A 121896-nucleotide genomic window follows, 5' to 3' on the forward strand; every position below is an offset into this window, starting at 1 on the left:
GCACTCAGTAGTCGTCCGTCCGCCGCAGTGTGATATTCGCTTCCAAGATGTCAGCCAACGGCGCGGAGGGCACCCCGCGGCTCTGCCATGTGATCAAGGTGGACTCCTTCGACGGGTACGGCTTCAATCTGCACGCGGAGCAAGGAAAACCCGGACAGTACATAGGAAAGGTGGACGACGGGTCCCCGGCCGAAACTGCGGGACTCAAACAAGGCGACAGGATCCTGGAAGTCAACGGGCTGAGCATAGCCAACGACGTCCATAAACAAGTCGTCCAGAAAATCAAGGCCAACGCCAACGAGACGAAGCTCCTCGTGGTCACCCCGGCGCCCGGGGAGAAGGTCCCGGGACTCGACAAGACCCCCGAAAAGGACAAAACCGACGACAGCCAGACGATTCAAAACGGAAACGGTAACGAAGCCAAACACGAGATCTTCGCCCCGAAGGGACCGCAGATCAACAAGCTCAATCTGGGGATGACGGCCGCCGAGATGAGGGCCCAGCTCGCGGCGAGGAAAAAAACCGATCCGAAATTGATGCAGATGGATTTGAAACACAAGTTTGAGATTATGAAGAAGTTGTAGGGTGTGTTTGTAAAGTTTGTGAACCGTTTTTAGTGTTTAGAAAAGTGTTACCGAAGACCTTCGAGATTGTTCCTGAACAGCCGACGACAATGGATTACAAAAAAGCAACAGGATGTACGCAAATCATCATGGAAATACCCAATTTTTTTCTATTTTACTATTATATTTTGACCGTCTTATAAATTATGAAGATCGATATTTAAATAATTGATTTTTGTATCCACAAATCAACATGGAAATACATAGATTTTTTGATTTATTTCACCATTATATTTTGCGATTAAAATAACATTTTGACCATCTTTTAAATGATGAAGATCGATATTTAAATAATTGATTCTTGTATCCACAAATCAACATGGAAATACATAGATTTTTTGATTTATTTCACCATTATATTTTGCGATTAAAATAACATTTTGACCATCTTTTAAATAATGAAGATCGATATTTAAATAATTGGTTTTTGTATCCACAAATCAACATGGAAATACATAGATTTTTTTTCTATTTCACTATTATATCCTGCGATTATAATAACACTTTGACCATCTTTTAAATGATGAAGATCAATATTTAAATAATTGATTTTTGTATTCACAAATCAACATGGAAATACATAGATTTTTTTATGTTTCACTATTATATTTTGATATTGTAATAATATTATGACCGTAGAACGGTTTCTGACGATGCCTTTTTAAAACCTTGAATATCATTAAATCAATATTTAAATAATTGATTTTTATATCTACAAATCAAGATGAAAACACCTAGATTAGTTTAATTTCACTTTTATTAAATTTTTGAAATATTTTGACCATATTCCGATGATCCTTGTAAAGCCTTTAAATTTGACAATCAATATTTAAAATAACTAATTTTTGTAGCTACAAATCAACATGGAAACACCTAGATTTGTTTCAATTCCACCATTATTTTATTTTTGTAATATTTTGACCATCAAGCGACCTTGAACCACGGCGAATTTAAGGTATTTTAATTATAAATTTTAATCAATATTAAAATAATTGATTTTTATCTATAATTTTGAACTTCCCTTATTTATAACTACGTACATATCAGTCTAGATGTTTAAATAATCAAATTTGAAAATATTCAAGTTTTTTTTGTTTATTTTTTAAATTCTGGCACTATAGGGTTATTCTTAGTTATGAAACAAATATAAAATTGATATTTTTAATGCAATATTATGTTAAAATTGACTTCAAAAACATATGTAATCATCTCTTTATGTACTGTAAATAATATATCGTATTAACAAAAAAGATAAGTCTAAAAATACCTACAATTTACATCTACCAACAATGAATTTGCCATTTTTCGCCATACGCCACTCCCTGTTATTCAAATCGACTCGCTCAGCAAATAAAGCCGTATCTGCAAACGCGAAAATAAGCTACCATATTAATAAAGGGTAATACATCGTACGGTCCGCTCGGCTACCGCTCCGAAGGTCCCGGGTTCGATTCCGAGGGGGGGTCAAACAAATACAAGTGATTTTTTCACTCTAATATTTATTCAATATAACCCTGGAGTAATACCTGCAGCGGAGGGCTGATCCCCTTTCCTTCATGTGTTAACGATCAAGATAATACTGCGTTTCTAAGATGCAGTGCCCTATGCACCATTAGGTTGCGGATTAGGGTTTGAAGATAATAAAAGTACCAAATATTAAATATACTAAATAAAGATCTGACGAATAATGCAAAAACTCTAAGTAAATATGTAAAATGAATAATCAAGTATTGTAAAATGTTTTGCTTTCCTTGCAGTGGTAACCGCGTTTTGCTTAGATGCTAGATTTCCCTGGCTCGATTCCTTGGGGAGTCATAATAAATATCAATGATTTTACACTCTTCAATTTTTTTATTATTTTTTTTATTAACATAAATTGTATACATTTATTCAATCACATAAACCAGCCTATGACGGTCGTCAGCCCCGTAAATGCCCAGACTTCCATATTCTTCTTCATCTTTGATGAAATGTCAAAAAAAATGTGATATTTCTCCATTAAAGAAAAAAAATGCTCCGCGTAGAGTGGCGATTTTGCAGATCCGATATTATCCATTGGTCGCGTAAATATGTGACTACCATTGAGCAAACCACCTGAATACATTACGGCGTATCTACTGTGTGTGACTTTTTGTACGTCTGTTGGCATTACAGTCACCATGACGTAACCCATTCGTTGCTAAAAGGTCTATGGCTAAAAGTGCGCATAGATAAAACATGGAAACTTGTAAAAATACATATCGCTCACTGCTTTCAACAACGTCATATATAAAAAATTGTCAATTTTCAGTTGTGCATGTTTTCAGAATGCCAAGAAAATGTACTATATCCCAGCAAAAGCGGCATATTTTTAACTTAATATTTACCCGCTACAGGGCAGAAAGTGTTGTTTATGCATTTTGATGAAAAGGTATTGTTTAATTATTTTTTTAAATATACTAAATACATTTCAAATGGAGAAAAAACATTCAGTTTTTACCTAAAAAGATCTGTTGCACAGTAAAAAGTTCAATAAGTGGCTTGATATAAATTTTAAATATATTTTATAATATTTTTAAACTTTAAAAACGGTCTCCTGAAAAATCTTTTTTTTTTATAAATGACGTTAAAGGAGTGAGCGTTATTATATTATATCACTCGAATATCCACGTTTTTATTCGTTACGGGTTTTTCTCACCTAGCTAGCTGACTAACTGTCACGCCGCTCCCCGCAGGGGTGGGCAGAGAGAATAGTACGCCACACACCCTTTTGAGTGAAACGATCTTTGCCTCTACATTCATCATCTCCTCATACAGACATGAGTGGCCACACGTGTCTCTGAGCACATTTTTTTATTAGAATATATATTGGATTTTTTTAAACTATGTATATGAAGCATATTTTTTACACCTTTCCTTTCAATAAGGCTTTTTTTAAAACCATATATATATTTCTAAAAAACCTAATTATTTCAAAAACTGTGTTTTAAGAAAAAATTAAATTACGTATAATTGTAAAATTTTACCTAGATGTAGAGAAAATTAGTTGCGGTCTTCATCTTCAAACCCTTATCCACACCCGATGGTGCATAGGGCACTGCATCATTTAATCGCAGTGTTATCTTGATCGCTAACACATGAAGTCTTTAAGTCATTGTTTGTGTTCGTCTTAAATTGTATTCTGTTTTTTTTCTTATTTTTTGAAACATTGTTATTTTTTTTTTTTTTGTTGTGTTCTTATTGTTTTTATTTTATTAGAATTAAAAGAGGTAATGAGGGGATCCCGAGGGGTGGGGATGAAGTGTCGGCCTCTGTCCGCACATCCTCCTCCCCCCTCATTAATTGAATAGAGCAATATTTATTTCTTCAGAAATATTTTGAAGATTTTCCTCTATGTGCAGCTGACAGAGAGTCCCTCAGGACTCTATAACTGCTGCGGGTGGATGGTGGGCTCAGATTCCAAAAAAAAAAACAAAAACATGAAGGAAAGGAGATCAGCCCTTCGCTTCAGGTACCAGTCCAGGGTTATATTGAAACGAAAATCAGTTGTATTCATAGTGAATTACATGAAATTATAATGACTATACATAAAGATTAAATCCACTCACTTATAAAGTTATATGTTTTGAATATTGAAAGCATTAACTTTGTGGATCATATTGATATATTATTTCGGGAAATAAAAATACTTTGTGTTCTGATCCACTCACATTTTTATTAACCAACTAGTTTCGGCAACAACCTGTTGCCCTCTTCAGGGTTTCATTTATTACTAAGATAATAAATGAAACCCTGAAGAGGGCAACAGGTTGCTGCCGAAACCAGTTGGTTAATAAAAATGTGAGTGGATCAGAACACAAAGTATTTTTATTTCTCGAAATAATATATAAAGTTATAGCCTAAGTAGGGCCATGATAACCGGTGCTGCATAAGCCGCAGCTAGATTTCAGAGTCACTTGGACGTTAGATAATTTTTAAAAAAATGTTGGATTTATTTTACTCTTCTGGGAATCGTACCTGGAGCTTCGCATGATAGCCTAACGCTGTAACTACTACACTATGAGGCGGACTTGGCTTACAAACATTTTTTTATGTGAAAAAATTTATTTCATAATTATCAAAGCTGCTAAGGTTTAATAACGACTGCAAAACCTTATGTAATCTATACATAACAGGTCGATTGATGTAGAATATTGAGAAATATGTAGTACTAAAACGGTGATATAACTAGTACCTTTGTATTAAAGTCTATCTTACGAGATGTAATATTCACGTAACGAACAAAAAACCTCGCAATTCTCGCTGTGCTGACTTTCGAGACGTGTTTTTATCGATATCTCTCAACATAGACGAAGAATTTTGACGTAGATAAAACAAACATAGATAAAGAAGAATACGGAAGTTGGTGTATTTTGTTTATTATTTTTGTATTAGTTGGCGGGAATCGAACCCGCGACGCCAGTTTCGCAGCCGAGCGTCTACCCGACTATGCCACAGCGCCTGTCTATATATTATACAAAATATGTTTTTTCATGAAATTACATTTTTAGACCAGTTTCGAGTCAACGTAATGGATCATTCTCATGATGTGTTATTATTGGCTAATAAATTAATATGAAAAATCACAAGACTATCGGTAACACTCTTATTGAAATCTGTAGAGGAGTAAGGGAAATATGAAGGTTTAAACTTTAGATATTTTAATAAAACGAATAATGGACGTCGCTATACGTCATCAAATTTCACGTCATCGGGTGTGTTATGCGGCGTATCCCTTAATGTATCTGCTTAATAGAGCTGTTATAGTAGTAGTGTGGATTCGTTTCTGTGACGTCATTCGTTACCAACTTACGAAAACAACGTTTTTACGAATGCGAATTTTGCAAAACAAAATGATAAATGAAAATATTGATTATGTCGGCTGTTATAAACACAAAACGCGTCTTACACAATCTTTTATAGGTTGAGTATGTTAAATTAGATATTCCTCCCGAGTGATAATACCCTATTACCATGGAACAGCGCCTCGCTGTTTCTAGAAATATTTTTGTTTATTTCGCCTAAACAGGTTATTCGCGATTAATATCATAACAAAAGAGTGAAGTAACATGTTTTTCGACATTAAATAACCTTGGATTTGGTCGGTTTTCGATAACACGCGACGGCGACCTCTTCAACCTATTATTGTACGCCATGAACCAAGTCATTCGTCGTTTTGATGAAGAAGACCTTAACCACATATTCTTTGTTTGCCCAATAAACGACCAAATGCCAAGATTTTTTTAAACTCCGGCCCCGCTTATTCCCCTCCCTACAGATATCCATCTCATCCTGGCGAGCAGGAACCCTCAGGAATCATCTACAAACTTTTAGTTATTTTTTCAAAATTTAACGGCATTAATTTATAGTTTAATAATAAGTCTATCATATTTTATAATTTAGAACAATATTCAAATAACTTGACATTGGCAAATGCAATGTATTTCATGAGCAACGCCATTCTATAAAATAAAATAAAAACACTTCATTCTAGTGCTATTTGTCATTTACAACATTTTGAGTGTGTCCAAATGCTAGTTCACAAATCTGGATTATAAAATTTAGTGATAAATAATAATAATAAATTTGGATAACTTATATAGCGCCATTTTCGTAAAAAAAAATACCTCAAGGGCGCTTCAATGTGATATTTCACTCTAATATTTATTCAATATTACCCTGGACTGGTACCTGCAGCATAGGGCTGATCACCTCTCCTTCGTGTGTTAACGATCAAGATAATACTGCGTTTATATGATGCAGTGCCCTATGCACCATTGGGGTGCGGATAAGGGTTTGAAGATGAAGATCGTGTGAAATGGCAGCTAGATGTTCATTTAAAGAAATAAGCATTCTCACCACTATGGTCTAAGTCATAAAATATTTAGACCATAGTTGTGTAATGCATAACGCAACTATGGTCTAAAATTTATATATATATATATATATATATATATATATATATATATATATATATATATATATATATATATATATATATATATATATATATATATATATATTATATATATATTATATTAATATTGTGACAGTAGTTTCGCCTACTATTGGCATTTTCATACGAATGTGTTCAAACGAGTGTTAAAAATTAAATAAATCCATAATTTAAAAAGCAGTTCTACAAATTAAACGTCAAATCAATAAACATATATATAGTGTCGGGTTGTGGTCCTGTGGTTAGGTCGCGGGCTTAAATCAGAATTTCTCGGTTCGAACCCACTCTACTACAATTTGCTACCTATTTCTTATAAAGAGCCGCCTAGAATCACAGAAATAGTATGAAATTGAAATATTTGTGTAAATAAGAAAAACACAAATATTTTTATAAAAAACAATATATATATATATATATATATATATATATATATATATATATATATATATATATATATATATATATATATATATATATATATATATATATATATATATATATATATATATATATATATATATATATTTATATACAAACTTGAGATTTTCTATAACTATTTTTATAACAATCATATAAAAATGGTTCATGAAAAGTAATTGTACACAGCTTTTGACCTGTAGGCATAGAATATGACCCATATACGTTAATGCGTACATAGAATATGACCTAATACGAAATGCGTGCATGGAGTATATAACACTGGCCAACAATTTACAACTTTTATTTTGTAACTGGCGTGAAAATACCTGATCATTATGCACTTTGCATAGCTGAATTCAAAAACGAAAGAAAAAAAAGGTAGCACGTCAAATTTTTTAGTTTTGGATATTTTTATTTCTGATATTTACTAAAGTTTATCTTATTATTGAAGTATGTATAAATATAAATAAACATATCGCTCACTCCTTTCAAGAACGTCACAAATCAAAAATCGTCAATATTCAGTTGTGCATGTTTTCAGAATGCCCAGAAAATGTACTATATCCCAGCAAAAGAGGCATATTTTTAACTTAATATTTACCCGCTACAGGGCAGAAAGTATCGTTTTTGCATTTTGAAGAAAAGGTGTTGTTTAAGTATTTTTTAAAATAAACTAATTATTTTTCAAATGGAGAAAATACCTTCAGGTTTTACTTAAAAAGATCTGTTACAGAGTAAAACGTTCAGTAAGTGGCTTGATATTTATTTTTAATACATTGTATTATATTTATAAACTTTAAAAACGTTCTCCTGAAAAATCAAGTTTTTTGATTTATGACGTTCTTGAAAAGAGTGAGCGATATAATGCTATCGTATTCAATATTAACCAGTTAATATACAGGAGAAAGCGACCAAGTGCATTTTTTTTTACAAAAACGTGATATTTGACTATTTGATATCTTACTAGCTTAATATTGCCCTGAAAAAATCCCGAAGCGATTTTAAACTTGGAAGTATAATATATTGACTTGTTAAAAATGACTAACTGCATTGATGTTTATGATGTATATATATATATATATATATATATATATATATATATATATATATATATATATATATATATATATATATATATATATATATATATATATATATATATATATATATATATATATATATATGTATATATATATATGTTTATATATATATATATATATATATATATATATATATATATATATATATATATATATATATATATATATATATATATATATATATATATATATATATATATATATATATATATATATATATATATATATATATATATATATATATATATATATATATATATTATATATATATAAATTTTTAAGTCATTCTAAAAGGTTTTAACGATTTATAATTGAATAGACTATCTTATCGCTTTAAACACTTATTTGTTACATAATTCACTCGATAAGAACGCAGCATTAAAAATTTTGTATCACAATATTATTTTTTAAATACAAATTAAATTTCAAATCAATACATCTTCTCATCCTTAATCGTAGAATCCAATGGTGCATAGGGCACTGCATCGTATCAAAGCAGTGTTATCTCGATCGTAAACTTTTTTTCATATGATTCATGTCAAATCAATACATCTTCTCATCCTGAATCGTAGAATCCAATGGTGCATAGGGCACTGCATCGTATCAACGCAGTGTTATCTCGATCGTAAACTTTTTTTCATATGATTCATGTCAAATCAATACATCTTCTCATCCTTAATCGTAGAATCCAATGGTGCATAGGGCACTGCATCGTATCAAAGCAGTGTTATCTCGATCGTAAACTTTTTTTCATATGATTCATGTATATTTTTAAAATTAATTCAATAAAAATTGTAGCTAAAAAGTGCACTATCTTTAACTAAGTTTTATGTACGCATCTATAGCGTCATTTATCTTCTGTGTACTTAGTAGGTATTTGAGGAGCTGCATTCACAAGTGAATCAGTGCAAGTTCGTTGTTGAATAAAACATATCTATATATTTTTTTTATATATATCGTGGGTATACTGGCAAAAAACGTTATCTCGAAAATATGCAATTTTGACTTAATGATGCAAATTATAAAGTTTTCAACACGTTTTTTAATTGTACACCCACGATATAATTTTAGATAATATTTGTAAAAAAAAATGAGTGCCAGTCTTGTAAATTTAATAATTATAACAATCAATATATTTTAAATACTTTTAAGTATGGTATATTATATATTTTTTAAATCCCTCTTTTAAGAAATCAAAAACTGCAATCGTCAGAATATATTTTTTATATTATTTCTAGAAATAAAAACACTTTGTGTTCTGATCCACTCACATTTTTATTAACCAACTAGTTTCGGCAACAACCTGTTGCCCTCTTCAGGGTTTCATTTATTACTGAAATTATTTATTACTGAAACCCTGAGGAGGGCAACAGGTCGTTGCCGAAACTAGTTGGTTAATAAAAATGTGATTGGATCAGAACACAAAGTATTTTTATTTCTCGAAATAATATATCAATATGATCCACAAAGTTAATGCTTTCAATATTCAAAACATATATTTTTTAAACTAGTGTTATACCTGTCTCCATCAGAGTTGACTTAATTTACAACAGTACTAGCACAGACACACACTCGTATACCGAGTGTTGATCTTTTAAAATGCTCTGTTTTTACCGCCCCTTGGGCCTTTATATGGATTTACAGCACAGACACCATGATGTGTTTATGTCATTTCAACTCTGATGGAGATAGGATTACAAAATAACAAAATTTTGAACGATTTGTTTTGAATATAGGGGAAACCAAGGTCGAATGTAACAGTATACTTCTTCTTTTTCTAGATCCTAAGGATCTGTTTGTGCCTCCGCTTGTAGCTCTTGGGATATTGACTCCCAGCTGTCTTTCCACCTTTTTGGAGGTCTGCCTGGGGGTCTGCGTCCTTCAAGGTTTCCTTGAAGGGCGATACGTAGAAGTCTGTCATCTGACATTCTTTTTAAACAATAGACGTTTGTAACAAATACCCTGTAGAATTAGATATTTAAATGTGTCTCAAATCGATATGATACATGTATCGTTATTTACCTTTTTTATTAATGAAGACGGAAGTCTGAGCATCCCAGGGCTTACGACCTGGCATTTGGCTGGCTTGAGCGATCCTTTTCGAGGATGCTGCATATGAAGACGAAGAAAAGGAACAGACTCGCGAAAATGACATGAGAGTGACACTTGCCAAGGTAAAGCTGCGCATTTCTGAACTGGTATCTGAAAATATGGTATCTGCAGTGAATATTCATTATTTTATTTTATTTTTTAGAAATTTAACAGAAAATTACCATAAATACATTTACAATAATGAATAACAAATAAAACAGGTAATTGTAATATTCCAATTACAAAATGTCACAAATGTTAAATGAGTTAAAAGTAAACAGCAAGAATAAAAAATATCAAAAGTTAAAAAGATTAATAGGCAGACTTAATTTAGAGCTAAAGTAAAAAAAATAATAAAAAAACAAACAATTATAAGATGTACAAGTTGAGAAGAGCAATAAAGTAAAAAATAATAAGTATTATGTTTTTGTTTTTTATGTGAAAATCATGTTATAATGGTTTTGTTCTATACTTTTAACGGTTTTGTTCATTTTGTGCAATTTTGTATAAAAATATACCTATGTTTTGAATTAGAAAAAACATTATTTAAATATTCTAATAAAGGGTTTGGTGAACGCTCATATGAATCTGATGGGGTTCGGTATATCCTACACGGTTAACCCTTTCCAGTCCCCAAAATATTAAATTTTCTAAGTAGATAGTTACATTCCAATTGGGGAAAAAACTTTTGTCCTCTGCTCCACAGACTGTTGTAATATATACGAGTGACAAAAACGTAAGCTTGGAATTTAAATAAACAATACTAATGATGAAAAAATGTCGAATAACATCCGGCATGGGACCCAAGAGGAAAAAATCGATGTCGAATGAGATTCGACATTGGACCAGTAAGGGTTTAGAACCACTGAGTTCTACATTCTCCTGTTACAATCGTCCACTGTTACATTCATCCCAGGACTCCCCTACATATCTTGAATAAGTATTAATATAATACCACATATTAAAAAATAATTTAATGTTATTTTAATATATATAGTCTTGCATAGTCATTATGGTATAAAATAATAATAAAATAATGTAGTTTTTAATTTTTCCTATAATTTTTAAACAGTAATAATTTTGATTTTAATTATTTGTAGATAGCACATTATAAATATTTTGGCACATTTTATGTAGTATGTACATAAAGTAAAATTACATAATTGTCAGCAATGTTTTGAATGCGTCCAAATCTTTGTAAGTACATACAAATATAAAATGAAAAATAAAACAAATTTATTTGATATGTATTTTTAATGTTATATGTCTCAACATAGATGAAGAAGAATATAGAAGTATGGGTATTTACAGTGCTTATGACCTTCTATAGGCCGATTGAGTGATCACTTTACACAGGTGTAACATTCACCATTCTACCCATGATTGACAACCACACTACTCAAATTTTTGTAACTCCTAGATATATGATCAATCTCATTCCACAGTACATATTAGTACACAACAGCCATCCATGTTGAATACGGAAAGCTTTTATTTAGCAGAGACCATTTTAATATATGTATATATATATATATATATATATATATATATATATATATATATATATATATATATATATATATATATATATATATATATATATATATATATATGTATATATATATATATATATTTATATTATATATATATATATATATATATATATATATATATATATATATATATATATATATATATATATATATATATATATATATATATATATATATGTATATGAAGCTTTGTGTGAGTGTGAGAGATTCCATATGAAAGTAAACGTATGTACTATATAATTTGAAAAAAAAAAATTAAAAAAATGTTAAAATAATTCGTAACTTTAATTTTTTATAAATGTATTAAAGTAGAGAAACCGATTTTTGTAAACAAGGATTTGGACACACTCAAAATTGTTTACTATTATATTTTAATTAAAATAAGTATTTTAAAAGTATCGTTAGAATAATTATCCATACCTGTATTGTATACATATAACATTAATTAGAAATATTTATATATTTAAACCTAAGTAATAATTACATACGTGTAGATACACCAATTCCATCTCGTTACATTCCCTATTTGTTAATTGCATGAATAATAAAATAAAGCGTTATTATAGAAGTACAAATCGTCTTTTATTAACTATGCATAAATGTACCCATTACTGTTTTTCTCGGTCTTCCTCTGTTTCTTTTCCCACTAACATTCGCCTCATAAATTTGTTTTACCGTTCTTTCGTCACTCATTCGTTCCACATGTCCAAACCATCTGAACACACCTTTCTTAATTTTATCGATAATGCTTATCTCAGCTTTGCATTCCTTCCTTATTTCACTATTCGCACATCTATCATACATCGTTTTGTCGCACATTCTTCTGAGAGATCGCATTTCGACTGCATTCAGTCTACTTTCATCCTTCTTTTGCCAACTCCATGTTTCACTTCCATACATTAGAGTTGGAACCAGGACTCCGTTGTGCACTGCCAGTTTAGCTTCCGCTGATAGGTTTTTTGAGGAGATGGATGAACGTGGAAGAGGCGAAGAATGTTTGCAAGGACAGAGTGGTGTGGCGCTCTATTCTCTCTGCCTACCTACCTACTGCGGGGAAGCGGCGTGATGGTTAGTTAGTTAGTTAGTTTTTACCCATTACTTCTTTTATGTTTTTTTTTACAAAAAAGTTAGTAATATTAGTATATAACCACCCACCGAGATTTTTATGCCTACCGGTTTCGAGACGTCCCCGTCTCTTCGTCAGGACAATCACTACCACAGCATGCAAACAATACTACCCTTCAATACCATAGCACTATATACACACTTAAAACTAAACAAAAAAGTAAACCCTGAATGTTTTTTCTCCATTTGAAAAATGCTTAGTATATTTTAAAAAATAATTATACAATACCTTATCTTCAAAATGCAAAAACAACACTTTCTGTCCTGTAGCGGGTAAATATTAAGTTAAAAATATGCCGCTTTTGCTGGGATATTTTACATTTTCTGGGCATTCCGAAAACACGCACGACTGAAAATTTACGATTTTTGATATATGACGTTGTTGAAAGGAGTGAGCGATATATAAAATAGAACCCAGTCAGGGATCCAAAATGAATGAACTGAAAAAATACTTTTAGAAAGATCCAAAATGAATGAACTGAAAAAATACTTTTAGAAAGATATTTGTGTTCTTCAAACCCTTTTCCACACCCGATGGTTCATAGGGCACTGAATCATATGAGCAGTGTTATCTTGATCGTTAACACATGAAGGAAAGGTGATCAGCCCTCCGCTTCAGGGACCAGTCAAGGGTAATATTGAATCAATATTGCAGTGAAAATGACTTCTATTTATTTGTTACTTTTTGATACCTTGATCGTTAATTGCCTTGATAATACTGCGTCGTTACGATGCAGTGCCCTATGCACCATTGGGTGCGGATAAGGGTAAAATAATAAATAAAAAAATGTATGGAAGTAAAGCCATCACATACATTAGGTGGGTACCACTAATGTGCAAAGGCAAATAGCTGCAAGTTAAAAACAGTACTTTGGAGTACTTAAAATTATGCTTTTTGCCAAAACACGTATGAAATTAATACAATTTTGAGGCTATTTGGATAGTGAATATCTCGGCAAAGGAAAGAGATAGAGATACTGTAACTGGCCTCTATCATATACAATCTGTGATTGTATGTGATAGAGGCCAGTTACAGTATCGAACAGATTGATTGAAACAAAACCTTTTTTCGTATTTTCAACAGCCTCTATTTTTTTTTGGGGGTTGTTTCTCGAATTATGGACCAGAGCAGCTTTTTTCAGTGACTGAGATGATGAATAGCGAGAAGTATCACCCAATTCTACTGGAAAAGATACTACCAGAGATACTAAAACGGAGGTCAAATGGTAATGGAATATTTCAGCAGGATTTAACCCCCTGCCACAAATACAAAAAAAAAGATGAAATTTTTTTCACAAAAACAATGAACTGTGTTGGACTTGTCAAGAATGTTGCCAGACATAAACCTAATTGAAAATCTATCGGCAATCTGTAAGAATCGGCTCTCCAAAATTGATTGCACTACGGTGGAAAAGCTCATTTTGTCCATAATTCAGGTATGGTTTCGAGACGAAAAAATGGCATCAACGTGCCAAAACCTTATATAATAGATGCCAAGAAGAGTAAATTCTTTGATTGAGCCCAAATGAGATCATATTAAATATTAATTTGTGATATAACTAATAATCAAAACATTTTACTAACTTTTTACGAAAATACAACAAAAAAGTTTTCATATTATTTTTTGACATCTCATCAGAAATTAAGAAGAATATGGAAGTGGGCATTTACGGGGCTGACGACCGTCATAGGCTGGTTTAAGTGATCACTTTACACACGTGTAACATTCACTAATTCTACTTATTATTGACAACCACACCACTCAAATTCTTGGAAGTTCTATATATATGAACCAATTCAGAAACCTTGTTCTTGAATCACTAGAACTTCACTAGAGACATCTATTGGTGAGATGTAAAGAAGCTTTTTACTAAGCAAAAACTCTTATATTAGTATGTGAGGTCCGAATCCTGGATTATAATAATTGTCAATGCCCAGACTTCCATATTCTTCTTCATCTTTGATGAGATGTCAAAAAATAATATGAAAATAACTCCTGTAATTGGAGATAATCCAGATATTGTGAGCAAGTATTTGGACACACTCAAAATGTTGTAAAAAAAGTTTTATTATTTATTGAATCGGCATTAACTTTGTGGAATGACATGATTATTTTATTAAAATTAAACACTTGAATATACCACTTTATCGAGTTTAATTTTTATGTACGACTAGTTTCGAAAACGACAGTTGTTTTCATCTTCTGGTACAAATTAAAACTAGTTTAATTAAGATTAGTTTTAATTTGTACCAGAAGATGATAACAACTGTCGTTTTCGAAACTAGTCGTAAATAAAAATAAAACTTGATAAAGTGGTATATTCAAGTATTTAATTTTAATAAAAAAAGTTTTGTTTCAATCTGTTCGATACTGTATAAGAATGCTTTGAGCCGTGTTACGCCAAACAGCCGCAACTTGAGTTACGGTCTTTACACATTAGACCTAACTAACTAACCATCACGCCGCTTTTCCCGCCGGGGTACGCAGAGAGAATAGAGCGCCACACCACTCTGTCCTTGCAAACATTCTTCGCCTCTTCCACGTTCATGCATCTCCTCATACATGTGCGACAAAACGATGTATGGTAGATGTGCGAATAGTGAAATAAGGAAGGAATGCAAAGCTGAGATAAGCATTATCGATAAAATTAAGAAAGGTGTGTTGAGATGGTTTGGACATGTGGAACGAATGAGTGAGGAAAGAACGGTAAAACAAATTTATGAGGGGAATGTTAGTGAGAAAAGAAGCAGAGGAAGACCGAGAAAAACATGGCACATTAGACCAGTTCAGCTTAAGTTGTTTTATATTTAATTTTACATTATTCACAGTTGATATATTGAAGAAAATGGTTAGCTGGTTGAACAATACACCGATATGAGTATAAAACTACGTGCCTTATCTGCCTATGACTCAGCGACTACATTTCCAACAGTCTTATCAAGGAATTGATAATGCGTTTTGTGTGTCGCTCGTATGGCGATTTGCTTTCCGCTTATGAAATTACTACCATGTACATATCATAATGGTCCATGACTATCGCTTGTCGTTTAATGGACCATTCTCACGATGTGTTATTATTAGCTGATAAAGTCGGGTCGGAGTCGGATCTAGCTGACTAACTGAACTAAATACTAATCCCTTTCACAGCCTCCGCCGGGGTACTTCTGGAGAATTTGGTGACGGACTTGCAAACTTGTATTTATTTAGATTGGCAGTGACAGGTATATTGAAAGCATTTAAATGTAAATTCACAGTAAAATCGGGATACAATTTTATATCGTTTCACATTTTCCATAAATTTCGAACTTAGTTTAAAAAAAATTGCTTTGCAAGAGCAGATCTGTCGGGAAGCCTAGATGCCTCTGTATCAGATCTGGGCATGCGGTGGGACAGCTTTCAATATGTACAACTAACTATTGTTAGATATACATCTAGAAGGTCTGTCAGGAAGCCTAGATGCTTCTGTATCAGATCTGGGAATGCGGTGGGACAGATTTCAATATGTACAACTAACTATTGTTAGATATACATCTAGAAGGTCTGTCAGGAAGCCTAGATGCTTCTGTATCAGATCTGGGAATGCGGTGGGACAGCTTTCAATATGTACAACTAACTATTGTTAGATATACATCTAGAAGGTCTGTCAGGAAGCCTAGATGCTTCTGTATCAGATCTGGGAATGCGGTGGGACAGATTTCAACATGTACAACTAACTATTGTTAGATATACATCTAGAAGGTCTGTCAGGAAGCCTAGATGCTTCTGTATCAGATCTGGGAATGCGGTGGGACAGATTTCAACATGTACAACTAACTATTGTTAGATATACATCTAGAAGGTCTGTCAGGAAGCCTAGATGCTTCTGTATCAGATCTGGGCATGCGGTGGGACAGCATTCAATATCGCTGATAAACTAATATGAAAAATCAGTAGCATTCTTATTGAAATATGTATTAAAATAATATATATGAATAGTAAATATATGAATGATATATATATGAATGGGGGATATATGAAGGTTTAAACATTGGATATTTTAATAATCGGCGTGTATGTATGAGGAGATGCATGAATGTGGAATAGGCGAAGATTGCTCGCAAAGACAGATTATTTTGAGGTTTTATTCTCTCTGCCTACCCCTGCGGGGAAGCAACAGTATGGTTCCGTGAAATATATAATCACATTTCTTAGAATTTGAACAAAAGACAGAAAATTGAAACAAAAAACAGCTGTTGAAACCAATATTGAAAATAAAATAAGTCTTTTCAGAGAAAAACATTGTTATCCGTATTCACAACTGCTGTTTATATTTGACCTTGTCACGAAAAGTCTACGCAAAAAAAGAAAGGCCTCTCTTAACCCCCTGTATCTTGATGATTCTATGCATCTAACTAGTAACGGTTAATTTTTCCCTACGACATGATATTCAAACATTTTAAAAACACAAAATTATCTTATCTTTTTATCAGTAAATATAATCAGTTTTCTCTGCCCGTAGAATTGCCGCCTCAAAAAAACATTTTGTTTAGTTTATGTATGATTTTTTAAATCAAACACAGATTTATTGAGTCTACTAAGTTGTATTTTATTAAAAAACACATAAAAATTAATATTGTGATAGTAGTTTCGCCTACTTATGGCATTTTCATACGAATGTGTTCAAACGAGTGTTAAAAATTAAATAAATCCTTAATTTAAAAAGCAGTTCTACAAATTAAACGCCAAATCAATAAACATATATATATATAGTGTCGGGTTGTGGTACTTGGTTAATGTCGCGGACTCTTAAATCAGAGTTTCTTGGTTCGAACCCACTCTACTACAATTCGATACCTATTTCTAATAAAGAGCCGCTTAGACTCACAGAAATAGTATGAAATTGAAATATTTGTGTAAATAAGAAAAACACAAATATTTTTATTAAAAAATATATATATAAATATATATATATATATATATATATATATATATATATATATATATATATATATATATATATATATATATATATATATACATATAAATATGGTTTATTTGTTAGCCGAGTGGGTAGGGCGCCTGCCTACGCATTCAAACATCTTTGGAGGTCACGAGTTCAAATCCCCCATCAGCCATCATTGACGAGCTGAAATGAATATTTATATTGTGAATACAATCAAATCTTCTTCTCTGTGTATAGTTTCGTTCAGTCAACGTTTTCATCTATTCGAATGAATAATTTAACGAGATTCTCTATAATTTCGACTAATTTGAATACCAGTTATACAATCGAATGCTTCCACGGGCTAATTTATACAATGCGTTATAAAAATACCAATGTTTTGCGCTCACCAAAAGTTTTAATTTGAATTTTATTGATATCTTAACATAGATGAAGAAGAATAGTCGAATTAGTCGAAGCCTGGGCATGCAATAGGCTTACGATCTATCATAGGATGGTTGTAATATACATACTTTATAAACGTGTAACATTCACCATACAACCCATTGTTGACGACCACTCTTGACATCGCAACAAAGATGAAGAGGAATATGGAAGTCTGGGTATTAACAGGGCTTATGACCTATGGCTGGTTAGATGATCACTTTACACACGTGTAACATTCACCATAAACTTCCCATGATTGACAACTACTTTTAATTATCTCCAAGCTTTATTCATCTCACCTTAGATGTCTCTAGTGAAATTCTAAGCAATGCAAGCAATACGAATTTGAACAGTACATATATATATACATATATATATATAGAAGTCAAAATAAAGGCACAATAAAGGAATGGGTAAATGATCAAGAGTTAATTCCATGAAAATTGTAAAATAGTTTATATTCTTAATTTTTTTCACTCTTTTTTGTGTGTATATTAGGTTAAAGTGGACATAAACAATAAAAAAACGCATGTGAAAAAGCAAGGCACACAAGATGGCTTGGTGGTGTCTGCAAAAAATATTTTAAATAGGTGTTATAAAAGTAAAAATAAAAATCCCATGAATTTGAGTAGTGTGGTTGTCCATCATGGGTAGAATGATGAATTACACGCGTGTAAAGTGAACACTTAAATCAGCCTATAGCAGATCGTATGACCTGTAAATACCCAAACTACAATGTTCTCATTATTTTTTGAAATCTCATCAAAGATGAAAAAGAATATGGAAGTCCAGGCATTTACGGGGCTGACGACCGTCATAGGCTGGTTTAAGTATTTGGACACTCTCAAAATGTTGTAAATAAATAATCTGGTCAAATTATCAGTTAATTGATGAAAATGAAAATTATATTTTCTGGCGCTTCTCATGTGTGTGATTATAATCCAGGATTCGGACCTCACATACTAAGTAAAGAGTTTCTGCTCAATAAAAAGCTCCTTTTCATATCAATAATAGATGTCTCTAGTGAAGTTCTAGTGATTCAATAATAATGTTTCAAAATTGGTTCATATACATATATAGAACTTCCAAGAATTTGAGTAGTGTGGTTGTCAATAATGGGTAGAATTGGTGAATGTTACACGTGTGTAAAGTGATCACTTAAACCAGCCTATGACGGTCGTCAGCCCCGTAAATGCCCAGACTTGCATATTCTTTTTCATCTTTGATAAGATGTCATAAAATAAAATGAAAAATACTCCTGTAATTGGAAATAATCCTGATTTGTGAACAAGTATTTGGACACACTCAAAATGTTATACTATGTTCCTCTTTCATCCACGAACATATGTTATGACATCTTAATGCCAAAAATCATCAAATAGTCACAAAGACTGCAGAGTAACGATGTCTTTAGCGAGTACACGGCTGTCCAAACTCAAAACACATTAAGGGACAATTTTTTTATGGTATGTTTTTTTCGCATTTTTGGACTAAGTAGATTCTACTAAGTCCAAAAATGCAAAAAAAAACGTACTACAAAAAAATGTCCCTTACTGTGTTTTAAAATTGGACAGCCGTACTCGCTTCACGACAATAAGTCAACAAAGTGATGATTATTCGTTTAGATAACTTGTTCCAAAATAAACAGAATTACACTAATTATACCTTAGGTACAGCTATTAGCCAATACAGAACCTGACTTAACAGAAATATTTATAAAAAAAGTCCTTTTGTGCAAAATCTTAAATCCTGCCATGGGTAAAGCGTCATGTGTTGGACGTAAGAGACACTCATATTATATGTTACTCATGGCCGAAGTCATGCTTCTTGACAGATATTGACGCCTAGAATTTTCTATATTTTTCAATGCATCTTTTTCATAGGTTATTACTATTTTCATTGCTTCACGAGCATTGTGAAATGAATCATAATAGAATTGTGTGCTTTATTTTTTTTCTTTTGGTTAAATTAAGCCAGTTGGTACAGTTAGTATATTTATAAAACATAGTATATTCATTAAAAAATGAATAAACTATGTTTTATAATGATACATATTAATATATATCGCTCACTCCTTTCAAGAACGTTATAAATCAAACAACTTGATTTTTCAGGAAAACGTTTTTAAAGTTTAAAAATATAATAAAATGTATTAAAAATAAATATCAAGCCACTTTTTAAACTTTATACTGTGCTCTTTTTAGGTAAAACCTGAAGGTTTTTTCTCCATTAGAAAAATATTTAGTATATTTAAAAAAATAATCAAACAACACCTTTTCTTCAAAATGCAAAAACTTTTTGCCCTGTAGCGGGTAAATATTAAGTTAAAAATATGCCTCTTTTGCTGGGATTTAGAACATTTTCTGGGCATTCCGAAAACATACACAACTAAAAATTGACGATTTTTGATTTATGGCGTTCTTGAAAGGAGTGAGCGATATGTTATAATGAATAAATTTAAACGTTGTGTTTCACTCTCTCTCTCTGCTTGCTGATAGTGTGTGAAGGAGACGTGTATTTACCAGTGCATACTATTTGTTATTTTATTATTACTTTTTGTTTAAGACTTTTTGTTTCTCTATTAGTGTATTCATAAGTGTATTTTTATTGTATATTAGATCCTGTATATCGTAGTCATACAGGAAAATGTGACCAAGTGTTTTGTTTTACAAAAACGTGATCATTGACTATTTGATATCTTACTAGCTTAATATTGCCCTGAAACAATCCCGAAGGATTTTAAACTTGGAAGTATAATATATTGACTTGGTAAAAATGACTAACTGCATTGGTGTTTATTTTGTTGCCAAGCAAAAGTGACTTAAATGGCCCTCCTGAACATTTTACGTTTTGGTAGTTGGTCACTTTCTCCTGTACGACTACGATATATGTATTATGTTAAAAAGGCATTAGCCGTTCAATAAATAAATTTAAAAAAATAAAAAACATTAAAAAAAGTGACACGTGCACACATTTCCCTCCCCGGGGAACATCTATCTGCTATCATTACAGAAAATCAGGCTAATTGGGTCATTCCGGAAGCATTGTATGCAGAAAATCAGGAAGTCTCTTCCGTAATTGGGTACCGCCGCGATAATTGGGCAATTTTCCAAGAAAAGTGCGGATCTGTGAAGAGTCCGGATCGGGAATTCGCGTCACGGCGTCTGTTTGCTTAGTTAACGATTTTATGCCTTAGAAATGGAGTGTTTACACATCGGTTCAGGTAGCTCGGCTCGCAGAGGCCACGCGATGTAGCCAGAGATATAATTTGCATGAGATAATAGTTATTGTACGAAAACAATATAATCGTGTTGCATACTGAAGGATATAGCATCGAAATTATATAAGAAACACGGCTACTTCGTTGGAAAAGTACAATAAGTCAAAAATATTTCCATCGCTTTGTTAATTTCGTTGTTCCCAAGAAAGAATACTTTCCATTCCTCGCCATAGTACATCATTCTTCAGTAATTCGTTCTCTGTCCAAGCGGCCAGACTATGGAATGAATTACCTCTCCGCGTAAACAAATGCACCTTCTCTAATAACTTTTAAGAAACGTCTGAGACATTACTATCATTAGAATCCTAACTGTCCATCAAACCTCCTCCCTTAGTTTTTCCCTCTACCTCCTTCCCTAAACTTCCTTCTTCCTTTGCTTTCCTTATTTTCACCAATTTGTAATTTATGTGTTTTTAATGTTCATGTACTATCTACCCTCTGATTGCAAACAGCTTTATATGGTATCAACGTTTTGACCAATATCACTGGTCTGTTTTTGGTTGGTTGGAAGATATTGTTTTTTAGCAATAAGCCTTATTTCTTTTAATGTACTTATTTCTTTTCTGTACATGAAGTTTAAATAAATAATGCTTTATCAAAAAAAAAATCGAAAGCCTGATAAATATATATATGTATATATATATATATATATATATATATATATATATATATATATATATATATATATATATATATATATATATATAATCATACCCTTATCCGCACCCCAATGGTGCATAGGGCACTGCATTATATAAACACAGTGTTATCTTGATCGTTAACACACGAAGGAAAGGTGATCAGCCCTCCGCTTTAGGTACCAGTCCAGGGTAATATTGAGTAAATATTAGAGTGAAAAAATCACTTATATTTATTTGACCCCCCCTGGGAATCGAACCCGGGACCTCCAGAATGGTAGGCGACCGTACTGACCATGACACTATATATATATTTATATATATATATATATATATATATATATATATATATATATATATATATATATATATATATATATATATATATATATATATATATATATATATATATATATATATATATATATATATATAAATAATATGTAAAAAAATATTTTTTCGTAAGTCGAGGTAACGTAACTAGGAAATGCATATATTCCATTGTTTTACCGCTACTATGCGCCGAATGATTATTATGGTAATGAATTTAATTATTTATCACTCCATTATGTATTAATGCAGTCCGAACTACCTTGTGTGTACATATGTTCAAGTATGGACATTTATTTCAACACAAAGTGGAGTTGGCAATGTTTGCGGATGGCCTTCGCCACGTGAAGGTTGCCGATTCTCAATTTGAGTTCCGCAAATGAATTATAATACTGCATTCTCCAAATTTGTGAAGAAAATCCAGATTTGTGAAGTATTTGGGCACACTAAAAATCTCGTGAAACTTTGACATCTATGATTTTACCCTAGGCTAAAGTGAGACTACATTCAATCATACATTTTTAACCCTTTGTAATCCGTTGTCGCCGTCACAGCGACATAGAAAACATTCTAACTCAGATGGCGTCGCAGCGGCGACATAAACATATTCATCATTTTCGCCTCCGTGGTGAAATGGTTAGCGTGTTAAGTAAGCTACCTTGGAGATCCCGGGTTCGATTCCCAGGGGGGGTGAAAATAAATATTATTGATTTTACACGCCTCCGCAGTAGTGGTCAGCACGCTCGGCTACCGATCCGGAGGCCATGGGTTCGATTCCCAAGGGGGGTGAAAATAAATATCAGTGATTTTACACTCTAGTATTTATTTATTTTATCCTGGACTTGTCTTTGAAGCGCAGAAGTAATCACCTTGCCTTAACGTAAGTAACGTTCAATATGACACTGCGTCAATTCGATGCGTTCGAAACTTAAATTAATGCGATGTCATCGATTGTTTGAGGCATATAGCGATTAGACCATGAATTTGAATCATGAAAAAGTTCCACCGTTTCGGTTTGAAGCACAAAAATGTCAACAAAACCAAACGAAAGTTACAGCAACAAAAAAAGTTGGAGAGTCGCTGGGTTTGGTCACGTGTTTTGTCCCGCTTATTATGGCGACCGTTCTGGTCCACCGATTCTCAATTGTAATAGATTCGAGTACCTATTTGTGTCCGTACAAATAGATCATTCATTAAACAACGTGAAAAATAATGAATTGCACATGGAACAACGATGTTACAACTGCCTTCAAATGAGCCTTTTGTTGTTGGACATGCTAAAGAGATAGGGTTGCCGAAAAAAGAGGATATATACATATAAATAATAAGTTTCGAACCCTTTTCCGCACTCCAATGGTGCATAGGGCACTGCATCATATAAACGCAGTGTTATCTTGATTATTAACACACGAAAGAAAGGTATTCAGAAAAGGTAATCAGCCCTCCACTTCAGGTACTAGTCCAGGGTAATATTGAATAAATATTTAAGTGACAACACTGTGTTTATTTAATGCAGTGCCCTATGCACCATTGGGGTACGGATAAGGGTTTGAATTTGAAAATGTTGAATATTACATGTTATTGCAAAATATATAAAAAAAATATGTATTTATATACATATATATATATATATATATATATATATATATATATATATATATATATATATATATTTGTATATATATATATATATATATATATATATATATATATATATATATATATATATATATATATATTTATATATATATATATATATATATATATATATATATATATATATATATATATATATATATATATATATATATCATCATCATCATCATCATCAGCCTGTGTCCGTCCACTGTTGAACGTAGGCCTCCCGCATGAGTCTCCATCTTCTTCGATCCTCCGCCTTCCGCATCCAGGTCACTCCCGCTATTCTTCTTATATCGTCAGTCCATCTTGTAGGGGGTCGGCCGATGCTTCGTTTGCCAGTTTATATATATATATATATATATATATATATATATAAAAATATATATATCTATATATCTATATATATATATATATATATATATATATATATATATATATATATATATATATATATATATATATATATATATATATATATATTATGGTTACCCTATAGAGCAGTGAATTGTTAATTTTCAATGTTAAATTTGAAGGACATTGCTAATCAAACCTAATGATAATTAGTTTTTAGTAATTGAAGTGGAATTTCATGGTTCTGTGTTTTTAATAATTGAATAATTTTTAAAAATAATACGTATAAAAATCTGTATGAATAATAAACAAACAGAATCTTATTTAAAAATTTAATTTAGTACTTACGTATATGTAACTGTATTAATTAAATTAATTTTTAAATATTATTTTTTGTCATCTCTTTAAATGATGAAGAAGAATATGGAAGTCTGGGCATTTCCGGGGCTGACGACCGTCAAAGGCTGGTTTTAGTAATCACTTTACACAAGTGTAAATGTTACACGTGTGTAAAGTGATCACTTAAACCAGCTTATGACGGTCGTCAGCCCCGTAAATGCCCAGACTTCCATATTCTTCTTCATCTTTGATGAGATGTTAACAAAAAAATATGAAAATAACTCCTGTAATTGGAGATAATCCAGATTTTGTGAACAAGTATTTGGACACACTCAAAATGTTGTAAAAATAAATGTTTTATTAATTTAAAAAAAAAACATAAAATACTCACTGAAAATGTAGTTTTATATAGGGTCCGCCATCTAAAGTTTTTTTTTTCAACTAGTGCTTATTTCGTGAATGGTAACACTTAGCTCATGTCTGATTTGACAGATAATTAGTTTTATCCTTCCGCTAAGCGAATATGGTTGTGTATACGCTTGAACAACGCTGAGAAATATTGCGACATTCGACTTACAGAAGATGCCGATTTTGCCAAAAAAATCATCTTTTCGGATGAAGCTCATTTTGATCTTGGCGGGTATGTAAACAAGCAAAATTGTCGTATTTGGGGCACAGAAAACCCGCACGCATACATTGAAAAGCCGGTACACCCAAAACGAGTCACTGTTTGGTGCGGATTTTGGTCCAGAGGCATAATTGGGCCATTTTTCTTGAAAATGAGCAAGGAGTGGCCGTTAGTCAATGGCGATCGTTATCGGGCCATGTTGAACGGATTTTTGTTCACAAAAATTGAAGAGGAGGATATTGGCAACATTTGGTTTCAACAGGACGGCGCTACGTGCCACACAGCCGAAGCTACACTCGATGTTTTGCGCCCCATTTTCAAAAAAAAAAAGTTATTTGGCGGACCCTATATATACCCACATCTTTATGATGGGTTTTAATTTTCTTGTTTAAACGACGGGAAATAAGTTGAATTGAAATACCCACCATTGTATAAGAATGCACTTAGTTTTTATAACACTTTCACGACCGACTGTGGGATATTTAAATAGTGTTTACAAAAAAGTGCTACCGCAATTAGATCGATGGAGTACCATACTTTAAGGCATTGTTTCACAAAGTGTGTGCCGCGGCACACTGGTGCACCGTGGTGCACCGTGGTGAAAAAACGTCTAGTTTTGTGAAAATGACACAATTGCTCCAAATTTTGATTGCCTGTGCTAAGTTAAGTAGGCTCACATTTCGCATTAAACATAATATGTTATCTTACATAATATCTTGTTTTACCGTTCTTTCCTCACTCATTCGTTCTACATGTCCAAACCATCTCAACACACCTTTCTTAATTTTATCGATAATGCTTATCTCAGATATGCATTTTATCATAATATAGTAAATATGTTATTTTTTAACATCTCATCAAAGATGAAGAAGAATATGGAAGTCTGGGCATTTACGGGCCTGACGACCGTCATAGGCTGGTTTAAGTGATCACTTTACTGGCGTTTCTCATGTGTGTGATTATAATCCAGGATTCGGACCTCACATACTAATATAAGAGTTTCTGCTTAGTGAAAAGCTGAAAATATCTCACCAATAGATGTCTCTAGTGAAGTTCTAGTGATTCAAGAGCAAGGTTCTTAAATTGGTTCATATATATAGCACTTCCAAGAATTTGAGTTGTGTGATTGTCAATAATGGGTAGAATTGGTGAATGTTACACGTGTGTAAAGTGATCACTTAAACCAGCCTATGACGGTCGTCAGCCCCGTAAATGTCCAGACATCCATATTCTTCTTCATCTTTGATGATATGTTAAAAAATAATATGAAAATAACTCCTGTAATTGGAGATAATCCAGATTTTGTGAACAAGTATTTGGATACAATCAAAATGTTATACTATGTTCTTCTTCATCCACGAACATATGTTATGACATCTTATGCCAAAAATCATCAAATAGTCCCAAAGACTGCAGAGTAACGATGTTTTTAGCGAGTACTCGCTTCACGACAATAAGTCAACAAAGTGATGATTATTCGTTTAGATAACTTGCTCCAAAATAAACAGAATTACACTAATTATACCTTAGGTACAGCTATTAGTCAATACAGAACCTGACTTAGCAGAAATATTTATAAAAAAAGTTCTGGTATGGTAAATATGCACCTCTGAAATTTCTTAATTTGGTAGGTGTTGTACCTTGAATAGAAAAAGTTTGTGGAACACTGCTTTAAGAGGTACCTATTTAAATCACTAAATCATCATGTTTTGTAATCACTATATCTTCTGTAGCATATGTATTCATGGGAATTCTTTGTTTTTCCTCTAGATGTCTTTCGAGGAAGATCCATGGCGATTGCCTGGTTCACAATATGATCCGGTTCTCTGCGTCCTATGTGCCCATACCATCTCAACTGTCTTTCCTCTGCCTTACGCTTCATCGTATACATTCTCTTTTATTTTATTTTTTTCATTTAACTAAAATTAGATCCAGCATTGTGTGGTCGGGTACACCTAAGAATATATTCAAATAAATTCTCTGAAGTTTTAAAGTGAAACTTTTTTTCTGTCTGGTCTAAAGAGGTTAACGATTAAAATTCGAAGACGATCCATTCCATTTAAGATGGCGTCTTACGTAAGAGATAATAGGTCTTATTCCGTCGTCGTGGTAGCGATTATACAGGTGTTATTTATTACCTTAACACCCTATATTACCTGAAGTTGTTAAAAGGAGTAAGCGATATATGAAACTGACTAAAACATATGATCATAGAACAGCCATCTATTGAGAGGTTGCTATGTTTTCTTCTAACCCTTGTTCCCATCCAATGGTGCATAGGGCACTTATCATGTAGACGCAGCGCAAGCTTGATCTACGTTAAAAGCGTGATGGTTAGTAACCTTGTAAGTTATTTTTTTAAACCATATCCGACCCCTAGTGGAGCACATGGAGTCCACAAACTGTCTTCAAGCTTTTCTGTCGGCTGCCAGCTCCTTTGCATCCTCCCAAGTCAGATCCGCGTCCCGATGTTCTGACGAGAGCTGCCGACGAATTTTCAGCAGTAGTCGGGAACCTGATGCCTTGTAAAAGAGGCAAGCTTGATTAAGGCTCTCAGGAGGCATGCGGAGTACATGGCCAAGCCAGCTGAATCGCCTTTTCTTGACGACAGTTGTGACCAAGATTTGCTGCGTCCTACGCCTTATCTCTTCATCCCTCACAAAATCAGACCACCGCACGCCTAAAATTCTCCGCAGACACCTATTCTCAAAGCTTAATACACGGCTGCTCTGGGCCCTTGTAAGGTGCCATGTTTCACAGCCGTATAAGAGAATAGGATCAATGCAGGCATTGTTAGTTAGTTGATTTTTTGAGTGTAGTAACTTGTATTTTATTTTTAAAAAAACCACATTAAAATTAATATTGTGACAACTGTTTCGCCTAGTAATGGCATGTTCAAACGAGTGTTTGATTTTAAAATTAATACTTAAATTAAAATGGAGTTCTACAAATCAAACCCCAAATCAATATATATATATATATATATATATATATATATATATATATATATATATATATATATATATATATATATATATATATATATATATATATATATATATATATATATATATATATATACATATATAGTGTCGGGCTGTGGCCCCGTGGTTAGTGTCGCGGACTCTTGACTCAGAGTTTCTCGGTTCGAACCCACTCTACCACAATTTGATACCTATTTCTAATAATGAGCCGCTTAGGCTCACAGAAATAGTATGAAATTGAAATCTTTGTGTGAATAATAAAAACACAAATATGTGTTTTTTTTAAACTAATATAACACCGTAAGATTAACCCTTAATACATTTACCTGTAAATAATCAATACTCATACATTCGTCTTTTATTAAAAATAATAATAATAATACTGTTGCTTTGAATGCAAGAGAATGGTATGTCAGGAAGCCTAGATGCTTCTGTATCTGATCCGAGAATGCTGTTGGGACATTTTTTCATGTGCTGTCGACACGCTGGCATATCAAGACGATTCAACACGCGTTCAGAATAAGCCTGAGGCCCGATACACAAGCTCTAGCGGTATAGCTGACTGTGTAAACCTGTTATACAAGGTCGTACGACGAATAGGTACCTACCTGCTTGTAAGTAGCTACTTTTTATATTTATTATTATTAACTTGTGTTGTGTCACTGTCCGGCTGCGTGGCAGAGTGGTTAGAGCGTATGGCTGCAATCCTAGCGGTCCCGGGTTCGATATAATAATTAATCTTCTTAAACCTCATACATACCTACCTAATGATAATATTTGTAATTACTACCTATCATTAGAATCCTAACTGTCCATCAAACCTCCTCCCTTAGTTTTTCCCTCTACCTCCTTCCCTAAACTCCCTTTTACCTTTGCCTTCCTTATTATCATCTTTTGTAATTTATGTTTTTTTAATGTTCTAGTACTATCTACCCTCTGATTGCAAACAGCTTTATATGGTATCAAACGTTTTGACCAATATCACTAGTCTGTTTTTGGTTGGTTGGAAGATATTGCTTTTTAGCAATAAGCCCGCCAACGTACTTATTTATTTTCTGTGCATGAAGTTTAAAAAAATAAATACATACCTGCTTGCATGGATGTACTTTTTATATGTATTATTATTATAAACTTGTGTTGTATCATTGCCCGGCTGCGTGGCAGAGTGGTTAGAGCGAATGTCTGCAATGCTAGGGGTCCCGGGTTCGATATAATATTTGACTAGTTATTTTATTCATAAAATTAAAAACAAGCTTAATCATATCAACCATAGATGCTGCCGAGAAGTCGCACATGAAATGAAGCTTGAATTATATGATATATATATGTATATATGACATCCAAAAAAATTGAGTAGTGTGGTTGTCAATCATGGGTACAATCGTGATTACTACACGTACATATAGTGATCACTTAAACCAGCCACAAGTATGGGGCTTGTGACGAGTCACAAGCCCCATAAATACCCATATTCTGTATTCTTCTTCATCTATGTTGAGATGTATTTAAAAATAACTTTAAGGACAAAATCAAATTTATGGAAAAGGATTTGGACTTACCCAGGGTGTTGTAAGTATTAATTAATTTTCTATTTTCATATATCGCTTACTCCTTTCAAGAACGTCATAAATCAAAAATCGTCAATTTTGAGTTGTGCATGTTTTCGTAATGCCCAGAAAATGTACTATATCTCAGCAAAAGCGGCATATTTTTAACTCAATATTTACCCGCTACAAGGCAGAAAGTGTTATTTTTGCATTTTGAAGAAAAGGTATTGTTTAATTATTTTTTTAATACAATAAATATTTTTCAAATGGAGAAAAAATATTCAGGTTTTACCTAAAAAGATCTGTTGCATAGTAAAAAGTTAAATAAGTGGCTTGATATTTATTTTTAATACATTGTATTTTATGTTTGAACTTTAAAAAAGTTCTCCTGAAAAATCTAGTTTTTTGATTTATGACGTTCTTGAAAGGAGTGTCATATACCAAAAAACTTGATTTTTCAGGAGATCGTTTTTAAAGTTTAAAAATATAATAAAATATTTTTAAATCAAATATCAAGCCACTTATTGAACTTTTTACTGTGCAACAGATTATTTTACGTAAAACCTGAATGTGTTTTCTCCATTTGAAAAATATTTAGTGAATTCAAAAAAATAATTAAACAATACATTTTCTTCAAAAAGCAAAAACATCACTCTCTGCCCTGTAGCGGGCAAATATTAAGTTTAAAATATGTCGCTTTTGCTGGGATATAGTTGATTTTCTGGGCATTCCGGAAACATGCACAACTGAAAATTGATGATTTTTGATAAGTATATGAGGTTGTTGAAAGGAGTGAGCGATATGGTAAACAAAACATTCCACCATGATTAGATGTTATGTGTGTATAGAGATATTTGTGAAGAAGTTAGAGAAGATAATGAATGAGAAGACATTAGAAGGTCGCTGATTGTATTGTGCAAACAAAAAATACATACACGTTGACCCAGGTGGGATAAAACACACGGTGATAAGAAACTCCCTTCACTGTAAAAAGAATATAACATTTTACTTAAATAAAAACAACCAGTTACTTAATACGGTTGTTTGATTCGATCACTTAAGGCCATACTTGCAATAATAAAATTCAGTTAGCTTCTGGCAATGCATAGAGCCGGACGTCAGGTCAGGTCACACAATTTTTATTTAAAGAATACGTATGTTTTTTTTTGGAATATATATATATATATATATATATATATATATATATATATATATATATATATATATATATATATATATATATAGAATAAATATTTTTTTAATATTTTGTTTTACTCCTTACCTCTCAATAACTCTTTTTTTTAATCCACATATTTATATCGAAGAAAAACTTATTTTTTCAGTACAAAAAAGGTGTTTAATACAAATAATTATGTCAAATCTTGCCTGGGTTTTGAGAAAATTCAGTTGCTATTTAACGAATACTAGACTTTAAGGCAGGTTTTTTTAATTTTATTTTTAAAAGTTTTATTTTATTTGAACCCAGGTAAAATTAAACGTAACTGAATATTTTGCTTAAAAATCGTTTTTATATTGAAAAATAAAGTTTTTTTACAAAATAATTATATGGTGATGAAATGTAAATGGTTATTGAATGGTAGGGAGTTATAAAAAAGAAAATATAAAATTAAAAAAATAATAATAAATACGCCTCCGTAGTGTAATGGTCAGCATGCTCGGCTACCGTTCTGGAGGTCCCGGGTTCGATTCCCAGGGGGGTTTAATAAATATAAGTGATTTTTTCACTCTAATATTTATTCAATATTACACTGGACTGGTACCTGAAGTGAAGGGCTGATCACCTTTCCTTCATGTGTAAACGATCGAGATAACACTGCATTTATATGACGCAGTGCCCTATGCACCATTGGGGTGCGGTAAGGGTTTTATTATTATTATATGTATTCTCTAAAAATAATTATGCGCTGAGATACGTTTTCCTTCTCGCGCAGTCGATCGCGTACTGAATTTTATATTTGCGAGTACACCCTTAACTGAAAAAAACATTACATTATAGACATCTCAACATAGATGAAGAAGAATATGGAAGTCTGGGTGTTTACAGGGCAGTCTGGGTCTGACAGATCATTAGCCCTGTAATTACCTAGACTACCATATTCTAACTATTCTATGTTGAGATGTCAAAATGTATAAATAACTCCTAAGTTGAGAAACCCATATTTGTGAACAAGTATTTGGACACACTCCGAGTATTTTCGCAAAGCAAAAATGGCGGTATATGAATTATCCAAAATCATTATTTTTATTTTTATTATAGGTCAATGAAGTTGCTATCACCCTGTAGTTTGAACAGTATGAAGTCAGGCTTTTTTTATTATACCGAGTTTGTGAGAATATGATTCATTTTTAGATTCTGTGTTCTTAGTAAATTATTTGATTACTGCATTATTTAAGTATGCAACAAGCAATGACTGTTCTAGCGCCTGTGTCTGTACTAAGCAAAAAGGCAGTATCAAAATTATATATATATATATATATATATATATATATATATATATATATATATATATATATATATATATATATATATATATATATATATATATATATATATATATATATATATTATATATATATATATATTTATATGTATATATATATATATATATATATATATATATATATATATATATATATATATATATATATATATATATACATGTATGTTTATATACAGTGGGTGGTTAACTTTAATTGGCTTGTTTAATGTGTATCTTTTAACATATGTTCTACATATCGCCCACTCCTTTCAAGAACGTCATAAATCAAAAATCGTTAATTTTCAGTTTTGCATGTTTTCGGAATCCCCAGAAAATGCAAAACTATATCCCAGCAAAAGAGGCATATTTTTAACTTAATATTTACCCACTACAGGGCAGAAAGTGTTGTTTTTGCATTTTGAGAAAAATGTTTTGTTTAATTATTTTTTTAAATATACTAAATATTTTTCAAATGCAGAAAAAATCTTCAGGTTTTACCAAAGAAGATCTGTCGCACAGTAAAAAGTTTAATAAGTGGCTTGATATTTATTTTTAAAAGATTGTATTCTATTTTTAAACTTTAAAAACGTCCTCCTGAAAAATCAAGTTTTTTGATTTATGACGTTCTTGAAAGGAGTGAGCGAAATGTTGCTGTTATTAACCCAAATAATGAAATAAAAAACAAAACATACTTACATCAAGTTTAAATATATTCTTATTTTTCTAATCCTTACCCGCACTCAATGGTGCCTAGGGCACTACATCGTATATAAGCAGTGTTATCTTCATCGTTAAACACATGAAGGATCATCCCCTCGCTTTGGGTACCAGTCCAAGGTAATATTACTGTGAATAAATATTGTGACGAAAAATATCTTTTATTTATTTTAACCTCGCTGGGACTCTGGAGGGAGGGAACCTGGTTCCTCCAGCATGGTAGTCAAATGCGCCAACCACTACACACACTCAGACAAATATATAAAAATACTTTGTGTTCTGATCCACTCACATTTTTATTAACCAACTAGTTTCGGCAACAACCTGTTGCCCTCTATTTTATAAGATTTGAAAATAAATACTCTGTCGGAATGCCAATTGTGGGTTTTATTGTTTAAAATATTTAAATACTTGAAAACCCTGCTAAAGAATACTTAAAAACAGCGTTGTATTTCAAATTCCGCTATATTCATGAAACTTGCCTTCTGACTCATATCGGCCAATCAGAGAGCGGGGATAGGTCAAAAATTAAGATGACGTCATTATCGGTTTGTGTTTCGTGTTTTTTTTTTTAAATACTGAAAAAAAAAATCCAAAAAAATGGGAAAATTCTCTATTTCATAATATTTTATCTAAAGGTAGACAAATTTTTAAAACATTAAGGTTACCCGGAGTATTTTGCATTTTTTGTTAAATCGACTTACATGGATCTGGCGGATTTTGAAATAAGAGGACACATACTATGTGTTGAGATGTCATAATTTAATAATAACTTCTAAGTAGAAAAAACTCACATTTTTTAACAATGATTTGAACACACTCAAAATTTTGTGATTAATATGTATGTTTTAAATCATTCGAAAAAAATGTAACATACACTAGTGAATGTTCTCTGCTATTAACCTCGCAAGAATATCACTAGATGTCGTTATCTCTCTGTCATAAGGAGTTATTTTTACATTTTTGTGATGACGCGTCGTAAGCCCTGTAAATATCGGACTTCTTCATCTATAAGATGAAATAGAGTCACAGATTTCTGAACGAGGATCTGGACACACCGAAATATGTTGCAAATGTTGCAGAAGTACTTAACAACAAAATGCTTGTACTGTAATCAATTTGAATAAATCGCTCACTCCTTTCAAGAACGTCATAAATCAAAAAACTTGATTGTTCAGGAGAACGTTTTTAATGTTTCAAAATATAATACAATGTATTTAAAATAAATATCAAGCCACTTATTGAAGTTTTTACTGTGCAACAGATATTTTTAGGTAAAACCTGAAGGTATTTTCTCCATTTGAAAAATATTAAGCATATTTAAAAAAATAATTAAACAATACTTTTTCTTCAAAATGCAAAAACAACACTTTCTGCCCTGTAGCGGGTAAATATTAAGTTGAAAATATGCCGCTTTTTCTGGGATATAGTACATTTTCTGGGCATTTCGAAAACATGCACAACTCAAAATTGTCAATTTTTGATTTATGACGTTCTTGAAAGGAGTGAGCGAAATGTCGTTTTATTGGCAAAAAATATTTTATCTGATAATGTAAATTGATTGTCCTGAACCATAAAAAAATGCAAATTCGGTCTCCCGATCTGCATTCGGCTGAATAGAGGGAGGAAATGGATGCATTTTTAAATACGAGGGGTAGTTCGTCACTACCTACCCTGCCGCAACTATATACTGTTGCATTTTACAGACAAATAAACCTTGTTTGTTGTAAACAGGGGTGCAAAACCCTTCGATACACCGTTTTTTTTTATATCTTAATCCATGCTTGTATATTGTTTCGGCATTCACTTTGTGGTAAAACATGATTGAATTTAAAATATAAACATATTCAAACCCGTAAATATATACATACACACATATATATATATATATATATATATATATATATATATATATATATATATATATATATATATATATATATATATATATATATATATATATATATATATATATATATATATATATATATATATATATATATATATATATATATATATATATATATATATATATATATATATATATATATATATATATATATATATATATATATATATATATATATATATATATATATACATATACATATATATATATATATATATATATATATATATATATATATATATATATATATATATATATATATATATATATATATAAATATATATATACATATACATATACATATATGTATATATATATATATATATATATATATATATATATATATATATATATATATAAATATATAAATATATAAATGAATGTGTGTATATATAAACACGGCAGGCGCGTGGCATCATTGGGTAGCCGCTCGTCTGGGAAACTGGCGTCGCGGGTTCGATCCTGCCGATTGCAAAATAAATTCAAGAAATATTTATTTTCAATTGGTCTGGGTGTTGGTGGTGCATTTTTCACATTAGCCTTCCCTATCCTTACTATCCTACCTGCAGATAAGCCTCTAAAAGTAGAGGATTAACAGGTAATTTCTTGTTTTTTAAATACATAAGAATAAGTACATTTACATATCCACACATGAGTATACCTACATACCAATATATAAGATAAAAATTAAAAATAGAGATCTTTACACAGCACCAATTTTATGCGGTGCCCTATGCACAATTGAGAGAAGATAAGGTTTCGTAGTAGTAGTAGTAGTACCGCCTTCATATCGCAGTGGTAAGCACATTAGGTTACCGTGCTAGAGGCTTCGGGTTCGATTCCCAAGGGGGTCAAATAAAGTCTGTTTTTGCTCCAATATTTATCTGATATTACCCTAGAAGAAGCCTATATCCAGCATTAGAGGACAGAAGGCTAAAGAAGAAAAGGAAGAAGAAAACAACCTGATTACATAATTGTAACAGCAAATTCGAGACAGAATCGTCTCTCGCGCCGGCAGTGAGGCACCCCTGATTTCATTTACTCGATCCCCGTCAAATTTTGGGGGCAAAATTCCAAAAATGGGGGAAAAAAGTAACTTTACATAAAAGTAGAAAAGAACGGCAGATGTAACTTTATGCATTTTAACAATCAAAATAATAAATTGCAAAGCGTTTTGTATTATACATACATTGTTTGTGTTTTTTTTAGTTGACTCCGAATTAAAATATTTATTGCATTGTGAAGTGTGTTTAGGAGAATTTATTGTACCTGAAATCATACATTTATCATTTATTTTTCGGAAAATACCACTGTTTCTTAAAATCCATGACAATCCATCGAAACACGTGTCTCAATGAAGTTCCGAGACGAACTCCCACAGCGGAAATATATGATTAATTACATCTTATGACAGTTTAACAACTATATGCTAAAAATATCCTTCCATATGCATTTAAGAATCACTTTCACATATCACAAGAAAGCACCTCCTAGCAAAGCACACAAATCACAATAAATTAATTAATTAACGGAGTCCTGGTTCCAACTCTAATGTATGGAAGTGAAACATGGAGTTCGCAAAAGAAGGATGAAAAACGATTTCGATAACCTATTTAAAGATAGATATTTTTTATAATCCATTAAAGCTCTTTTCATTAAATTATCTATGAAATAAGTATAAAAAATTTCAGCAGTTAGAACCCTTTAATAGTAGGCGCATCATAAAAAGTATTACACTTTTTCTACTTCTATTCACTGGATTGAAAAACTGATTTTTTGTGATGGAGTCGTTTCTACCAGGCTTTTGCGACATCGATCCTTTTCACGATATAATATTGTACCCAACAGAAAGGTACATATAACTAACTAACTATCCATCACGCCGCTTCTCCGCAGGAGAATGCAGAGAGAACAAAACGCACAACAACCTGTCATTGCAAATAATATTCGCCTCTTCCTCATTAACGCATCTCGCATAAACGTTTTACAACATAACGGAAAACATATGCGTTTTTGCCACCTTAATATAGATAAAGAAGAATATGGATTATGGATATTCACAGGGCTCATGACCTATCATTGGCCGGTTTAAGTGATCACTTGACACACGTGTAACATTCCCGATTCTACCCATGATTGACAACCATATTACTCAAATAATTGAAAAATGTGTGAGGTTTTTTTGTTTGTTTGAGAGGATTTTTTTTATTTAGTAAAAACCCTTCATTATATTACACGTTAAACTTTATATTACATTATATTACAATTCATTATATTACACGTTACACGTTAAACGCCAATACTAAGATTAGTCAATTTTTAAATTCACAAATGTCGTTTATACATATTAATAATATAATATATTTAGTTTCTTTAATTTTTTTAACTGACCATGGATTCCATAATTAAAGCATTTTGAATAAAGCTCTTGATTGAGGTCACTGGTACCCCCCATGGCGCTGCTGTCCAACACAGGCGAGGTCACCTGTGCCCCCCATGCCGTTTAACGTGTTAGATATATGCAAGATCCTTCCCGCATTATTTTACCTAGACTTCCATATTCCTGTATCATGTCTTTAAGAACAGTGCCCGTCGATGGTTGCTTCTCGTTGGAAGGAACAAGGTTCAAGAAGATTCAAGAAAGTGAATTAATTAAAGTCCAGGTGTAATTATTTTATTGAATAACCTTTAAACTGTAAATAATTATTGTATCTATTGTAATGCATATAATCTAATAATTGAAAATAAAAATAAAAAATATTAAAATGTATTAACATGTAAGTTTTTCGGCTCAACACAGGCCATGCCTAAAGAGCCGTTATACAAATAGTAAAAAAATGCATGTATCTATGAAATAAATAAATAAATAACATAAATATTCTTTAAAAAGCATTTTTATACGAATTTCAGTTTAGATAATTATTTTCTTAATATAAAAATACGAGACAGTAAAAAGTTTCAATAGTATTAACTACGAACACTAAACACGCGTCAAACTACAAAAAAAAATACATAAAATTGGAAATTTTCATTTCTACAATAGATTGATATAAAAAATATCTCCCTAATACCCCTTTTTCATTGTAAAATGCATTTTTTTGGTGTTTCGAAGGGGTTGGATGTGTAATCTCCGGGAAGGGATGCATTTTATCATTTTTGTTACATTTTCATAAGTGAAAAAATGCCAATTTGATATTGTATGCGGGGCGACGCGTGTACATTCTTCTGTGTGTCTTTGTACGTATGTGACACGAATAGGGGTATATATATATATGTCAAATGGCGAATGTAATATCAGGAAATGTGGACCAATTGGGATATTTTGAGTTGATAAACGTAAAATAAATTAAACATTATGTTTTCTAAGTTATGTTATTTATTATTCTGGCATTCACTTCGAAATATTGCATCAATTCGATGCAGTGCCTTATGCACCATTAGGTAGCGGTTAAGGGTTAGTAGAACAATTTTGTGATACAATTTTGAAATAAAGATAAAGAAATACGAATTAATTGAATTAATATAATTTATATTTGAAGCACTTACTTTGTGATTTTCCATTTTATGATTAAAATGTAACTTTGTTTTAAAATCACTATATATATTTTTATTAAAGACATTAAAATTAACTTATAAAAAAATATTTATTGCGATTTTAAAACAAAGTTACATTTTAATTTTATAATTGAATTAAAATTAGTTTTCTTTTTATTTTTATTAATTTATTGTTTCAGCACTCACTTAGTGGTTAAATTATATGATTAAATTATAAATAAAACACATGTTTTTTTACCAGTTTTGTTAAATTTATTTAATTTTAACGACTAGTTTCGGAAGCTATGTTTTCATCTTCAAGTCTAGATATAAACTAATATTTAGTTTGTATAGTGTGTATTTAGATCTGAAGATCTGAGCTTCCGAAAGTAGTCGTCAAAATAAAATGAATATAACAAAAGTGATTTAAAAAAGCAAGTATTTTCTTTAAAATGATATCATGTCTTACTACAAAGTGAATGCCGAAACAATAAATACAATCTTCTAGAGAAATTAATTTAAAAATAATATTTGAAAAATATTTTTAAAATAAGTGGGAACTCAGCGTTATTTTTGCCAATCAGTCAGCAGCTATTTTATTTTTTAAATTTATACCTATACCTATCCAAAAAAAATCCGCAATACCCAATTTTTAATCGAAGGGTTGTCATGTGAATAAAAAAACTTACCCCATTTCCCCTTTGTATTTTTGTTTAATTTATCTTTTTTATGTGCAAGTGCGCTGTGTGACCTACTTTTTTTTTATTTTTTGTAAACTGCCACACTTGCACCCTTTATTTTGAATTGAATTTGGCACACTGTGTCACTTTTATCCCCAAAACGCGATTTTTTATCGAATTTTCACCCTTAAATCGCCAAGGGATGAATCCTTTATCAAAGACTCTAAGCCTTTTATTATTTTATTTTATTTTTAACGTTTTTCGTTTTTTTTTCTTCGTTTTTTTTTCCAATTCTTAATTGCACTACAGGCAGATGTGACATTTTTTTTGGACAGTAAATTTTTGGTATTGACAATTTTTTAAGGCCCAATATACGTTCAATCGCAACTAAATTTTAATTTTTTTTTAATTGTTATAATATTTGTTTTGTTTAAATAAGTTTTTTTTTTAAATAAATATAAGTTTGTAAAAAATTTAAAAAAAAAAAAATTTCTGTACCTTTTCTAAAAACAAACAAGAAATGAGTGAAATGGTTAGTTTATTTGACTACCATGCTGGAGGTGCTGGGATCGATTCCCTGGGAGGTCAATATAAGTAAACGTGTTTTTTCACTCTAATATTTAATTAATACTACCCTGGACTCGTACCTGAAGTGCAGGGCTGACCTTTTTTTTAAAATTCTTTTGCATTTCAGAATATATTAAAATAAGTTCAAATATATATATATATATATATATATATATATATATATATATATATATATATATATATATATATATATATATATATATATATATATATATATATATATATATATATATATATATATATATATATATATATATATATATATATATATATATATATATATATATATATATATATTGATCTATAAATGATGATCAGCTATTGATTTTGGATATTGATCTGTTCCATGTGTCTGAGGGGGTATTCCGAAGCGCTTCATCACCTTGCCATCATACAATTAACGACCAACTCAACACTACACCAATTTTATCCAGTGTTCTACACACCATAGGGTGTAAAGAGGCTGTATAATAGTCAGTAATATTGTCGAGTCGTGGTCCCGTGGTTAGTGTCGCGGACTCTAGAGTCAGAGTTTCTCGGTTCGAACCCACTCTACCACAATTTGATACCTATTTCTAATAATGAGCCGCTTAGGCTCACAGAAATAGTATGAAATTGAAATATTTGTGTAATAGATTTATATTATCGTCGTTTTATTATTATCGGGTTTCGTCGTTACCGACATCACCAGTCTGATGATGTCGGTAACGACGAAACCCGGTCGCTGGTCAAATAAAAATAAAGTGGAAAAGCTAAAAATATTGGTTTTAATCTAATATATATTATTTGTATAAATAATAAAAACACAAAGTAAAGTACAGTAAAGTAAATCTTATCTTCACTAAATAGTTAAAACGCTAACTTCCCTATGTAATCGACGCCCTAATATTCGATTCCTTATCAAATATGTTATACAAATACTAAAAATCTGAGTTAAATGGCCCGATGTTTAATGCTTAATTTTTGGGGGGAAAAATGAAGCTTTTGTTGAAAAAAAAAAGACATTAAAACGCGGAGGAGAAATAGGGGTACCTACCGTGGTACCTACGCGAGCAAATATCCCCATATATTGCATACAGCGTATGTGGGCATACATAATAATATGTAAATTTTCAATGGTCATCTGATAGCAACATTTTTTCGTACATAAGTATATCCCCCTTAATTTCATTATTTTTTGTATACGGCACATCGAAAGTCATGGGAAGATATATTTGTGATGAAAATATGGTTTTTACAACATTTTGTCCAAATCCTTGTTTATAATTCTTGGTTTCTTCGTGTAGGAGTTATTTTTACATAAAACTTTTAATATTTCAAAATAAGGATCGCTGGTTGACAATCATGGGTAGAATCGAGAATGTAGCATGTGTATAAAGTGATCAATAAAACCAGCCTATGACGGTCGTTCGACGGTTTTTTTTATTACTTAAGTAATCTATATATTATTTTATTAAAATTAAACACTTGAATAATCCACTTAATCGAGATTTATTTTATTTACGACTAGTTTCGAAAACGACAATTGTTTTCATCTTCTGGTACAAATTAAATTAGTTTTAATTTGTACCAGAAGATGAAAACAATTGTCGTTTTCGAAACTAGTCGTAAATAAAAATAAAACTCGATTAAGTGGATTATTCAAGCGTTTAATTTTAATAAAATAATCATGTCATTCCACAAAGTTAATGCCGAATCAATAAATAATATCTATATATTATTTATTGATCTGGCGTTTAATTTGTAGAACTCCATTTTAATTTATGTATTAATTTTAAATCAAACACAGATTTTTTGAGTCTAACCTAACCTAACTAAAGACTCAAAAAATCTGTGTTTGATTTAAAATTAATACATAAATCTATTTATTATATTCATCTTTATCTACTCGTATATTGAGATGCCAAAAATACAAGATTTTTCAAGATTTAACCAAGATTTAAGCAATTAAGTAGGTACCTATACTCTTAAGTTTTTATGACGAATATAACAAAATGAACATCACTCCGCTTTTCCACAGGGGTAGGCAGAGAGAACAGAACTCCACACCACTCTGTATTTGCAAACTATCTTCGTCTTTTCTACATTACGGCATCTCCTCATAACATACACAGCCGCCAATTTTTCAGACTCCTGAAGATTTTTTGCTCAGTCAGATTGGAGTGGCGTTCTGTTCTCTCATCTTACCCCTGCGGGGAAACAGCATGATGCTTATATCGAGTTTTATTTTTATTTACGACTAGTTTCGAAAACGACAATTGTTTTCATCTTCTGGTACAAATTAAAACTGAGCAAAAAAACTGTTTTGGCATGATGCTTAGTTAGTATATATATTATTAGATTAAAACCAATATTTTTAGCTTTTCCACTTTTTTTATTTGACCAGCGACCGGGTTTCGTCGTTACCGACATCATCAGACTAGATTAGTTAGTTCTTTGCATTATTTTCCAAGTGTCGTACTTTCGCCCCCCATATAGCGTTGGCCCGTCAATAAAATCGACATGCGTTCGAATTTCCCTAAATTTGAATTCGCGTATTTGAATAAAAGACGCGTTTTTTTTTGTTCCCGCCACGCGACACTAGCTAGCGACGCTAATCGCCAAAATCAAGAACCAATTGTATCAAATTTCGCTACCAAAATGGGTCCTTTGTTCGATATAAATCCGCCACAGTGCGATTTTATGCAGATATCTACCTACGGCGGAATCGATAATTTATTGCAACCAAAAAAAATCAGAAATAACGGTTTTTTAAATATATTTTTTAGACAATTATTATTTTACTATATAACATATATCGCTCACACCTTTCAAGAACGTCATAAATAAAAAACTTGATTTTTCGAAGAACGTTTTAAAAGTTTAAAAATATAATACAATGTATTAAAAATAAATATCAAGCCACTTACTGAACTTTTTACTGTGCAACAGGTCTTTTTAGTTAAAACAGGAAGATTGTTTCTCCACTGTACATATAAATTTAGTATATTTCAAAAATAATTAAACAATATCTTTTCTTCAAAGTGCAAAAACAACACTTTCTGCCCTGTAGCGGGTTAATATTAAGTTTAAAATATGCCACTTTTGCTGGGATAAAGTACATTTTCTGGGCATTCCGAAAACATGCACAACTGAAAATTGACGATTTTTGATTTATGACGTTCTTGGAAGGAGTGAGCGATATGTCCGCCTTCGTGGTGTAACGGTTAGCGTGCTTAGGTACCGTGCTGGAGGTCTCTGTATAAGAGAAAAATGTCCCAGACCCTTGGGCTGTCTCATAACCAAGTTCGACTGTATTAGTTTTAATATGCCAGCGGATACTGTTCAAAAGAAATGACCCAATATCGATATATCGTGATCAAAATTATAATATGTGTAGGAAAGTCTACGGGGCATTCTGCAACAAAAAAATCATACTACACATATTTCGTAGTCGTACAGGAGAAAGTGACCAACTCATTAAGTCACTTTTGCTTGGCAAGAAAATAAACATCAATGCAGTTAGTCATTTTTAACATGTCAATATATTATACTTTCAAGTTTTAAATCCTTTGGAATTTTTTCAGAGCAATATTAAGCTAGTAAGATATCAAATAGTCAATGATCACGTTTTTGTAAAAAAAAATGCACTTGGTCACTTTCTCCTGTATGACTCCGATCTATATATAGATAGATATAAATATATATATATATATATATATATATATATATATATATATATATATATATATATATATATATATATATATATATATATGTATATAAACTATATATATATATATATATATATATATATATATATATATATATAAACTAACTAACTTACCATCCCGCCGCTTCCCCGCAGGGGTAGGCAGAGAGAATAGAGCGCCACACCACTCTGTCCTTGCAAACATTCTTCGCCTCTTCCACGTTCATGCATTTCCTCATACATACCCGCCGATTGTTACGACTCCTAACCTGACCACTTTCAAGTATTTGGCATACCTGATCGTGCCATGTTTTTCTCGGTCTTCCTCTGCTTCTTTTCCCACTAACATTCGCCCCATAAATTTGTTTTTTTTGTTTTTTTTTAATTTTTTTTAATTTTATATATATATATATATATATATATATATATATATATATATATATATATATATATATATATATATATATATATATATATATATATATATATATATATAAATATATATCCACAATAAATAATAAGGATATTTATATTATTTATTTCATAATAACATACTTTGATTCGTCTTGATATAAACCATATGCTCTTTTAAAAAGAGAAGTGAAACATATATATTTATTAATGATAAAAATATAAGTAATTGTTTAATTACAGTAACTAGATACTAGATATATATTGAATGTCCACGAAAATCTTATTATTTTCCTTCTTCATGAGCCCTCTGACCTCCGCTGCTGGATATAGGCCTCTTCCCAGCCTTTTCATTTCCTCCGGTCGGTTGCTGCTTGCAGCCAGTTTCTACCCCCCACAGCGACTATGTCGTCGGACCATCTCTTTTGGGGTCTTCCGACACCACTTTTGTCCACGAAAATATTCAATAATAGGAGAATAGCACCAAATCCTGTGTTTTGTATGCAAGGCGCGTCCTTTGGCTTGCTTTCCATGGCGTATTGTCCTTCGCGGTGGATTTCACTTTTAATTTATCACAAATTATGTATCTCAAATGCCTCATTATAATTTAAAACCCACTAACCAACGTCAATTCTTCTTCTTGATTCATTTTAAATCTTTTTTCAAATAACGGACTTTCATCTGACACCCCTCCTCGCAATCAGTCCGTTATATCAAGGTTTTACTGTAGTCAGAAATATCGACTTTTCTCAAAAATGTCTTTTGTGATTTGTCTGCCTCCGTATTGTAATGGTTAGCATGTTTAGTAACCGTGCTGGAGGTCCTGAGTTCGATTTCCCAGGGAGGGGGGGTGAAAAGAAATGTTAGTGATTTTACACCATAATATTTATTTAATATTACCCTGGACTGGACCCTGGAGCTTAAGAGTGATCACCTTGCCTTCATGTAAGTAAGATGTCAATCAAGATGACACTGCATCAATACGATGCAGTGCCCTATGCACCATTAGGTGCGGATAAGGGTTAGAATAGATATCTTCATTTCATTCAAACCCTTATATCCGCACCCTAATGGTGCACAGGGCACTGCATCATACAAACGCAGTGTTATCTTGATCGTTAACACGTGAAGGAAAGGTGATCAGCCCTCCACTTCAGGTACCAGTCCAGGGTAATATGGAATAAATATTAGAGTGATAAAATCACTTGTATTTATTTGATCCCCTCTGGGAATCGAACCCGGGACCTACAGAACGGTAACCAAGCGTTCTGACTATTACACTACGGAGGCGGAGAAAAGAAGGGAGAATAGAAATATATATATTTAAAAAAAAAATACTTTTACGTCTACATTTCAATGTCTTAAAAAAAGAATATGCAATAAAATAAATACGCCATTTTATCGGAATGCCTTTATTTCTTAAAATAAAAATGTGAATAGTCATTAAAAATAAATACAAAATATACATTTCTGCCATTATTATTCATGCATATTTTCATAAAAAGAAAATACTTATACAGAAGAATATTCCTGACTAGAAGTTGACATAGGAAGGTTTACAACTTAGAAAAATCGTTACAAATTAATTTTAAAAATAGGAACATACTTCAGTGTTGCCACAATACAAATATTTTTAGATAGGTACTTAAAAACTAACTTCATGGCTGTCAGATAGTGTGGTACAATATATCATCTAAAAAAATCATTAAAAAAACGAGTAAATGAAATTATTTTACAAAATATACAAATGATAAAATAAAGATTTGAAATGTTTGGCAACATCATTTTTTAAATTCAGTCAGAAGAATGGAAAAAAAACGTGTTTTAAAAAAACAAATGAATATTACTCGATAAGACAGTTTAAAAAATAAAAATAAAACAAATTCGACTCCAACGTTTTATAATTTGTTCTATATAATATCTTACGTTACAATATTCAACATTGACAAATAACATTTCATATATCACCCGTAAGTTTTCTTTCTCTCATATATGAAATAGTTAAAAATGGTTTCACTGAACAAAGTTTATAGGTTATACAATATATAGCACAAACACAAAATTATGTTTCCAGCCGAAAAGTCCAAGACATCCTTTTGAAAAATTGGCCTGAAACAGCTCAAAACACCGTTTATTATTTTTATTTAAACAAACTACAATTTATTTAAACTTGCTTTTTTAATCAACATTTATTCCTACAGAGTACATTTTTTTTAAATATACAAAAAAATATTCAAAAAGCAAGCGGTTTAAATAAATCTCCCATTGGCGTGCCTCAAGGTTCGAATCTAGGTCCTCTTCTTTTTTTACATTTTAAGGCTGTTCTAATTAACCCTCGACCCATTGAATCAAGCCAGATGAATTTGACAGCTGGAAACACGTTTCAATATATTATTTAACCGATCTAATAAAATAATAAACATTTGATCAAATTAAAGAATTACGAATTAAGTCCCACGCTTCTTTCTTCACATATAATTTAGCAATTGCTAAAGAAGGCACGCAGCTTTATAATATATTCATGGATCAGCAATTACTAGTTAAAGTCGACCAAAATTTTGCATGTTCTCGTCTCGACCCACCATTTTGTATTACGAATATAATTCTTCCATACGCAATTTACACGACATTAAAGGCATCAATACAGAACAGATATCGACAAGCATCACGATCCCTTGCTATCCTCGACACTACGGATAAGCGTGATCGTAAATTAATTTAAAAAATGAAACACATTGAAATTTTTAAAGTCGTCGAAAAGATATTCATGGAAAAAAGAATCTAAAAAGGCACAAAAAAGCATTGATTAGTTTTGAAATTAAAATTGTTTACTAACGAAAATTTCTACAATATATTGTAGGTGATGGGAAAATCTGTATAAACTGAACCAATGTTTTTGTGGGAAAGATTATAACAAGTCTTGTTAAAAACATAATACCAGGATTAATTTGCTGTTTTGTGTAAGTTAGGAAGTCAATTTGGTAAGAATTATCTAATCTTTTCAATTGATAAACAGTAATTACTCCGATAAGGCGGTTCGGCAAAATAATGAAAGCGTTTGTAAAAAATGATAACGTTAAAACAATTTTCTTTATCTCTGTAAAAACATCTCTGTTCTGTATTGTAATGCCAACTAAAATCAAATGAAAACAAAGAAAAATAAAACGAACAGTTGAACCAATTTGTTTGGAGAAATAATACAGATTTAAATAATACATTTTCTTTTGTTGGAAGAAGAAATCATTAATAAATCAAGTAAATAAAACTGTTTTACAAAAATGGATTAAGTTACTTAATGTCATTGCCGATTTACATGTTTGACGTTGAAAAATATTTGTAACTTCGAAAGCGATTCCCTGAATTACACACTAAATAGCGAAATGCTCCATACATCTACGAGTCACCCATTGAATTCGGCAAAAACCGAGAGAATCTCATTCCGAAAAGACCATTGTTGTCGCGATTGATTAATGATACCATCGACAAAACTACAAAACTAACTCTCTGAAGATACGAAAATAAATTGTAAGTATTAGATTTTATACATTAGGCAATGTACAATGGCTTGTAGTCAATAACGGAATAGAAGATATAAAATTAAAGAATTGAGATAACAGTTTATGATTAAGTTACTAAAATTTTACGACGCTCAAAACCGGCGTCATTAAATTCATTTTCTTGAAAAACCGCACAAAAAAAACAAAAATAAAATTCTCTCTTTCGCGTTTATTTTAGTTTTTGTTATTGCGGATTCCGTGGATGGTTCGTAGAAGAATTATGGATTTTCTTAGCTATATTGCATTTCTTGAGTTGGTATGACGCTGCAGGAAGGCCCCGACACTGGCCAAAAAACCAACGTAGGAGGATAAAAAAATAAACGCAGACAGATTTTCAATCGACGTTTTAAAAAAACTCCATCAATCGTGATATTTGACGAACACAACACTAATAAACTGGTAAGTCCATTGTCTACCACACGCAACTGTCCACTATTTGATTCCCAGCTAAGTAAAATAAAATTAAAAATGTTTTTCGCAACTGCATGTGATTTTTTTTAGATAAAATTAATTGTAAAGTTATGTAATTTAAAAAAGATTAGCTATCTATATGTTTATTATTACAAAAAACGATTGTATTTTTATGCAACGCTAATAATTTAAGTGCCGAGATGAAACGTATCTCTAAAAAACCCAACAATATTTAATATATAAACCTAAACACACCTTTTTTAGTGTTTATAACAATTTTTAAAAAACTTCAATTATTGTTTTTCTTAAAACATACAGTCAAACTAACATTATTTAATAAGGAAATTAGAAAAATTCTCAGAGAACTAAGAAATAAGCAACAAGAATTTTAAAAAATAATTAAACTTTGTTCAATCATTTTTTTTACCCGTAAGTGAACAACAATACCCGTTTGTCCCGATTAGGTAATCACTTTTTTTTCAAATTAATTAACACTTAAAATATTTTAAACTGGCAACTCTATTAAGAACGAATTTCAAATTTGACGTTTGGTGATGAAAAAACATTAATTTTATTTCATAGCGTACGTACTTCTAAATTATATATGGAAAACTCCAGATTTTCCGGGATGGATGCGAAAAAACCGATTTAGCAAATTTAAAAGCACTTCATTTAAATTTTCTTTCCGTTTTGTGCAACAATTTTGCAAATATTAATTTACCACGCGCAATTGAAGTGCTTTTAAGCCATTTTTATTGATTTTAGTAATATGCTAACTATGCTAATTCTTATAATTTAAGCGCACAGTCCGCTTACTTGCATATTTTTATAAGAAAATGGTATTTTCTTTTGCAAGTAACTCTATATGGTTAGAAAAATCTCGTAAAACACTTTATTAATTTACTTTACTTAGTTATTGTATTTAATATTGTGTACAATTATGTTATTTATTGATTCGGCATTAACTTTTTGGAATGACATTTCTTTATAAAGGAATAACCCGCAAAGCCTCTTATTTAAAGCAAAGTCATTTAGACTCTTATTTGCAGGTAGGTTAGTAAGGATAAGGAAGGCAAATGTAAAAAAAATACATTGCAAACACCTAGACCAATCATACACAAGATGGACCCCAATTTTTTTACGATGTAGACCTTGGGAGAACAAAAGAGATGTCTAAAGACCACACAAAAGATGGTCCGACGACATAGTTGCCATGGGGAGTAGAAACTGGCTGCAACAGCAACCGACCGGAGGAAATGGAAGGAAGGGAAGAGGCCTATACCCAGCAGTGAAGGACTGAGGGCTCATGAAGAAGAAGAGAGTATGTACCAATGTGCCTTATGCAACATCGGGTGCATGTAAAAATAAGACGAAGAAGAATATATTGCAAGATAATGAATAAAACAACCTGACTGATATTGGACGTCCTAATTTGGGAAGAAAAAAAAACAATATTAACACGAGCTTGCCCAGTAAATAAATCGCTGATAAATCACAAAACGCCGTTTGAAAATCTGTGTGCGCATTCGAATCCTCCAACCCTGCGGTCATACCAAGTCAAAAAAGTACATGTTACAGTAAACAATTACATATATGTAATACGAAGTACATTATCTTAGATTACTCACAAAATATTGACACTTATTTATATATATCTTAATATCCTATTCTTACAGACATTATAATCCAACCTAGCTCCTTTATTTGTATCTGCTCGCTCCTTTCATTTCACACGTAACACATAAGAAGCAATACGTTACATAAATCAAAAGGAATCAAGTTCATTTTACAATCTTATTACCGTCTGACACTGATAGCAACAATTACAATATTTTTACGAGTGGATTTCAATTTTCTGTTGTAAAAATGACTTATATTCTATTACTGGCAAAAGTGTGAAGGTTCCTTAATTCTTAATAGTTTTAAACAAAAAATTTCATGATCATAGTACTAGAAATAAGGTTAAAATAAGACTGCAATTTTTGAAAAACACCGAGTCGCTAAATTCTTTAATGTATAAGAGTTTGAAAATGTATGATGAGATGCCTGAATGTATGAACAATGAAAAGAGTCTAAAAGAATTTAAAAATAAATGTTTTGTTTACGTTAGAAGATGTAAACATATATATGATGTAAATTGAGTGTAAATAAGAGTTTGTATTAAATGTAATATAACTAAATTTAATAATAATAAAACCCTTATCCGCACCCCAATGGTGCATAGGGCACTGCTTCATATAAACGCAGTGTTATCTTGATCGTTTACACATGAAGGAAAGGTGATCAGCCCACCGCTTCAGGTACCAGTCCAGGGTAATATTGAATAAATATTACAGTGAAAAAAAATCACTTATATTTATTTTACCCCCCTCGGGAATCGAACCCGGGACCTCCAGAACGGTAGCCGAGCGTGCTGACCATTATACTACGGAGACGGAGACTAAATTTAGCTAACTAAATAAATAAAAATTATAAAAAATTAATCCACGATAACCGCACAGTCTTCGTGCCTATAATGGGTTAGAGACAATCCTCTAAAATAAAGGCTAGAGAGTTATTCCTATTTCATTCAACTTATCAGTGTTTTAATTCTTTTAGAATCAACTTCTAAGAAGGTCCAAGGTGTTAATATCTCTTAAAAACATCACCAATTGAGAATTTTCACTATTTTTAACATATCGCTCACTCCTTTCAACAACGTCATATATAAAAAAACTTGATTTTCCAGGAGATCGTTTTTAAAGTTTAAAAATATAATGAAATGTATTAAAAATAAATATCAAGTCACTTATTAAAATTTTAACTGTGCAACAGATCTTTTTAGGTTAAACCTGAATGTTTTTTCTCCATTTGAAAAGTAAAATTAAACAATACCTTTTCTTCAAAATGCAAAAACAACACCATCTGACCTGTAGCGGGTAAATATTAAGTTAAAAATATGCCACTTTTGCTGGGATATAGTACATTTTCTGGGCATTCCGAAAACATGCACATCTGAAAATTGTCAATTTTTGATTTATGATGTTGTTGAAAGGAGTGATATATGTAATCTTTAACAAACTAACTCAAATCCTTCTGTTAACAACGTACTGACACAAAATTTTGAGTTTATATGATATTTTATGCTTAAAAAATTAAGTAGGTATCTGAATATAAGGAATTTCAAACTTTTGCCAGTAATACAATTATATAGTTCTTGTACGATGTTCATAATGAAATTTTGGAGATATTGTTGACATCGTTTATATAAGGTTGCGGAAAAAATCAGTGCAGTTTTCAAAACGATATATATATATATATATATATATATATATATATATCACATGCCCAATTATTGGGTATGAATGTATAACACAGTGGTATATTTTTTCTTGTTTTTGTTATAAATTGCAAGAAACTTTTGATTGAGTATAATTTATCATAGAAAACTGCACTATCTTTTTTGCATACCCAATATGTATATATAACATAAAATGTATTACAAAAATGCTAAATGAATTTCAACACATATAAAACTGTAATTACAAATGTACTTTTTCATATGTCATATTCATCTCTTTTTATGGTTTAAATTTCAAATGATGGAGTTAGTTATGAATTAGTTAGAAATTAAACATATGTTACTTAATTATGCATATGATAATATATGTAACTAACGTATCCTAAAAAAATGTGTGTTTAGCAAATTCATAGTATTGCATTATTAAACACAATATTTTGTAAATGTGACTAAAAATCATCAAACAATTTTGTCGAAAAATCATTTTGCAGTGCCTTATATATATTTTTTAAATCAAATACCAAGTCATTTTCATTTTTGTAATACATTTCTCCAAATTCACACACTCAAATATTTTCGTAATATTACTTTTTACTTTCCGAACAATGCTTAAATGAATTATGAATTGGACACGACGAAATGTATATTCTTTTAAAAATATTGTTTACATTGTAAATTTGTTTTGTACTGTGGTTTTTTTTTAATCAATTTTGCTTACTTCACTTATATCGACAAAGATCCGTTACTTAAACATGGTGAGAAAAATCGTCAAAAATATGATTTGTGCTATTTTTATGTGATGTAAAGATAGCTCTGCATCAATCCAATGCAGTATTATGTATACCATTGAGCACTGAACATAGGCCCTTGCAATGTGTAAGACTGCATGTCTGCGAGTCTTTATAATACAATCAATTCACATTTAAATACATTATTTAAAAATGTCATGATGTATTTAAAAGTTAATAAGATAAGATACATTGCCAGTAAAGACCATAGATGTCATTATGATTAGTATATGATTAGTTTTGGTCACAATAGATGTTAATATGTCAGAAACAACTTGATGATGTGAATGTTTTTACCACAATAGACATTCTTATAATGTCAAAAACATAATAATAATGAATTAAAGAATGAATGTTTGTCCCACAATAGATATTCTTATGTGTTCAAATATCAATGTTTTTACCACAATAGATGTTCTTATGATGTCAAAAACATTAAAGATGAATAAACATTTTAATGTTTTTACCCTAATAGATGTTCTATGTCATTATATTGTTGTATTAATATGTGTATGTTTTTACTACAATAGATGTTCTTGTGATGTCACTATATATCGCTCACTCCTTTCAAGAACGTCATAAATCAGAAATTGTCAATTTCCAGTTGTGCATGTTTTCGGAATGCCCAGAAAATGTACTACATCTCAGCAAAAGAGGCATATTTTTAACTTAATATTTACCCGCTACAGGGCAAAAAATGTTGTATTTGCATTTTGAAGAAAAGGTATTGTTTAATTATTTTTTTAAATAAACTAAATTTTTTTCAAATGGAGAAAAAACCTTCAAGTTTTACCTAAAAAGATCAGTTGCACAGTAAAAAGTTCAATAAGTAGCTTGATATTTATTTTTAATACATTGTGTTATATTTTTGAACTTTAAAAACGTTCTCCTGAAAAATCAAGTTTTTTGATTTGACGTTCTTGAAAGGAGTGAGCGATATGTAACGGTGACATTGTCACAACAGATGCCTTCACAAACAACATTATCACAAAACACAATATATAATATCATTAAAACATCTCTACTACAAAAAATCTTTGTCATAGACATTCTTGTGACGGTATACATCCTTTTGTAAGTAAATATCTTTGTAAGGACACCTTTTACCACAAATTAATTAATTTTAAATGCTTTTATGATGATATTTAAAACAGCACAGACATAAGAACATCATTGTAACAATCAAAATCAACCTAATAAGAGCTCAACTGTTACATCATACACTTTTATGACTATATTTTAGGATCATCTTCATTTGTAGCAGCTTTGTCAATATAAATTCCATAAAAATGTTACACTTTAATTATTTTATTTTGTAAATGATCTATTCTAACGAGGTAGACAGGTAACGTAGCGTGTTACAATGTACGTAGCAGTTTTTACAGATATTTTTACAGTTAATTAAATGTTTATATTTGTACTATTCTGTTGTACGTAAGATTGCCACAGATTTGTGCACATCTAGCATTTATTTTTTCATTGTAAAATATTTATAAACATGTCGTCAACATTTACCAAATGATACAACAGCGTTTACACCGAAGCCTAAGCAAAAACGCAAGCGTTTTAAAAATGTCTTTAGGGTTTTGCATCGATAGTCCAAACAACATAGGGAAAAAACATAGATGAATAACAGTAAGTATCTTTTTTAATGCTTCCTTTAGAATTTGTTTGCTGCTTATTTCATGGGCTAATTATATTGAGAGAGATGGATGTTACGCACAAGAATGTTACCAGGAAGGATTCCCACTAGATACAATGCCATGCAGATTCCAGAATCAGTGTAGAGGACACAGGATGATATGACGTTGAGAAATATAGTTCCAAGTTTGCTGGGAAAATCCAGCACTGGCCCCATTAGGAATATGAAAAATTAGATCAAATTGCTTCAATACAGAATGCTTGTGATCAAAAAAATAATTATTTTTCATAATTTCTTTTCAAGTATGGTAAGTATTCAAGGTGTACTATGCCGTTATATCCTCTCTCCCTACAGTGTGATATTTAAATCTATTTTTTAAAATTTGCTTGGACTACCATTGACTACCCAAAAAACATTGAAAGCATTAAAATTAACAAGCAAATTATTTTTTTCAATATATTAATAATTGAACAACCCATTTAAAAAATCCTTGATTTACATCTTAGTGTGGTAACATCAATAAATATATACTTTATATTGGAAGGAAACATGGCAATCTCAATTTGAATTATTTTTCAGCTACTTTGTGAGGAGATTATATAATTTGTATATTAAAATTAAACGCTTAGTATGAAAACTAGTATATGGTAGTCATCGTAGACTGTAATTGATTTGGCCATAGTGATGTTTTATCTACTTTTGGGCTACTGTCCCTGTAAATTAAGGAAAACATCTAGCAGGTCGCTATACTTGCAGTATTGTATCCAAATAGCACATAATTGAATGGGTGCATACGATATAGTGTCGCGTCATTGGAATTCACATAAAATGCTACATCTCAAATGCGTTTGTCCGCTCGAACCTTCCTTTTGAATATATGAATATATTCAATAATTTGTTTTAAGACGCATGGGAAATGAAAGAGAAGTTATAGACACTGTAAAAAAAGAAAGTATCCGTTTCTGTAGTGATGGGAGTGACTGGAGGTCTAGGTTTTTATTCTTAAAACCGTCTAAATAAACTCCAATGATTTTTCACTCATATATTTATTTCATATCAACCTGGACTGATACCTGAAGCATAGGACTAATCACCTCATCTTTACGTAATTAATGATCTAGATAAAAATGTATCTATGTGAAACAGTGCCCTGTGTGTCACGGTTAGAAGAATTCTAGTGTACTTTGGCAATTTTATGAGGGGAGAGAATTATAAAGTTATACAAATTATATTACTAGGCAAAGTGGAAGGCAAACGCAGCATAGAAAGAAGGCGTATATCCTGGCTTGACAACTTGAGAGAGTGATTCCATTGAAGCACTGAGGCGCTGTTTAGAGCGGCTGCAGACTGAGAATTGCCATGATGATGACCAACCTCCAGCGTAACCATGAACACTTGCGTTTATTTATTTTAGACTCCAGAATTAAGCTGATGAAAAATGAAACCTTTGAAATCGCTGTTTACTTTTAATACAAATATATTATATCTTCATGTATATAAATAAATCAAAGTTTGATTCTTGCTTTTATCTATGAAAACTAGAAACAAGGTTGTCCAATTAAATGAAAATATTAAAACCTTTATGGTTTAGTACATGTTTAAATTAGTATATAAACTTACATCACCCTTCTGTGCTATTCCGGCATCGATCTTTACTAAATGAAATTTCACAAGACCCTAGATATTATCTCATTACATTTTTCTTAACATGTGGAAAAAACTGATGAATTTTATTAATAATACTATACATAGCTTGTATTATTAACAAATTTTCAACATATGTTTAGAAAGTCAATGTTTCCGAGATGTCTTGTGAAAATTGGCCGGACAAAAAGGTCTTCACGCACATGGGGGATCATCTTCAAAATACGAATGCAGTAAATTATACTCGTCAGCTCTCATCGCCTTTGAAAGCTGCCTCAAAAATAACCGAGAAACGTCGAAAATAAACATTGAGCAAAACACTAAACATCCAACCTTGCACATATTACTTTAAACGCACCAGAATCAAAGACGTCCGCCAGTTGAATAAATATCCCTTAACGATTGGCGGGTCGTCTTTGATTTTGGGGCATTAATCAACGCCAGATGAATGCGGCAACATTATAACAACCTTGCAAAAACACACAACAATAAATTTAATAAATTTCTACACTCCTTTTAATATAATTTACACAAGATTCTGCATTCACCCGGCGTTGTCAACACATTTATATAATATAATTTTTTTAAGGTTTTGCATACCGTTAATGTAAATATATATTTATAAATAATTTGAACACTACTGGAAAGATAAGTTATAGGAACTATAATGGTTGTCACATGTGCAAATTACTGGCGCTCTAAACATGGCCCTGAGCATGCAGAGAAAATTCATCGTAAACTTAAAATTTCATAAGATGTTAGTATTAACATAAAAATTGTTTAAGTGATGAAAGATTTATAAGAACCATGTCGACAGTATACAGTGTTAAAAGCACATCTATTCGATACAAAACCTCACATTAGTCACACGAGGTTAGGTTTGGGGTAAGGTTCCAGATTCATCATATATATCTAGTGTAATTTAAAAGGAAAAACGATTAGCGTCATCATTTGATACATGAGGTTAGGTTTAGTTTAGATAAGGTTGAATTACATCCAAATAGAATATTTTGACAAACATTGAACATAAATGCCATGTTTTAAATAATGTCAGAAGGAGAAAGGTTACGTCTAGTGTGGGGTTGTGAACCTCACATGATGTTATTATATGAAACATAACTTCACATTTGTCACACAATGTTAGGTTTAAGTTTGGTGAAGCTAGGTTAGGTCATCATTTGACACATAACCTTAGAATCTAAGGCTTAGATGATGGCAGGCTTTAGTTTGGTGAGGTTAGGTTACGTTATTAATGGACATATTTGTCACAAGAGGTTAGGTCGTTGAGACATTACGTTAGCTTGAAGTAAGGTCATTATTTGACACTTAACCGCACATTTAAAGTATGAAGTTAGGTTAGGTTAGATCACTAAAATTCATTTTAAAAAAAGTCATACACATGGCAGGCTTTAGTTTGGTGAGGTTAGGTTACGTTATTAATGGACATATTTGTCACAAGAGGTTAGGTCGTTGAGACATTACGTGAGCTTGAAGTTAGTTCATTATTTGAAACGTAACCTCACATTTATAGTATGACGTTAGATTAATAAAATTCATTTAAAAAAACTTATAAACATGTCTAAGCTGCTTTCTCCCGTACATTTTTAGGTTAGGCTCGATAAATATACATTTGATTTCACCAACATTAAGAAAAGTTAAGTTTTATCGTTGAATTTGGTTTGCATGCTCAAGGAATTAGGGCGCCAGCAAGTATTATTCTTAAAGATTACAAAAAATCGCCTCGATTTTATAATATTTTGTCTATTACATATAATAATTCTCCTTATTTCTAGACTTTTGTTTTAATAAGTAATGGAGTCAGTTGATTTGGTTCGCTTGTCATGCTAAAAGATGTCAATATTTTTCAGTCTTTCCGAATGTAGTTAACTCCTATTCTTTCAATATATACCGAGAAATACTAAGGTTGATTTTTTCTCAATTAGAGGACTCCCTTTTAAATTGAATGTTTCATAACTTCAAAGGTTTATAAATATATAGTTACAATTTCATATAGGAACTCAATGGGACAGAAAAAACAGCGAAGTAAAAAAAAAGTATCTATCCTTAGTTTTAATATTAATTTACTTACAAAAAAAACTTTCTGCCCAAAATTAAAGGTAACTATAGTAGGGAATGTACTAATTCTTCAAAATTAAGAAGAAATAAAGGTTATACAATGTATATGTTATAAGGTAATTCTTTGGCTAAGTTTTTAGGTGCTATTAAGTCGATCTGTTTTTAGGAACTCGTTTGTACGGAGTAAAATCACTTGGATCGCGTTGTATTTGTACGCCTATGTCTCGGATACCTACATCTTTAGAGGGTTTTATTGGAAAGACACTGGGCCCTGTAAATCTATGGCATCGGGGCTAGTATTTACATTAAAATAATACAAAATTTATTGATAAGCTCGATGGAATACGTAGTACACAAATACTTGTTTAAAAATATAGCTCATTGAGACACTTCAAACATGACTAGTCAGCGATGTGGCAGATCCAACGCTAGGAAATTACTAAAACGACGCCTTATTACAATAGTTATACTCTTTGGTTATATTTTCAGTAGACAATCGGTTTATTTGGGCGCGGCGGCGACCAATATGGTCGCAGAGCGCCGAAAACGTCATTTGTGACCACATCATCCGCAACTGCGACAAGTAATGCTATAAAAGACCATAGAAATTGTTGATTGGTTCAGCACATTTTGATGACGTTTCAAAGGATGTTCTACCATCCATCACCAGTGTAAATCAATCAGCCAATATGATAGACACTGGAAAATGTCTGAAAACGTCGGCAAGACGTATGTACTAACAACGCACGCCAAAATAAATCGGTAGTGTAAAGGCAAAGGGGTATATCTGTCAAATTTTTCATTTTCTAAGTTTGTTCCACAAAATGACTAAAATACTGTATTCCATAATCTGGCAAAAGGATATAGCTGTAGTTGCAATACTTATTTAGTTTTTTTAAAAGATATGTACAAATAAAAATACATAAAACAATTGAGTTATTTAATTTCAAAAGTTTATTTTTGCTCTCCTGTAAAATTTGATATGAGACAGATATACCCCTTTGCCTTTACACTACCGAAATATAGTGTCAAGATTTTTATTCATATAATATCTCGACACAGATGAAGAGTCTTCTGAATATATATATATATATATATATATATATATATATATATATATATATATATATATATATATATATATATATATATATATATATATATATATATATATATATATATATATATATATATATATATATATATATATATATATATATATATATATATATATATATATATATATATATATATATATATATATATATATATATATATATATATATATATATATATATATATATATATTGAAATATGAAAGTTTGGTTGTGCTGGGTTTACGACCTGTCATTGGCTGGTCACAAAACACTCTGGTTGGTCACAAAATACCTTGGTTGGTCACAAAACACTCTGGTTGGTCACAAAATACCTTGGCTGGTCACAAAACACTCTGGATGGTTACAAAATACCTTGGCTGGTCACAAAACACTCTGGTTGGTTACAAAAAATACCTTGGTTGGTCACAAAAGTACGTTTTCTTTGCTCTGCACCATATCATCCGGCACCGCGACCCAAAAAAAACAGAAGAAAAATAAAGACTTGTTCGAGGCAGCCGCTAGGGCTGTCAATCGTCATTTATGTCAGATGGTCTACTGAATTTTATTAAAGTTTTGTATGTAATATTTTTTTAAAGTTATTTACGTATATAATAATTTGGTTCTACATTTTTGAATTATTGGGTTTGGATCTGCCTGCAAAATGATCAAGAAAGTATAAACACAAATCAACGGCGTAAAAAGTAACACTCACACGGTGGCCCAGATGTAAGATCACCATTTTAACAATAAGTATATTTTTTTCCATTTATATTTTGAAAATATCCAAAAATATGTACTTCAAGTGCCTTAACTAGAGTCAAAATAAATGTCATTTTTAAGTATTACTTATGACCTGGAGTTTGGCTGACTTAAGAGATCACTATAACACTTGTGTAACGTTCACAATTGTGTCCAGTGTCTGATAGAAAAATAATAAAAATTGCTAATCAAAAATATATAATAAGTGCAAGTCCCTCTCCAAGCACAAGAGCTTAGTCTCTTTATTGGTGAGAACTGCGTTATTAATTTAAAAAACTTTTAAAAGTTGTAAAAACTTGGAAAAATTAATTAAAATTATTTAAAAAAACTTATGTAACCAATTTTAAAGAATATAAAAAATTACACTAAATTTTGTTTCTTTTAGAAAAGCAATGTAATTTTCGCACTTTCAAGGTATTTTTTTAGTGTGGCGCATCATTCTCTCTGCCTTCAGATAATGTAGCATTCTATCATTCATATATTTTGAAAAATGTGAAAATTATATATATTTTTTTAATGATCTGTGTTTTGGGCCACCGTTTTGTAAGTGATGAGTTATAAAGCTTAAACCGACGACATCTCAATGGCTTTATATTTTGCTGTAGCCTTAAGCGAGTGTTCTCGGTATTTAGGAGAGAAACGCAAGGGATTCTACAAATATGTAGAACTCTTAGCTCAGTTTCTCTTTCAAATACCGCGCGTGTAACGTTTTTGGTCGCAGTGACGGCTGACATGGTCGCAGAGCTGTGGTTTGCGACCAAATCGACCGCCGCGGCGCCCAAATTTGTTACGCAAGTGTTACCATTCTTCGCTTTAGGTGTCGTACGGCAGCGTTGGGATAATTTGTTTTACAAAAGATGGAATATAATAATGGATATATGTATAATCACAGGTGTAGCCGTCTCCTTTGCCCGCATTGACCCAGACAATATAATATACACGAATCTCACAATTTGAAACGGAAAAAATACATCAATTGTAAGTACAGTATTGATACAGCTAAAACAGACATTTTTAATACGCCCTAGTACGTATTTATCTAGTAAGTAAATATACTTGATTAACTTACAAGTAAAAAAGGAACATTATTTCTTAGTTTAGGTTCAAAATCAAATTTTTCCACGCACTAAAAAAATGGCTAGCACCATGACCCGTCTGAAATATTCATATAAACTTTAATTGTAATATTTTACCCATTTTTTAGTACGGTCAGCCGAGGGCGACCTGGGCTGACGCTCGCGAAAAATTGTCTTAGAGTTACATTTATCATACAAATGCTACCAAACTTCCTCACTTATAGCTAGTGGTCTTCTCCGACCTGTATTCCATCCGGCATCCGTCTGTGGCCCGTGTCGCGTGGAGTTCCAACACTTTACACTAGAGATTTGCGGAACTAAATTGTATCCATTCCATATAAATATAAAACTTACTATCTAAGAATAGGAACTATGTTTTGTGTGCTTTTTTGTAGCCTCCGTAACAAAATTTGGAATCGCGCGACGTTTGAAACGTCGCTGTCGGCTTAGGCCGGGGTCAGGTTGAAGGAGATGGTGATGGCGCCCGTGGCGCGCCTCCTCACCGGCAAGAACACCACGGACGGGACGAACTTGCCGCCGCTCTCCGCGGGGGTGTTCTCTTCTATCACGAACGGCTGCATGGTGATGGCGGTCCGCTCCGCAGCCTCGTCGGTCCTGGGCACCGCGTAGATGGCCGGCATCTTGCTCTTTCTCCTCTCGTCTTCTACATCGTTTTCTCCGGGCTCCTCGGCGCCGTCCCTCACCGCGTAGTGCTGGCTCCTGAGGTGCGCCTCCATCTCGCCGAAGTTGCACGTCTTGAAGTCGCACTCGTAGCACTCGAACAGCTCCAGTTTGCTGTGCCCGTTTCCCTGCCTCGTCTGGTCCTTGTCTTCGGCTGCTTCGGGGGTCTTCTGTCGGCTCTGGCACTCCCTCGTTGAGGTGGGGCTCGAGTCCGGCCCGGGACGGTCTCTCCACTCGGGCAGGGAGTGCGCGGTGATGATGTGGAACTGAAGTGCTTCCGGTTTCCCGAACGACTCCGGGCACATCGGACACAAGATGTCCATCTCTGGTCCCTGCACGTGCGACTTTTCGTGGACGTACAAAAATGAAAGGATCGACGTCGAGAACGGACAATACGAGCAGTTGTAAGTCTTGATATCGGGGTTGTTGAGATTGAACATATTCAGCAGCTTCGGTTCTACCAATTTAGAATAGAACGGAAGTCTCTCTTGCAAGTCCAAGGGCATGCTCTGGGAGTTCGAAGACATGTTGCTCGTGTCCGGGATGGAGAGGGGATTCATCAGCTGCTTGTTGGTCTTAGCCTGCTGCGCCTTCGCTTGCGCTTTGTACTGAACTTCGAGTTCTTTCCACTTGTCGACACCTGCCTTCCCGTGGTCGCTGAGGAGATGGGCTTTGAGCCATTTGCTCGTTCTGAACCGTCTGCTGCAGAAGGGGCAAACCTCTATGAAGTGGGCGATGAACCTGTTGTTCAGGATGCTCGCTTCCGGGGGAGGCTTCAGAGGACTGCTGGCGGGCGGCACGCTGAAGGCTTCGGGCTCTCCGACTAGGGCTCTCATCTGGGGCAGTGGCGCCCCCGGCTCGACGATGCCGTGCGTGTTATGTTTGTGAACCCTCAGGAAGTACTTGCTGCACAGCTCCTTGTTGCAGATGTCACATATGACTCCTCCTATCTGAGTGCCATTCTCTATTTCGATGCCGTGCATTCTCTGCATGTGAGTCTTCATGAAATACTTATTACAAAGCTCTTTGTTGCAAATCTCGCAATAACTGTTGGTCGGCGTTAAAGACATGGAAGCTCTCCTCTCTCTCTGTTGATTGGCTTCTTTGTCGGGCGATAAGCCTTCCAAGTTTACTTTTTGTTCGTTGAAATTCAGTTTGGGCGTGTGGAACTCTTCGATGTGCTTCTTCAGAAGGAGGACTGAGGGGAATTCCTTCTCGCAGATGGTGCACATGGGTTTCTGCTGTTGCTGCGACCCGTCGACGCTGGTGTCTTCGCCACTAACCGATGGAAATGTAAAGTTTTCTATCGAAGCGGGCATAGATATCCCATGATCTGACATCATGTGAAACTGCAGCACGTAATTATTGTCGAATTCCTTCTTGCACACGTAACACTCCACTATCTTGTTGACGCTCAGATCGTTGAGCTGGGATATCATGGTCTGGAGCTTCTGGAGATCTTCACTGATGAATATAGCTGTCGGAGATTGCTTGGTTTGTTCATTTTTGGTAACTTCTTCGATCAAAGCTTCTCTCTTACCTTCGGTTGTATTGGAATCGATGGATTGAGTAGACAGAGGTCTCGTGTGATTTAAAATCGGTAAGCTTATTTCCTTCATTGGTTTAGGAGTCATCATTCCATCGGGAGACTGTTGTCGCTTATCCTGGTCTTCACTCATGATCAAATTAAGCGGACTAGTTTGGCCGTCTTTTCTCTCGATCCTTTCGTAGTTTGCCGGTGTCTGTACGGACAGTTCCTTTTGAGAATATTTGTCCGTGGGAGATGGCAAGAGACCGTGTCGCTTTATTTTGTGCGTCTTTAGGAAGTATTTATTGCAATATTCCTTGCAGCATATCTTACAAAAAGCTTCCGGGTTTATGACGCCCAGTCGCCTTAACATATCAGTATTGAAACCCGAATCCCTGGCTTTTTTCGACGAATCCGGCGACAGTTTTCTGGGAGTCGGAGTCATGAACGGCTCCTCTTGATCCTGACGACCTTCTCCTTTGAATATAAAGTTTTCCGGAATGGTATTGTCGTCCGAACTACTCCTGACATCGTCCAAGGGTATTTGTCTCGAATTCACGGGCATGTGCAAGGCTGCAGATTGGGACTCAGCGTTGGTCTTTTCAATTTCCCTAGCTTCCTCCATCATCTTCTGAATCTTTGCTTTTTGTCTTTGACTAGCCAATAAGGCGGCTTCATAAGATTTGGCGTAGTCAGCGAGCATCATGTTGTTCTTGAACTTCAGAGCCGACGATGCGAAGGCTGCGGGGATGAAAGATGCATCCAAATTGAGCCCATCCGTTCCACTGCTCGAGGGGTTATTTTCGTAGATCCCGTGCTTGTTGGCCTTGTGCGTTTTCAGGAAATACTTGTTGCAGAATTCCTTGCTGCAGAGCTCGCAGTAAGCCTCGGGGTTGAATATCCGGATCGGTTCCATCATGGGCCTTTGCGGCGGCACTCCCGCCGCGAAGAGGGGGAACGGGGGGCAGAGAGGGTTAAAGTTGGCAGGAAGAGAGTCTTTCGGTATCTCGTGGGAGAACCCCAAGGCGTTTTTGTATAAATCCGCCATCTTGGCTTGGAAATCCGTTCCCCAGGCCTCCATGCGCGGGTCTGGAGCGTTCGATCCCGGAGTAGGAGCTACGCTCGTCCCGGGACTGTTCTCTTCGGATTCGTACGGTTCCATCTTGCACTCCATACCGTGGCGTCCGTTTCTCTCCGCGTGCTCATTCTCAAAATGCGTCCGCAGCAGATCCAAGTTCAGAAAAACAATCCCGCACATCCTGCAAGGGTACCTTCCATTGGGATTCAATGGGAACTTATCAGACCCGTTCGGGGAGCTCTGCTGTTGATCATTGACAGACTGGGGTCTGTATCTATCCGGTATTCTGTCCTCCATCTGTTTTTCTCCTACGGAATGCGGCCTGCTGTACCTGTCGGCTTGCATAGGTTCTCTGTACCCTGTCTGACAATCAATCTTGTCTTTGATCCTGTACGCGTCATTATTCTTCCTCGCGTAGTCCGTCTGTCTCTCGTACCCTTGGCTATTATCCTCCATATGCTCTTTATATTTGTCTAGATAGCCTTTGTTCTGCGCGCTGAACTCGTTCTCCTTGTCCCCGTAGACCGCCTGGTCCTCGGCCAGCTCCCTGGCGATCTCCTCGCGGAAGGTCTTGAAGCCGCCGCTGGTGACGCAGGCGTACTCCTGGCGCTCGTCCTCGCCGTCGCAGTAGGCGGCGTCCAGGCTCGGCTGGGGCTCGGGGGGCTCGGGCGGCTCGGGGCCCGGGTCGTGGGGCCCGCCCGAGATGCGGACGGGAGTGGACTGCTTGCGCCGCTTGGACAGGCGGGAGGGCCCCAGCGGCTCCTCGAGGGCGCGCTTTGCCCCGGTAGACATGGCGGCGTCAGGGAGGCGTCACCTCTGCATCTGGAACGGAAACATTTACTTTATTTAACTTGACCAACATACCCATCAAATATTAGGTCGTATCCATAAAATATGTCCATCAAATATTAGGTATCCAAAGCGATTTTTAGCAGAGAAATTCGTCATTATAATAAAATATAGGACATAATATAATAAAATACACGTGGAGGCGATAAACACAAATATGTTTTGAGTAAGGTACTTGCAATATATTGCCTATACCCAAATTAACCAGCTACCTGACATCACTCACTCCTTTCAAGAACGTCATAAATCGAAAATCGTCAATTTCCAGTTGTGCATGTTTTCAGAATGCCCAGAAAATGTACTATATCCAGGCAAAAGAAGCATATTTTCAACTTAATATTTACCCGCTACAGGGCAGAAAGTGTTGTTTTTGCATTTTGAAGAAAAGGTATTGTTTAAGTATTTTTTTAATTTACTAAATATTTTTCAAATATCCGTTTTTTTTATTTTTAAAAAGATCTCTTGCAAAGTAATAAGTTCAATAAGTGGCTTGGTATTTATTTTTAAAACATTGTATTATATTTTTAAATTTTAAAAACGTTCTCCTGAAAAATCAAGTTTTTTATTATTTATGACGTTCTTGAAAGGAGTGAGCGATATACAAAATACAACCGAGTCAGGGATCCAAAATTATGAACTGAAAAAAATACTTTATGGAAAGTTATTTGTGTTTGTGATTAGTTAAATATGTTTTCTGGAGTAGTGGAAATTACTAGTCGGGAATATTAAACATGTGACTTATGAATGTAATATGTTTAAAATAAATTTATAAAAATAAACTAACTGCTATATAATTAGACACAATTTGCACATTTTGCGCCGAAGCGATGCCATTATTTTAATAACGGAGCATATATTTTTTTGTATTTACATACGTTATATATCGCTCACTCCTTTCAACAAAGTCATAAATGAAAAAAACTAGTTTTTTCAGGAGATCGTTTTTAAAGTTTAAAAATATAATAAAATATATTAAAAATAAATATCTAGCCATTTATTGAACTTTTTACTGTGCAACAGATCTTTTTAGGTAAAACCTGACTTTTTTTTCTCCATTTGAAAAATATTTAGTATATTTAAAAAAATAATTAAACAATACTTTTCTTCAAAATGTAAAAACAACACTTTCTGCCCTGTAGCGGGTAAATATTAAGTTAAACATATGGCGATTTTGCTGGGATATAGTACATTTTCTGGGCATTCCGAAAACATGTACAACTGAAAATTGTCGATTTTTTTATATATTACGTTGTTGAAAGGAGATGTGTAGTATATATTTTCGTATGTACATATTTTCAAAGATTAATTTACTAGATACTTATTACACATATTATACTATTTATGACATGTAAACATAGATGAAGAAGAATGTGGAAGTCAGGGATCACGATCTGTCATAGGCTTGTAAAGTAATCACTTTACACGCGTGTAACATTCATCATACTACCCATGATTGACACCACACTACTCAAAATTTGGAAGTCATATACATACATCGTAAAGTATTATTAGTATGACTTCCAAATCGTCATATATTGTCACATTTGTCTACCAAGCTAGAGGTATCGAGTTCGATCCTAGGGAGGTTAAAATAAAATAAATAAGTATTTTTTCGTTCGAATCATAAAAATTACCCTGGACTGGTACCATATAGTATTTAAAATCAATTTAATATTCTATAAATTTTATGCAGTCCTTTATGCACCATTGCGTGGGGGAAAAGAGAAAGTAATTTTGAAATATTTTATTAAAGAAAGTAAAAAAAAATCATTATAATATATATATATATATATATATATATATATATATATATATATATATATATATATATATATATATATATATATATATATATATATATATATATATATATATGTGTGTGTGTATATTCAATATATTATTTAATTTATTCAATATATTGATACATATATTGAATAAATTAAATAATTTTCATTGAAAAAAAAAATATTATTTTATAATATATTTTCGACATTTCAGGAATCATAACTGCGGTCTTGTCGCAGAAGCCAAACTCTGTAACCACTTTACTACGGAACAATAATGGAAAAAGATAAAAATAAATAGTTCACCTTAATTTGAAAGCAATATAACACAAAAATATTCCCGCTGCACTTATTATTTTATTTGACTTATTTAAAAAAATAACATTCACATTTTTCCCTACAAAAATTTTACTATTTATGTACCAATTTTTCAATATTTTTAAAAATCATTTAAAAGTCTAAAACTCATTTTAAAATTATATTATTAATTTAATTAATATTTCAATATCGTCTTCATTTCACAAATTCACTTGGTCTTGCAAATATTTTAATATTTAAAAAATTCGACCGTCGATGTGTATGTATAATAGTATAATTTTATCAAAAATATAAAATTAAGGGGGCCTAAAGACGTGTGCCCGGGTCAGGTAACGCGTGCCAACTGGATTCAAAGTAGGTACCTATTACTACAATATATTATCGGGTACCTACCCTATACAAGCGCAAGGGCGGCGCGTGTTTTAATAAACAAAAATAATAATAAACGTCAGTTGATGACTGTACTTAGTTATATAATTTAATCTTATCTTTATTAATTTATCTCAAAATGTTCTCACGACGACGAAAAAGCAATTTCAAACATATTAAAAATATACTATATTTCAGATAATTTAAACGAGGGGTAATATGGAAATTATGATGGTTTTTGGACGATTGGTCGATACCACATACTTAGAAAAAAAATCTTCATATAATATTTATCACATTTGAAATATTTACAGCAATACCTCCGCCGTTAATCATTTTTACTTTTTTTTTTAACAAAAATGTTGGTTTAGGTAAGTTGGAAGACATTGCCTCTTAGCATTATGCCCGCTAATTTACATTTATTTTGAACAAGATGTTTTGAAGACAGATTGGTGTGTTCTATTCTCTCCGCCCACCCCTACGGCGAAGCGGGGTGATGGTTAGTTAGTTTTAAAATGGGATATAATATAAAATAAAATCACTATAGACTATCTCGGCGTATACAATGTATGTATATCAATCGTGTAATTATGGGTATATAATACAATAACATAATATATACTTAAAGTGACCATTCGTCCCGTTTTCAACGGGACCGTCCCGTTTTTAGATAGCCTGTCCCGTTGTCCCCAAGTAAAGTTTCAGGACGTCGAAATGTCCCGTTTTCAAAAAACGCGGTAACATTTTTTTTAAAGTGGAAAAAATCGACGATAGTTTGTAGAATAGCCGTTTTATATAACTTTGCTGAACAAATCCTAGCTTGATTTCGGTGCATATGGCTACAGCGGCTGGCTGGTGAGTCATGTGCAAAGACTGACTAATTTATATAAAGACCGCCGACTCTTTATATAAATAATAAAACAACATATTTTTTTCGTGTATATATTATTTATTCCTCTTATTTTTTTAACAACATTCCTTTTCTTTTTATTAATACATAAAAACTATGAAAAAATACATGTTTTCTTGAATATACATGCTATTACGTAAAAAATGGCACATGTCCCGTTTCGAGGACAAAAATAAATGGTCAGTTTATATATACTGTAATAAGGTGGTATATAATGTAACAAGGTGGAATATAATGTAATAATCTGCTATTTAATGTAATAAGATGGTATATAATGCAATAATAAGCTTTATAATGTAATAAGGTGGAATATAATGTAATAATAAGCTGTATAATGTAATAAAGTAATATTTAATGCAATAATAAGACAAGACACACAAGGTGGCTTGGTGGGTCTCTGCAAAAAAAGTTATAAATATGTATAAATTGTGATTTAAATAAATGTATAAAAATAAAAAAATAATAATAAAATAAGCTTTATAATGTAATAAGGTGGTACATATCGCTCACTCCTTTCAAGAACGTCATAAATTAAAAATCGTAAATTTTCAGTTGTGCATGTTTTCGGAATGCCCAGAAAATGTACTATATCCCAGCAAAAGCGGCATATTTTAAACTTAATATTTACCCGCTACAGGGTAGAAAGTGTTGTTTTTGCATTTTGAAGAAAATGTATTGTTTAATTATTTTTTTGAAATAAACGAAATATTTTTCAAATGGGGATAAAACCATCAGGTTTTACCTAAAAAGATCTGTTGCACAGTAAAAAGTTCAATAAGTGGCTTGATATTTATTTTTAATACATTGTATTATATTTTTAAACTTTAAAAACGTTCTCCTGAAAAATCAAGTTTTTTGATTTATGACGTTCTTGAAAGGAGTGAGCGATGTATAAAGTCAGGCTCGTGTGGTACGCCACTGGTCGATAATATAAGGGCGCCAGTTTTGGTGAAAAAAACACGTTTTTTCATCAAAAGCCAACAATAGTGAGAGGGGACGATTTATTCCCAATTTCGGGAATACGGGACGCGGGACTCTGTATGAATACATTAAATTATAAATGCATTGTGTTTCGCGTTCTTCGCTCATTCTACATTGCACATTATGCAAAATAATGCACTTTTTTCACCCCCTGTATTTTACAAATGCCATAAACAAGGAATGCATTATTTTTAATAAATAAAAATACTGCATTTTTTTATATTTTAAAAAATGTAATATTACTTTTAAATATTGAATATTTCCTTTTTTGAACGTGCATTTAAATTTAGTTTATTTTAAACCTTGAGGTGAGGTGTGCGATCCTCTGATAATTTTAATTTTTAATAAATTTAATTTTTGTATTAATCAGTTATTTTTTATTCACAATATTTTGAATTTGTCCAAGTTTTTTTTTTACAAATTATGAGTTTGTCTCCACTTAGATGTTATTTATATTGATATCTAAACATAGATGAAGAAGAATATATAAGTTAAGACATACTAAGAGACGCTAACAAACATGATTCCCAACATATTCAAATTTGAGTACTGTGGTTGTCAATTATGGGTAGAACGGTGAATGTTACACGTGAAATACAAAAACATCGTAAAAAATACGAGTTGAACGAATAGAGAGACGGACGAATAGAGAAGAAGACGTATAGCGAAGTACCACACATAACAACAAATTCTTTTATTAAATTTTTCCCAAAATTTGACCTAGTTTTATTGAATAAACTGTTCCAATTCATTGTTAATATCGACATGGAGTTTACCCCTTTTAGTGTACTAAGCTAAATTCTCCCCTCAGCTCATTTTGACTGAAATTTTTGAACATTTGCTCCAAAAATTCAACGGATTAAGTGGAATTAAGTATTATCAGAAATTATTGTTATTAAAGGGGGGAAAATGAGGGTAAGTAAGTAGAAGGAAAAAATAGGGTGCGATTCTCAAAGCGTGCTATAAACGGAATCACAGTGAAAAGATAAAGCTTCACATTTTGACTTCTCAACAAAGATAAAGAAGAATACGGATGTTTATATATTTACAGGACCTACGACTGTCACAGGCTTGGTTAAGTGATCAGTTTACATGCGTGTAACATTCACCAATTCTACCCACGATTCACACTACTCAAATTTATGGAAGTTCTATATATATATATATATATATATATATATATATATATATATATATATATATATATATATATATATATATATATATATATATATATATATATATATATATATATATATATATATATAAGGGTCCGCCAAATAACTTTTTTTTTTTAAAACAGGGCGCAAAACATCGAGTGTAGCTTCGGCTGTGTGGCACGTAGCGCCGTCCTGTTGAAACCAAATGTTGCCAATATCCTCCTCTTCAATTTTTGTGAACAAAAATCCGTTCAACATGGCCCGATAACGATCGCCATTGACTGTAACGGCCACTCCTTGCTCATTTTCAAAGAAAAATGGCCCAATTATGCCTCTGGACCAAAATCCGCACCAAACAGTGACTCGTTTTGGGTGTACCGGCTTTTCAATGTATGCGTGCGGGTTTTCTGTGCCCCAAATACGACAATTTTGCTTGTTTACATACCCGCCAAGATCAAAATGAGCTTCATCCGAAAAGATGATTTTTTTGGCAAAATCGGCATCTTCTGTAAGTCGATCGCAGGCCCACTCAGCGAAGCGAAAACGCATTGGATGGTCAGTTGGCTTCAACTCCTGAACCAATTGGACTTTGTATGGCGTCATACCAAGGTCTTTATGCAAAATTCGTCTCAATGATGTCTCCGAAATGTTCAATTGTTGAGAACGACGGTGAATTGATGTTGATGGCGCTTCACGCACACTTTCTGCCACAACATCGATATTCTCGGGTGTACGCACTGTTTTTGGCTTTTCACGCTTTGGTTTATCGATGAGGATGCCAGTTTCTTTCACTTTTTTCACAAGATAACGAACATACGGAGCTGACGGTGCTTCTCTTCTTCCAAAAACCGTACGCAATTTTCGCACACATTCTGCAACATTACCATGATTTTCAAAGTAATGTCGCAATATTTCCCAGCGTTGTTCAAGCGTATACACAACCATATTCGCTCAGCGGAAGGATAAAACTAATTATCTGTCAAATCAGACATGAGCTAAGTGTTACCATTCACGAAATAAGCACTAGTTGAAAAAAAAAACTTTAGATGGCGGACCCTATATATATATATATATATATATATATATATATATATATATATATATATATATATATATATATATATATATATATATATATATATATATATATATATATATATATATATATATATATATATATATATATATATATATATATATATATATATATATATATATATAAATATAATATAATATATAATGGTCAGCTCGCTCGGCTACCGTTCTGGAGGTCCCAGGTTCGATTCCCAGGGGGGTCAAATAAATATAAGTGATTTTTTCACTGTAATATTTATTCAATATTACCCTGGACTGGTACCTGAAGCGGAGGGCTGATCACCTTTCCTTCATGTGTAAACGATCGAGATAACACTGCGTTTATATGAAGCAGTGCCCTATGCACCACTGGGGTGCAAATAAGGGTTTTTTTTTATTATTATATTCACGATGTAGACTTTAAAATATGATTCAAATAATAAATGACAGTTGACAGCTGTGGGTGTTTACCAAGTTGCACACTCCATGTTATCGCGTTCCACCCTAAATGCGTTATGCACCTTGTCTGGCCTCATTATCTATGGGACGCTGCCCGAATAATATTTTTCACTCGAATTCAAAAGAACATTATTGAAAATAAAATTAAATAAACAAGATACGAGCTCCCACACATTGTTTGCGAAATTGTCACTCTCCACAAATGAAGCCGGATCTACAAAATCGCAGAAATCGGTTGACTTGTCAATATTACTTACTGCTGAGTGAAACAGCTAACTGACCATGACGCCACTTCCACAGGGAGTGAGGATATAACGCCACACCACTCTCTAATCAATAATAAAACCCCTATCCGCACCCAAAATGGTGCATAGGGCACTGCGTCATATAACGCAGTGTTATCTCGATCGTTTTTACACATGAAGGAAAGGTGATCAGCCCTCCGCTTCAGGTACCAGTCCAGGGTATTATTGAATAAATATATTTATTTGAATCCCCCTGGGAATCGAACCCGGGACCTACAGAACGGTAGCCGAGCGTGCTGACCATTACACTACGGAGGCAGACACAAAAAAAAGCCGAGTGCAAAGCAGAGTGGACATCGTAGTCACAAAAACGCACTAAGAGTGTCAGAAATGAAGACTTTAAGAAGCATATCTGGCAAGAGTCTACGAGATAGAATAAGGAACCCCAGGATCAGGGAAATATGCGAGATGGAAGATGTCGTTAGGTGGGGAAGGCAACGAAGGAGATAATGGTATGCGCGTGTGAGGAGAATGGAACCATCCAGACTACCCCACCTTGCACTGTACGGCCAACCCCAAGGTATACAACAAAAGAGATGGATTGGCAGCTGGGAACTGACATTGCAGGAGACTAATCCCTCAAAACAGGCCACAAGGCCTACACAAAGCAGAAGAACGAGAGGAGACATTTTACTTATATAGATGTTGAATACAGGCTTATATGAGTATTTTTGTACACTCGCTCAGAAAATAATAAAATAATCCAATACGTGACCCTCCAATTGAATTGGAAATCCAATTTGAATTGCCGAGGAAATTTTCGAAAGAGTTTTTATTAACTTTTTATTTCCCTGGGATTTCATTTCAATGATTGCCAACAGATGTCGTTAGTAGTAGCAATACAATAAAATGAAATAAAAATTATGTTGAATAATGTCTACTTCAGTAACCATTCCTAACCGCCGCTTCCCGTAGGGGTAGGCAGAGAGGATAAAGCGCCTCACCAACTGTCTTTGGTCATGCATACCATATAGGCAGCAAAGCAGTGCCTATCCTTACTTATCCGCGTGACATATCGCTCACTCCTTTCAACAACGTCATATATAAAAAAAGGAATTTTCAGGAGATTGTTTTTAATGTTTGAAAATATAATAAAAATAAATATCAAGACACTTATTGAACTTTTTACTGTGCAACAGACTTTACTTTTTAGGTAAAACCTGAATGTTTTTTTCTCCATTTGAAAAATATTTAGTATATTTAAAAAATATATTAAACAAAACCTTTTCTTCAAAATGCAAAAACATCACTTTTATTAAGTTAAAAATATGCCGCTTTTGCTGGGATATACTTAGTACATTTTCTGTGCATTTTGAAAACATGCGCCACTGAAATTTGTCAATTTTTGATATATGACGTTGTTGAAAGGAGTGAGCGATATAAAAACGTAACCAGTACCCACCTACCTTACTAAGTAGTACCAGCTTACCTTACTTCCTAGCTACTTTTCCATTTTTACCCAAAGATGCCGTCTATTAAGTTAATTCAAAAGACGTTGTATGCAACTTTTAAACAGATAAAATTTTAGCGACGTAGTTGTCCGCCTCCGTAGCGTAATGGTCAGCACGCTTGGCTACCGTTCTGGAGTTCCCGGGTTCGAATCCCAGGGGGGGGTCAAATAAATTGAAGTGGTTTTTTCACTATAATATTTATTTAATATTACCCTGGACTGGTACCGGAAGCGGAGGGCTGATCACCTTTCCTTCATGTGTTAACGATCAATATAACAATGCGTTTATATGATGCAGTACCCTATGCACCATTGGGGTGCAGAAAAGGGTTAGGAAAAAATTGTCAATCATGTAGAAAATGGTGAATTTTACACGGCGTATAAAGTGATCACTTATACCAGCACTGTTAATACATAGGCTACCATATTTCGATCTCAATACAACTTCCTCGTCGAAGTTGAGATGTCAAAAATCTTGTGTTAACTTGTATTTGTTATATTTTCTTATTTTTTATATTTTCTCATTTGCTATATTTTCTCATTTGTTTATTTTAAATATGCTTCTTACCTTATGTTCTTCTCAATTATTTATTTTAAATATGCTTCTTGTGCCTATTTATTATACCTGTTTATTGTTTTTATATTTTGCCATGTATTAGTTTTGGTTATTTAACAAAAATATTTTTTGTTACTTTATTATTTGTGTTCCAGTCTTGTTAACCTTAATCCCATGTCCCAAAATGAAAAATAGAAATTACTCATCGGGAATATTATATGTATATAAGGCTTGTGTATGTAATACATATGTTTTGAAAAAATAAATAATAAATAAATAAAAATATGTCCACGTAATCAAAGTTTTACTGAAATGTTTTCTTGCGACCACTGACATCTGTTGATGAGAAACGAAAGCTTTATAGTTGGCGCGTAATTCACGCCGCTGTCAAATCCGTTTTCTGCGCGGGAAAACACATTTTATGTTGTTTTGTTTTTACGCATTTTTTTATTAAAGGCAAGCGCAAAGAAAATAACAACGTATCTTCTCGTAAAATTCGAGGATTATCCCCAAAAATAACAGATGAGATGAATATGCGAGAGTTCACCAATGGATAAATATCACGATGTGTGATTACTGGCTAATAAATTAATATGAGAGAAAATTTAAAAAATATATATATTGGAACCTCTAGCAAAGAGCATAATGGATCATTATCATGATGTGCTATTATTGGCTAATAATTTAATATGAAAAATCACAAGACTATCGGTGACATTCTTATTGAAATCTGTAGAGAACTAAAGGAGATATTAAAGTTTAAACTTTAGATATTTGAATAAAACGAGCAACGTGCGTTCGCAAACGTCATCAAATTTCCGTCATCGAACGTTTTATGACGTCATATGGTTTATAGAGCTGTAATAGTGGTAGTGTGGATTGTTTGTTTACCACTACACTACCATTTGTGTTATACAAATATGAGGGGAGGTGGAGGGTGGAACATATACATCATTAATAATTTATCAATTACACCAACATTAAAATAACTCCATCGTTTATGTGACGTCATTCATCGCCAACTTACGAAAATAACGTTTTTCGAAGGCGAATTTTCCAAAAGAAAATGATGAATGAAAATATTGATTATGTCGGCTGTTATAAACACAAAACGAGTCTAATACAATCCTGTATACATATGTTGAGTATGTTAAATTAGATATTCCTCCCGTCTGACAAAGATTTATTCTAGGTTGAGTATGGCGCCAAACTTTTTTTTAAACGGACCGTCAAACTTTGAATAAGATGGCGGCTTTTAGTTTAGAGTTGTGACAGACGATTTATAATTTTTAAATGACATTTTGATGTAGGACTGTATTTTTTAAATTGCACTGTATTCTTTAAAGGAAGGGAAATCTTTGTAACAATTGCGCTCCAGGTTTTAAGGCCCAATTTACGATAAATCGCAACTTAATCTTCTTTTAACCCAGGTACATATATAACATATAATATAATCGTTTTTTTTCGTTTGTTAAAATATGGATTTTGCAATGAAATGTAAAAAAAAATTCTATAAAAATCATTATATTCTCAATATTATTATTATTTCAAGCATTTACTTGTGGGTAGTCATTTTTACTTTTTTTTTTTACAAAAATAATAATAATATTATTGATTGATTTGGCGTTTAATTTGTAGAACTCCATTTTAATTTATGTATTAATTTTAAATCGAACACAGATTTTTGAGTCTACTAACTCAGTAGACTCAAAAAATCTGTGTTTGATTTAAAATTAATACATAAAATAATAATATTAGTATTTAACCACTCACCGGTGAGAGTTTAAATGCTAATATTATTAACATTTTTATGAAAAAATATATAAGTAAAAGTCATTTTATTGATTTGGTATATTCAACCTGAGTATGAATACCATATTTACTTCTTTTTAGATGTTTTGTTTCTGATTATTTTTTTAGTCGAACTGCATTCTGACGTCTTAGCATAGATGAAGAAGAATATGGAAGTTTTAATATATACAAGGCTTATGACTCTTATAGGCAGGTCAAGTGATCACTTTAAGCACTATAATAAACAACAATAATACATGAAATTATTATTGTTGTTTTATTGTATTTGTAAGCTTCTCTTTAAAAATGAAGGTAGGATTTTAAAAATCATAATTAATGCTATTTATTTTGAGACATTACTATTTATCATTAGAATCCTAACTGTCCATATAACCTCCTCCCTTAGTTTTTCCCTCTACCTCCTTCCCCAATCTCACTTTTTCCTTTGCCCTCCTTATTATCATCTTTTGTAATTTGTGTTTTTTAAATGTTCAAGTACTATCTACCATCTGATTGCAAACAGCTGTATATGGTATTAAACGTTTTGACCAATATCACTAGTCTGTTTTTGGTTGGTTGGAACATATATTGCTTTTTAGCAATAAGCCCGATAATGTACTCATTTCTTTTCTGTACATGAAGTTTAAATAAATAAATATACCGTATCATATTGTATATTAATATATCAAAAAGTACAAAAAATATTGTAAAAATGATAAAAAAACGATTGATTGGTGATAACAACATGCCCCGATTTCTGCATTGCATCGAATAATGCCGATCGCACTATCGATTCATCCCGCGCACCGCATAAACATTTTCAAATTCGAATCTGTCAGATGGAACGCCGCGCGATTTTTTCCGAATTTGGCGCCACCTTCTTCCCCCGCGCCCTCCTCCGCCCCCGCACGTCCCCCCTCCCCCGCGTCGGGCGGAATTAGCGCCGCCCGACGCAGAAATACACACCAATAATAATAATAATAATATATCAAAAACGGCCAACGGTCAAGCCGGCTTGAGAAAATCAATAAATTTTTCGGCTACACAATAACTTCACTAAGAAGAGAGCGAGGAGCGCCACCACGCGCGCAGAGCGCACTCACTCTGTCCGCACGCGCCTGCGAGTGTGTGCGGCGGCGTGTGTGTGCGTATACGCGCGTGTGTGTGCGCTCGGACAGCCAGGCCCGCCTTGCGAAAATTAGCCAATTTTAAAAAAATATATAAATATACATAAATATTTGTGTTTTTATTATTTTTATTTTTACATATCGTAGTCATACAGGAGAAAGTGACCAAGTGCATTTGTTTACAAAAACGTGATCATTGACTATTTGATATCTTACTAGCTTCATATTGCCCTGAAAAAATCCCAAAGGATTTTAAACTTAGAAGTATAATATATTGACTAGTTAAAAATGACTAACTGCATTTTTGTTTATTTTCTTGGCAAGCAATAGTGACTTAAATTGCCCTCCTGAACATTTTACGTTTTGGTAGTTGGTCACTTTCTCCTGTACGACTACGATATATACATAAATATTTGTGTTTTTATTATTTACAAAAATACCACATATTAAAAGCTGTCCCACCGGATTCCCAGATCTGATATAGAAACATCCATATTCTTCTTCATCTATGTTGAGATGTCAAAAAAATAATTTGAAATTTAAGTATTTTTGTGATTTATTTTTATTTTTTTTATTTGTTTAATATAGTTACATTTTTAAGTACAACATAATACAATTTCCAAACATTTATATATATGACAAAGTTATAGTTTTAGATTCGCTGTGCCTCTCCAAAAACGAGACAGAGCTCTTGTGCTTGGAGAGGGACTTACATTCAAGGTTTAATGTTTTATATAATTAATGGTATAATAGTCTTTTTTATATATATTTTTTCAATATTTATATGTAATGGGTATAAATTTTTTTCTCAAGAATTTTTTATATCTTTATTTTTTTATTTTCTTCAGGCAGTTTACTGAAATATTTAATTTCCAAATATTTGAAGTTTTGTTGAAATTGTTAAGTATTACATTTTGGACAACACAATTTATAATGATTTGCTTTTAAGGCCGTACTCGCCATTAAAACATTTTCAATACTATTAATAATTAAAGCATTTACTTTGTGGTTAGTCATTTTTACATCTATATTTTTTTTTCAAAAATGTTAGTAAACATAGATTTATTTATTTAAACTTCATGTGCAGAAAATAAATAAGTTAATTGGCGGGCTTATTGCTTAAAATAAACATCTTCCAACCAACCAAAAACAGACTAGTGATATTGGTCAAAACGTTTGATACCATATAAAGCTGTTTGCAATTAGAGTGTAGATGGTTCTTGAACATTTAAAAAAAAACGTAAATTACAAATTGATGATAGTAAGGAAGGCAAAGGAAGAAGAGAGTTTAGAGAAGCAGGTAGAGGGAAAAACTAAGGGAGGAGGTTTGATGGACAGTTAGGATTCTAATGATAAATAGTAATGTCTCAAAAATAAATAGTATTAAATATGATTTTTAAAATCCTACCTTCACTTTTAAAGAGAAGTTTACAAACACAATAAAACTATGATAGTTATTTCTCAGACGTTTCTTAAAAGTTATTAGAGAAGGTGCATTTGTTTACGCGGAGAGGTAATTCATTCCATAGTCTGGCCGCTTGGACAGAGAAGGAATTACTGAAGAATGATGTGTTATGGCGAGAAATGGAAAGTGTTTTAGTTGAAAGTGCGGACAATTATTGTTGCAATGTGTATTTTGTTCATATAAAATTATATACTTTAATTTTGTTTTGTTTTTTATCTTTCAAACCATGCTTGTAAGCAGTGTTTATGGTTTCGGCATTCACTTTGTGGTAAAACATGATTGAATTTAAAATTTTAAAATTTAAATTCTAATGACAGATAGTAATGTCTCAGACGTTTCATAAAAGTAATTAGATGAACTGCATTGTTACAAGGAGAAGTAATTCATTCCATATTAGTATATAAGCGATTTTTTTTTAAATTTCCGATGCGGAGCTGTTTATTTAAGCGTGTGTAGGTCCACATGTGTGCAATACGGACACATGGCCGCGCGTGCGACTCGCTAGAGGCGTGTGCGTGTGTGCGTGTGGCCGACCACGTGCGCAGTCCCGTGTAGGCGCGGGTACCTACCACACACGTCTGCAAAGGTTATGAAAAATTACTTGCAGTTTATTTGGTGGGTGGGGGTGGCGGGTGGGGGTGGTTTTGGGTGAGGGTGGTGTCGGTGGAGGGGAGGAGGGAGTAAGGGGTGCCTTTCTCGTTCCGCTTTCCTTTCCATTCTCGCAAGACTTTATTTTCATTACGTAGCTCCAAGTTTGAAGCAATTATTATTATTTTTGTATCGTACGGAAGCGAGAGAAAAACTAATATTATATCATTCATAACCCTTATTTTATTTCATTTTATTTATTTAATTTTATTTATTCGGGAATTGCACTGCTTACATATAAAAAAGATAAAATAAACAATAGTTACATTAACAATATTAAACATTACATTACATTAACAAATATAGTTACGTTAAAAAAAAGCCAATTAAACAATTCCACATTTATGTTATAAAACTATTAAAAAACATATCCGTACCCAATGGTGCATAGGGCACTGCGTCAAAATTTACGCAGTCCATCTTTGATCATTACTTACACGAAGGCAAGGTGATCACTCTTGCGCTTCAGGAACCAGTCCAGGGTAATATTAAATAAATATTACAGTGTAAAACACCAATATTTATTTTCACCCCCCCTGAGAATCGACCCCGGGATCTCCAGCACGGTTGCTAATCACGCTGACCATTACACCACGGAGGCGGACTTAATATTATACTAATATTATATGATAAATAATATTATTCGTGTATGGTATATTGATATCTGAACGAAAAAGAAGAGGAATATATATTGCAGTTAGGGTATGTACAAAGCTTACGACCTGCCATGGGCTGGTTTTAATATCTTTTACTCGTGTTACATTCACCATTCTACCCATAGGTGACAACCACACTACTCAAATTTCGGAAATCATATTTGTGCTTTCGTTCACAAAAAATATTATGTAACATATCGCTCACTCCTTTCAAGAACGTCATAAATCAAAAATCGTCAATTTTCAGCTGTGCATGTTTTCGGAATGCCCAGAAAATGTACTATATCCCAGCAAAAGAGGCATATTTTTAACTTAATATTTACCCGCTACAGGGCAGAAAATGTTGTTTTTGCATTTTGAAGAAAAGGTATTGCTTAATTATTTTTTTAAATATTTTAAATATTTTTCAAATGGAGAAAAAACACTCAGGTTTTACCTAAAAAGATCTGTTGCACAGTAAAAAGTTCAATAAGTGCCTTGATATTTATTTTTAATACATTGTGTAATATTTTTGATTTTAAAAACGTTCTCTTGAAAAATCAAGTCTTTTGATTTATGACGTTCTTTAAAGGAGTGAGCGATGTGTTAAATCTTAACAAATATGAAGCATAAAATAACATTATTTAAACTTGGGCATCAGCAAAGCTCATGACCTGTCAAAGGCTGGTTTTAATCACTTTTTACACGTGTTAAATAATGATAAGAAGAATATGGAAGTCTGGGTATTTACATTTAGAACAATGTCTCGAAATTGGATCGTATATATAGAATTTCCAAGAATTTGAGTAGTGTGGTTGTCAATAATGGGTAGAATTGGTGAATGTTACACGTGTGTAAAGTGATCACTCAATCAGTCTATAACAGGGCCATGTAAATACTCAGCCGTTCTTCACTATATTGAGATGCCAAAAATCAAAAAGTGGTCTAACTCAAGTGATTTTTTTTTAATATTCAAATTATGCAGATGAAATTCAACGAAATGGAATAAGAGGATACCGATTTCTTTATGTTGCCGTCATGTTGGAATGGATTGTAACCTAAAACGTGTCAAGACACGTGTCATTTTCGATTCCCTAGAACTCTCTGCAAAAAAACTGTTGCTATCCTTAAGAAAACAGCCCATTCGTTGTTTGTTATCGGTAGCTCTTAGTGCCGTGAGGATAATACAGGATGGTTCCAAAATAAATTAGCAATATTGACATAAAACATATATATAAATACATTTAAACTTTTTTTTTTAAATGTGTTTAAATACTGTTTTTTTCTCCTGTCTTGGCGTGTCCGCCAATAGCAAAATGATTTTTTTTAGAGAAATATTTGTGTTTTTATTATAAACACAAATATTTCAATTTCATACTATTTATGTGCACCTAAGCGGCTCATTATTAAAAAAAGGTATCAAATTGTGATAGAGTGGGTTCGAACCGAGAAACTCTGACTTAAGAGTCCGCGACACTAGCCACGGGACCACAACCCGACACATTCAAGATTTATTTTCAATTGGTCTGGGTGTTTGTGATGTGTTTTTCACATTCACCTTCCCTATCCTCACTATCTTACCTGCAGACAAGCATCGGGTTATTCCTTTAAAAAAATTAAAAAATGTCAGTTCCCCCTGACGTCGAACATCACTTGAGAGTTATTGTCCTTGTTAAAAAAGTGAAGAAGAATGTAGAGATCTGGGCATTTACAGGGCTTATGACTTGGCATAGGTTGGTTTAGTGATCACTTTACACATGTGAAACATTCACCATTCTCCAACATACCCATAATTGACAACCACACTAATCAAAATTTTGCAACTCTGAGATACATGTCTGCCTCAGTAGTGTTATCGTCAGCATGTTCGGTTGCCATCTGGAGGTCCCGGGTTCGATATCCCAGGGAGGGGTCAAACAAATATAAGAGATTTTTTCACTCTAATATTTATTCTGGATATTAATATTACCCTGGACTGGTACCTGAAGCGGAGGGCTGATCACCTTTCCTTCGTGTGTTAACGATCAAGATAACACTACGTTTATATGATGCAGTGCCTTATGCACCACCGGGTGTGAATAAGGGATTGAATAATATGTATAACACGTATTAATAATATGTATTAACAGGACGTTTTTATATATTTTTAAATTCGACCGGATTTTTAGTCCGTTGCATCCGAAGTTCATTATATCGAGGTTTTACTGTATAATGTAAAAAAATGAATGAGATATATGATCAATAAACAGATTACTCTCTTAATTAGTGGAGAAAACACCGATTTGTGAACAAGAATTTGGACACACTTAAAATTTTGTGAAAATTCTTTTTTTATCTCGGCCTTGTTATCATTTCTTGGAACATCTATCAAACATATTAATACAAAACATAAATTTCTTGTAGACGTATCACTCATTGTAGTACATGCTTGCTAACTTTTTACTTTTTCATATTTTTTATGTTTTTAATTTTATTTAAAAAAAATCTTTTATTTTTCTGATAGTCAAGTATTTTGTATTTTACATTAACACTATTATTCTAGTTGTACTTATAATACCTATTGTATTCTTAGACCTTTGTGGGATCTTTTTTTGTATTTGAATTTATGTCATTGTTTGTATTATGCAAAATAATTTAAAACCAAGAAAAAAAAACACACCTTATAATTAAAAAAATATATATATACATTTATTATAGATTGTGACTTCTCTATCACCCTGTACCCCTGTACCGGAAGGAAAGGTTTAAACGCTTCCGGCAATAGTCAAAATACTTTCCCGAACCGACACGTAAAAAAGGCGCCGGACATTCAACCCTTGTCCCTCGCAACCCCTTAAAAAAACATCCCCTTTTACCGCCGAGACATGTATGTAATATCGAACGTAAAAAACATCATTCGCAACTTGTAGGACCACTTTGCGAAAAGGGATTTACATGGATTTCGTTTCATGTTAAACTTATGGTACTTATAATAATATTGGAAAAATGAGAGTGAAATCTCATCTGATTATCTGTAAAAGAAGACTATAATTAGAGAATATAATATGCTGTATTTATATATATATATATATATATATATATATATATATATATATATATATATATATATATATATATATATATATATATATTTATATATTTATTTATAAATATATATTTTTTTAACGATGAATTACCCAAATATTTTAAAAATAAAATAGTGTTAAACAAAAAGTTTCGTGAATAAAGTAGGTACTAGAAACAAGGATAAAATATGACTGCCATTGTTGAAAAAACCGTCTAAATGTAAACATTTAGAACTGAAGATAGAAGCTTAGCTTTCGAAACTAGTCGTCAAATAAACTCAAGTGGTAAAAAACAAATGTTTTCTTTAATAATATCAACATATCTTACCACAAAGTAAATGCCGAAACAATAATTAAATAATAATAAAATTTATAATTAAGTCATATTTTTTGGAACCTTATTTAAATAAAAAAAATATATTTTTTTTAAATATAATAAATATATTATTTAAAAAAAAAATATATATATATTATATTATTTAAAAAAAAAAACATGGCACGATCAGGTATGCCAAATACTTGAAAGTGGTCAGGTTAGGAGTCGTAACAATCGGCGGGTATGTATGAGGAGATGCATGAACGTGGAAGAGGCGAAGAATGTTTGCAAGGACAGAGTGGTGTGGCGCTCTATTCTCTCTGCCTACCCCTGCGGGGAAGCGGCGTGATGGTTAGTTAGTTAGTTAGTTAGTTATATATATATATATATATATATATATATATATATATATATATATATATATATATATATATATATATATATATATATATATATATATATATATATATATATATATATACATATATATATATATATATATATATATATATATATATATATATATATATATATATATATATATATATATATATATATATATATATATATATATACATATATATATATATATATATATATATATATATATATATATATATATATATATATATATATATATAAATATATATATATATATAAATATATATATATATATATATATATATATATATATATATATATATATATATATATATATATATATATATATATATATATATATATATATATATATATATATATATATATATATATATATATATATATATATATATATATATATATATATATATATATATATATATTTATATATATATATATATATATATATATATATATATATATATATATATATATATATATATATATATGTTAAGTATAAATACATTTTAATAAAAAGTAAACTATGAACTGATTTTGAATTAGAATATTTTTCTCACAAATAAAATAAACTCTCACAAATTTGATAAAATTTTTTCAAGGATATACGTTTTTTTTCAATAAAAAACAACATTAAAGTAAAACAAATTTTACTCTTAAATATCACTGTTTTAATAAATGACTTTTTATTTGAATAATCTACCCTTTTTACCAAGTGCCAGCGATTTTCTTCGACATAAAAAAGGTCGCCCGTGACAAGACTGGCATTATTCGCGGAGGGTGATTTATTTTTAACGTAGGGGTAATAAAAATATCCTCATAGTAAATGATAATAAAACACGGGATATAATTTATTCGCAGTGCTGAGAATAATATTACGGGATTACAGTTACGTTCGTATACGTTTTTTACAACGGATTTTTTTCCGAATACGTTTTTTATACTCACTAAAAGGTTGTTTGTAAACTTTGACACGTGTTACTATTTTGTTTAACGTATTTTTAGATCAAACAAAACTCTCCTTATCATTCATCGTTCACTTTATGTAATACCACTTAAAAACACCATAAATGATTACCTACATTCTGATAATAATAATAATAAAACCCTTATCCGCACCCCAATGGTGCATAGGGCACTGTGTCTTATAAACGCAGTGTTATCATGATCGTTTTACACATGAAGGAAAGGTGATCAGCCCTCCGCTTCAGGTACCAGTCCATGGTAATATTGAATAAATATTACAGTGAAAAAATTACTTATATTTATTTTTACCCCCCTTGGGAATCGAACCCGGGACCTCCAGAACGGTAGCCGAGCGTGCTGACCATTACACTACGGAGGCGAACTATATATATATATATATATATATATATATATATATATATATATATATATATATATATATATATATATATATATATATATATATATATATATATATATATATATATATATATATATATATATATATATATATATATATATATACGCCGACGTCATCGAAGTTCTTTTTTTTTTAATTGAAAAAGTAAGTTTTTATTTGAAATAAATATATGATTTAAAGATGAAAAGAGTTTTTGAAAGACGAAGAATAAAAAATAAAAAAATTAGGATATATTATTTTATAAAAAACAAAAAAAAAACAATCCACATGTATTATTTTTTTTTAAATTGGGCTTGAAGTTACGACCGGCTCTCAGCGCACCCGGATGCTTAATGAATCTACTTTTGAGAGTAGGCCTTAAAATTTTATTCAAAATATATTATTTGATCGGCCATTTATCAAATCAATTCATGTAATTCAATCCTGCTTCCAACCGTAATGTAATGTGTAGCATGGAGCTGGCAGATAAAAGTAGACTGAATGCAGTCGGAATGCGATCCTCAGACGAATGTGCGGCAAAACGATGAACGGTAGATGTTCTAATAATGTTCTAAAAATAGCGGAATGCTCCGCTAGGCCGAGATAAATATTTTCAAATAACTGAGAAATGTGCGCTGAGATGGTTTGGACATGTAGAACGAATGAGCGAGGAAAAACAGTAAAAATATAGTTTTTTTTTATTAAATGGAATACCCCGCAAAGCCCCTACTTTTAGAGGCTTGTCTGCAGGTAGGATAGTAAATATAGGGAGGGTAAATGTGAAAAACACACCACAATCACCCAGATCAATTGAAAAATATATTTATTTATTTATTTAGAAATTTGACAGAACATTAACATAAATACATTTACAATAATGAACAACGTGTAAAACAGCTAATTGTAACATTTTGAGTGTGTCCAAATACTTGTTCACAAAATCTGGATTATCTCCAATTACAGGAGTTATTTTCATATTATTTTTTGATATCTCATCAAAGATGAAGAAGAATATGGAGGTCTGGGCATTTACGGGGCTTACGACCGTCATAGGCTGGTTTAATAAGTGTTTTTTTTTTCATCTTAAACCAGCCTATGACGGTCGTAAGCCCCGTAAATGCCCAGACTTCCATATTCTTCTTCAACTTTGATGAGATATCAAAAAATAATTTTAAAAAAAAATAGGTATTTGTAACATTCCAATTAAAAGATTTCACAAATCGCTCACTCCTTTCAAGAACCAAAAAACTTGATTTTTCAGGAGAACGATTTTAAAGTTTGAAAATATAATACAATGTATTAAAAATAAATATCAAGCCACTTATTGAACTTTTTACTGTGCAACAGATCTTTTTAGGCAAAACCTGAAAGTTTTTTCTCCATTTGAAAAATATTAAGTTTATTTTAAAAAAATAGTTGAACAATACCTTTTCTTCAAAATGCAAAAACATCACTTTCTGCCCTGTAGCGGGTAAATATTAAGTTAAAAATATGCCGCTTTTGCTGGGATATACAATAGTACATTTTCTGGGTATTCCGAAAACATGCACAACTCAAAATTGACGATTTTTGATTTATGACGTTCTTGAAAGGAGTGAGCGAAATGTTAAATGAGTTCAAAGTGAACTTTTTTATAACCCTTATCCGCACCCAATGGTGCATAGGGCACTGCATCGAATTGACGCAGTGTTTTCTTGATCATTACTTACACGAAGGCAAGGTGATCACTCTTGCGCTTCAGGAACCAGTCCAGGGTAATATTAAATAAATATTACAGTGTGAAATCACTAATTTTTATTTTCACCCCGCCTGGGAATCGAACCCGGGACCTCCAGCACGGTAGATAAACACGCTGACCATTACACCACGGAGGCGGACGAAAAGTATACAGCAAGAATAAAGTATTGCAAAAGTTAAGAAAATTAATCGACAGACTTAATTTAGAGTTAAAGTAAAAAATAAAATAGTAGTTCTTTGCGGTGGTATGGACATGCGGAGCGAATGGATAACGAGAGAATGACTAAAGAAAATATATGTGGCGAATGTGAGAGGGAAAACAGAACGTGGACGACCGAAAAAGACTTGGCACGATCAGATCAATCAGAACCTAAAATCTGGCAGTGTCAAAAGTCTGCGTAATCGGAGGGCATGTATGACTAGATGTATGGATGTGAAGGAGGCGAGGAGTGTATGTCAGGACAGAAGAGTGTGGCGTTCCATCCTCTCTGCCTACCCCTGCGGGGAAACGGCGTGATGGTAGTAGTAGTAGTAGTAAAAAATAATAATAAAAAAAGAAAAAAATAATAAACAGTTATAAGATGTAGAAGTTGAGAAGAGCAATAAAGTAATAATAAGTGCTTCGTAATAAGTAAAAAAAAAACAGAAAACATACGCAACAGATTCGTAGCTATTCATATATTGATACGTAGTATCAATATATTGCAGTTGGAAATCGAGCAGACGAAAACCGTGTAAATTTAGGCATGATCAAGTATTTTAAATACTTGGGCGTGGCAGGTCTGGAATCGAAAAAATCAGGGGGAAGTATGAGGAGATATACGGTCACAATAGACCTAATATGGTCGCAGTGACATAAGGGATGTAAGATCCTTTGACCCCAAAAAAAAATGAGGAGATATGAACGTGAATGTGTAAGAATCGAAATTTGTTTGCAAAGACAGATCGGTGTGGCGTTCTATTCTCTCTGCCTACGCCCTGCGGTAAACGACATGAGAGGTTGGTAAATTACTTTGGTTTTTAGTGACTTAACTTGTCCGCCTCCATAGTGTAATGGTCAGCACGCTCGGCTACCGTTCTGTAGGTCCCGGGTTCGATGGGGGGTAAAATAAATATAAGTGATTTTTTCACTGTTATATTTATTCCATATTACTCTGGACTGGTACCTGAAGCGGAGGGCTGATCACCTTTCCTTCATGTGTAAACGATCAAGATAACACTGCGTTTATATGACGCAGCGCCCTATGCACCATTGGGGTGCGGATAAGGGTTTTATTATTATTGTTATTATTATTAAACTTGGCAATGAGTAGTGGTTCTTTGTTACTTCTTGATCTCTCTTAATTCGCAATTTCTTAAAAATATTGCGCTTATTATTTTTAATAATGAGTAATAAATAATGGCTTTATTGTCGTGCCACCCCTGCCCGAGGCGGAAGTATAAGTTGAAGGAATACGCTCCACACACTCCCCCAGCGGGTGTGGGCGTGGGGGCGAGCGTGTGTGGTGGGTGGGGGACGGGCAGCCAGGGGCGGATAACTCGGAAACTAGACGGGTCTGAGTTGAGAGCTGAGAGAAAATTAGAAAAATATATACAGTGAAACCTCTCGCAAAGAGCATAATGGATCATTCTCACGATGTGTTATTATTGGCAAAGAATTTAATATGAAAAATCAGAAGACTATCGGTAACATTCTCATTGAAATCTGTAGAGAAGTAAGAGAGATATGAAGGTTTAAACTTTAGGTATTTGAATAAAATGAAAAACGGACAAACGGTCATCAAATTTTACGTCATCGGGTGTGTTATGGGGCGTATCCCTTTATATATCTGCGTTATAAAGCTGTAATAGTAGTAGTGTGGATTCGTTTCTGTGACGTCATTCGTTACCGACTTACGAAAACAACGTTTTTACGAAGGCGAATTTTGCAAAAGAAAATGATGAAAATATTGATTACATCGGCTGTTATAAACACAAAACGAGGCTTACACAATCCTTTATAGGTTGAGTATGACATCTTTAACATCGCAGATTTTTCTTATTTCAGTGCTTATTACTCTGTCGCGAAGTGTTAGGCCTGCAATAGGTCGAAGAGTCTTCATTTCGGATGTTCTAGGAATGCTTTTCGTTCTCGCGGTGTCGGCTCTTGTTTCTGTGCCGTATTTCATGATCGGTCTTACGCGGGTCTTATAAATTAATAATAAATAAAGCCCTTATCCGCACCCCAATGGTGCATAGGGCACTGCGTCATATAAACGCAGTGTTATCTTCATCGTTTACACATGAAGGAAAGGTGATCAGCCCTCCGCTTCAGGTACCAGTCCAGGGTAATATTGGAATATATATAACAGTGAAAAAATCACTTATATTTATTAGACCCCCTTGGAAACGAACAGTAGCCAGAACGGTAGCCGAGCGCGCTGACCATTACACTACGGAGGTAGACAAATAAATAAAGGGCAACTAATAATATTTTTTAAAAACTCCTAAGTGGAGGAACCCAGATTTGTGAACAAGGATTTGGACCCACCTAAAATATTACGAATTATTTTTTTTTAAATTGAGTTATGATCACTGTTCCGCCGGTTGGCGACCCCTGCCGATCCACCAAAAGAACTTACGCATAAAGCAAAACTTTTATCCGAGTATGAGAGCAAATGAGTACCATACACCAAGATTTACGCGCGTGTGCGTGCACGCATCCCGCGCCGGTGTGGGTGCCCACACATCGGCGCGCCCGCCGTGTGAGGCCCCCCCACCGCACCCACACTGGCGCGCGCGTGTGCGTGAGGCGGCCCACGAGAAAATCACTCCCGAAGAAATTAGCCGGTAGGAACTGGAAAATTTCCTCCGCGCCAATTTCTGGCATTGATTTATTTTGAAATCTGTGTCTCGGTTGAATTTCTCGACGGCATTTTTCTCGAAATATTCACGTACCCATACGTGTATATATTTTTTTTAAATGTTATGATTTTGTTGCGATGGATATTTTTCGTAGAACTCTATTTTAAAGCCCAACTAATCAAAAACATGATTAATTATGTATACGTTCATATGAGGGGGCTTATTCCAAACCCAGCCATAATGATTTTTGTAAAAAACCAGGCTTTGTAACAAAAATTATTATATAATTAAAATGTAACTTTGTTTAAAAATCGCTAGAAATCACGATTTTATAGTTACTTTAAAACAAAGTTACATTTTAATTGTATATAATGGAAAATCACAAAGTTAGTTCTTCAAATATAAATTAAAGAAATAATTATTTTTAATATTACAGTGGCTACCTCCAAGAAATATAAAGAAAATCAGAAATTTATTTATTTTTTGCAAAATTTTAGTTAAATTAATTTTTCAATAAATGTTGCTTTACATTTTTTATTCGTTATTTTTAATTCATAATTTATCATTTATTATTTATCATTTGTCATTAAACAATCATCATTATCATTTATCATTCATCACTAATCATTCATCATTTATCATTCATCATTCATCATTAACCATTGCCTCCTGCCTTGTTTTATATATAACATAACAATTTGTATAGCCTCCCACCAGTCTGATGATGTCGGTAACGACGAAACCCGGTCGCTGGTCAAATAAAATTAAAGTGGAAAAGCTAAAAATATTGGTTTTAATCTAAAAATATATTAACCATCAATCATTTGTAATTTATCATTCATCATTTAACATTTCATTATCACTATCATTCAATATTTATCATTTATCATTTACTATTTATCATTTATCTTTAATGATTCATCATTAATCATTCATTATTTAGCATTCGTCATTCATTATTCATCACTTAACATTCGTTTGTTTATCTTATAACATTTATCATTCATATACTAGGAATGCTCATGTCAGGAGAAGTTTTTTTTTTTTTTTTGAATTACCTAACGTCTAAGTGACTCTGAAATCTAGCTACGGCTTATGCAACACCGTTTATCATGTCCCTACTCAGGCTTCAACTTTATAAGTTTCATAGCCTATGCCTACTCGTGAGTGGATTTACTCTTTATGTTTAAAGTTACTATAATTTCATGTAATTCATGAGTGAAAATTCTAGGCAAAAACACTTGCAGGTCAGGAGTAGAAACAATTGGCGGGTACATATGAGAAGACCCATGAATGTGGGAAAAGCGAAAAATATTTGCAAAGACAGAGTGGTGTGGCGTTCTGTAATCTCTGCCAAAAAATAACATGACAACGACAAGTTAATGACATGTGGAGCTAAGTAAAAAAAAACAATGGTTTATATCTAAAAGACCTTTTAATTAGAGAATTATAAGAATTATATAACAGTAATGTACTAGAGGATTTTAGGAAATAGTGATGATTATTAAGTTAAATTCAAATGAAAGACAGATATGTATTCAAATTAAAGATTTGTGTATTCGATAAGTGTTTGTCGAATCATTTGATCAAGTAATTTATCATTTTCACTGTGATAATTTGAACTGAAAAATGAAGAAGCCAGTTTACTAATTTAGATAATTACAGTTTAGATGAATGTCGAAATAGTGGTATTTACCAAGTAAATAAAAAAAAATAGATATTAATTACCTTCATCAATTGCTAAAGCAATTGATGAAGGAATTTGTGATTTTCACTATTATAATTCGGATTGGAAAACGAAGATTATGTTCGTTTACTAAATGATGTAAAGGAATAGTGGTATGTACCAAATGGAATTCAAATTAAAAATGAAAAGATATCACCACAAAGTGCCTATAGAATCAATTGATATATATATATATATATATATATATATATATATATATATATATATATATATATATATATATATATATATATATATATATATATATATATAAACCTGCAGTTTTTTTCAACAATAGAAGTCTTATTTTATCCTTATTTCTGGTGATATGTTCCTGAAAATTTTTGTTTAAAACTATTTTATCGTTAAAATATTTGGGTAATTTATCGTAAAATATTTTATAAATCTAAAGATCAGCATATCATATTTTTGTCTCTTTTTTATGTATAGCCAGTTGAGTTCTTCTCTCATTTTTTCTATATTATTATATCTTTTTTTCTTAAGCACTATTCTCATCGCTTTATTTTGTAAAAATTCTAATATATTTAAATTTCCTTCATTTGTCAATAATAAAATAATACTGTTGAATACATTTTTTACAGATGTATAAAAAAAAATAATCTAAATGGATAGATTTACAGAAATTACTACCGAATCAAGTAATGGGAATGATTCGTTAGTCGGTTTTAAGGCGCCGTAAATATATATGGAGCGTTCTAATAAGGGACGAAACGAACATGTAAGAAATACGAAAACATAAATATCAGAAATTCCCGAACGCGCCGGCGTGGATTTAAGGAAAATATGGCGTCGGAGCCCGGAAGAAAGAAATCTAATTAAGAAAAAAATATTTGATGGTTTCTTGGGGCGGGCGTCTCCTCCCTACCCCCATAGAGCCTCCCCCGCCCTCCAGAAATATTATTCCCGAGCAGAGAGGAATAAAATCCAAACAAATGGGGAATATTCGAGACATATGGGGGGAGTGCGCGCGTGTGCGATGGCAACACAGAGCTGTCAATAGGAACGCAAAATTCGAAAAGTTCGATTTTTTTAAAACGACTCGAGCGCCTCCACGGCTGGGGCGGATTCAAAACGAATTAAAATTGTTCCTAGTGTCAAGTCGTGTTGGGAAAATGAAGGCAGTGCGTGAAAAGAAAAATTAAAAACATTATTATAAAATATTCAACCCCTTATCCGCATCCCAATGGTGCATAGGGCACTGCTTCATATAAACGCAGTGTAATCTTGATCGTTTACGCATGAAGGAAAGGTGATCAGCCGGATCAGCCCTCAACTTGTAACAGTCCAGGGTTATATTGAATACATGTTACAGTGAAAAAAACACTTTTTTGACACCCCCCTGGGAATCAAACCCGGGACCTCCAGAACGGTAGCCGAGCGTGTTGACCATTACACTGAGGCGGACAGTTTTCATTTTATAATTCAAATATAACTTTGTTTTAAAATGACTATAAATATTTTATTATAACTTAATTATAATGTCTACCGGTTTCGAAGCTAACCGCTTCTTTATCAAGACTGATTAATACTAAAACACTATCTTATTAACAATTCAATTCAAATTATTCTCTTTTTTGTGTGTATATTAGGTTAAAATCGTTAAAAACAAAAAAAAATGTATTAAAAAAGATCTCCACCAACAAGACACAAACGGTGGCTTGGTAAGTCTCTGCAAAAAATTGTGATTTAAATAAATGGATACAATTTATGTTAATAAAAAATAAATAAAAATTATTTATAACCCTTATCCGCACCTTAGTGCATAGGGCACTGCATCAAATTGACGCAGTGTTATCTTGATCATTATTTACACGAAGGCAAGGTGATCACTCTTGCGCTTCAGGAACCAGTCCAGGGTAATATTAAATAAATATTACCGTGTTAAATCACTAATATTTATTTTCACCCCCCCCCCCTGGGAATCGAACCCGGGACCTCCAGCACGGTAGCTAAACACGCTGACCATTACACCACGGAGGCGGACATAATATTTTTTTTTTTTTAAATATATTTTACGGTTAGGCAAAGGAGCTTGGGTAGATCTCAAGTGGCTTTATTTTTTGTATTGATTAGCAGAAGCACATATAAATGTCTTGGTAATGTCGAAAAAAGTATGTATGTAAGATATTTTATTTGGGTTCGAGGCATTAATAAAAGTAATGAGATATGGCGTTTTTAATATTTGAAGAAAATTTCCGTTTGGTAAATATTTGAATAGCGCAAACGTCAAAATTACTTCCCGCTTTTTATTGGGCAATTTGCATTCCAAACCGTACCTATATGACATTCCAAACTCCGTATTCCAAAATTCTTATTATCTCAACATTGGCAAGTGTGGAATGCCATATTCGAGGATAATTATTTTTCATTTAAATTAAATATTTAAAAAAATATATTCTCATTAATATTTGTATTTTATTAATTATTATATTATTATTAAATACTTATTCATTATTTTGCAACATTTTGAGTGTGTCCAAATACTTGTTCACAAATCTGGATTATCTCTAATTATAGGAGTATTTTTCATATTATTTTTTGACATCTCGTAAAGAGGAAGAAGAATTTGAAAATATGTCAGAAAATAATATGAAAAATACTCCTGTAATTTGACATAATCCAGATTTGTGAACAAGTATTTGGACACACTCAAAATGTTGTAAATATATTATCAAATTATAAGCTAAAATGATATTATCTGGCGTTTCTCATGTGTGCGATTATAATCCAGGATTCGGACCTCACATACTAATAAAAGAGTTTCTGCTTAGTAAAAAGCTTATTTTCATCTCACCAATAGATGATGTCTCTAGTGAAGTTCTAGTGATTCAAGAACAATGTTTCAAAATTTGTTAATACATAAAGAACTTCCAAGAATTTAAGTAGTGTGGTTGTCAATAATGGGTAGAATTGGTGAATGTTACACGTGACGGTCGTCAGCCCCATAAATGCCCAGACTTCCAAATTCTTCTTCATCTTTGATGAGATGTCAAAAAGTAATATTATTATCACTTTCTTTAAATATTTATTTCTTTTTCATCTCACTCATAATTATAATTTACAACATGTGCTCTCACGGGTATTATCGTGCCGAGGACACATTTTACAATACAGTAAACCTCCCTATAACGTTCAGATAAGTACCGCTTTATCAGAGGAAATGTTGTAGAGGGTAAATGTTTTTAAATTATATTTTAATTTGATTACGACTCCTTTTCAGCCTTTTCCGTTGGTTTAAATGTAAAATGTTTGGAATATTGAAAGCATTAACTTTGTGGATCATATTGATATATTATTTTAAGAAATAAAAAGACGAAAAAAAGAAAAAATGTGAGTGGATAAAAAAACAAAGTCTTTTTATTTCTCAAAATAATATAAAATGTAAAACTTCATTTAAAAATATTATTATACAGACCTGAATGATGGAAGTTTAACATCTGAAACATGTAGTCTATAATAAAACTCAAGTGGTAAAAAACAAGTGTTTTCTTTAATCATTCATTTAAAAACATTAACCTCTTATAACAAACTCTTGTACCTATCTCAACGTTATAAGGGGGGGTTATTGTACAAGTTAATAAATTTAATTGATTGAAACACATGTCACACTATATTTTAATTACTATTTATTTAGATTCCATTCAATGCCACAACGAAATCGTTTGGAGATTGCCGTGTTTGCTTCTGCTATCGTAATTTGCTTAAATTTATTGTTTAATGAAAAAAACGTGATACTGATTAAGTATATTAACAAAATTACCGTTATGATATTGTGATTTAAGCAGTTTTAAGGCTTCGTGTGCGACTAGAAGAGGGGTAAAGGAACACCCTCCCCACAAACCACCCTGCTCCTTAAAACACCCTCGAATTAAACTACCCTTATGGAACAGTTGACAATAACTTCTTACCGCCACGCAATCCTCAAAAAATACGTATTTTTACGTTTTAAAAAAATCTCTTTTTACATACGCTCAATAATACAAGAAAATTTCGCAAAGATCAACATTGAAAATCAATCGTAGGATCTAATTGGAGGAAAAAATGAACAAGTTACAACTAATATCAGTCAAGCAACTGTATGCTAAAACTATCCTTACATTTCGTTCACTCCTTTCAACAACGTCATATATCAAAAATCGACAATTTTCAGTTGTGCATATTTTCGGAATGCCCAGAAAATATACTATATCCCAGCAAAAGCGGCATATTTCAAACTTAATATTTACCCGCTACAGGGCAGAGAGTGTTGTTTTTGCATTTTGAAGAAAAGGTATCGTTAATTATTTTTTTTAAATATACGTCCGCTTCCGTAGTGTAATGGTCCGCATGCTCGGCTACCGTTCTGGAGGTCCCAGTTCGATTCCCAGGGGGGGTCAAATAAATATGAGTGATTTTTTCACTGTAATATTTATTCAATATTACCCTGGACTGGTACCTGAAGCAGAGGGCTGATCACCTTTCCTTTATGTGTAAACGATCAAGATAACACTGCGTTTATAAGAAGCAGTGCCCTATGCACCATTAGGGTGCGTATAAGGGTATATATAAATATATATATATATATATATATATATATATATATATATATATATATATATATATATATATATATATATATATATATATATATATATATATATATACATAAATATACTAAATATTTTTCATATGAAGAAAAAACATTCAGGTTTTACCTAAAAAGATCTGTTGCACAGTAAAAAGTTTAATAAGTGGATTGATATTTATTTTTAATACATTTTATTGTATTTTAAAACTTTAAAAACGATCTCCTGAAATATGCTGAATTACTCTCACATAACACAAGGAAGCACCTTCCAGCAAAGCACACAAATCGCAATTGACACAATCCATAATATGTCAATTAAAATCTAACACACACCTCTTTTGGTCAACATACCTTTGATTATTATTCAATATAGTTGAACAACCTGCTTACATTTTCTATGAAATCGTTAAAAAATTAAACTATATCAAAGATTTATTTATAAATGAATAATGGAGATGGGTAGATATTGAAACAATCGCATCATTAAATCATGTGGTAACAATAATTAAAGAAAACACTTTTTAAGTTTTTGTTGGAAGTTTAACTTCTGAAAAATGTAGTCTATAATAAAACTCAAGTGGTAAAAAACAAAGTGTTTTCTTTAATTATTGTAACATGTCTTACCACAAAGTTAATGCCGAAACAATAAATAAATCATGTGGTATTATATTTATTTATTAATTATTTATTTTATAGATACATACTTTTTTTTACTATATATACATATTTTGGTTCTTAAGGCATGGCCTGTGTTGAGCCGAAATACTTACATGTTAATAATATTTGTTTTTTTTTTTATTATTTGTTTTTATTTTTAATAATTACATTTTATACATTACATACAATAGATACAATAACAATTTACAGTATAAAGGTTTTACAATAAAATAATTACACCTGGACTTTAATTAATTCACTTTCTACCTTGATTGATAAACAATTGGCTTTCATATATTTTTTTAAATAAGTGTTTTAAAATGTGCCCTCTGCATGGGAAAACTCAGTTGTATAATGGTTGACGAGTTTAGCTACCGTGCTGGAGGTCCCAGGTTCATTTCCCAGGAGGGGGTGAATATAAATACTAGTGATTTTACACGCTAATATTGATTTAGTATTACCCTGGACCGGTGCCTGAAGCGAGTGGTAGCTTTGCCTTCATGTAAGTGACGATTAAAATAACACTGCATCAATATGATGCAGTGCCCTATACACCTATGTACAGATCAGGGTTAGAGAATATATGTATATATATATATATACATGCATGTATTTATTTATATATAAATATATATATATATATATATATATATATATATATATATATATATATATATATATATATATATATATATATATATATATATATATATATATATATATAAATATATATTTATTGATTTATTTTAACAAATAACATAAATAACGATTTAAGTAAGTGTGTTTTAACATATGTATGTACATTACTCAGCCCGGTTTTTAAATTCACGATTCGGAGTTTTGTGTCATAAATAGGACGATATATTGGTTAGTTTCATTTCGCGTGACAACACGTTGTACATATGTAGCTTGTTATGCATAATCAGACGAGGCCACCCCCGGCCGCCACCCCCATCCTCTTCAGACCGCCCTTTCCATACACATTACTTTACCACTTAAACTTTCTTGTAGTCCGGTTTAAAACCCATACGTTAGTCAGGAAATGGCTTTGTTTTTATTTGGAAGGAATATTGATTTCGTCGTGTGTAAGGTATTAAAGTACCGTGATATAATATAACATCTACAATAATATAACACCAAGCAATTTCAGCAAAACTTCAATTATTTGGCAATCAAACATTTCAATAAACTCCCTAAAGAAATAAAAAAATAGATGATATAAAAATACTTAAGAAAAAAATTAAAGCTCTATATATTTAAATCTTGAAAATATATACAAAAAAAACTAATGTATCTTTTATTATATAACATTAAACCACGAGTGTAAGTCCCTTTCCAAGCACAAGAGCACAGTCTCTTTTATGGAGAGGCACAGCGAATCGAAATATAAAAGTTCTCCATATGTATGAATGATTCAAATGTATTATGTTATAAATAAAAATGTTAACATATATGAAATGAATAAATGAATAATCTACAAAGCTATTTTATTTTGTACACAATATTTTGAATGTGTACAAAACTTTATTTTTACAGTTGAAAGTTATTTGTATCAAGAAATTTTGTTGAAATCACATGTCGCTCACTCCTTTCAAGAACGTCATAAATTAAAAATCGTCAATTTTCAGCTGTGCATGTTTTCGGAATGCCCAAAAAAATGTACTATATCCCAGCAAAAGAGGCATATTTTTAATTTAATATTTACCCGCTACAGTGCAGAAAGTGTTGTTTTTGCATTTTGAAGAAAAAGTATTCTTTAAATATTTTTTTTAATAAACTTAATATTTTTCAAATGGAGAAAAAACCTTCAGGTTTTACCGAAAAAGATGTGTTGCACAGTAAAAAGTTCAATAAGTGGATAGATATTTATTTTTAATAAATTGTATTATATTTTTAAACTTTAAAAACGTTCTCCTGAAAAATCAAGTTTTTTAATTTATGACGTTCTTGAAAGGAGTGGGCAATGTGTTAAACATTTTGTGTAGTTTTAAGTGTGTAAATAGTGCTATGGTGAACGGTAGTACGGTTTGCATGCTGTGGTAGTGATTGTCCTGACGAAGAGACGGGTAAGTCTCGAAACCGGTAGACATAAAAATCTGGGTGAGTGGTTATATACTAATATCACTAACATTTATTTAAAAAAATATATGTAAAAATGACTAACTACTAAGTAAATGCTTTAAATTTTAATAATACTGAGAATAATTAAATAGTTGATTTTCGCAACGATATGTGATAATAAGTACTATTTTCTACTATTTAATAACTTTTATGATACAATAAATTTGAAAAAACAGTATTATATCACATAACGCTCACTCCTTTCAACGTCATAAATCTAAAATCGTCCATTTTCAGTTGTGCATGTTTTCGGAATGCCCAGAAAATGTACTATATCCCAGTAAAAAGCGGCATATTTGTAACTTAATATTTACCCACTACAGGGCAGAAAGTGTTGTTTTTGCATTTTGAAGAAAAGGTATTGTTTAATTATTTTTTTAAATATACTTAATATTTTTCGATTGGATATAAAACATTCAGGTTTTACCTAAAAAAATCTGTTACACAGTAAAAAGTAGCTTGATATTTATTTTTAATACATTTTATTACATTTTAAACATTAAAAATGATCTCTTGAAAAATCAAGTTTTTTGATATACGACGTTTTTGAAAAGAGTGAGCGATATGTGACGAATGTAACATATACGTTCCACATACGTTCGCCCTTTCGATGTTGTCACAATATTTTGAGATACGACGTTATTATTTTTTGAGTCAACGTCCGTGCGCGCAAAATAAAATAATTTTTCTCATTAGGCCCGGCGTCACGAAACGCCCCCCCGGCCGCCCCCCGCCGAGAAGCTTCTAATTCTCGCCAGAAAAACTTCCCGCGAAAAGAAAAACCCATCCCAGGCAGCCCCGGGAGGCGTCCCCTCCCAAAATCAATGAAAAGCCACTGTTAAGAAAAATTCATTATAAATATTATTTGTTCGTTTCTTCCCGGAGACTTAAGGAGAGCTCACACCGCCGCGGGGGCAACCCTCTCCCTGCGTAGGCCCACCCCTCGAAGGAGAAAACCTACGCAACGCCGTCCACGTATTATCAAATGAGAAAAACTACAATTTTCTGTCTTTGGCCGACGAAATATTTCCCAACTTACGCACACACGAGAATAAAGCACCCCACACACAGGGATGAAATAATGTGGAGGAAAAAAAAAACACCAATACCAGCGAGAGCGCGCGCACAACACATGTCATATTCCATTCCCCTCACACACTTGCACCCGTGTAATTTGCGATATTGTTCTCTCTCTCGCGGCGCACGCGAGTTGAAAAGAGACGGAGCGCCGGCCGCGCGTCGGTTCTCCGTGCTGCCAGCGAGTTTCTAATTAGAGGCTATACACACTACACGCACGCCGGCTTATAAATATAGGTTAGTTTTTCTTAGAGGGGATGGAAAATTAAAGAAAAAAGAATGCGGACTCACATACGTGACGCAGCCTCCACCGCCCGGCTTGGGGGGGGGGTGTTTTCTTGGAAAAATACCGGCGCGGGAACGCTCATAACTGTCAAACTGCTAATTGTGGCGCCGTTATAGGCCGGACACTGGGTGGGTACCTACGCACTCGTACTTACGCTCTCGATTCAAAATTGCACAGATAAAGGTGCTTAGCATTCGAAATTGCACAGATAAAGGTACCTAGCATTCAAAATTTGGCAGATTAAGGCACCTAGCATTCAAAATTAAACAGATAAAAGTGCCTAGCATTCAAAATTACTCACATAAAGGTGCCTTTTATTCGAAATTGCACAGATTACACGGTACCTAGCATTCAAATTACACGGATAAAGATGTCTAGCATTTAAAGTTGCACAGATAAAGGTACTTAGCATTCAAAATTACACACATAAAGGTGCCTTTTATTCGAAATTGCACAGAGTATGGTACCTAGCTTTTAAAATTGCACAGATAAAGGTACTTAACATTTAAAAATGCACAGATAAAGGTACCTAGCATTCGAAATCACACGGATTAAGTAATGGCACTATAGAAAGGTATTTTTTATAAATACAGGAACCTACCTAGCAAAACTATACGTTTTTCAACATATTAAGAGGGGCTTTAAGGCTTTGCATCTGCGCATATTTTCTGTGAGTGTTTGAACATAGCTGTGTTTGTTAAGTACGGGTAAACCTCGAAATATACGAAAAACTGACAAAATATTGCATAAAACAAGTTGTTTCTCTGCATACAATGATTGCAACCCCTGTAAATACCCTGACTTCCATAGTTTTCTTCATCTACGTTGAGATATCAACGTATTTAAAGGGTTTTTAAGACATTGCACCTAAGCGTTTTTTCTGTAAGCGTTTGGACAAATCTGTGTTTGCTTTTCCCAAAGTAATTGTGGAGTCCTCACCAAAAGCTACATTTCCAATATTTCACAAAAAAATTATTTAAATGCAAATCTGTTCTGTTTACTGTATTCTATCGAAATATTAATTGAAGTTGCAACAAAACGTGACCAATCCTGTGTTAAACCAATGTGAAATCATTAAATCGCACCAAAACGTAACAATTTTACAAACTGGAATTCCTGATCACTCCTTTCAACAACGTCATATTAGATCAAAACTACTTTCAAAAAAATTTATTATTAGATTAAAACCAATATTTTTAGCTTTTCCACTTTTTTATTTGACCAGCGACCGGGTTTCGTCGTTACCGACATCATCAGACTGGTCAAATAAATTAAAAATAAATTAAAATTTAAAATAAATTAAAATAATAAATTAAAATTTAATCTAATAATAAATTAAAAATGCAATTCCATCACGAAGTGTCAGTGGATAATATAAATCTATTAAAAAACGTCATATATCAAAAACCGTAAATTTTCAGTTGTGCGTGTTTTCAAAATGCCCAGAAAATGTACTATATCCCAGCAAAAGCGGCATATTTTTAACTTAATATTTACCGGCTAGGGCAGAGAGTGTTGTTTGTGCATTTTGAAGAAAAGATATTGCTTGATTATTTTTTTGAATATACTAAAAAAAGATTTATATTATCCACTGACACTTCGTGATGGAATTGCATTTTTAATATATTATTAGATTAAAACCAATATTTTTAGCTTTTCTACTTTTTTATTTGACCAGCGACCGGGTTTCGTCGTTACCGACATCATCAGACTGGTCGGAAACCCGGTCGCTGGTCAAATAAAAAAAAGTGGAAAAGCTAAAAATATTGGTTTTAATCTAATAATATATACTAAAAAAATTCAAATGGAGAAATAACATTCAGGTTTTACCTAAAAACATCAGTTGCACAGTAAAAAGTTCAATAAGTGGCTTGATATTTATTTTAAAATACATTCTATTATATTCTTAACCATTAAAAACGATCTCCTGAAAAATCAAGTTTTTTGATATTTGACGTTATTGAAAGGACCTCCACAATTCGGCTGTCCAAACTCAAAACACAGTAAGGGACAATTTTTTTGTAGTATGTTTTTTTTGCATTTTTGGACTAAGTTGATTCTATTGGGTTGATGCAAAAGTTTTGACCGTTTTTTACATATAATTTTTTTAATTTTTTTTTTAATATGTATTATTTATTTAATAAATTACATAATTTCCATCAGTTCTTATAACCTTCTCCCATCTTTCTATCAGCTTATTAATACCAGTAGTAAAAAATTCCGTGGATTTTGAAAAATGAAGTAAGGGATGTTTTTACCTGCTCTATTGTATAATTTTTTTCGTCATTTAATTTTTTTTGCAGTGATCGGAATAAATGAAAATCAAAAAGAGCAAAATCTGGAGAATACGGTGGATGCTTGATAACATCCCAATTTAACTCATTTAGCTTGTGTTGGATCATCATAGCCACGTGTGGTCGCGCGTTGTCGTGATGAAACACTACCCCTTTTCTTTTTACCAATTCTGGTCTATCCTTTTGAAGGTCCATGTTCAATTTGGATAATTACTGACAATATCGTTCTGCTGTACTTGTCTGATCGTGTTCCAAGAGTTCAAAACACACAATACCCTTATCATCCCACCAAACACAAAGTTTAACTTTTTTTTGGGTTTCGGCCTTCGAAGTTGTTAATGGGGCTTCTCCAGGTCCCACTGTCTTTTTCTTGTCACGTTGTTGTACACGACCCACTTCTCATCTCTCGTCACCAAACGATGCGAAAAATGTTCATGTTTTTGTCTCGCACTCAAAGCAACGCACGTTGAAACACGATCCAATAAATTGGCAGCCGACAATTGATGAGGTATCCAAACGTCGTACCGCTAAACCATTTCCATACGCTTCAAATGTCTTAATACGGTTGTTTGGTTGACTCCCATCATTGACACAATCTCCCTGATGATTAGACGTGGATTGGAGTCAATTATGACTTTTAACTTGTCATCATCAGACTTCAATGGCCGCCCGGTACGTGGTTTATCAATGAGTGAAAAATATCCAGATCGGAATTTTGTAAACCATCTTCGTACCTGTCGAACTTTGATGACATCTGCTCCATACACTTCACAAATGTTTTTGGTTGCCACACTCGCGGTATTGTCTTTACGGAATTCATAAAGAAAACAATGACGTAAATGCACTTTATCGAGCGACATTTTGAAAAAATACAAGGGGTCATAACTGTACTCTGGCTAGGCCAAAACTGAATAGAAAGTAGAGGAAAAGCATCCTTTATACAATGGAATCATAAAAAAGAAGATATTTTTCATAAATTAAGAAAAAAAAAATTTTTTACCTGGGATCATAAAAAACGGTCATTACTTTTGCATCAACCCAATACTTAGTCCAAAAATGCAAAAAAACCGTACTACAAAAAAATGTCCCTTACTGTGTTTTAAAATTGGACAGCCGAATTGTTAAATTAGGCAGAGATAAGCCTCGAAATATACGAAAAAATGACTAAAAATTGCGTAAAAACGAGTTATCTCTCTGTATCAAATGACTGCTGAGTACTTGGCCATATGGCTCGGTACAAATATATTTTTTTGTATATGTAAAATTTTTATTACGATAAGATGATTGATTTTTAGATAAGACAATTTGTTTAATGCGACTGTTCCCAGATAAGCTCTCATTACCGCTTTATCATTCATTTCAAACATTATTTTGTAAATTGTATTCAAAGCAGGGGAGAATCAGATTAATACAAGTTTTACAAAATAGAGCTATTAGAAATATATTTCGTCTACCGTACACCACTCATGTAAAATATATTTATTTGAGCACTAACATAATAACCTTTTGACATTCTACCAACTTATGGGATTACAAATACAATGCTTCAAATAGTGTTTGAAACGACTCACAGCAACACCATACCGATTTTTAATAAAGAAATTCATAATCATAATACACGAGGACATAACAAAATACATGTGGAGACGATAAACACTACTAAATTTGGAGTAAGGTCCTTAAAATATATTGCCTATACGCAAATTAACCAGCTGCCTGACATATATAAAATAGAACCCATTCCGGGATCCAAAATAAATGATCTGAAAAAATTCTTTATGGAAAGATATATATATGTAGTGATTAGTCTTATGTTTGTATTTTGTTTTTACCTTGTGTTTTTTTTTTAATATTTTCTAATTTGTTTATTTTAAATATACTTCTTACCTTATGTTTTTCTCATTTATTTCTGTTCAATATGCTTCTTATGCCTTTTTATTATGTTTTGAATATTGAAAGCATTAACTTTGTGGATCATATTGATATATTATTTTGAGAAATAAAAATTATTTTGAGAAATTCCTATTTATTATACCTGTTTATTGTTTTTATATTTTGCCATGTATTAGTTTTGGTTATTTAAAAAAAAGTGTTACTTTATTATGTGTGTTCCAGTCTTGTTAACCTTAATCCCATGTCCCAAAATGAGAAGTAGAAATTACTCATCGGGAATATTATTTGTATATATGACTTGTATGTATGCTATATGTTTTGAAAAAAAAATGTATTTATTTTGTAACCGTTCTTATTATTTTTTTAAATAAAAGATAAATATTTGTGTCTTGAATGTTTTTTGCAGATACTTTGTGGCACATTTTATAAACTTTATAAAATAAAACAACTTTGTTTTAGCTATTTTTTATTAGTACACTTTTTCCTTCCGGTTTCAACGAGAACCTTGTTATCATCAGGGTTTATGTACTAATTCTAAAACATTAATATACTCATTGTTAGATCATATATAATTACCCTTCCCTTACGATACCAAAAACTTCTACGCACTCCGTACACCATATGAAAATATTATTTGAAAAAAAATATTTAAAAAACGGGAAAAAACTCCTTAATGTTGCTTTTATTGAAAAATATTTGCGTTTTTATTATTTACACAAATATTTCAATTTCAAACTATTTCTGTGAGCCTAAGCAGCTCATTATTAGAAATAGGTATCAAATTGTGGTAGAGTGGGTTCGAACCGAGAAACTCTGAGAAAACTGACATAAGATATAATAAAATAACAACTAATTTTACCACACGAATTTTATTTGACCAGCTGGTCATCATTTTTGGTTGATTCCACTCTCATAAACTAAAATTACTATTTTATTTGATTCGGCAGTCACTTTTTGGTAAAATCTATCCATTTTTAATTTAAGTTTTGCTTAGTAAATATCACTATTTCTTAAAATCTACTGTGACACGTGTTTCGATGCATTCCGCATCATTTACAAACACCGTATGTGAAGCTGAATGTAAATTTTAAAGTTGGGTGCTTGAAACAATAGAAATTCATAATCATATAAATAACAATAAACCCATAATTAACAGTATGACAATGACTAAAGCCTCCCCCCTATTGTCCAGCATATTCTGTTGGCCAGCTGGTCAAATAAAATTCATATCGAAAAATTACATAGTTGGCTATTGTGAACTCGCATGTACTGTGTCATAAGATTTTGACGTCTCAAAATAGAATATGGAAATGTGGGTATTTACAGGGCTTATGACCTACTTTATCTAAGTAAAAAAAGGAATCGGCTTTATAAAAGTTTTTTCAATCCAACCATAGATGGCTGCGGCTGAACTTAATGATGAAGCGTCAAGAGATCAGTATTAAATGTATGAGTAACAAAAATTTGAATAGTGTGGTTGTCAATCATGGGTTGAATGGTGAATGTCGCACGTTCGTAAACTTAATCACTTAACCAGCCTATCACAGGTCATACATAAGACCTCTAAATACCTAAACTTCCATATTCTTCTTCGTCTATGTAGAGATGTCATAAAAATAAAATAAAAATAGCCTCAATAATCCTTTTATAAATATTATCGTAATCAATAGATTGACGTTTGTTTGGCTGTCACTTTGACGTTTCGATTAATTTTGACACGTCTGTAGTGTGTAACTAACTTCAGGGTAGGCAACTACTCATTTATTCAAATAACTACAATCTTCACCAAATTATATGAATTTTTGGCCGAAATTCCTAAAAAATATCTTATATATATAAATATTAAAATCAAACAATGATTTTTAGAGTCTACTAAATTCTGTTGTGTTAGGGTGGCTGATAAAACCACCCAGATGATTTTGTAAATACAAAAATAATATATAATATACAAATTAAAATTGAGTTTTACAAATTAAACGCTGAATCTTTAAACAAAACACATATTTATATACATATATATATATATATATATATATATATATATATATATATATATATATATATATATATATATATATATATATATATATATATATATATATATATATATATATATATATATATATATATATATATATATATATATATATATGTATATATATATATATATATATATATTTATATACATATATACATATATATATATATATATATATATATATATATATATATATATATATATATATATATATGTATATATATATATATATATATATATATATATATATATATATATATATATATATATATATATATATATATATATATATATATATTTATATTTATATATCATACATGATATCAATATAAATAACGCACACAAAAAATATTACAAAAACAATAATTATTATATCTTTTATAAGTATAAACAATAAATATTGAGTGTAAGTCCCTCTCCAAGCACAAGAGCTTAGTCTCTTTATTGGAGAAGAACAGCGTAACTAGTGTTAAGGTATGTTGGAGTAGAAATATCTAGCAAATTAATAATATAATGTATATAACTAACTAACTAACTAACCATCAAGCCGCTTCCCCGCAGGGGTAGGCAGAGAGAATCGAACGCCACACCACTCTGTCCTTGCAAACATTCTTTGCCTCTTCTACATTCATGCATCTCCTCATACATACCCGACGATTATTACGACTCCTGACCCGGCCGCTTTCAAGTATTTGACATACCTGGTTGTGCCAAGTTTTCCTCGGTCGTCCTCTGCTTCTTTTTCCAACTACATTCGCCTCAAAAATTTGTTTAACCGTTCTTTCTTCAGTCATACGCTCCACATAAATGTATATATATATATATATATATATATATATATATATATATATATATATATATTTATATATGTATATATATATATATATATATATATATATATATATATATATATATATATATATATATATAATATATATATATATATATACTATATATATATATATATATATATATATATATATATATATATATATATATATATATATATATATATGTATATATATATATATATATATAATCATCACACATCATCGAATACCTTATTAATGTGCCGCACAACATACACAAATATATGTAGTACATATATACGTATCTCGATTGAAAACACTATCTCAAATCCAAATATCGACCGCAACGTACAACAAAATTCTAGTATTCGGGTAAAATTTAATTACTCCCTTGCATTTTTCCGTCGTAGGGGAGAGAGATTATGACTAATGTCGCTCGTGTGGTGTGCGTGCGCGCTAGTATTTGTGTTTGTCAAGTGTTCAGAGAGGGTGGGGAGATTCGAGTATCATGAGGAATAGATTCGGGAAAGAAACTAGATTGGTAATTGCGGAAAATCAATACCGTATTATTGTAACAGCAGACAGTTGGTAGAATTCCATTTTGAATTGTTGGGTAATATATCCAAAATTAAACACGGTTATTGGATTGAATTTTACTTTTATTCACATATATTTGATAATGTCCGCCTCCGTAGTGTAATGGTCAGCACGCTCGGCTGGAGGTCCCAGGTTTGATTCCCAGGGGGGGTCAAATAAATAAAAGTGATTTTTTCACTGTAATATTTATTCAATATCACCCTGGACTGGTACCTGAAGCGGAGGGCTGATCACCTTTCCTTCGTGTGTAAACGATCAAGATAACACTGTGTTCATATGAAGCAGTGCCCTATGCACCATAGGGGTGCGGATGAGGGTTTTTTTATTATATTTGATAATATGTGACGCGTTTCGTCTTTATAAGACATTATCAAATACTTAAGAGTGTTTGATAATGTCTGAATACGACGAAACGCGTCACATATTATCATATATCGCTAACTCCTCTCAAAAACGACATATGTATATAAAAAAAACTTGATTCTCAGAAGATCGTTTTTAAAGTTTAATAATAAAATAAAATGTAATAAAAATAAATATCAAGCCACTTATTGAACTTTTTACTGTGCAACAGATCTTTTTAGGTAAAACCTGAATGTTTTTTCTTCATTAAAAAAATATTCATTATATTTAAAAAAAATAATAAAACAGTACCTTTTCTTCAAAATGCAAAAACGACACTTTCTGCCCTGTAGCGGGTAAATATTAAGTTAAAAATATGCCGCTTTTGCTGGGATAAAGTACATTTTCTGGGCATTCCTAAAACATGCACAACTGAAAATTGACGATTTTTTATATAAGACGTTCTTGAAAGGAGTGAACGATATATCAATCTTCAGAAGATTGTTTTTTAAGTTTAAAAATATAATAAAATGTATTAAAAATAAATATCAAGCCACTTATTGAACTTTTTACTGTATAACAGATCTTTTTAAGTAAAACCTGAATATTTTTTCTCCATTTAAACATTTTTCAGTATTTAAAAAAAAAAATTAAACGGTTCCTTTTCTTCAAATGCAAAAACAACACTTTCTGCACTGTAGCGGGTAAATATTATGTTTAAAATATGCCTCTTTTGCTGGGATATAGTACATTTTCTGGGCATTCCTAAAACATGCACAACTGAAAATTGACGATTTTTTATATAAGACGTTGTTGAAAGGAGTGAAAATATTTTTAAACTTAAAAAAAAAATTCCTGAAAAATCAAGTTTTTTGAAATATGACGTTGTTGAAAGGAGTGAGCGATACGTGTAAATAAAAGTAGAATTCATTCCAATAACCGTGTTTAATTTTGGATATATTACTCAACAGTCAATAGCGTGTCAAATAGATACTCATAGTATCTTTTATATATTTTTAGAATTCAATTACAGTTTTCGGATGAAAAATTCACTTGTTTTCGTTCACTGTCCGACTTTTTTCTTGCCTTTTTAGTTCTTTTTATATATAACCACATCAAAGATAGTAATGACGTTTTTAAATATAAATGAAAGCGTGACCCGGATGAAAATAAAATCAGGTTCCATTGATTGATTGGCAGTCACGTTGTAATAATATAATATATTTTTAATTTAAGTTTTACTTAGTAAATACCATTATTAGAAAGTGACTTTAATAGCACTACTTTTGGCATTTCGTAATTGGAATATAAATTATAAATGGATCGATGTTACCACAAAGTGACTGCCGAATCAATTAATGAAACATGATTTCAATTTCATTTTTAGTTTAAATTCTATTTTATTTTCAAACACCGTATGAAATGATGTATGGAATGTATGGAATGCATCGAAACACTTGTCATAACAGATTTTAAGAAATAGTGGTATTAATTTCGACATTCATTTATTTCTTTAAAAAAAAATCTAGCCCTCATCAGCACATTACGTTGCTGTTGGATATAATGATTTCAACAGATGGCGCTGCCATCGCAACAAAAATCTCTGTTAAAAACACACATTTTCACCCGTCACAGACAGTTAATGTCTATAAAAATACCCACGTTTTCAAATGTAATACTGTGTCAAATTTTCAAAGAAATCGGTAAATCAATCTTGGGATATTTAATATATTGAGCAAACGACCACATTTTAATTTATATTAATGATAGATAGATAAAAATATGCGAAGATATTTGAAAACAGTAACCATTGTGTAAAAATAAATGTTTCTGTAAGTTGGTTGCGTTCTCATCAAATTGATTTTATATTTTATTTAATTTTTTAATTATTTGGATTAGCAACAGCATGTGTCCGCCTCCGTAGTGTAATGGTCAGCACGCTCGGCTACCGTTCTGGAGGTCCCGGGTTCGATTCCCAAGGGGGGTAAAATAAATATAAGTGATTTTTTCACTGTCATATTTATTCAATATTACCCTGGACTGGTACCTGAAGCGGAGGGCTGATCACCTTTCCTTCATGGGTAAACGATCAAGATAACACTGCGTTTATATGACGCAGTGCCCTATGCACCATTGGGGTGCGGATAAGGGTTTTATTATTATTATTATGTGTAAAATAAAACATTTACATTTATACATTAAACAAGCCAATTACAGTAAACCACAGAAATAAAGATTAGTACCTACAAAATATTTAGTATAGATCTAGCAAATGAATGAATGTGTGTGTGTGTGTGTGTGTGTGATGTTGATTCTAGTAGACACATACATACAATGCAGAGAAGAAGCATAGTTTTTAAAGATCCTGAGAGGACAATATGCTCACCATTCGACTTTTCAACACAGATTTTCCGCAATTGAAAATGTCAACTTGGCTAAAACATGAGTTGTACTCACTAGCCATACGAAACATAGGTGAACTCTGCGCATAATTAGTTCAAAGGACAGGTACGCTGAATAAAGATTGTGACGTGTGACGGGTACGGTAGCCGGGTACATTATACGTTATTTCGGGAGTCAAAACCGGACTATCGATACGTCCACTTATTATATCCTGGAGGATTCCCATATCCAATAACATACGAAATTTATGAAAAACATGAAAACATTATTTATTGTGACTGCAGACAGTTGGTAGAATTCCATATTGAATTGTTGGGTAACATATCCAAAATTAAACAAGGTTTATTTGCAACAGACAGATTATAAGCTTAAATAATAAAAATTAAAATGGTATTTTCTGGCGTTTCTCATGTGTGTGATTATAATCCAGGATTCGGACCTCACATACTAATATAAGAGTTTCTGCTTAGTAAAAAGCTTCTTTTCATCTCACCAATAGATGTCTCTAGTGAAGTTCTAGTGATTCAAGAACAAGGTTTCTAAATTGGTTCATATACATAGAACTTCCAAGAATTTGAGTAGTGTGGTTGTCAATAATGGGTAGAATTGGTGAATATTACACGTGTGTAAAGTGATCACTTAAACCAGCCTATGACGGTCGTTAGCCCCGTAAATGCCCAGACTTCCATATTCTTCTTCATGTTTGATGAGATGTCAAAAAATAATAAGGTTTATTTGGTTGAATTCTACATTTATTAATGTATATGTTAATACGTGACGCGTTTCGTCTTCTCAGGACATTATCAAACACTGTTTTATAATGTTTGATAATGTCCTAAGAAGACGAAACGCATCACGTATTAATATATACATAAATAAATGTAGAATTCAACCAAATAAACCTTGTTTAATTTTGGATATATTACCTAACAACATTCAAACAATTTGTATTGCACTGAATTTCATTTCTTGTAACGTATTTTTCATTTTTTGTGAACCATAAATAAATAAATAAAACCACAAATGAATAAATTAATTTATATTTTTTAATTTTCAAACTTTTTTTCTTTACATAACGTGGTTTGCAAGTGGACCATACACTAGTGTGATTCGCTTGACCGCTCGAATTCGGAACTCGATCAGTGTGGACAGCACCCTAAATTTATATCATTACATAGTTACCTACGCACTGTTTATAATAGACGGGGGAAAGTACCTACCTACCCAGTACCTACCGATATCTCTCCGACAAGTGCATGGGGGGCTATCATTATTTATGGATGTGTGTGTGTGTGCGTGTGTGTATTTACACAAATTAATACAAGCGCACATATCGATTTTAGTGGCGATAACATTTTATAGATTTCGGTAAAACCTTGTCGATTTGGATTCAATAATATAATTCACAAAACCAAGCTAATGAAAGGATCAAATAAGTAAAAATGTGTGCAAGGAAAGTGATTTGCTGCTGAATGTGCAGCAAAAATTAAAGTCTCAGGATTTTTAAAATGATATGTAATAATAAATTATGTAAACAGTCATCCTCGTTATAACCAGACGGGACGACTGAATTTGCTCGTTATAACCGTTACTCGTTATATCCGAGAAAAGGTATTTTTTTATAACAATACCAATCACATGAGCATATAAAGTATCTGGGATGGTCGCATAATAAAATACGTGGCAATTTACACAAATCACCCGTTACGCACGTGTCATATTCTTCTAATCAATTTTTATATAAAATTTAAAAAAAGTAAATAATTATATATATATATATATATATATATATATATATATATATATATATATATATATATATATATATATATATATATATATATATATATATATATATATATATATATATATATATATATATATATATATATGGTGTAATGGTCAGCGTGTTTAGCTACCGTGCTGGAGGTCCCGGGTTCGATTCCCAGGGAGGGTGAAAATAAATATTAGTGATTTTACACTGTAATATTTATTTAATATTACCCTGGACTGGTTCCTGAAGCGCGAGAGTGATCACCTTGCCTTCATGTAAGTAATGATCAATAAAACACTGCGTCAATTCGATGCAGTGCCCTACGCACCATTGGGTGCGGATAAGGGTTATATAAGTAAGTTTAAGTATATATATATATATATATATATATATATATATATATATATATATATATATATATATATATATATATATATATATATATATATATATATATATATATATATATATATATATATATATATATATATATATATATATATATATATATATATATATATATATATATAATATGGAGTAATCGGCGGGTACGTATGAGGATCTTCTCATAAAGGTGGAAGAGGCGAAGATTGTTTGCAAAGACACATTGCTACTGCGTTCTATTCTCTCCGCCTACCCTGACGCGATGCTCTGTTAGTTATTTAGTTATTTTTTAATGGTGCATGGAAAAATGTGATTAGAATAAATGGACAAGTTTGTCCGACGTGAAAATGTCACCGATTTGAGAGTTGACAACGGAATTATTGTGCTCGGCGCGTCAATCACGCGACATATCGCGGCGACATCTTCAACAGAGTTGTCAAATTATAACATCGGCAACTACTGTCAGGTTGGGTGTAAGCTGGGTGTATGTTGGGTGTATAATGGGTGTAGAACGGGTGTAGGTTTGCAGCCTGTAAGCCGAGCGGCGCGGGTGAACACCTGTTACGTCCGGCATCGTTAGGCGGCTTGACATTTCAATGTCACTATTTGGTCTGACATTACGGCTCAAATGCCAAAGCGAACAAACAATGGGCGACATTCACGTTTCGAAAAATACACACGGCCCTGTATATTTCAGATTCTCTAAAAATATTTTGATTATTCAGATTCTCTACACTATATTGTAATGGTCAGCACGCTCGGCTACCGTTCTGGAGGTCCCGGGTGCGATTCCCAGGGGGGTCAAACAAATATAAGTGATTTTTTCACCGTAATATTTATTTAATATTACCCTGGACTGGTACCTGAAGCGGGGGGCTGATCACCTTTCCTTCATGTGTTAACGATCAAGATAACACTGTGTTTGTATAATGCAGTGCCCTTTGCACCATTGGGGTGCGGATAAGGGTTTGAAAGGAATAAATATTTTAAATATTTATGTCCTTTTTTGAAAAAAAAAATATACTTATTTGTTTTTTTTTATTATTTACGCAAATATATTAACTTTAAACTATTTCTGTGAGCCTAAGCGGCTCATTATTAGAAATAAGTATCAAATTGTGGTAGAGTGGGTTCGAACCTATAAACTCTGACTTAAGAGTCCTCGACACTAACCACGGGACACAACTTTACTTTGCTGTTGGTAATTTTCACTTTTTAAACAAAAAAATAATTTAATTTTTCTGCCTTAATTCGGTCATAAAATGTAATTTTAATGATCAAGTTAAGGCAGCAGCAGGCACCTCGGTGGTTGGAGCGCTACGTGCAGCACAGTCAAGGGATAACTGGAGAAGAGTCATTGCTTCCACAAGGGTCACAACCCTCGGTAATGAGGGATAAGACAGAGAAGACTTAAAAAACACTACTTCATGTTATGAAGTATATTTTTTTACGTAATAAATGTAAAATCAAATTCTGATTTTTTGAATCTACTAAATTTTATTTTTTTGTAAAAAAACAGTCATTGCTTCTACAACCCTCAGTAATAAGACGGGCAAGAAGAACAAAAAATGAGTATATTGTATATATTAAAAGCATTTTTAACTTTGTGGTTTGGTTTTATAACACTCTCCTTATAGTTCATCGTTCATTTTGTTTATTTTATTATTACTTTATGTTTAAGACTTTTTGTTTCTCTATTAGTGTATTCATTAGTGTATTTGTATATTAGATACTGTATATATCGTAGTCATACAGGAGAAAGTGACCAAGTGCATTGTTTTACAAAAACGTGATCATTGACTATTTGATATCTTACCAGCTTAATATTGCCCTAAAAAAATCCCAAAGGATTTTAAACTTGGAAGTATAATATATTGACTTGTTAAAAATGACAAACTGCATTGGTGTTTATTTTCTTGCCAGGCAAAAGTGACTTAAATGGCCCTCCTGAACATTTTATGTTTTGATAGTTGGTCACTTTCTCCTATACGACGATATGTATGTTAATAAAGGCTTTAGCCGTTCAATAAATAAATAAATACTACTTTAAAAAACACTACTTAGCGAATACTAAAAAAAATTAGATGGGAAAATAAAAGAGGCGTCGGAAGACCCCGAAAAATGTGGTTCGACGACATGACCGCTGTAGGGGTAGAAACTAGCTCCAAACAGCAACAGACCAAAAAAATGGAAGGATATGGAAGATGGCTATATCCAGCAGTGTAGAACAAAAGGCTAGAGAAGAAGAAAGATTATAAAAAAAAGCCAAATATGTTCTTTAAAAAAATATATAGCGTCCAGCCTTAATTTTTTTGTGATTTAAACGCTTGAGCTTTCGTCCTTTTTTAAATCACTATTTTCAACACCACTACAAAAAAAATATTTTGCAGAGACCCACCAAGCCACCTTGTGTGTCTTGTCGGTGGAGTTCTTTTTTAATACATTTTTTTATTGTTTTTAATCATTTTCACTTAATATACAATATACACACAAAAAAGAGAAAAATTAAGAATAAATACATTTTAATTTATTATTAGATTAAAACCAATATTTTTAGCTTTTCCACTTTTTTTATTTGACCAGCGACCGGGTTTTGTCGTTACCGGCATCATCAGACTGGTGAGAGGCTATACAAATTGTTATGTTATATATAAAAGAAGGCAGGAGTTGATAACCATGATTTGATATTTTTTTTTTGAGAATTTAATTTAATTTAAATTAAAATAAATTAAATTCTCAATAAAATTATATCAAATCATGGTTATCAACTCCTGCCTTCTTTTATATATAACATAACAATTTGTATAGCCTCTCACCAGTCTGATGATGTCGGTAACGACGAAACCCGGTCGCTGGTCAAATAAAAAAAGTGGAAAAGCTAAAAATATTGGTTTTAATCTAATAATAAATTAAAAATGCAATTCCATCACGAAGTGTCAGTGGATAATATAAATACATTTTACAATTTTCATAAAATTAACTCTTGATCATTAACCCTTTCCTTTATTTCGCCTTAAGAGCTGATATGTTAATTACTTGCGTTTACAGAGAAATTTACCAATTATCAACTTACAACTCACACGGATATGTTTAAGCCTCAAAGCTTTACGGGAAATATATGCAAGCTTTCGTGATATATAATGTTTTGATATAATCTCGAATAATTTATGTACGATAATGAATAATATTCGATATTCTATCTGAACCTCCATTATAATATAATATCTATACAAATCTCATAAAATGATTACATATTCAATGATATTGATCATACATTTAATGGGTTTAGGATTTCTTATTACTTTTCGCTATTCTATATTAATAAAACTACTGTTAATACCGCTATTGTTAACTTTAACTATAAATATATGTATGTATATATATATATATATATATATATATATATATATATATATATATATATATATATATATGTATATATATATACATATATATATATATATATATATATATATATATATATATATATATATATATATATATATATATATATATATATATATATATATATATATATATATATAAAATCACTATAAATATTTGATTATAACATCAATTATAATAAAATATTTATAGTGATTTTAAAACTTAATTATCAAGACTAATTAATACTAGTATTAATCAGTCTTGATAAAGATGCGGTTAGCTTCAAAACCGGTAGACATTATAATTAAGTAGATTTTATATTATCCACTGACACTTCGTGATGGAATTGCATTTTTAATATATTATTAGATTAAAACTAATATTTTAAGCTTTTCCATTTTATTTTTATTCGACCAGCGACCGGGTTTCGTCGTTACAGACATCATCAGACTGGTCTGATGATGTCTGTAACGACGAAACCCGGTCGCTGGTCAAATAAAAATAAAGTGGAAAAGCTAAAAATATAGGTTTTAATCTAATAATATATTATAATTAAGTTATAATAAAATGTTTGAAGTGATTTTAAAACAAAGTTACATTTTAATTATTAAATGGAAAATCACAAAGTTAGTGCTTCAAATATAAATTATAAATAAAGTTTCGTTCAAAATCATGTCATATTTAACAAGGAAGGTTGCGTTTGCTTTGTAATTTTCGACACTTGGATGATGGGCACCAGCAATTTACTAGAAAACAAGTTAAATCTATCTACACTGGGTTGTTACGCGCTATCTTTTCACTATAATTCCAGTTCTGCGGCTCAAAAGACAAATTTGTGTACAAAATAAAGACTGGTAAACATGTGTGTGTAAACAACACACTATCGATGTGTCCAACTTGCTATAACGATGAATAAACAAGCAGTTTATATTCTTTGCTTTATACCATATTTATTCAAGTCGAATTTTACTTCTTACCCCTGAAATTCAAGTATGTAGGTACCTGTCACTCGTGATGGATATAACCTGCTATGAGACAAATGACGTATTAGAAATGTAAGTATAGTCTAAAATATTTTGTTGCCATAAATATTTTATCGTTAATTGATTCGAAAGTCCCTTTGTGGCAATATAAATCATATAATTTTTATTTTATTATTTATTTTTTTGAGATGTCAAAAAACGATATGAAAATAACTCCTGTAATTGGAGATAATCCAGATTTTGTGAACAAGTATTTGGACACACTCAAAATGTTGTAAATAAATTTTCTGGTCAAATTATAAGCTTAAAAATAAAAATGAAAATGGTATTTTCTGGCGTTTCTCATGTGTGTGATTATAATCCAGGATTCGGATCTCACATACTAGTATAAGAGTTTCTGCTTAGTAAAAAGCTTCTTTACATCTCACCAATAGATGTCTCTAGTGAAGTTCTAGTGATTCAAGAACAAGGTTTCTAAATTGGTTCATATACATAGAACTTCCAAGAATTTGAGTAGTGTGGTTGTCAATAATGGGTAGAATTGGTGAATGTTACACGTGTGTAAAGTGATCACTTAAACCAGCCTATGACGGTCGTCAGCCTCGTAAATGCCCAGACTTCCATATTCTTCTTCATCTTTGATGAGATGTCAAAAAATTATATGAAAATAACTCCTGTAATTGGAGATAATCCAGATTTTGTGAACAAGTATTTGGACACACTCAAAATGTTGCAATATAAATCCATTTTTCATTTAAATTCCACTTGGTAAATACCACTATTTCTTTAAATCTTTTCTCACAAGTTTCGACGTATTAATTTTTTTATTAGTAAACATGCCTGAAAGGATTTTAGTTGCGCAATATAAGGAAATAATTGAATACTATTGCAGCAATATAATACAGCATAATAAGATGAATTCAAATAAAGTTTCATTGTTGGCAAAAGTAGGATGAAAGTAGACTGAATGCAGTCGAAATGGGATCTCTCGGTGCGGCAATACCATGTATGATAGATGTAGATATTCCAATAATGAAAGAATACAAGCCTAAAATAAGCATTATCGATAAAATGAAGAAAGGTGTGGTAAAATGGTTTTGGGTTTTTTATAAACTACTAAAAACCATATTATTTTTTGACATCTCATCAAAGATGAAGAAGAATATGGAAGTCTGGGCATTTACGGGGCTTACGACCGTCATAGGCTGGTTTAAGTGATCACTTTACACACGTGTAACATTCACCAATTCTACCCATTATTGACAACCACACTACTCAAATTCTTGGAAGTTCTATATATATGAACTAATTTAGAAACCTTGTTCATGAATCACTAAAACCTCACTAGAGACATCTATTGGTGAGATGTAAAGAAGCTTTTTACTAAGCAGAAACTCTTATATTAGTTAGTGATTCATGAACAAGGTTTCTAAATTAGTTCATATATATAGAACTTCCAAGAATTTGAGTAGTGTGGTTGTCAATAATGGGTAGAATTGGTGAATGTTACACGTGTGTAAAGTGATCACTTAAACCAGCCTATGACGGTCGTAAGCCCCGTAAATGCCCAGACTTCCATATTCTTCTTCATCTTTGATGAGATGTCAAAAAATAATATGAAAATAACTCCTGTAATTGGAGATAATCCAGATTTTGTGAACAAGTATTTGGACACACTCAAAATGTTGTACTAAAAACCACTTTAAATTTAACGAAACTTTTTTTTAAACAGAAATTTTCTCTGATTTTTGATCCGCGGCTCATTATTAGAGAGACATAGGTATCAAATTGTGATTCAAATTGTGAGTGGATTCAAACCTAGAAACTCTGACTCAAGAGTCTGCGACACTAACCACGGGACCGCAACCCGACCTGAATTGTTTTAATTTTTATGTATTTATTTAAAATTGCAATTTTTTATACGATTTCTTTACGTTTTTACTTAATACAATCCTATATTTTTAATTACGCTGCTCCAAAAAAAGAGACTCAGCTCTTGTGCTTAGAGAGGGACTTGAAAAAAAATGATTTCAAGTTTATTTTAAAGGTATTATATTAGTTCATCTACACTACGAAGTTAAAACGTTAACTTTCGTATAAAATCGATGACGCGGAGCTAAATAATAGCCGATAAAAATAATAAAACAAGCCATTTTTCTACCGACAGTAAAATAAATATTTCTTTTTACAATATTGGGAAAAGGTCTGAAAAGGCATTTCATGAAAGAATCAAACGTTTCTCAGAACGAATTACGCAAAAAAGTGAAGACTGAAAAGCAGTGAACATTTTTTCAAGTTGGTTTCATTGACCTGAATATCTTTTTTTTCAGGATTTCAGTTTTCAGTTCCTGAATTTCAGTGATACAAAAAAAAACCATTGATTATTGCTGCTACCATCATTCCGTTTCTCAGTAAGGGTAGGTAGGTAAGTTAGAGCGCCATGCGTATCAGTCCTGAATCTATTAACTGTCGTATATGCCATTCAATTACGTAAACTTTTGAAATATCTAGATTTCGGGGTTAGTTATATTATTTTATTTATTTATTTATATTTCATAATAATCAAAATTAAAAATTATAATAAAGTGTCCACACTGAGTATTCCCGTGCCGAGGGCACATTTTACAATGATAATAATAAATATAATAAAACCCTTATCCGCACCCCAATGGTGCATAGGGCACTGTGTCATATTAACGCAGTGTTCTTGATCATTTACACATGAAGGAAAGGTGATCAGCCCTCCGCTTCAGATACCAGTCAAAACACAGTAAGGGATATTTTTTTTGTAGTACGTTTTTTTTTGCATTTTTGGACTAAGTAGATTTTTGGATTAAGACTACTTAATCCAAAAATGCAAAAAAAACTTACTACAAAAAATATGTCCCTTACTGTGTTTTAAGTTTTAAGATATGATATGGCCGAATGATGCTATCTGTTTCAGATCTACTTAATGCAAAAATGCAAAAAAACGTACTACAAAAAATGTGTCCCTTACTGTGTTTTAAGTTTTAAGATATGATATGGCCGAATGATACGATCTGTTTCAGATCTACTTAATCCAAAAACGCAAAAAAACGTACTACAAAAAATGTGTCCCTTACTGTGTTTTAAGTTTTAAGATATGATATGGCCGAATGATACGATCTGTTTCAGATCTACTTAATCCAAAAACGCAAAAAAAACGTACTACAAAAAATATGTCCCTTTCTGTGTTTTAAGTTTTAAGATATGATATGGCCGAATAATGCGATCTATTTCAGACCTACAAACCTCCATTATACATTTACTAATAGCTTTTTATATTGAGTTTATATTTTAACGACTTTATGGATAGTGGAAGCAGGTTGTACAACTTTATTGCATAATAATCAAAGTACTTTTGACCAAAAGAGGTAAGTGTTAGATTTTGTTTGATGTATTTGTGTTTTAGATTTGTAGTAAAACTGTCTAAGTCTTTTTTTACCGTTCTAGCCAAATATGTTTATTTAGTCATTCTCTCATCATCCACTCGTTCCACATGTTCAAACCATCCCAATTATACATTCTACTCTAATTCATTATTTTAAACAGGTGACTTTCCCACTCATACACGTGATTCGATCTATTAAGCATCATTCTCCGAAAAACGTGTCACAATATATTTTAAGAAATAATAAAATGTAAATAACATTTCTTTTACAATAAAAAAAAGTTTTTTTTTCATATAAAAACTACAATATGAGTAGTTTAAAGGATATAATGTTACGCTTCAGGTCACCGACCATGGTAACGCGTAATCTTTTTTTTTTTTTTTTTTTGACAATTCGGGAACCAAACTGGAACCTTATTCTTATCATCCACACATCCTGATGATGATCATTCAGATGGTGCATAGGGCACTGCATCGGATTGCAGTGTTAACCACCAGATTATTAGATTTAAGAGTGAAATATGTTTTATAAGTTATAGATGAAAGTGAATTATGAGAAAAAAAAATGGGTGAGGAATATAAAAAAAATAAAAACAGTTTTAGTTTGGGCACTCAGGGTTACATACCCGTACCGGAACTACCTTGTGTAACTTGAACACTTCTTATGTAAACGAATTTAAGTAAAAAATGTCTTATAAAATTTATTATTGTTACACCATATGTTGTAATAAAAAATGCTACAAGTCAATTTTAGTTTGTATCAATTTATGTTAGAATAGAGAAGTTTTAAAGTCGTTAGAAGAGGAATACATTCAGCACCGGAGAGACGGCTAACAAAGAAGAAGAAGAAGATTCATTTATGATATGTTTTGTACAAAAAAAATAGTTTTTGAAACTTTGTAGTTTGAAAGTGTTAAATAGAGGCATTTGATAAAGACATTCAGCTGATAAAGAAGAAGAAGAAGAAGAAGAATATCCATTAATCATGTATATTGTATGTATTTTTTTAGTTTTTAAAACTTTTTATAAAAGTTTTTAAAAGTTTTGAAAATGTTTTATTTTAATTGTTTGTAGATGAAATTTTCGAGGATTTTTTGTTCGTTTAAAATTTTGTTGTGAAGACTACCTGTATATACATGTATTTTATATTATTTCAAATGGTACATTCATATGTTGTATGTATATATTATATATGGCGTTGATGTATGCATTTAAAAATAGTTTAATAATTCGTTAAAATTGTTTTTTAAAAAATACTCACCGAAATTGATGCGTCTCCAAGAAATGCGCCGCATTTAAATATCTAATTGCATTTTCCCGCGTCAATCTCCCTGTCACAATACCGACACGCCATCTTGTTTTCCGTTTCTTTGAGGTTATGTTTTATTGTGTATGTGCACCGTGTTATTCCGGGGGGAGAGAGCACGCGACCACCCCGCGCCGCCGCACATTCGATACTACGGGACCGGCATCTCAGGATGTGCGTTTTCCTCGAATATAATGAAAGGGGGCAGCTTTCTTTCCCTAGTTTTTAAAAATACTCTGCCGTCCCTCTCGCGCCGCCGCCGTCTTGCGTATGGCCGTCTCGCTCGCGCGCGGCGGGGGAGGCCGCCTTCCCCGCGCGCGTAAATCGTACGGGAAAGTTTTGTGCGGGGACCACGTGTTGCGCGGTCGCGGGACGGAAAACTGCATCTTCATACAAAAAAAATAATAATTAAATCACAATTTAATTGCTACTTGTTTTTCTTATTCTTGGTGTAGGCCTTGTGGCCTGTTTTTAAGAAAGATTAGCCTCCTAGGTCGTCGATTCCCAGCTGTCAATCGATTTCTTTGGTGGTCTGTCCAGAAGTCGTATACCTTGGGATTGGCCTTGCAG

General features: G+C 32.1%; 2 protein-coding genes across 2 annotated transcripts in view; one reads left to right on the forward strand and one right to left on the reverse strand.

Moving 5' to 3' along the window:
* LOC148312764 (Na(+)/H(+) exchange regulatory cofactor NHE-RF1) overlaps nt 1-6122 on the forward strand; it is a 6244-nt gene extending 122 nt beyond the window's left edge. The window contains exon 1 of the mRNA XM_088274177.1: nt 1-6122. This exon is cut by the window's left edge and continues 122 nt beyond it. Within this exon, the coding sequence (XP_088130303.1) occupies nt 48-584 (537 nt within the window). The 5' untranslated portion in view covers nt 1-47 and the 3' untranslated portion in view covers nt 585-6122.
* A 54678-nt stretch (nt 6123-60800) lies between these two features.
* Nucleotides 60801-121479, reverse strand: LOC148312765 (uncharacterized). The gene is made up of 2 exons (XM_088274145.1): nt 121282-121479; nt 60801-64463 (listed from the first exon to the last, which is right to left on the reverse strand). Exon 2 carries the CDS (start codon nt 64431-64433, stop codon nt 60801-60803), a length of 3633 nt encoding a protein of 1210 aa, XP_088130271.1. The 5' UTR covers nt 64434-64463; nt 121282-121479.
* Between the last annotated feature and the right edge of the window lie 417 nt (nt 121480-121896).

This window comes from Brachycentrus maculatus, unplaced genomic scaffold (assembly GCF_059751285.1).
Source record: "Brachycentrus maculatus isolate JH-2025_06_01 unplaced genomic scaffold, ASM5975128v1 h1tg000033l, whole genome shotgun sequence".
Classification (NCBI taxonomy): Eukaryota; Metazoa; Arthropoda; class Insecta; order Trichoptera; family Brachycentridae; genus Brachycentrus; species Brachycentrus maculatus.

What these genes read in the sequence shown, in the direction of transcription:
- LOC148312765 (XM_088274145.1), bottom strand. Translation starts at nt 64,433, where the DNA reads ATGTCTACCGGGGCAAAGCGCGCCCTCGAGGAGCCGCTGGGGCCCTCC.